Source organism: Phyllostomus hastatus, unplaced genomic scaffold (assembly GCF_019186645.2).
Source record: "Phyllostomus hastatus isolate PE091 unplaced genomic scaffold, TTU_PhHast_1.1 phas_contig_159, whole genome shotgun sequence".
Lineage (NCBI taxonomy): Eukaryota > Metazoa > Chordata > Mammalia > Chiroptera > Phyllostomidae > Phyllostomus > Phyllostomus hastatus.
Genome location: NW_025333640.1, coordinates 35,888,233 through 36,015,363, shown reverse-complemented (window position 1 = coordinate 36,015,363; position 127,131 = coordinate 35,888,233). Strand labels below are relative to the sequence as shown.

Here is a 127,131-nt window from a genome sequence, read left to right as displayed (position 1 = left end):
AGTATTACCACTTTCCTTTCTGTGCCTAATGTTACCTTGCAACTAATTCCTTAGCTGTTGTGAACTGCTTATCTTTATTTTCTTCTGGCCTAGGAAGACTGTCAATAGAGTAACGCCTAATTATATTGCCACTAGATGGCAGACCAGAGTAAGTCCGGTCTGTAGTCCTTACCGAAGGGTGCGTGTGCGTTTTGGAGGACTCGAACTCCATCTTGTGGTGAAATAGAATTATATCAATTACTCTTGCATTCCTAAAAAGTACTTACTGACTGCCTTGTTAGGGCAATACCAAATTGTGCTTAGTTATTAGGAAATACAGAATAAAGTAACAACATTAAGATTTATGTATGACTAAAGATAAAAATACTATTGCTTTTTTTTTGTCCTTTCACTTAAGAGTTTGAAGTGCTTCATTAGCATTGTTTGTGATGAACTCGGAATATAAACACATGAAAATTGTAATGTACGTTTAAATGGCTGGCTAACTTAAGCTGTGTAGCTGAATCACACAGCAAGTTAGCAAACAGTTCTGCCTGAAACATGAGAAACTTAATTCTAGAAGTTACTCTTATAAATAGCTTCCCACAATTAGGTAAGGTGAAATAAAAACTAAACTGAGCATTTTATTCAGAATGTGCTTAGAAGTTTTTGTATTATTTCAGAGTTAGGATCAGTGAAGCTATTACAGTACTATTCAGAAGTAATGATATTATAGTCTTTATGAAAAGCCTGAATGAAATTTGCCACATGGTTAATTAACAGGAAAAACCTCTGGTTTTATACTCTTTACACTGAGTAGCAAAAGGTACTCAGTGTCCTGTTTTTAACTAGGAAAATGAAAACATGATTTGTTTAATGGAATTGTTTCTACCAATATACTATACACATTTGCTTCAGTAAAAAAAAAAAAGGCAGAATGTATGTGCTGTTTGTTTTGATTTTTTTTTTTCAGATAATATTCCAAGTCCACAAAATTGAATCTCAGGATGCTTTAAGATACACTAGACCTTCAGTGCAGCGTGAACGTAATCACGGTACTGGGCTGTTTAGTGTTAGACTTTTCTGGTTTCCAGCCGAATGCCCTTGAGAGTAACCTAAGGTAAGGCTGACTGGTCATGAGCCAACAGAAGGGCTCAGAAGGGCTTTGAGAAGGTGGGGCCTGCGAGACCCCAACATTTGGTGTGCAGAACTGTGTTTGTTTATGGGTTCTTTGGGGAGATGATCCTTAGCTTGTGTCAGATTCCTACTAGGATTTATGACCCCACACTTAACTTGTTCATTAGAAATATGAACTGAATTTTGGTTCCCTTCACTAAGTTGTAGTCCTTGCCCTACACAACTCACTCACCTCCCAGTGTCCTAAAGATGATGTGTAAAGCATTTAGCACGCTGTCCGGTGTGCTGTGAGCTAGCACTGCCGCGGTAAACACTAGCTGTTAGTAGGACTAAGCACTGGACAAGTCATCTTCAGGGATGTAAATCTTCCTGTGAAATTACAGCACTTTAATTAGCAAAGACAAGTTAGAAACCTTACAGTCGTTTGGTTGTCCTAGGATGATAAAGTTTCCAACACTGACCTGCCCGTGTGGTGGCTCACTGACCTCCAGGTGAGAGACAGCGAGGTGCTTCGGTGCTGCTGTTTCTGCGGACCGAACCACTGCCAGGCAGGGATTCCTATGAGGCAGTCATGGACCTGAACGACTCTAGTGTCTCCCTCCTTTCTTCCCTTTGTGTGCTCAGTGAACAGCTTTGCTCACCGTGTGTTCCCAGCATCACCACCGCCTATCACTTTTGCCACAGCGTGAGCATCCAGTCCCTAAGCAGCCCATGAGAATCTGCCTTTCCGTGGCTGATGGCCTCTCCCAGGTCCGTGCCCTCCAGTGACCTCCTTGCTGCCACACACTCCCTTCCGCGTGAAACTGGGTATGTAGTCTAAGAACCAAGAGAGGCAACAGAGCATCTCACAAGTTTATCAAAAGCACATTTTTGGAGACTCTTTAGTAGTAGAGGCCCCATGATGTCATTCAGCAGTCCTCAAACTGGGGAGGCATGCCAGGAGCTCACGAATACTTTTAGAGAACTTTCCATAGGCGTAGGTCATTTTAAAGGAATTAACTTCCAGGTAATCAACTTCCTAAGTAATTTCCCCTGAAATTGACTTGACTTATAATATGCTCAAGTTCCTAAAAGTCTTTTTCCTCCTTCGTAAAAGAAGGGCATTGCCCTTTCCCACCCCAAATATTATTACTGTAGAAGTGAAAGCCACACAAAGGTGAGGCCTTGTTTAGTGATTCGTTGAGCTCTCATAAACTTTGAGACTTGACTAATTTCTTTATAAGTGTTTCTGTTAACAGTAAGCCATTGGGTATTCTTGATTGGTGTTTGGTGTGTTTTTCAATGAGGAAGCTAGAACACGTTTTTCTTAATTCAGATAAAACATATATTACAATAACTGAGTCCCATATCATCTGATAAAATGTTTTCAATGTTCTATTTCCTATTTATGAGTCTTATTTTTTAAATAGCTGCCAGACAGACGTTGTTAGCAAACTAAAACATTCTTTCACTGGATTTCATGAATCTTTTCAAGACAGGCATTTCCAATATACTTGCAGTGGAGATTCTCTAGCTGTTTATCCGGCCTGAGTCGTGTCCCCCTCCCCCCCGCCCCGCCCCGCCCCGCCCACTGCCTGACTGCCCGCCTGCCCCTCCCCTGCAGTGCTGGATGTGCCAGGAGGACTGGGCGGAAGTGTGGGGCTCTGCTTCCAGACCTGCCCACAGGCCAGCTCCCTGCTCATTCTTCGGTTTCTGGCTCTGTGGGAGCCATGTGTGGAAGGCAGCAAAGCCACCCCTGACATGTGTGGGGACCTGTGCCCCAGATCACCACCAAGGCCCTTCTGGGACTCTGTGATCACCAAGAAGTAGCCTTTCATTGTTTTGAGCCATCAAAATCTTGGTGTTTATCTGTTACGGTAGCTAGTATTACCTTAAAAAAATTTAGTGCTTGCATTTAATAATTATCTAAAGTGTATATATATGTGTTCTCAGTCAATTGTGTATTAATAATTATAACTCAATCCAGAAGAAAAAAATCAACTACAACCCCTTATGGTTAGAGGACAATAAGTAAAAATTTAAATTACATATTTTTGTTGCAGATAAATATTTGGTGTTCAGTAAGACTTTCAAACATTAAAGTGTATTAGGATAAAAACCTGAACAAAATGGAATGGAAATATGAGTTCAAGGAGAAAAGGGAATGTGTAAGTTTTCTAAATGTAAAGGAAAAGCTTGCTCAGACATTTTAAAACATGGATTTAAATGTTATATTTGAGTTTTACTGGATGCACTTTAAAAGTGACATTAATATTTATAATTTTATTTATAAGTGTCAGTGTTTATAAGACACTGGAAATTATGACTCCCAACTATTAGAGTGAAAATTTTTAAATGTCAACTTAAAACATGAGGCATACGTAAGTTCATGGAAGTCATTTTATGGGGTCTCAAGCAAAAATGTTTGAAGACTAATGGGAGAGAGGAGGGTGCAGACTTGGGAGTTAAGTGGCTCTGCGTCCCAATTCCGGCTCTGAGCTAACTTGCCCTAACTGGGCAACTTAGGTTAATCCGTGGGCCCTACATCTACTACCGTATTTAAAATGCATGTAAATTACTATCTGGCACGACTCCATTTTTACTATTAAAAACTTAAGGACTTCTAGAAAGGGAAAAAATCAGCCCATCGGGTGAAAATGGATTCGTCCTGAAAAATTAGGTATGGAGAGGAATGAAGTTTATTTGGAGGAGAAGGAATGATGTTAGAATGTGAGGCGTGGACCAAAGGAAGAGGCCCTGTCACGGGGCACACTGGCATGGGGAGGGGCCTTGCCTGGAAGAACGCCAGGAAGGGTGGAAGGCCGTGTTGAAGGAAAAATAAGAAGGAAGCAGAGGAATACTTGAACTTACATTGATATTCTAGTCAACGATGCACTTAAAATAGCTTTCAGATTTTAAAGTTACTCCAAAGATTGCTTTTAAGTTGGTGTAGTGATGTTGTACGGACCGTAAATAGCATGTACCTTATGAACCTCCCTCCTTGTGCTGCACATGACTTCTATTTTAAGTAGCTCCAGAGTGATGCCAGAGAGTGAACTAGGTCAGCTGCCACCAGCGTTTGTTTCCTTTGTAATTCCTTTAACCCTCTTCAGAGAATTCAAGACATTACGTGTGGCAGTTTCCTGCCTAATGTGATACCTCTGAGTACCGCGTGCACCTACTGAGCCACCAGATGAACGGTCGTGGCCGTGCCTGGCGCAGAAGGAAGCCGGGGGTGGCCGTGGAATTGCAAGACGTGTGCCTGGTGGGCGGGGCAGATGCGGTTAAAACAGGACCTGGTGTCTCCTGACCTTCCGTCACTTCATGAGCTACCTTAACATTCAGATTTACACGCGAGTTGTTGCATCTAGGAAGGGATCCGAGAAAGTCCGAGAACAGTATTTTGAAAAATGTTAGCCATGGTTCTTGGGAGTTTAAATTGGTACAGAAGTTCTATGACTGAAAACTTAGAAATAGCTTTCAAAATGTTAAGTGTGCTCACTATCCAACCTAGAAGTGTCACTTCTAGGAATTTACCCTACAAATATAATCTTTGTACATGTGTGCAAAGATGTACATACTAGTATTGCCGTGGAAGCATTTTTAATAGACTAAGATTGGAAACAGCTTGAATATCCCTGACGGATTGTTCTAGTATGGCTGTAAAATGGGATTCTGTGAAATGTGGCAACTTAATGGTTGATGTGGAATAATGGGATATTCTTGAAGGAATAATTTCCAAGACATGATAAATGAAAAAAGCAAGGCATACAGCATTGTCTAGAATTCTGTTTTGATTTAAAAGTACGTATTACCTGCTTATATACAGAGAAATTATAGAAGGATAAATGAGAAAGGGATCATGTTGCCCATCGGGAGTACTGGTAAATGGAGGGTTAAATGGGTGGAAGACTTTTCGCCCTATTCCTTTTGAGATTTTGTGCTATGTGTATATTTTTTAAAAGTGTTTTTAAAAAGTTCCCAAGCTTTAGAAGGCTGACAAATCAGGATGCATCTTTTTTTTTTTAATTCTCACCCAAAGATATTTTTTTCATTGCTTTGGGGCGGGGGAGGGGTGGGAAGGGAGAGAGAGAGAACATCGATTGGCTGCCTTGTGTGTATCTCCACCGGGGATCAAACCCACAACCTGTGTATGTGCCCTAACCAAGAATTGAACCCATGATCTTTTGGTCTACAGGATGAGGCTCCAGTCAGCTGAGCCACACTGGCCAGGGCTGTTAACTGATCTTAACACCCCTTTGTTTTTGCTGTAAACACAAACCATAGAACAGCTCAGTGTTTGGATTTTAAGCAGGAAATAAGAAATTATGCTCCTTTCCTGCCCTTCAGTGCTGCAGACCAACTCCCCTATACTCAGGAGTCAGAAGAGGGCAAAATCTGTATGACTCCCGGTAACGCTGGATCTGACAGCTGGGTTTAACACTCAGCCCTTTGCTCAGGACACTAACCTTGCCCCTCCAGAGACAGCTGGACAAATGCAGGCCTCTCCTCCGTGACAACTGGCTCGCCACTGAGACGAGGAAGCAGAGATGAAGAGGGAAAAGTGCTCTAGTGTACGGGGAGCTGGGCCTGGGGAGAGAGGAAGGGGGAGAGGGGCTGGGGAGGGCAGCTCAGGTGTCCTGCGGGTCTCACCAGTGGTCACTCGCACAGCAGGGGAAGAGTGGAGAGCAGGGAGGAGGGAAGAAACCACTTTCCCAGCACGGGTGTGCTTGTTTTAGTTTCTGTTTGTGGACCCAGCTGGAATGCTGGGAAGAGGAAAGACTGGTTTCTCCCGGAGGGACCTGGCACTGCGGCCCCCCAGGGCTCTCTGCTGCGCTCTCCCAATTCCCTGTCGTCACCTGGTCGTACTGGCTCGATCACTGGCCCTGGGCACGCCTCGCGCAGCTTGCTGCTGTGCACTCATGGTTTTCCTGGGCCCCTGCCCAGCGCTTGCTGTTTGCCTCTGCAGGCCCTGAGCAAGCTCTGCCTCCGGCAGCCCTTGCTCCTCAGGCCTTTCAGAACTTGTTCTCCAGCCCCTCCTTTGGTCTCCAGCATGTGTTACCTGTCTTGTTACATTTTTCCTTATGGCTGGAGGCTCCACTGTCTTGGCACATCAGCCCTAACACGATAATTAAGGAAAGCTTAGCTTGCGTGAGAGTGAGTGCATGAGACTCAGAGGCCGAGACCCTGTGGGTTACAGATGTACAGTTCATATGGGGAAAACCAAGACACCCTTTGGCTCGTTCGAACACCTCAAACCCAGCACAGAAAGACGGTGTGCGTCGGAGACCGGGCTGTTCCTTCCCGGGCCGCGGAACTCCCTGTGCCGCAGGGAAGATGTGATCTCTCTCCCCGCTGCCATCTCGTGTTTCCCGGGATACTGTGGCAATTGTTTGCTCATAGGTGCCCCATAAGCTCCTGGAGGCAGCTGAGAATTAAGTTGCTTATTAATTCATTTAGTCTTGACCTACATATGGTTGAATAATCCCAGGGCCATCTGTCCTGCTTAATTAACAAGCAGAGATGAGGAGAGTTCTCTCTACCTTCTGCGGATCGTGTGTGAGTCTTGTCAGGGCCCAGACAACTTGCTGGCGGAGTCCTGGCAGCTGCTGCTGAGTGACACCGGCAGCTCAGGGGGAGGGCTTTGCTGCTTTTGTTTGTTTTGTCTTTTTTTAAAAGGCCCCCTGTTCTGAGTGGCCTTTGCTATTTCACCAGCCGAAGGCACTCTTGTAAATGAATAAGCAGTAGTGTGTTTCCTTTCCTGTTCAGCAGAGAGAATGAGCGCTTTTCCAGATGCCCGGGAGTTGCGTCTCCCCTAGGGTCCTCCCGCTCGCCTGTATGAATGAATACACGGACTGCGGCAGAGTCTGTGGCTGAGCACAACTTCCTCGTGGTCGTCGACGTGAAACGTGGTGGGTTAAAGAGCTGTCCACTAAAACAAGACAAACCCTTACTGATGACCCTGGGGGTATCTGAACTTTTATGTCCAGAAAACCCAACCTGACGGCTTTCCAGGAGCTGACCAGTCAGTTTCACAGCTCTGGCGAGTGGGTGACAGCAGTCATGTGGGCAATAACTGCTTCCCTGTACACCACGCAGTGGCTGGACTGCCACACGCATTGCCACTCGCTGAGGTCTGCAGGGCAGGGGTCTAGTCTTCATTTCACAGATCAGTGCAAATTAGTGAACTGAGTCCCGGGGCGGTGGGGTCCATGTGAAGGATCACTGCTTTTCCGTGCCGAGTTGGAACTGGAATCCTGGTTCTGGCCTCCATACGAAGTGCTAGTTCCAATACGGCACCCTTGACGGGGTTTGCTTACATCCCTTTGCCACCCGACCAGATGCCACGACCACCCTCCATTTGCTTCCGGTTTCTGTGGGTGAGCACTGGGCAGGGCTTAGCTGGGACTGCCTGGGCTGGACCATCCACAACGGCCCCACTCACGTGCCTCAGACGGGATGGCCGGACCTGTCTCTCTGCAAGCCTTTAGTCCCAGTCTGCCTCACGCGATGGAGGGAGGTTTCCAAGGGGACAAGAACAAAAGCTCTGAGGCCTGTCGAGGCCTGGATCGGCAGTCACGTGGCACCTCTAGGATACCGTGTTGGCCAAAGCAAGCCCCAGGGCCAGCAGATTCAAGAGATGGGGAAACAGAGTTCGCCTCTCGATGTGAGGAGCTAGAGCTACAAAGAATCGGGGGCCATTTTACATCCCTTGTCAAGGGAAATGCAGGTTCAAAGCGGAGATCGAGTTGGGTTACGAGGAAAGGGAAGGACTTCTGTATGCTGTATTCTTGAGCACGTGGTTTGAGTACGCACCTGCTCCACGTGGCCGCCAAGAGAGTGCGTTGAACAAAGTTTTCACGTCCTCGCGAGGGCTGCTACAAACGAAGAGCTTCTGCAGAGGAAGTCTCTGACTCTTTCCAGCAAGTTAGTGGCTGCTTCGACATCCTGGTGGATACCCAGGTAAGAAACTCGTTTTAGAGCCCCCTACACTTACGCCCTGCTTTGTACGACGAGGCATGTAAAGAGTGTGATTTCCCAGGGCCACAGCTGACCTAAGTCCCAAATGGGGAAGACATCTTTGAAATGACCCCTTCTTTATGTGACGTTCAGGGTACCTGATGCGTTTCAGCGGAAGGCGCCTGCTGAACTTAACTGCGAGGGAGGTCCTGCTGACCGTGCACTAATGTGCAGAAAGGAAGCCGGTGTGCAGGAGCCTTGTGAATGCCCTCGTTTTAAATGCTTCGTGCGGGAGGAAATGGGGCAAGGTCGAGGAGCCTGTAACCTCTGAAGGATCAATGCCGAAGACTTCGGAGTTAATACACGTAGTTTTCGTGATCTCACCAGGGAAGTGTAGGTCTATGCTCTTCAGGGTGAAGGCAGGGAAAGAATTCATTTCAAAAAAATGCTCTTGTCCCCTTTGCTGTCTTGGAGGTGCCTCGCTTTGCCCTAACAGGTCAAGCCCTGTCTCCCCTGGGATTCTCTGGGAACTCAGATCTGGAGGATGGGGTGGCTTTGGGTCCCGTGGTATGCTGCTGGCTTCCTTTGCGCCCACAGAGGTCAACAGTCGTGAGCACTGCAAGGTGTCATCAGCAGAGGAAGCAGTCATTTGATAATGAGCACACCGTTTCCATTTTCAGCCTGATGTCACTGACGTTTATAGTGCCATCTGTAAAAACTAAAAGTTCAGTCTCCTTGCTGGGCCCGCTGGAACATTCATTCCATCCTTGTCCTTTACTAGCTACACAGGGAGGAAGAAACGCACCATCCATTTAGTCGTGGGATCCATCTGAAAACTCCCACCAGGACCTGGGATTTCTTTCATACTCGCTTGCAAGGCACCGTAGGTTTGGCATTTTCTGAGCCCCCTGGTGAGTGTGCTGACGGTGATGTTCTCATTCCTTCAGAGTGCAAACGTGTTCCCCACCCGACCGCAGCTCGGCCTCTGGCTCCCACTGGGGCCTGACCGGGCAAGCTGTGCATACACTTCTTGAGAAGGTGGATTGTTGTGAAAACCTTTCCCACATAAACAGAAACAAGGCCCTGGCTCTTTCAGAGGCAGTTGCCATCAACTTTTCTCCTGTGACCTCTGGAACACCATTGCATCAGCTCAGAGACCATCTGGGTGAGTACTTCCCAGCTTAGTGGATGGCAAGATGCCCCACTGCCCCAGGCACATCTGCCTTGGTCTCCAGTCCCTCAAAGTTCTGCAAGCTGACGAGATCTCACCAAACCTCCTAAAGGTGGTGTGGCCCTGGAGGCAGCTGGAAGCCATGTGCCTTTAGAGCATCCTTGGGTGCTTGTTTTGGGAGCTAACCAGAGGAGGAAGTGTTGCTTTAAGACAGACCTCACTTAGCTATATTCTTCATTCCTTCATGTTTACGAGCAGATAGTGGCTAGGGCTAGATACACAGATTCCATTTGTACTCCTAAGAGCTCATGCAAGAGGGGGAAGATCTAAGGGAGGGAATGGAGACATAAACAGATGTTGATAATATATAGAAACCCTTCCCCCACCTTTTTTGAGTGAACTACGTTTTGCCCTACTGTGGGAAGTACAGTTAATCCATGTATTCGATCACAAAGCATTTGACGACTGCCTGCTGCTGGCCAGGCCCTCCCTGTGCTGTGCTGTGCTGTGCGCCCACTTCAGGAGCAGCCTGAGGGTGAGGCGAGCAGAGCAGTACCCTCCTCGTGCACCCGCCTTCCATCTGCAGATGTCCTTTTACCTCGTGCTCTGGGCAGCAGCCCTAATCCTTTCTGGGTCCAAAGGACAAGGTGCACTGCAAGGGGACTTCAAAAGGAAGCAGACCTGCCGTATAAACATCACCTTCATCCAGGCCAATTATTCCTCTCCCTTTGTCTTTAAACACAAGCTCGGCTTCAGTTCATTCAAGACCATGAGGCAGGTGAAGACACCTGGACTGATATTTCTCTGCTCTTTAGTTCATCAAGCACCGCTCCCACCCCCACCCCCCATACTTTAGTTCAATGAATCATATAGGAAAAGAGGAATTACTTGGGTAAATGTAGCTATTGTAAGTGCTAAGGAGCTGCTTGAAATCATTGTATGGAAAATGAAACAAGCTAGTTTTTAAAAGGTAGATTTTATTTGTAATATTATGGAAATGATTCCAAAGTACATGAATGAGTTAAAAAAGTTTGCAAAGTAACACAGTAGCATGCCATTTGTTTTTTTAAAAAAAAACGGGGAGGGGAAATGATAAGAGCTAATACTTTATAGTATTCACTATGTACCAGGCAGTTTTAAGTGCTTTGCAGAAATGAACCCATTTGATGCTGAAAACAACGCAATGAGTTGGGTACTATTATCTCTTACAGATTTGAGCACTGGGGCACTGACAAGTTGAGTCTCTTGCCTGAAGTCACAGAGCTAGGATTCAAGCTTGGAAGTTTGTCTACAGATTCCGGAACCTAGCACCGCACTATTTCCATAGGCACAGCTATATGAACGTCGATACCTAAAAAGGTCAGGAAGATGCACCCTAAACTGAAAATCACGGCTCTCGCTGGGCAGGGTCAAGTCATACATGAGCTACAATGTTTGAGGGTTGCTTTTCACCCAAAGAGAGTGATTTTATGCTGTTCCTGTTCACTTTACAATCTAAACAATATTTTAAAAGCCAGTACTGGGTTCAACTTAAGTGGTTTTGAATAAAACTACTAATTGTACATTGGGTTTGGAATCCTTGTGGGCAGGAGGATTGGGTTCGTCTCCCCTCCTGGGCAGTCTCATGACCTCTGATGAAATGTTATTTCAGAGAGTAGATGAAAAGATACCTCAGATTTTATCTGGGACAATGGGAGGCATATTGGTAAAAGTATTAGCTTTCATGGCTGAAGTGTCAGAGTTCAGACACTGAAGCCCAGGTGGCTATACAGATCAAGTATTAAGCACTGAATGAAGACAGAGTTTTTTATTTAATTATAAAAATGGAGTACAACTAATATCACACATGTACTAACAGTTGGGAAACAGCAGTATATGAGGGTTCTCCAGAGACACAGACCTACAGATTAGGTAGCCCTAAATCTTTGAACATAAACATGGATAGGGATATAGATAGATGCAAATTTCTGAAGCTAGATCTAACTCTTGGGAGGCTAGACAGTGTGGGGATATTTCCAGGAATTGCTCGCACAGTTGTAGGCACGGACAAATCTGGAATTTGTACAACTGGCCATCTGGAAATCCAGGTAAAGGCTGGTGTGGCAGCCCGGGCCAGAACGGACAGGGCCAGTCGGCGGGCCGGAAACAGGCAGCGGCTCCACGCTGCCGTCTCGAGGCAGAATCGCTTCTTTTGGGGGAAACCTCAGTCTTCGCTCTTCTGCTCAGCCTTCTGCAGTTCAGACACAGGAAGAATTACAATGTTTGCGCTTGTATTTCTCATGTAAGGAAGGCGATTAATTCCTCTTATCTTGCTTTTCTCTTTTATTGGGTTGGCCAAAAAGTCCATATGGTTTTCTCCGTAAAATAAAAGACACATTTTTCATTTTCACCAATAACTTTATAGATTTGGGTATTCTGAGTATGTTGGCTACCTCTTGCTATTGGGTTCTACTGGGTAGAGGCCAGGGGTGCTGCTAAACACCTTCCATTGCATAAGACAACCCACAGCAAAGAGTTATTTGGCCAAAATGTCAGTAGTACCAAGAAAGTTTGCAAACCACTTCTGACACGTTTGATCAGTCACAGCACCTTCTCCATACACTGCACAAATCTTTTTTTGCACTTCAGTAATTTTTACCTCTTGTGACATAATGAAGTATAATATGCTGAAAATGTTGTGTATCTTCCTCCATCTTCAATACCAAAATGGCTTGCACAAAAAAATCACCAATTTTGATGTTTTTTTAAATTTATTTTATTTATTTTTAAAAGCATTTTTTGTAGCAATCTCTATTTGAATTTGTATTAAATATGTCACATTTCTCTACTTTAGTGAATGATGACACTTTTTTAAAGATTTTTTTATTTATTTAATTTTAGAGCCGGAAGGGAGGAAGAAAGAGAGAGAAACATCAATGTGCAGTTGCTGCGGGCTGTGGCCTGCAACCCAGGCATGTGCCCTGACTGGGAATCGAACCTGCAACACTTTGGTTCGCAGCCCGCGCTCAATCCACTGAGCTACGCCAGCCAGGTGATGTTTTGTTTTAAATGCATGCTGATATGACAGCTGTCACAATACAGTCTGATAAAATTGTTTTGAATGAAGTTAAAGACAACTAAGCGCTACTAGAGCCAGTATACGGAAAAAGACGTAGCAAACTTTTTGGCCAACTTCGTAGCACGGTTGTGATGGCAGAGGTCTTTCTCCCCTTCCCTGCTCCTCGCCTCCCAAGTAAGGCATTTCTTCCCAGGCAAGTGCAGCTGTCGAACTTTTCCCATTATGCTTTGATTACATTGCAGTTTGGCAAGATCAAACTTAAACTTGCTTCTCACTTCAGCTTCTCTTTTTCTACATTACCACAGGAACAGACTGGGAGATAGCAGTGGTAGGGGTGGAGGGTGGGGGACACAGTGGGAGGGAGCCACCCTGCGTGGGATTTCAATGGCATTGATGAGAAAAAAAGTTGGGGGTCCTTCCTCTCCTTTACTCCCTTGTCCCTTTCCTGACCCCAGGTGCTGCAAAACAATTCCGATGAGACAGGTACACGGGTTAGGGCCGCACATCACCCAGGTGTGTCAGGAAGACAGTCCTACACTTGGCAGTCGTATGGTGTGGCTACATACGTAGGGGATGGCACAGTTCTACCTTTGAGTTGTACTCACAAACTGACAGGATACTGGGAATCATGTCGCCCAGTTGCTCTCCAACACTTTTTTTCTGGTAGCATAAACTGTTAATCCCTTGAAATGGTTTAATTTAAAAAACACTTGAGTCCTTTCACATCATAAAATGTGGGCTGAAGTTTTAGGTTGCAGAGAAATTCTTTACCTGAGCAGTAATGATTCAATATAAATGTTAATTATATGTTTTAAACCCTTCAAATTCTTACTTGCAAACCCAACACAAACAAAAGCTGCTCTTGTGCGGCTCCCCGGCTATCTTCTCAGTCCTTGGGGTTTCCTTGGGGCCCCCGTTTCGAAGCTATCAGTGTTTGTCTATCCCTCTCACTTTACAAATAAAAAAAAAAAACCTGTGCAAATACTAGGTACCTAGCACTGTACTAAGCTTAGGAAAAACATTGTGCCACAATATGAGCTGGCTCTGGTCCCGGCTTATGAAACAGATGATTGCAACACAACACAGGAAAGTCAGTGAAACTGCAAACAGGAGCTGCTGTATGATGGATGGGGGCCCGGAATCACCGGGAGCCTGGGTCTCTGGAACTGAGCAAGTTTCTCAGAGGGCAGTGACCTTGGGAAGATGTGGAGAAGAGGAACATCCAGACTGCAGAACGGAGCTAGGGGTACATTCTGGACAGTACAAGTTTTAAGCAGCAGAAAATCACAGTGGGAAGTGAGAAGAGGACCGACACCTTGTATTGAGTCTTCAGGAAATAAGGAGCCACTCAAGGCTTTTCAGTAGGTCAAAGTTATGTTTGATATTGCCAACAGGAACTATGAATTTGACGGCAACAGCAGGGAGGTAGGAAGACCTACCTGTAGCTCTCTGCCCGTGTATCAAGAGCAGGAGTAAATCTGGGGGTAACGTGCGTTCATTCTGAGGCTCCAGATAGAGATGTCCAGCGTGACTGGGTGGAAAGCTCAAGTCTCAAGCCTTGGAGAATACACTGTGGCCCTGTATACATAGAAAGGGAATGGAGATGTAGGAAGTTAACACTGCTTCTCTTGATTTTTGATTCTTACTTTTTTAGTCCTTTTCTGTATACTGAGCATATATTACTTTTATAACTAGGCAAAAGCATAGTTATTTTAGTTTTTAAATTCTGTTATTTTCGAAACTTTGCTTTCCCCCGGTTTCCTTCAAACCAAATTGGTACCATACCCTATATGGAAGTTCCTGCATTTTCCATTTTGCCGTGTATAATGTGCTCTGTGTATAATATGCACCCATGTTTTTGGCCCAAGCTTTCAGGAAAAAAATCTTTCATTTTAATTTTTTAATTCAATTTTTATTTGCTTATATTTAGAAACAAAGCTGATTATCATATTCCAGGGTATTATTTTGCATACAGATATCATTATTGCTTTCTAGAGTTATGCTTTTAATGTGTAAGCATAAAGAAAAGAATTAAAAACATATATAGAATTAGTATTGCCCATGTATAATGCACGTCCTTTTTTCCTTTTAAAAATTTGGGCAAAAAAGTAGCCCTGGCTGGCGTAGCTCAGTGGATTGAGCGCAGGCTGTGAACCAAAGTGTCGCAGGTTCGATTCCCAGTCAGGGCACATGCCTGGGTTGCAGGCCATGACCCCCAGCAACCGCACATTGATGTTTCTCTCTGTCTTTAAATTTTTGGGCAAAAAAGCATGCACTGTACACAGCAAAAGACGGTATTTGAGAATACTATGTAGCCATTAAAATCATGCTTTCAAAACAAATATGCAAATGTTTACCAGTCTTACATCAAACTTGATGATTTGGTATAGTTGAGTTCTATGCAGATACAGCAAGACGGAAGCAAACCTCTGGAGATCAAACCGGTGTTCACAGCACTTCAAGTGCTCTCTCGAGCGGAGCAGTCACAGGCAGCCCAACGTTCTGTCACTAGTGACGGCAGAACACACTCGACGCTGAAATCTGGCCCAGTGTCCTGATGTCTGACTCACGGACATGTGGTGAGGAGACACAGACTTTTCGGACATTGCCAGGGGGTGACAGTCTTCTCTAAAAACAGTAAAGAGAGGTTGGGTGGTCTATTTGAACTCTCTTGCCACAACAAATACATCATAATCCGTGGTTATTATCTCCTACCAAATTGGTAGCTGCCCTTAATGAAACATACTCAAAAGCTCTCTTGGAGTATTTGCTTTTAATCCATTAGAGAAAAAAAACCATCACTACAATGTTCTATAACTCCTATTTCCAGTCTGTTCAAAGCAACTTAAAAATTTTCTGAATCCCTTGTTGTGGTATTACCAGTTTATTCTGACCTGTAACTGCTCTCTGTAAGATTACACATTGTTAACATAACGATGGCATGCACCTCCAGCAATTCATTGTGCTTTTCAGTTACCAAGAGGGAAACGAAGTACTTGGATAAGGAGAGTCTGATTCAATGTCAAATTTTCTAGAGAAGTTTTCTCCAGTACGAGCTCGGTAAATTAATTTTAGATTTCTAGGTTTTGAATACAAGTAGGTATGTCAAATTATGCAGATTCATAAAAAGAGGCATGTAGAATTATTGTAAGGAAAACATAAGCAGCCTTAACACCTGTCAAGGTTTTAAAAACTTGATCTGTATCTGAATGGGTACATTTCCTTGTAGAAAGAAATCTACAAGTACAGTACAACAGTGTAGATTTTATTTGGGAAATATGCCAACTCAGAGATACTACCAAAATATAAATATCTGCATAAAAATTTACTTTTAATAATCACATTAGATTGCTATGTGAAACTGATTTTTAACTCAGGAAGTTTAAGGAATGATACAAAATGAAGTAACAGGGAATCAAACCAAAATTATCCAAGAATAAGTTCCATTTCTATTTCTCTTTCAAGCAGATGACAGAGACAGACAATATAATTTGAAAAGGTTGGTGTGGTGTTTCTCAAACGTGCCTGATTGTAAGAATTACCCAAGGCACTTCTTGCAAACGGAAGTCTGAGATCCATTCTCTTTCAGTTCTCACTCAGCAGGTGGTAGGTTTGGATTGGGGACCAAGGTTTTATATGTAGCTCCCCCAGTCATTCAGATAATCAGGCAGGAGTGAACAGTGGCTAAGGGGGAAAACTCCAGCAGCTGCACCACCCCAGCACCACGCCCTGCCTCATCGCCTGCCCAGCATACTGCCTGAGAATGAGAAACACTCAACTGAAGATTAGGAATTGTCTACAGAACACGGTTTATTTCAAGTCCAAAACACAAAATGACTCATTTTTCTTAACATACTACATAATTTCTACTGTAGGAATATTTAGAGTTTCTGTACCCACAAGTGTATGTCTGAACTTTAGGCTCAAAAGATTCATTCATATATACATATACATATATACATATATACATATATATATATATATATACATACACATATATGAATATATATATCTTAATACAGAGGACATGTTTAACAAATGTGTTTAGAAAACACTTTACATAAAAACACAGAGCATTTACTAACTCTCATGTTTACAACCAGTCTTCAGCTAAGATTTGGCTGAAGTTCATTTTCTACAAAATATTCCGAGACTGAATATAATAGAATGCAGTACAACAAATCCTCACTTAACATTGTTGCTAGGTTCTGCAACTTTAAGTAATGTAGAATGAAGCCTATTTTAGCACAAGAGTTAAGATCCTACGGCATCTCCTCAATCTTATCATGAGATGACATTAAATGAAACGTTATTTGAGGATCTGCTGTAGTGTACATATCTTCTTATTCCAGTTACAAGTTGTCCCTTCTTTGATGGCTTCTTCGTGTAATCTCATAAAGCAGGAGACTTAACTGATGACTTACCAAATAGAATGTCTTTCTTGGTATAACTTGTCCCCAACTAAGAACCAAATAGTCATGATGAAATCGGGTAACCAACATATAAGGGTTTTTTTTTTCAACTAACAATAGAAATTAATACCCATTGGTATAATATCCTTTACTCTTCTGTGTCCAGTAACTACTACCTGTAGTGCTATTACTTGTATAATCAGTTGGCATCAAAAATATAAAGTAAAAATATGTGCCTTTTTATATGTCAATTCTTACCTGAGTAATCTCAGATCTCTTAGAGTGTTCCACAAAGTGGAATTTCTTCCTAAAGTTACAGTGAATGTGGTACAACGTGTACAACTTGGTTAACCAGTGCCTGCTTTTTCGTTTCCAAGGTCTTCCTTATCGAGAGTCAAGTGCACAATCTTGACTGCCAAACCATAATGCACTGGCTTCCAGTTCGTATAGAAAGTCCAACTCAGCTCGGTTTGGTTTATCATACATGCTTTATTAAAATGGTACTGGTATGTACAGTATCTGCAGAGTCCCTTCCGAGGCGCTCTCATCCATTCACACACACCCACACAACATTCGCACTGCGGCTCCTTGCACCCACACTCGTGAGCTGTGAGGGTCAGACTCCTCAAATTAGGCAGCTGTTGGGGGATAGAGTTGTTGATTTGGTTTTCAGTTTTGTTTTTCGAAAAGAGAAAAGCATGGGGGAATGCGTTTGGCCATTACAATGCTAATTGAGTTCGTGTACAATGACATGTGGCAGTAACACTGAATGTTCCTTTTACATTCTATATACACAGAATGACATCAAGGTTTCACGGTCAACAGAATATTCCATCTTCGGTCTCAATGCTGCTTGTAGTGACTTCTGAACTCAAATATGGGCTTTCCCTAAAAACAATTCAAGTCTATGCAAGTGAAATAAGGCACAATTAATATTGATTTGATCTAGTGGAGGGGACGGGATGAAAACTATTGCAAATGATGTTACTATTGGGGTTACTTAAATCCACTTGAAGTCCCGTCTCCTAATATCCAAAGATTTCTTAGAAATAAAGTTTGTTTTTCCCTTTTCCCTGATAAAACCCAACACGAAAAGTTTTGGGATTCACATTTTAATGTTTCAGTAGCCTAAACTACTCAAATTGGTGGGCGCCCTGCCTCTTCTGCCCCAATTTCTTCCTTCCCACAATACTGAAACAGAAGCACAGCACAGGGAACGGGGATCCCTTGCTGTTTCTGAGATTTGTACACAAATACATCTGGTTGTCTTTGATTTCTTTTTTCCTAAAAGAAAAAGTAACCTCGTAACTTTCTTGCTCTTTTAAAACAAAAAAATCCCTGTCTCCTCCTTTTCAAGATGATGAAGCCCCACATTTACCAGACATTACAAACAACTGCAACAAATGAGTTTGGCAGCATAAAGGATGTCTAGTATTCAAATCTTCTTAGACTTGTTTAGCTTGTACACAGTCTGTTGAGTGTTTTTTGCAGCAGGTGAACCAAACCCAAAGACGCTGGACATTCTGTGAAAAGGAGTAAGAATTGCAGTTCTGAAGGCCCCTGACTTTGGTTGTTTACAAAGTTCAATCCTGTTTATTGTGATCCTTGGTATCTTCTTCGTCTGTATACTCTGACGGTTCTTCTCCTGGTTTTAGCAGTCTGCCTACATAATCATACTTTTCTGAAAGACACATCAAAAGAAAATCAGTAGTGATCCAATTTGTTTCACTATTCCATTATACAGCGGGGGGGGCATGTGCCTCTCCTGGGATCATACAGAGCAAGCTAAATGTTTCCTCCTGCTCACCTTTGCTGGTCTGTGTACTCATGTAAAGCTTGAACAGAAGAAAACACGATAACGGAACTTACAAAGCTTGGGAATGTGCTTTGCAAGAGACTGTTCCATACTACCACTTATTAACCAAGGACACAGCATCAGAATCTCTTAGACATCTTTTTAAAAACTATGAATGTCCAGGACCCTTCTCAGAGGTACTTATCCCAGGCGGGGTTAGGTCTGGAGACGTAATCCAAAACTGGCCTCTGCTGTATACTGTTGGAGTCTCAGAATAGTTCCTTAAATCTTAATAGCCGAAAGTATTATCATCAAAGAAACAAACTGGCAACATAGGGCATTTTTAAGTTATTTAAAAATCTATAAATATACTGAGCTTTACATAGAACAGGGATGAAGTAAAATGTAGTATTCTTTCCTCTATCAAATTGTCTTCTTAGATCTGTTACATTGTCTGTTTTTATGTCACCAGGTGTTTAATGTAGAACATTGTTCTTTCCAAGTTGATACACCTTCAGTTATCTCTTGGTCAGGAGTTTGATCCTAGGTTAACTGAATCTGACAAACCAAGAGAAGACAGGAGGACTGCGTTTTACTGTAGGACCAGTACAAGCGCCAAGAAGCCAGAAGGGATGCATAGGTCACACAGGTCCCGAGTGTCACATAGGTGGTAGTAATTGATGTCACGAGGGTATAATAAAGAGAAATATTTTTTTCCTTACAGTTCAAAGGTAAGATCAATAAAATCATTTAGAATAAGTTATAAATATACTATCACGTTAGTAGTAATCAGTTCAGTTATAAGCCTGTATTTTTTAAAAAACTACACCTTAATAAACAAAACTTATACCAGTAAAGGTGTCACCATTTTTCTTGGACTTATAGTTTGTAACGAGTCAATTTTTAAATATGGATTTTATAAATCCCATGTAACAATCATATTGCTATATCAAATAATGATGGCAATGAAAACATCCGGCATCCTTGGGCTCATAAAGAATGTGAAATAGCATTCTCTTTCTTCGGCCATAAATTTAGCATTTCCAAAGAACTCAACAAAATAAAGGTACCTTTAAACTGCATTTCCCACTCTCGAACACTTTCCATTTGTACGGCATTCAAATCTGAGAGATCATCGTATTCGTCTCTAAGTGCATCTTTATCTAGGCAGAATGTCGCCAGTCCTCTGGAGGCATCCCTACCAGCAAATATTCCGTATGGACCCGCTGGGGGAGAGAGAAATGATTTAGATTACGTAACGATATTTTAGACTGTCTCAAAGGCAAAAGTCAAATAAAAGAAACATCATAATGACTCATATATGTTACACAGCCTTACTTTCAAAACATGTACAGATACCGGATGGGGTAATGAGAAAACACGTCTTGGAAATCTGCCTTTTTGACCAAAGTAAAGGTTTTCACTGAAAATGTAAACCCTAAGTTTGAATTATTTCAGATGCCCCAAGACTCGCAGTCAAAGATGAGGACTGTGAGGTATTAGGGAGAAGAGGACATTTGGGCCATTAGGCTTGGAAGCCAGTTTGCTTCCAAACGATGCTTCGCTGACAGGACAGCCACTGTAAGCGCCGTGTACAGACTCAGTGAGCTGTGGGCCTTCTCCTCCCACCCAGGGCAGGCGGCACACACTTCCTCGGGGGCAGACACTGGACCATCTTTGCAGTCCCTGCGGCTGCTGCTTTGGGGTGCCCAGCCAGGCGATGGCCGACAAACCTTTGCTGAATAAAGGTTCCATCAGAAATATGACCCATTTTCAAAATAAATGCCACCTGATTACTACAGTATACTCACAATTATCTACATAAACGAAGAAAAGCCATTAAAGAATGTAATGGTGTTCACTTGTCACCACTTTTGGGAAACAGCCCGGCGATAAGGGGCAGTTCCCAAGCGACAGGGTGAGCCCCCCCACCGTCCGTCCTAGAGAGCAGTACCTGTCTCACCCGCCCCTCCGCTCGGGGCCTAGCCCAGTACCTATGTTCCTAGGAGGTGGGAACGTACTAAGTTTCTTCCAAGTGAATTAGCTGCAATTCCAAACAAAGAGAAACTAGATTTTGACCCTTTAAACAGATTCACTTATGGTAACCAAAATCTCCACCTAAATATAGGTTAAAGAGACACTTCAGTTGCTGAAAACAAATACTAATAAATAAAACAAACACCCTAATTTTTTTATATCAAGAAATTGGTTAAATAAATTATAGTATGTTAATTTAATGGAATAGTATACAGCTATCAAAGAGAATGAGGTAACTATATGTACAGACATAGAAGTCTATAATATATTAACTGGAAAAAGGAATTCCGAAGAGCATGTATACACATACACACAAATATACATATATATATGATGATTCACTTTGAATTCAAGACCATACATGTGTGTACATTTTACACTCTGTATGTGCATGAAAAACACCAGGGAGAATACAGACCAAACACTTAACAGTGGTGACGTTTCTGGGGAGTAGAGGGAGAATTTTTACTTCATATAACTGGTAAGGTCTGGCTACTGAAAAAAATGATTTTTATAATAACCCTTTAAGAGGTAATTCTGTCTTCATCTTAGGCTGCAGAGCATGTAGAATTTTTCTGTTTAAAATGTTGTTTTAAGAATTATGTGCTAATAAGATTTCCAAAATAGATACATAATTTTTTAAAAAAAATATTTCCTGAGTCTGAAAGTCATCCATACATGACAAAGGTAATTCAGAGAAAATTTTTAAACCACAATTATTGGCTTACTTGAGTAACAAGTGTGGTCAGTGAGAAAGCTACTGTCTAGTTAACTGAATAAAGTATTTTCTAAAGCGAAGTAAACAAGTAGAAAAAACTGGAAATTCCTTGATTTTTAAGTTAGCAGAATGATGATTATACCCACATTCATATTTGAAACATTTAGGAAACTAAAGGTTATGGGTCAGACAGCATTTGTACCTTTGAGAGTGGAATTCAAAATTTTAAACAGATAAAATTCTAAACATTTATGAATATTAACTTGAATTATAGAAAGCACTGCACCATGAAGTTCACCAAATATAAGAAATTCACTGTCTGAAAAGTTTAGGGCCTGCAACCAGAAGTGGCATTAGCAATAAATTTTAAAAGTAGCATTATTAGGTACTGCTACATTGATAAGAAAATAAAAGGTGATTATTTCCAGTAAAGTACTATATTTTTTATCCTGCTTTTCCCATTCTTATGTATTTTCCATATTGCTACTTAATATTAGGTGACCATCACAATTATCATTTGGTTACTGAATTTATTTAATCATTCCATAATTCAAAATGGAAGAGAATGAAGAAAAAAAAGCTATAGACACCAACAGCTTTCCTTAGCATTTGGTTGTTGTATTTACCTCCCTGGCCTACAATCCAGGCTACTTAGGGTACTTCAGAGTATAAACCACAAAGTACATCTAAATCATAAAAAGAAGAAAAGAAAAGATGAGCATTATAAAAACAGCAATCAGAATCCCCTCCATCTTTGAGCAAATTAATATATACCAGCACCTTCTCTAGTAAAATTCTCTGCCAGCTGCCCTAGGGAGGTCTCAACAATGAGTGAATGTAAAAACAAAACTTCATAAGACATGTTTTTTAGATGGCTAACTCAGTAAGAATGAATGTGAATCAACATTTACTAATTTAAGCCTAATTCTATATATAAAATGTTTTGCTAACTCCTGAACAGAAAAGAGTGATTTGGTGATTAACTTATTTCCCTACTCTCCAAACAATATTAAGCTATCTTCTCCACAAGTTTGAAATTTCCTTCCCAGAAGCATTTAACTTCTGAAAAGGTGTTTTTGGTAAGTTTTACTCTTCCCTGTAAGACTGTAAAGAACGTAACACTAAGATTAAGAACTACAGTTGGAATTGAATGGGCTGATCAGAGAAGTAGGATTCGCGGTCTAATTAAAGTCCATTTCTCTGCATTCATAACACAACCAGAAGCACACTGAGAAGTCAGCAACACCTCCCCATTCCACTGCTCCCTGCTGTGACAAACGTTTATGTTCATGATCCCAGAATGTCGGTAATAACAGTTTACACAGCTCATGTAGAATGAGAATTTGAAGGTGAAAAAAATGGCTTAGACTTAATTATTATCTATTGGAATTTAAAAACAGTAAAGATAATAGTAAAAGTGTTGGGAGAAAGAAAAAAGTTCAGTGCAAAAGTCTTTAAGTATGATACAAAACACAACAGCCATAAAATGATAAATTTGAATTATGTAAAACTAAAAATATTTGTGTGGTTTATAAAACAACATAAACTAAAAAGGCAAATAATTCAGAAAAACATTTGCAGCAAAGGTTGATTTATTTTTTTAAAGAACACCGAAAATATGTAAGAAAAGACCAATATCATGATTTAAAAACTATGGCAAAGAATAAACAAACAGCTACTTGCAGGAAAGAAAACATAAATGACTCAGATTTTTTAAGATGTCCAACCTAAGAAAAAGAGCAATGTAAACTTCTCAAACTGACAAAGACCAAGAAGTTTAACATCACAGTTCTGTCAAGAGTATGAAAAACAGGCATTTTCATGGAGGTGTAAATTGACCCAACTTCTCTTGGAGGGGAATTTAGAAAAAAGTACCCAAATTAAAGATGTACGAGTATATACCCTAAAACTTAGTAATCCTACTTCTAGGCATTTATTTTATAGATAATTATAATTTTACTCACATGTGTAAAATGACATTTACCAGAATATCTATAGTAGTGCCATGGAATAACAAACTAGAAACAATTTAAATGTTCATTAATAGTAGGCTGTTAAGTTATTACATATTCACACAATAGAATATTATGGATATATTCACAAGAATGAAAGAGTCTCAAGACATTAAAATGTGGTTAAAGGTTTGCATAGTAGCTACAATTAGTGTGGGGGGAAAAAGTGCACATCTACATGCTTGCACTTGCAGAGAAAGCTCTGGAACAATACTCAGACTAGTTCCTTGCCAGCAGGGAGGGGACTGTGGTAGGTTGTGGGAAGGAGACTTATATTTCACTATTGTTTTAAGTATTCTGTATCTTAAACATGTATTACCTAATAAGAAATCGTGTTTTATTTGTTTGCCACTAGGCCGTTTTGAAAATACACCCCAAATCACTCTACAGTTAGATAGATGTCCACAACCCAAGGCTCAGGGAACACTACAGAAAAGACCCCAGCAAACAAAAAGATAGTAATTGCTGAGGGTGAGTTTGCAATGGAAACTATAAACGACATGAAGAAACACACCACTATGGAGGAGTGAGTACATCTAATGGGTAGGAGAACCAGCATCCCAAGAATACAATAACAAATTACTTAAAATGATTATGAAATTCAGAGGTGGAACATAAGGAAAGATGAAGAGACATGATGGACAGAACGAAAAGCTAATGTGTATCTGAGCCCCAGAGAAAGGAGACAGAGAATGGGAGAGGCAATAATTGGAGAAATAATGGGTTCACATTTTCTAAAATAAATGAATGGCACACATCTTCAGATGTTAGTAGAGTCTGGAACAGGTTAAAAAAAATAAATAAATAAAACCCCTGCCTGGACAAATCCTAGTAAAAGAGCAGAACTCCAAAAGCAAAGGGAAAAAGTCTCAACTACAGCTGTCCTCACTTACACGTTCTTGATAGATCCTTGGAAACTGCAGTTAAGCTAAATGATGAACGACAAAACCAATTTTACCGTAAGCTAACTGACATAAATAAGCAAGATGTTAAGTTCCTATGGCGTATTTCTGGTCACAAAAACTCACCAAACATCCAAGTAAGGCCTCACATGACTTGTAATAAGCTTGAAATAAATGTGAGCTACATAGACACAATTGAGGAAAGATGAATAAAAAGGAGAATTCTTTTCAACCCATGTACTGCAGTTGAGGGGCAAGGTTGGTCAGAGCTTATCCCGGCAGCTCCGTGCGAGAAGGGACCCACTCTGGACAGGACGCCCGTCCATTGCGGGGCCAACTCAACACCCGTGCTCTCTCAGGCCAGGACAGTGCAGGCACCCCAGTTCACCTGCCGTGCACATCTCTAGGATGTGGAAGGAAAGCAAGTCCCCAGAGAAAACCCATGCAGGCACGAATGTGCAAACTCTGCAGAGTGGCCCCAGTTGGGAAACCGTATTTTTCCTCATTGATGCTATAACAAAACAATGCTGAACAAATCAGTTATTCAAGGACCTGCTGTGCAACCAAAGGGGAAAAAATACTAATCCAAAGAATGAAAAACAAACTGGAAGAGGACTTACAGTAGAAGACAGGAGCATAATACCACTGAAGATTTTAGGTATAATAACCACCTACAATTTTATATCTTAAACCTATACTATTACTTCTGATTGAGGGAAGACAGAATCAGAGTTTTTCTTCTACCAATGAAAAATACTCTAGGATATACCTCTCTAGACTGAAAAACTGAACCCCGAACAACGGAAGAAGATGCAAGAAACAGCAGTGGAGAAAGAACACCCTGTTGCCCTGGCTGGTGTGGCACAGTGAACCAAATTGAGCACCAGCCTGAGGACCAAAAGGTCACCGGTTCCATTCCCCATCGGGTATACGCCCAGGTTGTGGGCCAGGTCCCTGGTTGAGAACGTGTGAGAGGCAACCAATTGATGTATCCCCATCATTGTTTCTCTCACAAACTGATGTTTCTCTGCCTTTCTTTCTCCCTTCCACTCTATCTAAAAATAAATAAAGTAAAAAAAAAGAAATAGTGTCTCTCGCAAAAAGTTAAGGAAATCACCAAAAGAATAGAAATAGAATATATCCAAATCAGTATGGGAGAAAAAGTAAAAGGAATTTAAAAACATCAATCCAAGAAGGGGGAGAAAAAGTGGGAAAAAGGCAAGGAAACGTATAACAAAGAAATTAGTAAATAAGACGGCAGAAATAAATTTCAATAACGAATAATGACAAATTAAGATGTTAGAAGACATAGAGTTGATAATAGATCCAATGGGAAAAAATCTAGCTATTGGCTATTTATTTATAAGGGAAAAATAAAACATAATACAGATTAGCTGAAAGTAAAATGACGAAAAAAGAAATACAGAGGTAATACTAATCAAACAATGGCCAAAGCCAAATCTGAAAACCAGAAAGCAGCACTGTAATGCAATCCAGGCAACTCCTTCTTAGTATTTTCAAATGGATCTGAGATCCTATATTAAAAATCCTGAGACGAGATGCAGGATCTAAGAGTACAGTGATGCCTGTCATGGGTGTGGGAGTGGCAAGGAGTGTGCTATCTTACAGACAGAGCACTGCTGAAAGCATGTGAATGGCTAACTCCAGATGTTACTAAACCTGCTCTTTTCTTCCAGCTTTAGTAACATCTTGTGCCTCCATACATGCTTTAAACTATCCTTTTTTAAATTTGTGACAGTATTTAACACAAATATAATTCCCTCAAAGATTAAAAACAACAGAATGACTTTAAATTCAGAGGAGCCAACCAAGTAGGTATTATAGAGAAAACTAGTATACATTGGAGCAGACTATTAAAATTCATCAGAAAACAAAGCTGACCCTTTTATCTTATTGGTAGGCGATGGATGTGAATGGGCATTAAGCCTTAAAAACAGACCCAGATGGCTGCAAAGCAAGAAGCTGGGATGAGGACTGGGGACTGGTCGATGGGACACCCAGGAAGGAGTAGGTCAGCTTGGGCCTGGTCTGTGTGGTACAAGTCTTGCTTCGACTGCAATTTTGCAAACTCTAAGTGAACATATTGAAGATAAAGTTCAAAAAAAAAAAGAAAAAGAAAAACACTTGAACATGTATTCCTTTCGCCAACCTCCCAAGTATTAGAAATCTCATCAGGTACTTCTCACGTATGACTTATTTTTCTTTCCAATGTAATTTACAAGTTAAGTCGAGCCCTAGCCGGGTAGCTTACTTGGTTAGAGAGTTGTTTGTATGCCAAGGTGTGGGTTTGATCCCTAGTCAGGGCACACACAAGAATCAACCAATGCGTGCATAAATAAGTAGAACAGCAAATCAATGTTTCTCTTACTAAAATCAGTAAATTAAAAAAAAATTTTTAAGTTGAAGAAAATACATATTTGGTATATATCAAGTCTTTACACAGAATTAGGGGGAAGTAATATATATGCATTTCAGAAACATGGGATAAACAATGAGGAAGGTAAATTGTGTATGATCTTTTGCCATCCTAAAGAACAAAAAGTCTGTTTGTAGTAGCGTTCCACTGCAGTAATATTAAATCAAATTATTTAAAATTAACTGTTTGAATCTTCTGAATCTATGGACCCTGGAAATCTGTGAAATTATGTTGTGATAGAATGTGAAGGGATGGCTAATGAAGCCAATTACACTGGGCTTGATTTCCAGCTTTGCCACTTAACTAAATATGTGACTTTGGGCAAAACCTCTCTTAAGTTTATTTCCACATTTGTAAAATGAGAACATCTTCAGAAATGGGAATACCCGAGAGTGTGCGCTGTTCAATATGGTAGCCGTGTGGCTACTGAGCACCTGAAATTGGCTAGTACAACTGAATAACTCGATTCACAATATTCTAATCTAATTAATTTAGAAGGCGTGTGGCTACCATACAGTTCAGAACAACATTAAGCCATGAAAGTGTGTTTCTTCGGAGGCTTTAAATTCCTATGGGAACCAGTAGAGGGTATGAAAAAACAACAGTAAGACAGATTCTCTGCAGGTTTGTCCCAAAAAGCAGTTTACCTGAAGTAGTGTAAATAGCCTTTGTGGTCAAATACATCTGCATTTGAGTGCATGTCTATGCGAACCAGGCCCATTTACCAAAGCTTCAGATCTCCCATCGGGAGGACAGGAATACCCCCTAACCTCACCGAGGCACTGTGCAGATGTCAAGTTCATGGGTCTGGTGTATTGAACAGTAGGTGCTTAACATATCTGGTGTCCTTTCTCTTCCCACATTTACTGGTTCTCACATGACAGCTTTCCTCACGTGCCGACCAAGTGCATGAACTGTTACTAAATTTAATATTAACAAATGTAATTAATGTCAACTGTTTGCCAACGTGCTTATCCACTAAGTTGTCAGTGTTTATTTTTTTTAAGATCTCGAACTTTTAAAATGACCCCAAAAAGTACCTTTAACATAGAAAAAACACCCTCAGAAAACAATCTTTAACTCTAAAACCATTATTGTAAACTGGAAGTAGGTATTGGCTAAGCATAGAAACTACACAGGTGTTCTGGTGCCCTTAGCTCATTCTTTCAAGCTACTAAGATTCTCAAATAAGTATTACTTCTCAACTGTTCTGCTGCAGAACTGCTTAATTGATTTGAGAATAAAAATAAAAATTAAAACAAAAACTGAACTTATATCTCTTTCACAGCCAGAAATTCGCCTTCAAGACTTTTGCAAAGTGCTACAGCTTTTACATATTCCAAGCCCATAAGGTGCTCTAACTACCTTTACAGTTCCTTTCAATAACAAAATACTCTAAACAGCTCTATTAGGTTGCCGATCAATAAATACCTAGAATAAAATAACTGACTGTCGCTCCAGACTGTCCATCAGGACCCGGGAATTAGTGGAGGCTAACCTAAACTGACTTCTCCGTTGTTATCTGAGGAGTCCCCTTGCTGCTGAAGCCACACAAAGGCTATCTACATTACACCTATGACTCTTATCTTAATTTTTAATTTCTGTGGCAGAACATTTGCCACTAGAAGCTGCCAAACGGTGTCTATGATGATTGGCTATTTTCAGATAGTGGCAAGGCATAGCATGTGAGAACAAATACGCTTCTTTGCACTAAAACTTTGTTTGCTTCACTGTCAGCTTAGACAGGGGCTACAAAGGCAGATCTTTTGGTTGGGTAAGCTCTATATTAAAAAATCTAAGTTTCTAATCACTGAACACACATTTTAATATCAATAGGGAAAAATTTTAGGTACAAAATACTGTATAAATCCTTACTATAAGATTTTTACTATATTTAATTTGGTCTGTACAACTAAATACTGTACTTTGGCCCTATTGTCTCACATGCTCTTACGTAAACAAGAATGTATTAACCATTTCAGCTGACACAAACCATCTGTTTTTCCCATTCATATAACAAGAAGCAAAATACTTTATAAGCCATCAAAGATTAAAGCTGAATGTAGACACATGAGTGCACGCACAAAAACACAAGCAACTAAGAAATCGTTCAATACATAAACCTCAAATTTTGTATCTCTATTCTAATTAACAACACACCAGAGCACTTGTAAACTATTTTCCAGCCACCAAGCACTAAAATTGTAAGTATATATTTGCAAGTGTCAGTGAACCTCATGCACCAACAGACTGAATCAAAGAGGAAACCAACTTGTCTTGAAGACTGGCCGCCAACCCTTGACTCCAAGGTTTGGATGTACTCTTTCTGAAGAACTCACTCTAGATCTCTAATTTCATTACTTATTTTTTATTGGAGTCACTTTTTTAAAGCTTAGAATTAATTACTACACAACCAGGATGTACAATATTGCTCGATTTTATGGTACACCAACAGGATCCATGAGTCTGAACTGAACCTTTATTAGCATGATCGGAAATGTATGCTGTAACTACACAGTAAAAGGGGCTTCTACACCAACGACCCTGCACACCCAGTTCTCTGAAAGCAAAGTTCTAAATGTGTTTAACTTGAAGAACTGCTGGGGAGTATGAATTTATTTAAGTTTCTTCTCTTCTGTGAAAACACAGTAAGTCATTATACACGTGTATTTGAATACCTGCCTTCCTACTACAAAAAGAGAGACCAGACTAGACTGACATGCCTGCTGAGTATATGAGCTCCACCCCCAAAACTCGGGCAAATACCCTTGCTAGTCTTTCTTAACATCTGCATTCTGGTCTGTCCCCATCCCACATACAGTGTTAATCTTGGAAAGCATCTCCATACAAAAACTGGTTTAAAAAAAAAAGTCAGAGATGTTGGTTATATGCCCAGGCTTCAGACTAGAGGGTTGGGTCTTGGAACTACGTGTATTAAAACGTGGCCTTACGGGGAGTAGTAGTGGGAAAAGGGAGATCGGTGGCAAAAAGAGTAAAGAAAGGGAAACTGAAATACAGGGCCTAGAACCTGAGGTCCCTCCTTTAGAAACCTCCCCTGCCCCCACCCATCTCAGGAATGAGACAGCTCGGAGAAGCTGGAGGGGCCAGACTGGCTGACGACAACCAAAAGGATTTTGAAAAATTCCTTTTGCGAGAAATGGGATGGGATGAAGATGAAAGCTGAGACCTGTTTCCTGAGGCAACATTGGGCCCGGCCCCCGACTTTAGGGGGTAAGTCGGAGGTGCCCGCGGCTGGGGGTGTGTGCGGGGCGGACAGTCCCAGGTGCCGCAGCCAAGGCACAGAGGTCCACACTTCGAGAAGGCTGAGCCAACTAACCCGGGGCCCAGAGACCTCTTCATCAAAAAGGAGTAGCACTTGAGCTGCAAGGGGTGACCTTCCCCTCCCCTTCCAGCTCCTCCTTACCAGGGCCGTAGAACTTGCTGCCTTTGGTCACGTCGAAGACTTTCCCATTGACCGCGAGCAGGATGCGCGGGGTGCGGGACCCGTCGTATTGGCGCAGCTGCTCCAAACTGAAGTCGCGCTTCTTCATCCGCGGCAGAGTGGCGGCGGGGCTCTCCTCGCCCGACCCTGCCCCAGCGCCCAGACCCCGTCGCCCCCAGCGCACCCACAGCCGGTAGGCCCCCAGCAGCACCAGCGCCACCAGCGCCACGTTCAGCAACATCTCCCCGCCTCCCGTGAGAAGCGCCAACGCCGCTGCCACCCAGCCTCCCCCTTCTGCTGTAGCTCCCGCGCTGCCCGGGCTCCCGCTGCTGCCGTCGCTACTGCTCTCACTGCCACTCCCCAGGGTGCCTAGCTTCACGTCCCCATCACCAGCCGCCATCACGGCCCGCCAGCACCTTCCTCCTCGTCCCCGCCCCCTGCCCTCCCCAACCCCACGGCCGCCCCTCCCATCTCCGGGCCTCCCAGCCAATAACATGAGGGAAGGGGGCGGGGTCATGCCGGCTCCGGATTGGGTGTTGACGGGGTAACGTTGTCTAGGATCTCCCTCCGCTCCCCTTTTTAGCTGGCCGCGCTCTGAAGTGACGCCCCGCCCACCTCGCCCCACACTTCCCTGCTCTCATTTCTCGCCCTGGCTCGCTTAAGTGGAAGTGTGGGGCGGAACTGAAGAAAAAAAAATCCTGCGCCGGCCGCGCGCGCGCGCGCGCATAGGCGGGGCGAGACCACGGCGCGTGCGCAGGTCTTCGAGCGCCACGCGCTCTGCTTTTTCCCGTATCCCCTTTCGGAGGCACGCTCGCCCAGTCCCTTCGGTGTGCGCGTGCGCGCCGGAATTGCTTCCCTTCCCAGCCTTTAGGTACGCGTCCGCAAACTCCCGCCTATTTGCCGTCGCTCCGCCCAGGAGCTTCACGTGCTTTGAAGCTGCGGGCGGAGGTGGGGCGTGGCTGGGGCACCTTTCTGAGGGCGCCGGCTGGTGGCATGTGGGCCGCCGCGACAGTTTATCTGCTCGCACAAACTGGTGAGGGCTGGCTCTCTCCCCTGGGCTCCGTCGCGCCTGTCCGGAAGCCAGGAACGTGGGCGCGCACACAAAGCTGCTGCCCAGAAGTGCTGGCGACCAGACGGTCTCCCGACGCGGGGGGAGTGCACGGAGTCCGCGCCGGGGCGGTTGGGGCGCCCGAAAGGCACGGGCTGCCAGCGCTGGCACTGCGCAGTCACTCCCTGGTGGTTTTGGCCACGGCTGCTGAAGAATTTTCTCTCAGGTGTCCGAAGAGTGCGTGGGATGAAGTGGTGCTGCTCGAGTTTTGTCCTGTTAAGCCCTTAAGATTCCGGCCTAAAGGTCACCTCCGAAGCCTCATTAAGGGCCCCTCAGCTCAGACACTGGTTTGCCGGGCTGGCTCCGGCCCAGGTGTGCGTTCTTGGTGTCGCCGAGTCACCCACCGCACACCAACCCCGGCCCCCCGCAACTCCCTGCCGTGCACTTCCGGCGTGATGGGTGCACGAAGGTGTACCGGGGCAGTAACAGTTCCCCTTAGCCTGACGCCCCGACGGAGCGGAGGGGAGACCCGGGCAAGCAGTGGGGGCGCACGGAAGGCGCTGGTGAGGGCTGTTAGAGGGACGAAGACGGCGCGGTGGGCGTTTGCGTAGAGAGGAGGGGCGCCGTCTGGGGACGCGTTGCAGCCTGTAGGAGTGAGTGGTAGGGATGGGTGCGGACCGTCTGTTGGCGGTTTTGCAGGAGCCACTGAGGATAACGAAAGCGCGAAGGACGGGACCAGAACTCTGAGTGGCGTGGGGGAAGGAGTGGGAAACCAGTCAGTGGTAGTAGTTGTGCAACAGGTGAGGGAAATCAAACTCAGTGATGGCGTTGGAGCATGGGTCCGCGAGCTGTTTATACAGGGCCGAGCGCGAGTCGTGCTAAGGACTGACGAGTCAGGTCTGCCTCGTAGTGAGAAAGCGGCCCTGGAGGAATCAGCGTGGCTGGGTTCCAGTGAAACCTGGCTTATGGACCCAGAGATTTTAAGTTGATATAATTTGGGGTGTCACGCGGTATCATTCTACTGATTTTTTTTCAATCATTTAAAAAATGTAAAAACATTTTTTCCTCCTCCCTGGAGATACAATAACAGCCCCCAGGCCATAGTTTGCTTTAGATTCTTGCTTTAGAGGTATTTCCTCGTGGCAGAGTGAACTGCTTTTAATTGGGGATACGTAAGTGGCCGTATAATCTAACCTCCTCCAATCAGTAATACTTTTCAAAGTGTAAGGGGACACTATTAATTACAGTGGGAGAACAGGAGCAGGAGCACATTGCTATCCCAGGCACATCTGAATGAGGGGTCATCCTAAGGTGAAGGGTTAGAAGTCAAAACTGCCTTAGGACTTGATAACAAGAAATGGTGCCAGTGATGCAAACAGGGAGATTGGGAAGGAACTGGTTTTGGGGAGGAGATGGCTGTAGCAGTTCAAGGTGTCATACAGTTGGGACAACATCGACCAGCGGAAACCACCCCAGAGGCTTTATACTGGGGGGGGCAAAAAACAGAATTTATTTATTAAAAACTGTGTGTTCTTACATGTTTAAACCTCAGTCACCTTCAACGTACTCTCCAATTGCTGCAACAAACCTATCGAGACTTTCCACCACTCAAAACAGTTTCGAATTTGTCGATTTTGATGCCTTTTGGTGCTTCTGCCTTTTTTGTTTGTTTGTTTGTTTCATCTCTTCCACATTAGCAAAACATTTCCCCTTGAGGACTTTTTTTCATTGGGGAAACTAAAAAAAAAGTCAGGGTGAGATCGGGTGAATAGGGAGGGTGGGGCACGGAGGCCATGCTGTGTTTTGTCAAAAACTGCTGAACACTCAGGGTGATATAGGCAGGTGCGTTTGTGAGTCACCCATCGTGAAATGATGACCCTCAAAAAAACCTTTAAAAACTTCAGTGAATCTGAGCACAACCTGTCAGCAACCACAGCTGGCCCACTGATTCAGATGGGTTCCTAGAACACTCAGCTAGCAAGGGAATACTACGAGGGGTCCACCCTCCAGAAGATAATTCTGGTTTTTCTTGGTCCCCTCTGGTAGCAGGCCACTCCTTGTATCTCACTGACCAGAACTGGGTTAATAGCTAGCTATTCTGTCAAACAGTAACTGACAGAGAGCATGGGACTGCCCTGACTAGTTGGTGTTTACGCAGCTTTTAGCAGTTTTCATAGAAGACTTTGGGGTGCATTACCCAACCTTTAGCATTGTTGGTTCCTTTCCACTACGTATCAGTGGTGCACTCCAGGCATTGTGACACCAAAAACAAACAAACAAACAAACAAACAAAAAACCTCTTCCGCTCCACCCTACACACACTCCCTATAGAGTTGATACTGGTTGAGAACCACTGGTGGGCTTAAACCAAACAAGATTTACCTTGGATTACCTACACGCTGAATTATGAGCGTGTAGGTTTCTTTTCCCTGATTGTTTTGGAGGGAAGAGAGTAACTGGGCAGTACTGAACTTCTGTTTTCAAGGAAGTAAGCAGGGTGGAGAATGTTGGGTAGGTAACCGATACTGTCTGCCATGGGAATAAAAGATGTTTTCTTTTACACCCTGAGATTAAATAAATATCTCAGCTTCTCCACACTTAAAGCCCTTCCTTTTTTATGTGTTATCCTTTTTGTCCTCTGAGCAACTTACTCTCCTTCTAGGGTCCCTGATCCGATCTCTTGCAGTAGGGTATTCCTTTGACTACTGCAGTAACTGGCTGACGGGTGGCCTACTCTGTCTTTCCCTCCCTCATTCCCACATGAAGGAACTAGTCCTATATGCTGATTTCCTTTACGCAGACACCTGTCTCCAGTGATGCTTGGCTATTTAAAGGAAAGAACTCAGAAATCTCAGTGGGCACTCAAAGGCCTCCATAAATCCACAAACGGCTTCCCTGGCCTGTCCTGCCTCAGCAAAGCTAACCCACGTTTTCTGTTACTCCTGACACACCCTCTACTGCAGTGGTATGTTTCCCTTGACAATACCTAGTCCTGTTCCCCTCAACTGCTGAGTTCATTCCCCATTCCAAGAATTTTCTCACACTGTTTCCTGGCAGAGGGCACCCTTCTCTCTTCAACAAGCCAAATTCTGTTACCTTCCAGTTCCTTCTCTAATACTACCTCTGCCCCATGCCTGTGACTACACCAGCCCACACTGATCTCTTTGAATTTCTATGCATTCCTTGCCTATACCACCAATTTTAGCCTTTTATGCTCTTCTTTGGATCCTGATTGCTCCTTTTGCCTCTGTAGATTTTTTTAAGAAAGTATATTTTTTTTATTTTTAAAGTATATTTTATTGATTATGCTGTTACAATTGTCCCAGTTTTTCTCTCCCCTTTCTCCCCCACCCCCCTGCACTGCCCCCCTCACCCTCCAGCTTTCACCCCCGCCTCACAGTTCATGTCCATGGGTTATACATGTAAGTTCTTTGGCCTCCTGACTCTTCCACCTTCCTTTTCCTCCTTAGATCCAGCCTTCCTTGTCAGGAGGTCATCTACAAGCATCTCTTATCATTTACATTCTTTTCTCCTCTTGTTACTCATTTTCCCTTGAGACTTCATCTACTTAGTGATTTACTTACCATCTTTATGGAAGATATACCTCTCTAGCCATTTCCTCTCTCTGGGAAATATAAATGCTAGTCACCAAATATTTTCATTTGCTTTCCCACATACATAGTAGACTTCCGTTCCCCTCTTCCTCTGAACTCAGCACGGCCAATGAACTAGAAGTGATCTGGGTCGCTTCCAAGCAAAAGTTTTAAGAACTCGTGTGCAACTTCTCAGTGTCTCCTTTTGACACAGTGATGGAATGTTTTAGTTATCTATTGCTGTATAATAAAGCACCCCAAATCTTAGTAACTTAAAACAGTAACCATTTAATTATCTCTGATGGTTTTATAGGTTGAATGGGCTTATGGGCAGTTGCCTAGTTTTGCTTGGGGTCTCTCATGTGGTTCCAGCTAGGTATTGTCTGGGGCTGGAGTAATTTGGAGGCTCAACTGGGTTGCTAGAATGGCTGAGCCTTTCCCCTTCCAGAGTGGGGACATAAACTCTACCTCTTGATGAAAATTGGGGAGAAGAGTGACAAAGAATTTTTGTGGGTCTCTTTATCATACCAACTATATCTGAAATGGTGGCTCCTTCCATCAGCTATGCCCCTAGAGTCAGGACAAAGTGGATAAGAGCCCTCGGCTAACACACATGGCAGCATGAATGAGAAATATATCTATGCCGTTCTAAGTCGTTGAGATATTTGGGGTTGTTTGGTCGCAAACGAAGCCTGATCTACAGTAGTACAAAAATTGGTAGCAGATGTAAAGCACTGCTGTAACAAAAACCCTAAAGTATGTCACATTCACGGATATGGATACGTTACAAATGTTAGTGGTTGGTTGGTAGGCAGCATCCAGCTATGCTTCACTTATGAATCTTTCAACAAATCTAGCTCAGAAGATTGAACTCAATATTTCTCAAATATGAGAGGCTGTTTCTTGTAATCCTGTTCTATTTCCCTGTTTTAGGGGGAAACACTTCTTTCCCACGTCAGATGTTTCTTGAAGTACGGAGCGGGTGCCACTAACATGACACTTGATCCTCTATTCCAGTACTACTAGCAAGTTCCCTAATGTGTAAGTTTGGCACGCGCAACCCACTTTCTTCCTTCCTATCTCCGTTCTCATGGAAGCCAGGCCACCCACAGAAAGTGTGCTTTCTGCTCTGCTGCTTCATGCCGCCAGTTTCACAGGGGCCTGCCTGCCCATGCCTGGGGAGCCTGGGATCAGCCTGAAAGACAGAGATTTTCCTGGGGAAGGGGTGCTTCAGTTTCAGGAGCTGAGTTCACTGCCAGGGAGTGACAAAACCTCTATTTGAACTGTAAGTCACACGAACAAGAGAGTTCAATGTTGGACATTAATAATTTTGGACTTTAACACATGTTGGAACTGATTATGTCAGGCTATAATTTAGAACAAGATAATTTGATCTCTGAACTTTTCATTTCTCCCTGAAAAATTCATGTTGGGAGGGTTCGTAATCAAATTGAGACCATCTTTTTAGCTCTTAATTTTTATTGTATTTTTATGTTATTCATTTGCTCTTCTTTTAGAACTTCTGAGTATATTGAATAAGGTAGTGGGACATAATTTGACATAGCAATGGGACAGGTTGTGCTATATATAGCCTTGAGTTCCAAATAGCATTAGAGCTGATTTAATTGGTGTGTTGTTCTTGCTCATTCAGGGCATCCTGCGAACAAAATCTGCTTTTCCAGTGGCCCCAGGAGATCCCCCAAAAGAGGTGAAATCAGTGTTCGAGAAATGGCCTTATGAAGAGGGGAGCAGGACAACCTTAACTGACTCCTGACTTCATACCCAGGAGGGATACCATATCTGAAGCTGATCTCAGCGGGTAAGCTGAAAGAATTTAGACAATAGTCTTCATACATTTTTGCTGATAGATATACCTTTCCCAAATAATTTCTAAATTAACATAAATTTTTTTGTCTTGAATTTAGTTGCAAAAGATTTCTGGTATAATATAAATATGAATATTTTACAATAAAAAGGGCTGTGCCACTTAAACATACATTTCATGAAATTAAATCCCACAAAAATTGAATACTCACCATCATCAACTTTTAAATTTTACCTTATTCTTTTTTCTCTTTGAATTCGTATTTCCATTCTACTTCCCCACATGAATTTTAAAAGTATATTTTCTATCCCCGACTCCTGCTAGCACCCTCACCCACCCCACTTCCAAACATTGTTATTGGATTGTTCTTTCAAACTACGGAAGTAGTACATGTTCTTTGCAACAAGTCTAACAACACAGAGATGAACAAAGAAAAAGTTAAAACTTTCTCCTTTCCTCTTAGCACCACACACATACATACACAGTGTGCTTTAAAATATGTATTCTTTTAACTAAACTAGATTTGTGCTGTGCAATAAGTACAGTTCTCCCCTTCTTCCTCCCAAACAATGTCATGGATAGCGTTCCAGTACCTGCTAGATGCCAGGCACATGGTCTATCTCGTTTACCGCACTAGTACCAGATGAGGTAGGTACTGTTAGCGCCATTGGGTGGATGAGGCACTGAGATGTGGTAGACTTGCCAAAGGCCGCACTGCTAATGATTGCGGAGCAGCAGTTTGAATTGGGCAGTGTGGCTCTCCAGTTGATGCTGCTGGCCGCTGCCTTTTACTATCTCTCAAATAAAGTAATTTTTGGCCTTTTAAATAACGGTATAATATTCATTTGGATGTCCAAAATGTATTCAGACATTCTCTCCTATTGATGAATGTGGAGGCTTTTTATTTATTTTTTGCCACTACTTAAAAGGCTTCAGTAATTCTCCAAAGTGGGATTTGAGATCAGAGGCCATATTTATTTTATTATACACGGCCAGGCTATGTTCCAAGGGTTATGTGGCAACCTTCCACATCAAGAAATGTGGGACAGTATCTGTTTCCCTATGCTCTCACTAGTCCTCATGATACTGATATTTGGGGGCGGGGGAGTTGGCACTGTGTTAGTAAAAACAGTGCACCTTTGATTTAATTTGCATGTTTCCTGAGTACGGGTGAGGTTGAGAATTTTTCTGTGCATTTTAGAGATATTTGCATTTCCTTTTCCATGATTTGTCTATTCATTTCCACTCCTGTTTATTTTTTTCTGTTGGGTTTTGTCTTTGCTCATTTTACGGGAGGGGTGTTTATTGTAGTAGTAATGTTAGCCCTGTTTTTGGATGTGTTCAAATGTTCATTCACCTTTTGATTTTTGTAAGGCATCCTTTATAGAAATGCTTAATTTTTTAAAAGATTTTATTCATTTATTTATTTTTATTTATTAATTTTTTGAGAGAGAGAGAAAGGGAGGGAGAAAGAGAAGAAGAGAAACATCAATCAGTTGCCTCTGGTCTGCCACCAACTGGGGGCCTGGCCCACAACCCAGCCATGTGCCCTGACCATAAATCAAACTGGCAACCTTTTGGTTCACAGGCCAGCACTCAGTCCACTGAGCCACCCCAACCAGAGCCAAATGCTTAATTGTTGGTATTTTTTTTTTCCATGGCGTTTGGGTTTCCTCAGATTAACAGGTTTCAGGCAACTCTCTTCATTAAGGATTGGTCAGCTAGCCACTACTGTCCTTGGAGGGTGTCGGATGGGCATTGGTAACTTTGTCTAAGGCTGTTTTGCCTTTGCTGCCACTTCCCAGTCTCCTTCCCAGGACTCTTCTTTCTTGGGACTTGTTACTGCATTCAAGCAAAGCCTTTCTGGCCTGGGTGTCACTTGTCACTTATGAAAGTGTGTCTGCCTGTCTTTGCTCTGGTTTTAAGGAGAATCACCATGGGTTCTTCTATTTTATGTTTTGAGTTTGGGGTCATCGTCAGCCTCAGAGTTCTTAAGCTTTTCCGAGGCAGTTTAGAGGGGAGAATTGCTCTTGGTACAAGAACTGTGGATGGTGAAGATAAATTGGTAATGGGGAGCTTGTGGGCTTGAGAGTGAGTTTGACTCTGTCTTTGATGGTGTGTAATTCTGAGGAGGTTGTTCTAAGCCTCAGGGCCCTTTTCCATAAAATGCAAGTGAAAGCAATATAGCTCTGAGGCCACTTTTTGACAGTGCAGGTCGGCTTCTAACAGTTAATTTAGAAGTTTCTTCCTTTTTGGTCACCTTTCAAGAATATTTCAATGATGTCAGGCCTTCACAAATTATCTTGGTACTCCTCTTGGCAAAACAACCTTTTTTCATTTGCTGTCAGCCCATAAAAGAAGGATTAACTTTTTTGGCTTTAAAGACTAGAATCCTTTACAGAGTCTCTGGAATAAACTGCCCATGTTTCATTATTGAAAAGAGAAACACTTAAACTCTCAGTGGAAATTAAATTTTAGTTCATTTTACACAAACCATGGCTCAGGACCAAGGATCCAACATAGAGCATGCATGGGTGGGGGTGGACACTAGGGAGAAGAGTCTGGCCTGCATTTGGGTGGTTTCAAAATATGTACAGAATTTGTTCCAAGTCTTCATTACTGTGCTCATCGAAAAGAAAGTTGAAAGGGACCTAGAGTTACCAACCAGGCCTGAGCCCTGCCCTCAGACGGGTAGTCACAAGACCAGTTAGTGAAGGCAGTTTGTTCATTGTCCATTTATCAGTATTCCTAGGTGGTAACTAATTTTAGGGGATTTGGGGGCTCAGAAGCTAGGCAGAAGAAGTGGGTTTCAGGAGAAACCCACTGTGCAATGATCAGCCTCTTCTTTGTTTCCCAGTTGACCTTGAAAGCAGCAGGGGCCTGCTCTTAATCTGGATTCATAGACAAGGGGAAGGAGGATTAAACCAGCTCCTAATTTAAAAGCATTGCTGCCCTTCAAGCTCAGGCCCTGAAGGGATCGGATTTTATGCAGGAATTCAAATCAGCTAAAATATTTGGATGCTATGTGAAAGATAGCGTGTGGGATGGTGGGTGTGTACGCCCTGGGAGACGGAGGTGGGGCAGAGGGAAAGGGAGTGAAGAAGGAAGGTAGAGCTCTTGCCCTCAAGTAGCAGAGGTTGCCAGCTCAAATATCTAGGAGACCGGGCACATTCAGTGGCTTTGCACGTGTAAGAAAACAGCAAAGTAAGCGTGATAAATGACAACAGATACCGTGTCACTGACAGTAGGAGGCGGAGGTGGGGGAGGTTGTGGCAAATGGAGTGTGCACCCCTATCTGACAGGAGCAGCCGTGCAGCGATCTAGCAAAGTTTGGTCCCTGGACCAGCAGCACCAGAATCACCTGAAAACTTGTTGGAGGTGAAGATTTTCAGCCCATCCCAGACCCACTGAATCAGAAACCCTGGGTATGGGGTTCTGCAGCCTTTGTTTTGGCCGTCTCTCCCTGTGATTCCGATGCTCCCTGCAGCGAGTATTGCTTCAGGAGGATTTGGATCTGGTGTTGCTAGGTCTTTTGACTTTTCAAGAGAAGCTAGAAAATTCAATTTTTATGTAAATTTACTGATTTTAAAAAATTAAAAATGGAGAGGATATATATATATATATATATATATATTAGGTTTGTTTATATATAGAAATAAACCTTTTGGTGGAGGAATACCCTGTATAGGCCGCACTGTAGGCCCAAGAGAGCACAGAGCACATCTGTGGGCCGTGTGTTCTCCAGGCTTCCAGTTTCAACTTACAATAATCAAATATCTTGTGGATGATGGAATGGTTGAAAATACTGTCGGACTACAGGTGTGACTCCCAGTGTGTGTTTGTGGGTGTGGGAGAGACAGCAGCAGACTGGAATATGGCAGGAAGGGGCTTTCATTGTAAATACTGCACAGATCCCGATCCTCTCCCGCCCAGGTGTTTGCCGACCTCTCTCCAGGGTGGAAGAGCTTCCCCCAGGAGGGCAACAAAGGAGAAAAGGGGCCCGTGTCACAGTGCTAGAGCTCATAGTCAAGTCTTCGTCAACTGCTTTCACACCTGTCCTTTCATCAAGTCCTTACAGTCTCGTGCGACAGGCATGACAGGCGTTGTCTCTGTTCAGAGCTGCCTGTATGCTGCGTGAGGCGGAAGGGATTTGCCTCAGGTCACACAATCTGTAAGGGTAAATGTGAGACTAGATATCCAATCTTATAATTTCTAAACTCCCACATATAATTTTAATTTTTAGTATGTCTCTGTATTTGTTTATCCAGACCACCACGAATTCTTGAAAGGATGTGATGTGGCTTACTTCACTGGCTAGTTGGTCTTTCCCTGTCCTCTGACCAAGCCTCAGCTGGCCCCCTCCTGGATCTTCTTCCTTTTGCGTCCCGTGGACCCTCCAAACCAGTCGCTTGTTCTGAGACCCTCCTCCCTCACGAGCTCTGCTCCTGGGCTCTGTCTGTTCCCAGGGTCCTGGGTCTCCCTGCCCTGGCTTGTCTTGCCATACCCTAAGCCTCATGGGGACACTCTGAGCCCTGAGCTGTCACCAGTACAGGTGATCTGTGACCTGGACCTCAGTTGTGTGGGATTGGGTTGAGCACCCTCAACTCACTTTACACAGACTGCTCTCAAGCTGCCAAAGCAGTGCCTTTCTTTTTTTTTCTTTTCTTTATTTATTTAATTTAAATGATTTTATTGTTGTTCAATTATAGTTGTCCGTATTTTCTCCCCATCCCTCCCCCACCCCATCCACACCCACCTCCCTCCCTTGCTTCCATCCTCCCCCTTGGTTTTGTCCATGTGTCCTTTATAGTAGTTCCTGAAAACTCTTTCTGACACATGGCAAATTTGGGTGGTAGACAACATGCGTTCTCAGGGGAGCTAGAATTTAGGATTCCCAAGAATCCTCCTGAATCTAGCTGAAAATTCAACAGTTGTGCAGAGAGAGACAGAGAAAGAGACACAGACAGAGGCAGAGAGAGAGACACAGACAGAGAGACAGCAAGGTAGTGACTTTGTGACCAGCAAAGCCCTGCAGTGCAGACAGGCCCAGCACAGCCCTGCTGTGGGTGTTTGGGGGAGGGAGCGGGGAAGGTGCCTGCAGCCAGGACCTCACTTTGCCCCAGATTGGTTTTCATGACAGCGTTTTATTGGGGACAGCAGATCACCAGTGGGAGGTGTGTGTTCCAGCTTTATCTTGGACGCCTCCTCACTTGACATGACTTAATCCTAAAACTATACAACACAGTTTGGTGTGTAGATTGTACCATTTCCTTTGCAAGTAATGAAAGTTTTATTTAAAGTCCTTATAACCATTTTCACTATTTTTCTTCAGTAGGGATATTCAGGTGAGATTTGTAAACACTTCTTTGGCCATTTTTACTTGGCAAAACAGTTCTGAGACAGGCAGATTCTCCACCATGCCCACCCCCTGAACCCCAAGCTTTGGAACACCTAGGGGCAGGAGAACCAGACTTTTATAGGAGGACTGTAAATTCTTGCCAGTTGTCACATACTGCATAAGACCTTTTTTATTTACTTTAATAATAGTTTAAAAAGTAAAATGGGCTTATTGATATGTTGGTCTCCAACTTCCTCAACAAATATACAGTGTAAAGTATTTCTCAGATGATTTGAAAAAATGTAGGAAGATATCTTTAAACTTCCCTCAGTGACCATATAGAGTGGCACTTCCCTGTTTACTTCAGCACAGAGGTATTGCATAGCAAGTGAAGGCTGAGGTGGCCAGAAATAAAAGCATCTAATTTGCACAGCCTCACTCAATTCTCACAGTAGTGTACGGACTGTTATTATCACCACTTCACACATGAGGAGGCATGAGGCTGAGCAGCTCTCCCAGGTTGCAGTCATCCAGGCCGTGTACACCATACGGCTCCCCTGACATGTTACTGCAGGGCTCGGCTGAGGATCAAGGTTCTCCAGGGCTGGCACCTGTGCTGAAGTTGGCCCACAGGCCAGTTCTGTTGTGTGGCACACAGCTGCTGTCACTCAGCAACCCCCTAGCTCAAACAACTACATATAGCTGATGTTTACTGAGCACTTACTCTATGCCAGGTGATCTGGAAAGTGCTTTGCATACCTTACTTATCTCACCAGATCTTCCTAACAACCTTAGGTGCTAAGAGCTGTTTTATCTCCATTTACTTATGAGGAAACTGAGACTTAGGGAAGGTAAGTTACTTGTTTAAGATCAACAGCTAGTAGTTGTAGGGCCAAGGTTCATCATTATGCTCTTCTGCTTGGGAGCTGAGCTTCTAACTTCTGGCTCCTAGTGAGGTCTCTGCTAGCACACATTTTCTGTAGGTCGTGTTGAGTGAGGAACTTCCTGCAATTACGAGTTAAGAGTACTTTCAAAAGAGAAAGCCTGGTTTAATGGCGGATCTGGAAGAGGAGGTGATAGAAACCCTCCCCTTCAGTAGGATCTGAGCAAAGCACGTGACAACAGCATAAACTATGGAAACAGGAGCTCTCAAAGTATTCGTGGCTGTTTACCATGTGGCCTTCATCCTTAACCAGCAACTAGCCTTTGTTTCTACTTTACTTATATATATACAATGTATATTTCCCCTTCTTTCATTCATTTGGCCACTATTGAGATCTTAAATGTTGTAGTTGCCAACTATAGCCAAAAAACTCTAGCAGAATTAGTTGAAAGTAGAATCGACTCATCTATATCAACTATTAATATTGTATTATAACAGAATAATTATAGTAATGTCAATTACATAAAATGAAAGTATTAATACATATTAGATTCTACATGATAATAATAAATGTTTCATTCTGGAGTCTTCCCTGGATATCTTTTCTTTCAATGTCCCATAAACTCTCACTCTCTGTCAGTCTCCGTTGTAGGTACTATAAAGGTAAATGAGCCATGGACTTGTCTTCAAGGAACGTGTAGCCCCTTTTGGGAGACAACTGATAAAGAGCTCTGAAAACGCAAAGGCTAGGATGCAGTTCAGAACGGAGGGGGTAGGCTGGAAACACTGGCCAGGAAGGACTCTTGGAAGGGTTGAATCCGGAACATGTAGTCTATCCCACTGATGGGGAAGGGTTGGTAGCTGAACAAATAGGCTTGGGAGTCAGGCCTTTGTTCCCTTAAATGTGAGATACTCTCAAGTTCACAGGGCTGGGATGATAGGATACTTACACAGATAGATTTAGAACAACATAAACACTCAATACAGGAGAGCTATTATTTTATGGTATATAACAACATTAAAGCAGTCTACATCTTCAGATAGAATGGACTTCAAGTTCATGGACTTTGTATAGATTCTCCTTATCTCCTCAAATATTAACCACTTGTCTAGCCTTCCTAGTCTCTCCTACAATGCCTCTATCCCTAAAGTTGCTGCTTACAGTACTGAGGCAACTATAGGGAAATACAACCAGGGAGATGATGTTTGGGCTAAGGTGTCACGGAACAACCTTACTGTAGCTGTCAAGAGTCTCCTTTAAAACTGAAGGACATATTCTGGATGAGAGTTTGGAAAAATTTGACTGACTCTTGATTAAGAGTAAGCTCTAGAATTAAAATAGATTTTATTGTCATCTTCTTTAAATATAAAGGTAAAAATCATTATTCTCCAAATAAAGAGAACATCAAACATCAAATCAAAATATACAAAGAGAGTTTTCATATTGATTCCAACTTAATTATTTTCAGTGAAAATATTAATCAGAAAAGTTGTCATTTAAGATTCCTGCCCTCTCTTGGAAAGTCAAGTAAGAACAACTCAATAAACCACCTTGTATTTTAGTATAAATTTCAAAATCATGTTTGTAAACTCTGGGAGAGGTAAGTTCAGTTTTCCCTTTGGCCTTCACTCAAGCTCCTGTCCTTCTCTTGCACAGCCACATCTCCTTTAACAGATGGTTCTCCGCAGCAGAGGTCCTCCAGTCCGCTGTGACGGACCGGAAAACCCGCAGGAGGGTGCCAGACAGGGCGGCGTGAGCTCCGCAGGCCTGCCTGAGAGTGGCCTCACGGAGGCCCGCAGGCAGCTGCGTGTCTCTCTCTCTCTCTCTCTCTCTCTCATCTGTGAGCAGCAGCAAGGCCGCAGGTCTTCGTAGTTTCTCTCTGGGGTCTGCACTGCTCCTCTCTCTGACATTCACCTCTCTTGGCCATGGTTCTCCCCACTGTCACAGGGCAGGTCTCTAGCCCCCCACTCTGATCCCAGTGGTTCCCCCTGATCCACGGGCCCCAGACTCTCCTTTTCAGTGCCTGGGGTCCTCTTTGTCCCAATTGTCCCCATTGTCCCCCTTCTACCTTAATCTAAGTGTGAGGGAGGATCAGGAGGCCCAGAGGGGATGTTCCAGCTGTGAATTTCTGAAGAGGAGCCCTGCTGTCCACGGAGAAGGGGCCTGGGGCCGAGCACCCCAGGCTCAGGCAGTGAAGGTGGGAGCAGAGCCCCTGGCCGCTGTACACAGTGCGTTCCCGCGCCATGGGTCCTGTCCACTCCTCTCTCTTTCACCCTCACCTGGACTTCAGCCGCTCCCTTCTCTCTGCCTTGGAGACTGCTGTTGCATAACTTACGTTTTTCAGAATGTCCAGTGCTATTTTAATAAACATTTAATTCAGTTTTCATACTGTCTGTTTCATACTTGTTCTGATACTGGGATAAGACTCTTAATGCCTCTTATTTCTATCTGAAAATGAAGCTTATGACAAAGAAATATGTTGATGGAGTATAATATCTTCATTAACAGAAGTAATTAGTAAACTGACTCAATTGTCATTAAGGAATATTTTAATTTGCTTTTCCACAAAATAGTGATGGGTGGATAACAAATAACCCATTAAGAATTGTAAATTTCTTTATTTATCATATCCATATTAAAATATCAGTAAAGGGAAATAAATATTTAAAAACTTGACTTATAATTCTACCGTTCCAGATAGCTGTTGTTTTTATTTTACCATGTTCTCTCCTGGGGCTAGGCTCTGTACCTAGGAAGCTGCCGGGTGGGGTTCCCAAGGCACTTCTGCCGTAGAGGAGTTCCTGTGAAGAGCTGTATTCCATGTGACGACTGTACCTGGTACTAGCTCTTGGTAGGGCCCACAGTTTGACTTGCTGCATGAAGCAGCTTTAGTCAAGTATCTCAGAACTGTGGCCGACCATTCCAGTGTTGAGATTTTTTGGTGCGTGTGGTGGGGGCGGGCAGGGGGAGCTATGACTTGACCGCCAGCACATGGGAGAATAGCTGCATGACACTCGATTTTCACTGCATGTAGTGAGTTCATGGGTATTAATAAGCCTTTACACAGGAGCTGAATAATTCCTTCCTTATCTTCACGTACTGTGTTCTGTTGACATCATGGAAAGTTCTCGGCTTGAGACAGGCAGCGGACCAGCCTGAGGTAATCACCTGCCGTACCCTCCGAAAGGGACAGCAGCATGCATTCCCAGACTCTGGGGAGAGCAGCAGCTCCCTCTGGACTCTCCCTCTTCCTAGTTTTCTTTCTGAAACTGCAGATTTCTTACCTTGGTGTTTGTAAAACTTGCCTGATTACAAAAATTATCTGAAATGCTGATGAAAAACATAATTTCCTGGACTTTTTCCAGACCTGTTGAATTAGAATTCTGAGGGACGGTTTGGTTTCAACAGACACCCTGGTCGTGTTTACCATCTACGCAGATTTGGCAAACAGTAGTTTGTTTGAAGCCAGTTTATAGCTGCTGACTCACACGTTGGCGGGCCCGCTTTTGAAGAGGGGTGGTCAGCGGCTCCATCCTTGGAGACCCACAGCTGTGCTGGTCCTCCAGGCTTCTCTCATTCCAAGTGCGGTTCTCTGAAGGTAGCACAGGGCAGGGGAGCGGACCTGGGTGGGAAGAGATCCCCCCGCCCCCGCCCCCCCAGCCCCAGCCCAAGCTGTCATACAGAAGACATCCACAGCCTTCAGTTTGCCTCCGCAGAGAGGGAGAGATACAGAGATGGGGTTCTTTTCTCTGAGTCACTCGCAGCTTTGGAGTTCTGGTCCTCCCTGAAACTGACCATCAGAGGGTGTGTAGGTGTGTATGTGGATGTGTGTTTAGAATTTTTCCTTATTTTTTTATGTGGTTATTGGGTTATTTTTAATTCGGTTTACCCACTGCAAAAGTACTCCCTGATTAATCCCAGTGCTTTTAATTTGAAAGACAAGCAGAGTTTGTGCAACTCTCGGTCATTTCCCAGATCCGGAGTAGTATTCCCTGAGGTAAGCAGTCCCAGAGTTGGGAAATAATGGGCCTTATTTTGGGTTAACACTCACTTCCTGGATCCCTCCCCTCCCCTCGGGGCTGTCCTCCTGCTGCCACATTCTCTGCCCCTCTGCCCCTCCTCCCTTCCACAGCGGTGCCGCATGCTCCAAAGTCATCTCGCCCTCCCTTTTAAGTAGTTCTCCTGTGTCAAAGATAAAAAAGAATAACAACAGTAAATCATAACCCAGTGACTCTTATCTTCTAGATTTGATGACTTCAGCCAGATGGCAGAAAGAAGGGAGTGGATGAAATAAACTCACACCGCAGTGGCAGACTGGTTGAAGACTCACTGCATTCACAGACTATCCCAAGGACATTTACATTTTAAGACAGCACTTGTTAAGCTAAAGAAGTAGTCTGTAATACCGGATACCAGGCACTTTTCAAGGACAGTGAGGGGGAATTTGGGGCAGAGGGACCTTTAAATCACACCCCCAGGGCCATAGTTCACTCTGCTACCTGAGGTTAGCTGTTGATCTTAGAAACGTGTTGATACGGTGTTCAGCCAAGAAGGCCAGGGAAATATGCTTCAGACCGGTTAAAGGGCAAGTCCTGGCCTTTCTCCCCACCCTGCTCATCTCCTTGACCTCCTGCAGGGTGTTATGTGACTGCACTCTCTGCAGAGTGGGTGCCAGGGCAGCAAATGGATCCCCTGTCAGCGAGGGCCCACCCCCGCAAAGCGGGAGCTGCACAAACCCACACAGTCAAGGGTCCTCACATTGTCATTCTTCAAGGCTGTTGACTTGTGGACTAAGTGGGTGTCGGTTACAGCCCTTTCACGTAGACAGAACCGAGAACCTTTGGCACGAGCTCTTATCACCGTGTAAAGGTGAAAAATTGATTGGGAGAAAATGTGGCACTTTATGGTGCCTCGTGTCAGTTGAAAGTTTAGTCTGTACCACCAAAATAATATGCAAATCCACATCCAGGCAGGCTTGTTTTCCCCCTTCATTAGAGGATTCTGCATTAGGAAATAAAAATCTTTTACAGCATAAATGCAAAGGAATAGCAGAGCAAGCACCGCGTACCCTTGCCCCTAAGCCTAGATACAAACTGTAGTCACTCATCAAGCTATGTGGTGACATGGTCTGCTTCCTGCTCGTCCTTGGGTCCTTGGGTATTGTGACTGCTTGGTGATGGGACAGACCTACAGAGACAAGGTTGGACGTGGCTGTCTTGCATTCTATTTTCCACCCCCTCTCCACACATTTATACTTCCCACATTAAATAAAAATCTGAAATGTTGGCAACAGAAATGTGATGGGCCTGATTTCCCTCATCTATGAAGTATATGGGATGATACTGAAGAACCCCTTTGGCTCAAGATCAATGATTTAAACGTTCCAAAAGACTTGTTTTCCTGAGGGCCTTTAATGTAGTGCTTTGAGTGACTCCTTTGTGTTAGAGTGTTTGAAATTACTCACTCTTCGACTGAATTGGAAGAAACAAGTACAGATATGTTATTATGGAATAGGAAAAAGTTTATCAGTAATAACTGATGCTTTCTGGGTGCTAGTCTCTGTTCTGAGTGTTTTACATGTATTTTGTTTCTAGTTCTCACAGCAGCCTCATGAATGGTTGCCCTTTTTGTGGCTGTCCTGAGATGGGGAAACTGAACTGAAGGGGTTTGGGGTGACTTCCCCAGGGTTCTACACTGGCTAGCTGTGCTGCTGGGCTGGGGACCTCGGGCAGCGTGACTCCCCGGTCTTCACGCTTAGTTACAGGCCGTACTGCCTTCCCAGCAAACACCAAACAGGGGCCTAGAAGAGTGGTCTGCCACCTGGCAGGACAGGTGTCCTCTAGGATTATGGGAAGGGAGCCAAAGAGAACTTTTGCCTTATCTGTATCACTTGAATTTCTATGTATAATGATAATGTGTTCATGAATTACTTAATGCAGTTGAAATTGTGTCAAAGTCTAAAATTGCCAAAGTCCTAAGTCAAGTTATTAATTTCTGTAAATTCACTGCTACTTTAGAATTTTTCTTCCATTAGAATCTTAAAGGTAGTGGGGTACCTAGAGATCATTTAACAAGATCCCCTCGGTGTTCAGATGAGGAAACTGTGGCTGAGTGACTTCTCGCAGAGCTGGTTTGTGGCAGAGCAGGTCTGCTGATGCCCAGTTTTGGGTACTTCCTACTGCATGTTTTGAGACATCCCTTATGTGGAGTCAAATGTACAGATCTCAAGGGAACAGTTTGAGAGTTTCAACAAATGACTGTCTGTACACATGTAACTGATTTCAAACCCAAGATGCAGATCATTTCCATGACCCCTGAATATTTCCTTGTTCTAGGCATCTTTTTGAACTCGTTGCTTTTGTTCATTTGTGTGCCTTACTGATCCTTACTAACGTAAGGATTCAAGTGTTTACATTTTATATGCATCCACACATTTTACAATTCTCAGCTAAGACACACCTTAGTGTGTGGATACATCCTTCAAGATACAAATAGGGTTTTCACAAAGTCCCACACTCTTCCTATCTTTTACAAACCAGTGCCTAATTACTGGGATTGCTAATTGGTATTCCTTGTTTATAATCATTCACTCAAGCTGGTCTTTAGCCCGACATAATTATCATTACATACAAAATTATTCTTCAGTCCTTTGATGCCCAAGCTCCCCGGCACATGTATAGTCAAAGTCCATGTCTTTTTCTTCCTTCAACCAAGTAGTTTCTATATTAAAATTTTGGAACTTCTGTAAGAATAAGACATGTTTACTAAAACCAGTGCACCTGAGCATGAACAATTGAAGTCTGCTGTGCTCTGTGTTAACTAGAAAAGCATGCCAGCTAAGTTGCTGGTGAATCAACACAGCAATAGTCTGTCAGTTTGGCTCCTTGCACATCCTTCTCTCTCCCCACTCGGTCTGCTGCTTGCGCTCGGTGAATGGTGTGTATGTGTGAGTGTCTGTCTCTCTGAGAGCTGCTGTCCAGCAATGGTACCCATGTGCTGATGAACAATTTTAAAACCGAATCCATATTTACAAGTATGGGGAATATTCTCTGGTACGAGCGAATCTTAATGCATATAATTTTCACATCTAACACATTATGGTCCCCTTTCTAGATCTTGTTATATACAGAATTATCCTAAAATCCCTAGGAAGTATTCCCAAAAGGAAATAAAGTAATTTTTATAGATATGTTCATAGCGCTGATGCTGTAATTGTGAAAATTGGAAATAACAGAAGTGTTCAATAATAGAAGAAAGATTATGTGGTAGAGAACTATATGGTTACTAAAAATGATTGCTATATGACCAAACTGACACATGGAAATACTTAAATAAGACAATATTAAGTGAAAAAGAAGATCCTAAAATTTCTAGTACTACATAAAAGTGATTTGCAGCTACGCAAAAATATTTATACCTTAGTAGAACTGGGTTATAACATTTTATGCATAAAAATAGTTTCAATTTTCATGTTTTATAGGGTTTTCAAAAATATTTTTATTTTGAAATAATTTTAAACTCTAGAAAAGTTTCAAGAATGATTCTAAGAACTCACTCTGACCTTATTTATCCTTTACTTGTCACCAATTTTTAACATTTTGCCACACTTGTTTTATCATTTATCATTCTCTCTTTCCATACACACGTATTTCTTCCTGAGAGTAGGTGGCATATATCATGTCCGTTTACCTCCTAATTCTTCAGTGCATCATTTCTAAAGTAGGGATAGTCTCTTAAGTAACACCATGGAATTATTAAATTCAGGAAATTTTACACGAATGTAATACTTTTAAAAATAAACAATTTATATTTAGTCTATATGCCAGTTCTGTCCGTTGTCCCAATATTGTCCTATTTTAGCGTTTCTCCACTTCAAGGCCCAGTCCAAGATCATGTATTGCGTTTCATGTGGTCTCTTTGGTTTTCTTTAATCAATCTGGAAGATGTCTGTTTTTCTTTGTCTTTTATGACATTGACATATATGAAGAACACAGGTCAGTTATTTTATATTCATCTGTTTGGGTTTGTATGATGTTTCCTCATGATTTGATTCAGATCTCCTCATGATTAAATGTCTGGCTAGAAAACTACAAAAGAAAGCGCATGTCCTTCTCAGGGGATAACATCTGGAGCCACATGATGTCCACCTGCTCCTCATTGATCTTGTTAATGCTGATCGCTGATTGAAGTACTGTCTGGTTTCTCCACAGTACAGTTCCTGTTCCCCCTCCCAAATGATAAGCGGTCAGAGGAGCGGTGCATTAAGAGCACGTAAATGTCATGCTCCTGACCTTACTCTCTCCCTGATGTAGCTTGGTGTGTGTGTGTTCCTTTTTAAAGCCACATTTTCCAAGGCTTATTTACATCCTAGATAAACAGGAAACAGGTGTTTTTGCGGAGGCTGTCCCTTTGACTGTATAATATCCCCATTCGAACCTGTTTAGTGGGTACCACAATTGAAGCCTATCTCAAAATGTTATCTTCTTCCCTATCCTTAACTAGATTCAGCATCTTCCTCTTTAACCTCGAGGAGCACTTTGCATTTTCTTTGGGGCACGTGTTAACTTCTTTGTGCTTGCAACTTGTGGTGTACTTCCCTTATTCTACTTACCAGACAGCAAGTGCCTTGAGGATATAGACTGTATCTTAATCATTTCTGCATCCTCTGCTAGGCCCGGAAGAGGCAATCAGTGGGAGGCACGTTATCAGTGTTTATTCATGACATGTGTGTTTACACCGACTACTCACTGCTTCCAGTGTGCTAATTGAATACCCAGTTGCATATTTCAGGGACTTAGTTTCATCTGTTTAACATCTCTTCACCTCCTGTTTAACAACATTTTGCTGTTTTTTGCTCATGAAGTAAGAGTGGAAACCCTTCAGTGTCTATCATTTCTGTATTCTTAGCTCAGGTATTAAGAAAAGTATTGAGTGAATGGGATGTTTCCTTACAGTTTGGATGTGTGTTTCATGTTTCCATCTAAGTCTCTCACTAGGGCACTGGGCCAGCTTCTCCTTGCTTTGCCACGAAGGTATAAAGAGGTCTGTGCTTCCTCTGGGGCATTCTTCTAACACTCATTAAGGATGAGTCCACGTGTATTGAGAGAACAGATCCCTACCTAAAGGTTCCCCTGTGTACTGGCTTTAGAAACTGAAAGTATAAGCTGCCAAAAGCATGAGACTTAGGCGCCAAAGTCATTAATTTGTTCAGATAGTATTAATTTGTTCTGCCAAGACATGTAAGAACAACCATTAATTTAGTTTGTAAGTTTAATGAACGACTGGAAGAACCAAAACTCTAAGTAGGTCAATCAAATGTTACGGTACAACTCAATCACAGCTATACTGGGAAGGGGTGTCCAGACAGATGTCACTAGCCTGTTTGGAAAATATAAAATACATTAAAAAAATCTCTCATTTTTTAAGTGTTGTTTTTGAAAAGGGTGAAACCACGTAATTCTTCATAGTGGGACTTTCCTTAGAACATGAGCTAGTCTATTATTTTAAAGATAATTTTACAATTTTATAATAGTTTTAGATTTCCAGAAAAGTTGCAAAGATAGTACAGAGAGCTCACATATACTCTTTACCCAGCTTCCCCTGTTGTCGACATCCTGCATCACTACGTGCAGTTGTTAAAAGTTAGAAATAAACATTGGTACATTATTATTACACTAAATACTTTATTGAGATGTCACCAGTTTTTCTCTAATGTCCTTTTCTTTGTTCTGGGATCCCACCAAGAAGGACATCATGTTACATTTAGTCATAGTGTCTTCCTCCCGAGCCTCCTCTGGTGTGTGACAGCTCTACAGACTTTGCTTGTCCTTGGTGACTTTGACTGTTTTCAACATCCTAGTCAGGTTTTTTACAGAATGTCTCTCAATTTGGATTTCCTCAATGTTTTTCTCATGATTAGACAGAGGTCATGGGTTTGGGGGAGAAAGACAGGCATAGTGCCATTTTCATTACATCATATTAAGGTTACATACTATCAACATAACTCATCATGTTGATGCGAACCTTGATCACCTGGCCAGGGTATTCCAGTTTTTCCACTGTAAAGTTACTTCTTTCTCCTTCTCCATACTCTACTCTTTGGAAGCTGGTCACTATGCCCGCCCTACTCTAAAGGGTGTAGGATGATAGAAAGTTAAGTTCTACCTACTGGAGAGGAGAGTATCTACATAAATTACTTGGAATTCTTCTGAAATGGAGATTGGTGTCTTCTCATTTATATACTTAACCATTTATTTTCATCAGTATGGACTCATGGATATTTATTTTATACTCTGGGTTATAATCCAATATTTTGTTATTTATCTAATTGCTCAAATTGTTCTAGCTTTGGCATTTGATTGCTTTTAGTTGCTTCCTGCATTTCTTGATGTGTCCCATCATTTTGCTTTTTGAACGCTTCCTTATTTTATAGATAGAGAAATTGAGGCCAAAAGCAAGGGTGACTTTGACAGTGTCTCATAGCCTGTCCATGATTGACCTGGGATAAGTCCAAAGTCCTTTTTTTTTTTGTACCATGTACCTCCTGGGACATTCTAACTCCATGGGTTGAAAATCCATGGTGGGTTTTACAAAGCATTTTGAAGCCTTGACAAATTATTCCTGCCATTGCTCTTTCTGAATTGACACATTTTAATCTCTCATATACTAGGCGCTTCAGGGAGAGAAGTATTTTCTTGTTGTTGTTGTTGTTTTTAACCAGGAAAGAAGTTTACAACAATCATTTTTTTCCAACTTGAGCATTTCATCCATCAGCTCAGCCATCACTATGATGTGAGGAGGAGGCCAAAGAGGGGTGGGGAAGACATTTCACAGCTATGATAAATATCTGTCTCCTGAGGCCTTTCTGTCAGTTCCGAAGAGATGTGCCACCAGGACGCTCTGAAAGCTACACTTTGCCTACATAGACAAATGATTATAATGAGCAGCCTCAAAAACCCTGAATTCCAGTGTGTGATTTCTCCAAGGTACACAATGAACTTAACAGATATTTACAGATGATCTTTTATGTGCAGAAAATGTTATTAGGTTTTTTCGGGGACATAAAAAGGAAGACACGATCCTGTTTTCCAAGATCCTGTTTTCTACTATTACATAGTAGAGAAGGCTTTAATTACAATAGAATAAAATAAGAGCCATAAAAATACAACTGTTGGTGAAGTGCTAGAAAAAGAACAACCAACTGCAACTCAGAGGACCAGGGAAGACTTTCCAAAAGACCCGAGCAGGACCTCAACTGCCGGGCAGATTCCAGTAGCTGTGGTTGGGGGTGAGAGCTCTGCAGGCCAAAGGATGTGCATAAGCAGACGTGGGCATGAGGAAGAGTGCACCAAGAAACATGTAGTGGCAAGTTTGGTCATACGTGCAGGGCTCCGATGGCCAGGCTGGGGAGTCTGCTCCACTCAGTAAGCACGTGGGATCTATTACCGGCTGCTGGACAGGGACGTGTCACGATCAGGGATGAGTTTAGGAAGAGGAGCCTTGCAGGACTGAAGTGGGGAGAGGCTGATGGCGTACAGACCTGTAAAGGGGCTCTTGCGGGGCTTTCGGCAAGAGCCGGTGCTGGTCGGCACAGGAGGCTGGGCAGTGGGAGCCCAGGGGATGCCGATGGACATTCTGGGAGTCACCTCTGACCTAGTGGCAGGATGCAGGAAGGGGATTGGGAAAGAAGTTAAAGGTGATTTCTGTGGTTTGGCGCCTCAGTGATTGGTAAAACGGTAGTGTTATCACAGAAATAGGGAGGAGAGGCAGAGGGACTGGTTTGGGATGGAAGATGGGGGCAGTTGCAAACTGTTGAGATCAGGGGCTAACTGGCTGTCAAAGGAGATGTGCACATTTGGGTCTAGGGTTGTGGGGTGAGTGCAGCTTACAGATACTGGTTTGGGGGGCATTTGCACAGGAAATAGGAGATAAGGTAACTGTTTTTTATGCTGTCTCCTTGTTATTTACTGCTCCCTATAACATAAGTGACTTTTTATGTTATAGTAGTATTCAGTCCACATAACAACACTATGAAACTGAGGCCTAGAGAAGTTGATTGGTTTGCTCATGTTCTCACTGTTCATTTATCTCATCACCTATGGAGGACCTACTATGTGCCAAATCCTGTCCTAGTAACTGGCACAAGTTGGGTCAGATCTGTCTTCAAACTTAAAGTCTTACTCTATGAGGAAATGAGAGATAGTTTAGATCCATAGGTAAAAAAAATATACAGGGTGAAAATAAGATGAAGATACAGTCTTGGGAAATACTAAGCTTTGAAGAGTTAGGGGAGGAAGAGAAAGGCCCAGAAGAAGACAGGTATGATGCAGGGAAAGGGAAGAAGAAAATCAGTATAGCATCATGTCTCAGAAAAGGAGAGAGAGCTAGAACTATAAAGAAGAAACATTTATCCAGCCAGCAGTATCAAATACTGCACAAGCAAAGAACTGAAAAATGAGCCAAAGTCTCAGTTTGGTTGTGAGTTGGTTAGATGAATTACAGAAATATGGAGAGAAAGTATTATAGCATCAGCATAGCAATATGTGTAGAAGCCAGATTTCATGGAATTAAGGAATAAGTGGGTGAAACAATGGAGGCACTGGGCAGAGATAGTTTGGTAAATGAGGAAAGGGAGACAGTGGTCTACAAAGTGGGAAGGGTAGGAGACCAAGGTGCAGGAGATTCTAGGGAGGTGGTGAATTATCTGACCCTTGGAGCAGGCTGGATTGGGAAGCAAATCAAGCTGAACTGAGATAGGTTATGGGATTGTAGGCTGTTATGAAGGTCAACGGCAATGGGATGAAAGAATGGGAAAGTTGGGGAGATGGCAGATTATGGTCCTATAGAATGAATTGAATTTCAGATTAACATCTTAGAAATGGGGCAGTAGATAATGATTTGTTTAAAAGCTAAAGTTTAACTGTATTAAAAGGAGACTGAGATGGAGTAAAGATGGAGTTTTCTGGGATTAAAGAGGAGGGGGGCCAGGGTCAGGGTTATCAACAGGTGTGGATCTTCCCAGAAGTGATGGAGAATTCCAAGTGCAGAGGAAGATCCAAAGACATTGGTGGAGGACGGACTGGGTGTGGAGGAGGACATGTAGCCTGGCTCTGAAGCAACTGGGGAGGATCCTTCAGGTCTACGAACAGCCGTGTGGAGGGATGGCAGATAGTGGGGAAATCAGATGATCTTTACCTGCAATGAGAACAGGTTATTATATAAATGTTTTGGAATATAGGATAATCAGTCCGAGAGATGTGTGAAGAAAGTATAAAAATGCTCTTTCACATTAGGAGGGAGATCTGGAAGTCATATTAAATAAGTAGATTAAGTGAAATAAGATGGTCAATAGTGAAAGCCCATTTGGACGGGAATGAAAATGTTGGGGGTAGATGGAAGGAGGGGGGGGATAACAGAAACAAATATTTAAGAGGAGGCTGGAGAGGACACACAGTTCTGGAAAAGTCTAATTGGGCTACTGGCTAGATTACAGGTCTCTATGTGCCATAAAGTGGTCCTAAAGCTAACTACCCTAAGTAAATATAGCTCAAGGGTGTCATACCATATAAATATTATGGAATACAGAATGGAGTGGTTGTACAGCAATGCCCACAATACTTACTTTGGACTGACTGATCAAATAAATGATGAACCTGAAAAGGTCAGGAGAGTTCTCTTTCTTCCTCCCTTTTTAAATGAAACAGATGTCACCATGCATCAACATTGTTTTAAACGTTGTCATAGCTATATAAACAGTTATGTGCCCTGGAGGAATAATTCTCACACCTTTTTGGATAATTTTACTTTCTTTGAAATGCTATAGAATTTAAAAAAAACAAGTTCCTACTTGCTTGGGGAACTGCCATGCCATCTTTAAAAAGTGCAGAGAAGTTCCCCCAAAGAAGTCAACTTTTAAAATTAGTCCTTTTCTTTTGAATTGCAGAACACTCCTTTAAGCGGACAGGGTGGTGTTCACGGAGTTGATACAGCACAAGAGCTGGCATTGAATGCCTTGCATGGAAGACCAACCTTACCATGTATTAAGGACTGACTTGGGGAAGCTATTTAACCTGCTTCAGCTTCAGTTTCCTCACTTGTAAAATGGGAATGAAAACAACATCTTCTTCAGAGACTGGACACCAGGATGCAGTGAGGTAAGGGATTTGAAATCATTGACTCTGAGGGTTGGGTGCTGGGAGCTCTTCCTTGGGGAGTTCATATGTACATCAGAGGTGGAGTATGTATGGTCTAGGCTATGCCTGCTTCCTCATCTGAGTCTCTGGAATGCCCTATAGGTCCTGTAACCAAGAACAAAACCACAGTGCTTGTTTAAATGCAGAATAGGGAAAGTCTAGTGGGCCACTGAGGGAGAAAACTCACTGTGAGGATTTTGAATGAGGATTCTTTCTGTAGGCTCTGTAAACTCTGCTCTTGCCTTCCTTCTGGAGCCGATCCTCCCGGAGAGACAGTGCTAGGTCCTCATCATTAGGGAGGGATTAACCCTGGTTGAAGCCTCCGGTGTTCCCGGCCAGAGCAGGGCTCAGGTTCTATTTATAGCAAGTTTTTGGACTAGAGCTCTGGCTTTGCCTCCGAACTGATTCTTTTACCTGGGGACTGCAAAATCAGTTCTAATTCAGAGGTTAGGGAGACGGCTCCAGAGTGGCCTTCCAACTTTCTTCAGGCCTCTCCTCCTTCAGATCTACGTTTGTCTGGAAGCTGTCATTAGGAAGTTAGTTTTAATTGTGCTGATTAGATTTCTAAATCAGATTATCCTTTTCACAAGATTGTAAGACTAGATTAATCCAAAGAATACCTACACATTTGTTCATCAAAGGGTTACTTAGATTTTACCTAGCTTTTCTCCTCTCCCCTCCCTGCTTCTATTCTCACCTCTTCCTGCTCTCTTCTCTTCCTTTCCTTTCTCCTCCCTCCCCTTCCTTTTCCTCATTTATCTATAATCAACATCCATCTACCCATCCGTCTGTAAGTCTTTCTAGCCTTTCTATCACCTATCTATCTATCATTTAACTATCTGTCCTGTGTCTTTGTCTTCCTGTTTTTGTTTTGTTTTGATGGGAGTGAGAAGAAAGGATGGTAAGGGAGCAGTTGTTATCTGAAGTCTCAAATATCATTGGAGTTTCTTGGAAATGTTGCATGAAGGCAGGTCAATTATACATATCTTATATCATTTATTAGAATAATGGTCAAGGAAGAAAAGGCCATTTTTGGAATCCAAAGAGACACACGTCAGGATAAAGAGGGAAAAATAAAATGGAGCAAAGGAAACTTGTTGGTTAAAGGTTAAAATTCCGGGTGACTAGAAAACAATTACACTCTCCTTTATCTCCCCAGAAGGAGAGAGTCTAGTGGCTCCAACTCCTCACCTGGCCTTGTATTCCTACTGGCACGGAACATCTGCCCTGAGACAGACTATGTTCCTTTGGTCCGTGCCTCCCACCTTTGGGAGCACCAGCAGTCCCACAGGTGCTCGGGCTGTGACCACCCTGCAATGGAGGGAAAGACCCAGGTGCTCCCAGGGAGCAGCTTCTCCCCCAGCCACCACTGCTCTGCTCACTGGCGAGCTGTTCTCTAAGGAAGCCTGCTCCCATCGCCAAGGCTCAGACATGCCTGGGGAGGTCCAGGAGCAAAGAATGACCCCACGCCTCCCAGCTAAATACTCTGGATGACATTGGTCACTTCTCCAACTTCGCAAGATTCCTCTCAGCACACCCAGATGCCAGGTAAACCTCAGTCGGCACAAGAAGTTGGAACCTCCCAGATCATTATCATGTGCTGCTCATCTCAGCACAGCTTCCTGCCTTCCCTAGTCTGACTCCACTTCCTTTGCTTCCCTGTTATTTCAATCGCCACCCCGCCACACACTGTACTCTCTGGAACCCCTGGTCGGCCATCAGCAGACCCTGCTGCGTCTCACGCTGTTCTCTGAGTATGTGCTTCCCTCTTCCTCTAACTGGGACCTGGCCGTCCCTCTCACATGGAAGACCTTCTCTTTCGCCCCTCATTTGCCTTTAGGTAGAGTAGGTCTTGGTTTCCATATCTCTAAAATTTGGTGGTTAGTCCTTGACCAGCTTTTCAGGGGCTCTCCAGAAAATCCCACGGTGCACTCTGTAGAGGCTTTTCCAGGGTGAGGAATCACTCAGCTGCCTTTGACATGTGTCACCGCCCTGGGTTCTTCTGTGAAGTGATGTCCTTGGTGCCTGTGACAGGAGCAACTTAAACTCATCTCCCTCACTGCGAATTCGTCGGCTCTCTCCCACCTCATGTCTCTCCTGCTGCCGTTCTCTCTGCTCCCCTGCAGGCATTGGAGCTGCACGGCGCTTTAAATGGATGGACCGTAAAGACTTTGTTAAGTTGCCTGTACATGTTTTATGTCTGTACATAGATCAGATTGTAAGCCCCCAGAGGAGAAGAGCCAAGTTGTTAACTCACATTCACGGCTCTAAATTCAGTACAGTGAGCAGATTGGTTTATCTTCATGACGGTGATGAAGAGGAGTGGGAAGATTTTTCTTCCATTATATCAAATGCAAGTACTGAGTTTTATAGGCTCCCTCTTAGAATTCCCTGGATGGTCTCCTCTTTTTCACTTGCATACCTTACTCACCCAGAGTGAAATGCGGGATAGAGAGGTAAATGGTCCGAAAACAAACGTACTGTAATACATTCACTTTGGCTACAAAAATAAAACAACCCAAACCTAGTTTTTCTTGCAGTCTTTAAATCCAGATGGTAGTAAAATTTGACATTTCAATTCTGTTTGTGAAATTCATTTTGTTTTTAAATTGGGAAGAACCATGGAGCTAAAAATTGTTTGAAGTACAAGGAAGGCCTGGTGAGACCTTTTTAGGAGTGTTATTAATAAGGACTTGGAATTTTAAAAAGAATTTGGAGGCAGTGTAGAAAGAGCTGCAAATAACTGCAGTGGGTATGAACCAGGGCCCCGCTACCCAAAAGTAACGTGCTATCCTGTACCTACTCTGAAAAAGGCAGAGGATTGGCTTGAACGATGAAAGGAAAAGAGACATCTGGACAAAAATAGAGACGGTTGTGGTAGCCAAATTTAGTTAATTTTTTTATAGTTCTCATTTTTTTTTGTTTATAGTTCTCATTCCATAAGGTAGGTTATCATTCTCAACAGTCTGTTCTGAAATTAAGAATCATATGTATGGTCTTTTTATAAATAAACAGCAATATTGTAAAGATCCAGTTTAATTAATTAAACTCAAGATTTAGGGGTGAAGAGTGTTCAAAACTAGGTAAGAAGGTCCCCTTACAGAATACTTTACTGGTAACTTTGATTTCTGACTGGGTCTGTTCCATATTTATTCCTGGAAGAAATCACAGAAGCAAGTCAGCATCTATATGTTACACCCAGTGTATCAGTTAAATTTCTTTGGTTGAAAGTGAGGAAAGCTCAGTCCAAGTAGATTTCATAAAAAGGGGGGTTTACTGCCTTTAAAACTGGCAAGGTCGGTAGGGACTTAACTGTTGCCTGACACAGGGGCTCAGGACCACCTCCAGGGCCGGGCCTCCCCCCACCTCCACTTCTGTCTCTTCCCACGCAGACTCCCTCCTTAGACAGAGTTCCCCTCACAGCGGACGGATGGAAGGCGGCAGCCTCCCGAGACTTCATGCTGCCAAGACTGCAGGTCTGTGGGGGAGGAGGCGGCCTCTCACCCTCGGCACATGAACAAGAGCCCCAGGCTGGTTCTCAGCGGCTGACCCGGGCCATGTGCCCGTCCTCGAATCAAGCACTTGGGGTTAGAGGATCGAATCTGCTGACGAACTCAGTCCCGTGATGGCTCACACTAGACTGAAGTGTGGGAGCAAGCCATTCCAACCACATGGCTTGACATTGGTGGGAAGGTGGTTCCTTTAAGAAAATTCATGATGAATATAAGGGCCCAAAATGGTAGATATCAGCTATAAGTGATATTTAATTTAAAATACTTGATGTTTTGACAGAATGTTTTCTAATATCCACTGTGTGCTAGGGCATAGAGATGAATATGAATGTTGTTCTTCAGATTTCTTAAAGATGACACTGTTGTGAAGGCTTTGTGTTTCCCAGCTCTCACGTGTCTAACTTGAGGGTCTGAGCACCTGACTGCTTTGATATATGGCAGAGAGATACATTAATGAGCTGGTTTCTCACCTCTGTCGGGGGAAACACACGTTCGCTGGAGATGGAGAGCACAAATTTCGTCCAACTCTCCCCTCCTTTTGCTAACCACACTCTGTGTATAGACTAGGACGAGAAAGTTATTTCTGGCGCTGGGCTGCAGGAGATTTCTGTGAGTGTGCATCGCTAGTGTACACACGAACTGCACACTTGTGTGTGCCGTGACGGTGTCCTCCACCGGCTCTGGTTGGGTTCTCCCTCCTTCCAGGGATTTTGCCTCTTGTTTCCTTCCCCACCTCGGCCCCTCTCCACAAATGCATAGTGCTTATGTGTGTGTGCGTACTCGTATAGGTATGAGTGTGTATACACAATTGACATTAAACATATTTACCAAATGATATCGCATATTCACCTGCCAACCAGCGTGGATTTCAGCCACAAACAACCTGCACAGTTGTGGTGGAACATAAAGGCTGTGAAGAAGCAGGAACCATGTCCTGTACGAGGCAGCAGAGATTCAGAGACACACCGGATGGGGCGAGGGAGCCAGTCAAGAGTGAGAGGAGATCGGAACTAGGCCAGGAGAGAGGGAGGGGGCTGAAGAGAGAGCTCAGTACCCCAGTCGTCTCTGTGTTTGGTGGCTTCTCCCTCCTGGAGGGCTGTCTGTGTTTCACCACGGCTCCTCCGAGACCCCTGTTTCTTTTACTGCTCCGTTGATTCTTCCACTCAACCACCCTCTTCTCTCTAAAAGCTACCTCGAGGGACTCTGTTAGTAGAGACTAAAGCTAACTAACTAAAAGGGATGGGATCATACTATATATAGCATTTTGTAACTCACTATAATGACTTTGTTATTCCCTTACCAATAGCAGACATCTCCCATGTCAGTAAATACGACTACATCATCACTTCTGTGGCACACGGTGTTAGTCACCTGTAGCTCTCACACCTCACACCCTCCCAGCCCCAGTTTTACTCCAGCCATTGCACAGGTGTTACCTTACATGTACCTGCTGTAGCTGCACCATCTATGGCTCAGTTTCTGCCCTGGGGCTTTCTCACACCCCACATGGGGCACCTGTGAGGACCCACTTAGCACTTGAGCATGGGCAGACGAGGAAGTGTGAGGATGTTAATCCCCTTGGGAAAGCCCTTGACCAACTGGTGGTGAGAGCCAGTGGACAAACGCTCCCTGATCCTGTCATGTAGGCGATTCCGAGGGGCACATGCTACATGGTTCCTCAGAGGCCCCCAGTCCGACCACGCTCCGGTTTCCCCTAGTTTCTGGTTTGACAATACACTCTCGTACTGGATTTTCCTTCTTCCGTGTTCCTTTCCTCCTGTCCTTCACTACTGTTCCCTGGGGTCACCTCTCAGAATAAACCATTTACATGTAAGCCCTTGGCCTCTGCTTTCTGGGAGGAACCTAGCCATAAGACAGTATTGCATTGCCGGACGCATCCTTATTTATGGATTCTTTCCTCGTTCATGAATACTTAGATTCTTTCCCTTTCTATTGTTATAAACCATGTTGTGAAGAACATTTTTATCAACACATCTTTGCATACTTGATGCTTATTTCCTTAGGAAAAAAATTACTGCAAGTAAAATTCCTGAGTCTATTACTGATGAACAAGGCACACACACTTCAAAGGTTTTTGATACACACCGAAGCAAAAACATTTGTTTTGAGCAAGTTCATGTTTGTTGGAAAAATTAGCCACTGACTGGAGGACATAATCTATCTACAAAAAAGTCCACCTAAATGACTGATTACATGTGGGGGGCTGGCTGCCTTCCATAACTATAAGCCAATAGCCTAGCTGTGACCAAAGTGGAGAGACTTGCTTCACTCGGTTCAAATCAAACTTAGTGCTGAGTTCTTAGACTCACCTTTGCCTACCACACCTGGATTCTTTTTAACACTATGAAGTCAGAATTGGTGAGAGATTAAAATATGAGAGTTTATTTGAGAGGCTCACTTTTAATTATTTTAACATGATTGTGCTAGTGATAGTACGACTCAAGAAAGTTTTCAAAAACACAAAGACCTTTCATTCAATCTCAAATGCTGAAGCTTTTAAGCTTACTGCAACAAAAGTTTTCTTTAGAGGGAGAGAGAAAAACAGGGGCACAAATGATTTAGATATCTTAGTATCAGCATCACTGAAAAAGTCACAGGTAGCTCTATGTCTGCCTCAAAGATGCTCTGAGAATTGACCCAAAGTGATGCTCCTAAATTCTGTGTCCTTGGGGAAGGACAATTCCGTGTCTCTTGCTTTCTGCTTCACTGCAGTGAAAATAAAGTGGAAGTCATCTAGTAAGCAAAGAAAATTGTGTAAGTTTTGATAGCATATCATATTAAATGCCTTCTTATGATTGCATTACCTTGATTGCTCACATGCACACACACTAGAAATCTTTATATTTTACACTGCATCGGGAGGTTAACTTACAGCTGATAATAGATGGTGATTGTGGGTTCTACAAAAGGGTGCTCAGTAGGTGCTTGGTTAGAAGTATTGCTGTTTCTAAAGAAAATTCTGTTGACATTGTTTTAGTTTACAACATTGTTCCTACTGTCTTGACCTGTAGTAAAAATATTGGGCATCAGCTTCCTAGTCAAGAGTGAAAATATTTATAACATTGTTTCTATAAGAAAATTAAAGTCTGTTTACTTTATGTTGATTTAAAATAACCTTTCTAGGAACTTAACCCACCTAAATGAAAGAACTGCTTGTCTCATAAATCTTTTTTTCTTCTTGTGTAAACTTAGAGAAAAGTTGATCAAAAACATTAATACAGTTTAAAATTGCTTCTGAATAGGATTCCTATTGATTAAGTTTGGACAGGAGAGTTGGAGCTAGAACTTGGAGACATGGATTTGGGGCTTTGAGGTAGGATATGTGTAGCCATATGAAGCTTTTGAGAATGAACTAATTGGGAAAAGCCAGGAGTTTTGAAACTATACTCTGTACATTTTAGATGGAAAGAGGGTTGGAGAGCAGCTCAAACACTGGTTTAGGCCCGTGATGGTGAGGACCTGGGCCAGTGTGCAGGCTCTGGAAGCAAACATAAAGCGGAAAAGAGGTGAGAGATGCCTGGAAGGACACAGGAGGCTGGATAAGAGACAGGCTGGGGAGGAAATGGTCAGGAGGACCGTGACTCCGTCTGTGAATGACTAATGCTTTTCCACCTCTGTGTCCTCAGCGTGTAAGTCAGTGCTTGGCACAGAGTAGGTGCTTAGCAAATATTTGCTGAAAGAATGAAGGGCATGTAAGTCACCCAAAAGGGGATGAAGGTACCTGCATGGCTTTCTCAGATTAATTCCTCTGTTGATATTTGTGCACCGAGACTCAGTGCGAATATTTACCAAACATACGGTGTGGGCTTTTCCTCCCACCGGCAGACCTCATTGGGCAGATTTGTTCTGTAGCGTGTGCATTGCGTTCGCCCTTCATCTTCCTCCCAGGAGTGAACTTGAGCCTCCCCAGAGAGTGATGCTTCCATGACTCCTCCTTCATCTTTGGAGCTACGATCTGAGGGTGGACCTTGCTACTAACTCGCCTCCTCCATGAAGTCACGAAGAGAAGCATGTTACATTAGTATGCACGTGCTTTGTGTGGTGTGTGGACACTGGAGGGAAAGGGTTGACTTGCAGGGAGGATGCCTAAGGGGCCAGAATTCATACCATGAAGTCCTTCCTTAGGGAGGATTATGGAACTCGGGGATCATTTAAAGTCCCTGTCTTTGAGGAACTTAAGTAGAGGAATCCAGAATAGTATAGTGGGAAGAGTCTAAACAGAAATAAAAGAAAACTCACGTGACAGTGGGCATATAACAACTTTCATGGGTCTCACTGTCTTCATCTGTTAAAAAAAAAGAAACTCAGGTTAGGTGATCTCTGAGATCCTTTCCAGCCCTGGAGTCTGCAATTCCTCTCCAGACCTTTCAGGCATTGAAGGAAATATCATCTCTTCCTCACCATGGCTTCCATTCAGCTTCCTTCCGAGCACTTACCCCGTGTTCCAGTGTCCGCCCGGCACAGGCTTTAAGCCTTTGCCGACATTTCGACTGCTCCGTAGGTTGCTATCATGGCAGCAACTCTTCCTCATTTGTTAACATTTGATAACTTAGCCTATGTAAGTTAGATAACTCAGCTGCTGTGTTTGAAACAGCTAGTTTGGTAAGGTTGTAAAAGGTACCCAGAAATGTACTGGGAGCTGCCTTAGACACAAATCAGCCCGTCTGCCCTACAGTTGGTGTCTCCCACCCGCATGCTTACACTGCCACTGTACTTCCCCCTGAGCGACAATACTCCAGGACCCAGGGGCAGTGTTGGCCCTTTCAACTCTAGTCCACCAGCGGGAACCATCTTTCTTACCTGATGCCACATGGACATACAGACCTATCATAAACATTAAAGAGTTAGCAGGTGTCTTGTTAGGTGGCATCTCCCGCTTGCTGTTAGAAAAAGTCTGAGCTTTCACATTCCTGATTCAGTCGATTTATCGACAGATCTTTGCCTGTTCTGTTTTGAAAAGGTTACTGCATCATTTTTCCTCTGGTAAAATTCCTAAATAAATACGTATAGAATTGTTGACCTCATATTTCTACATATTTGTTAAATTTGGATGGTGGCGTTTAACAAGGACATCATAGCTTTAAGTTGACAGTGTAATTGCTCGCTATAAATTATAGGTAAAGATTGAATAGAAATGCAAAGCCTGAGTAAAACTTTTAACCTTTGCTTAAAAAATGCAATGGTGTAACTTCATAAAAAATACACTTTTAAAAATGAGAACAGCCCATAAATATTTAGACGCACCAATACCCAAAGGAAAGTATTACACCTTTTTTTTTTTTCCTTTGGTGGTGTTAAGATGCTTGGATCACTGTCTGGATTAGTAGCTGTCTAATCTGGGCATTTATGGAGCTCCACTGGGAACTCTTGTTAATGAACCCTTCATTCACATCAGAGACTAACCAAGATTTCCAAATTCGCAGCTTGTTTCTTAGGGGACTCATTTACCTCTTGATATATTTCACATAGGGAAGTGGAAACTTGGGGAATGCATATTTTCACACACATGGCAGGAACTTTTAAAATAAATAGATGAAAATAAGTCTCATTAAGACTGAATTCCTTAAAGAGTGCCTACGTTGGTAACGCTGTAGTCAAATAAAGGCTACGCAGTCCAAGTGTCTGTGACTTCACTACTTCGTCCTATTTGTATTTGCATGCTGCCAACGGCTCCCCTTTTATGACCCACTGCGTTCCGGGTGTCATGGACTTATGACTATCCTGGAGTGTCCTCTAGCAGTGGTCTGCATGGGATTTGGAAAGTCTTTGGGCATGAGTGGGTGTCCATCTCTTAGATGCTTCAAAGGTTATATGTGGGCTTTCATCAACGGTACTCTTACTCCATAGCCCCTTACCTTGGCCAATGTCATCTTCATGAACATGGTGTTGCCTGGTTGATGAGCATCGACTCAGCTCCCATGCCGTTTCCTGGTGTTAGTTATCATGTAGTTCCCCCAGGTTCATTCCTCTGGTTTGTCTAAAGAAGTCGCCCCACCACCATTTTCCCCTCAAGCCCAGCCCAAGAGATCCTCAATTAGCCCAGTGGAGGGAGAAAAGGCAATTTGCCTTTCCCTGTTCTCTCTCCAACTCATTATTATGACATAAACTCCGTGCCTTTTTTCTTCGTGTTGGCCGTAACTGTCCTAATTCTCTGTGAGGCAATGTCTGCGCCTTAGAGGGACTAGGACAGGGTCCAGATAAGTATGGAATGTAAAAAGGAGCCACAAAGGTTGATATTTTAAGATGCTATTTTATTATATATTTCAGTATAACAATAGCTAGTAGGATTCCTCACCTTGAGAGTTTATGAGGGTGTCGAAAGTAATTTTTGGAGCAACTGAACCCAGATTGTCAAAAGATGACTGTAGGGCCTCTCTGGGGTTCTGACACCATGAACAAGGTGATAAGAAGTCACAACTGGTGTGGTAGAGAGAAGGATCTGGGTCAGGATCCTGTTGCTCTTGCTCCTTGTGTCCTGGGGAAGTCTCTCCTGAACCCTGAGTCCTTTATTATCGAGTCCGATGTGGTGCATTTACCCTAAGTCTGGTCTCAAGTACTGAGCCCTTATCAGCTGGTGTTTATGGGATGTTTTGCCTCTCTCTGTAACATTCCACCAGAACTAGCACCGGATGTGTACCGCCAGGGCTCTCTTTCTAGTGGCCTTGGTCTCAGCGTCCATGTCCTTCTTAGCAGATGAACTCTTTTTTAGGAATCAGATCTCTCTGCCCCACTGTGTGGATGAGAGAACGGTATTAGAGCTTTGTTTGTGTCAGTCTCTTCTTTCTTGGAGTTCCCCATGTGGGCATTGCCAAACGAGATCTTGAGTAACAACTTTAACATCTCTTGGGCACACTGGTGTTTCATCACTTCATCCCCACTCTCCCGTTCCATGTGCTCTGCAAGGTTTGGCCTCAGCTGGGACTGAGGGGTTCATCATCTTGGCTACTTCTGGATATTTTTCATTTTAGATGTTGTTTCCTATTATGAAATATGAGAACTTAACTTTCTTTCACTCTTCTCCCCTGCACTGATCACATATTTGCATATTTCCCTTTCTTTCATTCTCCTAATATACTTATTTTTATTGACATATAGTTATTTTAGTAGCATCAGTATCCAGTAGTTACATTATTATGATTATGTAACTGTTACTCTCATTTATCTGAGCCATAATAACATTTACTTCTCTACACAACTTGTAGTTTTCCTTGGAATGTATAACTTCTATGTTTGTAAATTTGTTGAGCTTCCTCTGTGCTTTTATCAGGGGTCAGCAAACTATGGTTCATGTGCCAAATGCAGCCTGCTGCCTATTTTTATAAATCAATTGCGTGGAAACAGCCACACCCATTTGTATTCATATTATTTATATTTGCTCCCAGCCCACAACAGCAGAGTTAACACAGCTGTCAGCCTGGCATCACCCTTTTTCATCCATCTGGGGATTCACTTGACTCTCCTCTGTGTGGGCTTCTTTGTTAAGAAAGGACCTCATGTCTTACTTTTTCTGAAAATACTCCTGGTACTTATTCATTTTAGTGGAACACAATCTTGTGCTTCCTGAGAAAGGGTGTGTGAGAAGTCATTTTCTTGAGACCTTGCATGCATGTCTGAAGATGCTTTTCATCTTACCTTCATATTGCACTAATAGTTTGGCTGGGTGTGAAATTCTAGATTGGAGATAATTTCCTTCTGATTTTGAAGCCATTACTTCTTTAACTTCTAGCTTCCAGAGTTGTTGTAAGATGCCTAAAGCTGTTCTCATTTCCATAGTCTTCATATGTGACTTTAAGAAAAACTCTTTGGAGTTCGTTTTTTCTCAGTGTTGTGACATTTCGCAATGATGTGCCTTAGTGTGGACCTATCATCATCAGTTAGGCCAGGCACTTGCTGAGCCCTTTCAGTCTGGAAATTCATGTTCCTCAGTGTGAGGTGTTCTTGAATTACGTAATCATTTTCCTCCAGCAGCATACTTGAAGGCAGAGCTTCTTAACCAGATGAGTGTATAAAATTACTTGGAATAATTTCTTAAAAAGATTTTATTTACTTAGTTTTAGACAGAGGGGAAGGGAGGGACAAAAAGAAGGAGAGAAATATGCGTGGTTGTTTCAATGCATGTTTGCCTCTCATGTGTCCCCTACGGGGGACCTGGCCTGCAACCCAGGCCTGTGCCCTGACTGGGAATCAAACCGGTGACCCTTTGGTTTGTAGGCCTGCACTCAATCCACTGAGCCACACCAGCCAGGGTTACTTGGAAGAATTTTTAAGATATACATGCCCAGGTCTCAGCCCTAGAGTTTCTGAATGATATATTTGGGGTATGGCTCTCAGCATGTGTATTTTGAAAAAAAAACTCATGGGGTAATTCTGAGAAGCACCTCTGGTTAAGAGCCATTATTTTAGGCCACCTTTTAAAGAATGGTCTATAGAGTATGACATCACGGAGCAAAATTGTCTAGAAAATAGTCTTTGAAATTAACCCTGGGTCCAGTGACTCCTCCCCAGCCACCACTTTTCGTTGCTGGGTGAACTTGGGCAAGTTTTAAATGGGATTGATGTGGATAATAATAAACTAGTTTGGGTTTTTGTGAGGTTCAATATAAAAATGCCTACTGAAGTGCCTGGCAAGACAGTAAGTCTAGATTTTCTCTCCCCAGTCCCTACCTGTGAAATGAAGAAAAGAGATCAAGGCTAGAACTATTTCTTGGACCCCAGCTTGTGCTGTGTCAGAAGGGCAGTGGGCACCAGGTAAGCAGTTCATACTTCACATTCTCACAGTGTGTGGAAGCTTGATTTATACTGTATTGACTCATATGTGTTCAAATCTTAGGTCACTCCCTCATTGCTCTTAAATAGTTCTGATGGGCATTTTGCCTACACAGTCAGATGGCAAAATACACTAAGGGAGGGATGCCATCCATGAACTCAAGTCATTCATAATGCCAGGTACAGGGTCCTGTGTATAAAACATTTCTTTCTTAGCAATAACAGCCTACAATGGGCCATTTACCCACTCCTCTGATTGATTAGGGAGACAGAACATGAATAAAACAGAGCTTAAGAGTTTAGGAGGATCTGATTACCATCTCAAATATCCAGCATGATATTTCTTAGCAGTTGTCTGGATAACATGATGAGACTGATTTATCGGTGCTTTGCTTTAAATACCACTTAGGAAGGCAATAGCAGTAAGTTATTTATCTGCACTTACTGTTGACTCTGGTTGGCTATACATTCCTCTGCTGTCGCTGAGTGGCATTATTGGCATACATAAAGTTGCAGTATGTAAAGCATGCATGGTTTCCATTTTATTCATAAGGTTCTTTAGGGCAAGAACCTTGCCTTAATAACTTTCATATTTCCAGTGCCTAGAATCATGCCTGGCATATAATAAGCACCCCACATAAATTTTGTTGGTGAATCTTCATATCTATATATAATGCTGAGTAGCGATGCAGGCCAGTAATTCTTTGGAATGCTGAGAGTTTATTGGTTTTCAAAGTAACAGGGTTTTTGTCAGGCTTTACAGACTTTGTGGTCTTCTAGGTATTTTACTGTAGATACCTGTGATAATCTTACATTACTCAAGTTATGAATTTGGGGTTTATGCTGTTTCACTCTTCAGCCTTCTGACTTTTCAGTTCAATCTAACAAACATTCACCAAACATCTTCTATTTTCAAAATTCTTTGAAATTCTACTGCAGTGGTAAATTACCTTAGAAATGGGACAGTTACATTGAAGCTGTTATTTCATAATTCAAGCAACTTACAGATGCTTGTATTGATAAGTATTCTTTAATCAAAAGTATTTTTTTACTGAGGAATACCTCAGAATTGCATTGTATCATTAAACATTATTTAGTTGCAAGTGATTTTTTTTATTGTGGTAAAATTCACATGACATAAGAGTCACCACTTTAAAGCGTACAATTCAGCACCACTGAGGACACTCACAATGTCGTGGAACTAGCATGACTCTCCAGCGCCAGACATCTCCATGGGCCCCGGAAGGAAGCAGGACATACTCAGCGGTCACTCCCATTCTCCCTTCCCCACTGTCCTCCCGCAACCACGAGTCTGCCTTTTGTCTCTATAAACTTGCCTATTCTGAATATTTCCTATAAGCGAAGTCATACCACATGTGACCGGCCTTTTGTGACTGCCTTCTTTTACTTGGCCTAGTTGTCTAGATTCATTAGCGGTGTTCCTTCGTAAGGGCGGTGCGTATTCCATTGTGTGTGTGTACTATGTCTTGTTTATACACTCATCTGTTGATGGACATTTGTGTTTTTCCTAGCCTTTGCTGAAAACAGTGCTGCTGTGAACATCTGTATGTAAGTATCTGTTTGAGTCCTTGATTTTGATTCTTTTGGGTATGTACCTGGCAGTGAAATAGCTGGGTTATGTGGCAATTCTGTGTCTGACTTACTGAGGAACTGCCAAAAAGCACCACCATTTTACATTCCCACTAGCACTGCGTGAGAGTTCCAATTTCTTCATATCCTTGTCAACACTTATTTTCTGTTTTTTTTTTTAATTATAGCTACCCTAAAAATGATTTTAAAGATTATAAATTCTCATTTTTCCATGGAGCATGTTTGTAACTTTACACTGTGTATCTTCTAGGACAGCTCTGAGTTTTGGTCCAATGCTGCATTAAGAACACTTGCTCTTTGGTCAGAGCGAATGTGTTGCACTGTGCAACCTTCTGGTAATGCTAACAGTGCTCTCCGACCGCCCCGCTCCGTGTGGTGTGGGTGTCTGGAAGTGTCCGAGGTGGGGTGTTACTGTTCATTGTGATGGACAGTTTTCGTCTTTGTAGGGAAGATTTACAGGCTCGAGTGAAGATATTTTTACCACATCCAAATAACTCTGAGCCATACAAATACAGGATGAGTAATCATTCTTACTGTTTTGATGTCAGAAAGAGTACATTTGTAATAGCTCCACTCTTCTGCTAAAAAAAAAGTGTCTTTCTCTGTTAGAAAATTATTTTAGACTGCAGTATTTTGACAAGTTTGAGTTTTGCTGTCTGTTTTATGACAGCATCTTCTCCTTTGAGAGACAGATTTACATAATAAGATATATAAAGAATTGTATAAAGCAGCAATATTTAAATACACTGTTATATACAGGCTTGACTTTCTGACCTGAACTTTTGAATAGGTGTACACAAGAGATGTTTTAGTTCACTTAGGGATAGATTAGGGCTACAATATTAATTCCATGTTTTCAACTGTTACAGTTTGCTTTCAGAATCCAGAGGAGGTCTTTGAGTTAAGTACAAAGATTCAGAGATAAATATAGAGAGACAATGGTCCATTCTTTCTGTTAGTTACAATCTCTCTCAGGATGTGAGTTAGGTTCTTACGTCATGCATTTAAACACACACACAGCCCTGGCTGGCATAGCTCAGTGGATTGAGTGCCAGCCTGTGAACCCAAAAGTCTCTGGTTTGATTCCCAGTCAAGGCACATGCCTGGGTTGTGGGCCAGGTCCCCCACTGGGGGCATGTGAGAGGCAACTGATTGATGTTTCTCTCTCACATCCATGTTTCCCTCCCTTATCCTCTTTCTAAAAATAAATAAATAAAATCTTTAAACAAACACATGCACAACTTATTGATTGATTGGGGATATAGATCAAGTATTAGGCTGCTATTAACTTTTTCAAACACTTCCTTAAAGAAGCCCATTAGGTAGAAATAAAAATGTATGGGAATAATTTTAACACTACCTGATACTATATTATTTGAAAGGAAATATTAGCCCTATTGGAAGGAAAATATTCATTACTAGTATAAAGCATCTCAAAAGATATCAGACAATCTTCAAAGTGCTAATAACTTACCTAACTGGGACAGAAACTGTTAGTTAAATAAGAGAGTAAAAGGCAAAGAAAGCCAATATCTATAGGTTTGAGGATATAAACATAGAATTCTAAGAAGCACTATTGTACAATACAATGGCATGCATAGTAGGCTTTAAAAAGTGTTTTTAGAATTAATTTGAATAAGTAGGAAAGAGAAAATGCTACAAACTAAACTGAACTAAAGTATTTAACTGAAAGGGCCTGATAATCCAAAGGGGAATCTTTATTGTTGCTACCCCCTAAGGAGCTCAGTTTTTAGTTCAACGATGTCTCTTCAGTGCCTTCTACATGCGAGGCAGAGAGCTAAAGCAGAGAAATGAAATGAAGAGGAGACCGAGAAAGGGAGGGAAAGTCATGAAAGTGTGTACAGAGGTCAGGAGCAGGCAGGAAAAGAGAAAACAGTGCCACATTAACTCTGTCAATGGTGGCACACTAGAGGAAATTCTCAAAGGAAATGACTCACTGAGCTCAGTTTCGAAGGTAAGTGCTGGCTTATCAGGAAGGCAGTGCACGAGGAAATTCTAGGTGGTGGCGGGGAGGAGGAACGTGGGAATCTCGGAATCGCACATTCAACCAGCTCCCGGATGATGCCCTTACACCCTGCAGTTTCAGGCTCACTGCTGCCTGGGGTGGGCTGGGGTGAAGGAGCGAGCACGACCAAATTCAGGGAGACATCTCGGAGGTGATGTGATTTTCCAGGTGAGCACGTTTGAGGCAGGGACGCCAGGGATGAAGGGAAGATGACGAACGTGACAGAGACACTTTGGAGGTAAAAGCCAATGCGGTTGGTGACTGGACCGAGTGAGGGTTTCAAGCCAGGTTTCTGGCCTGATTGGGTCCTGTATTAGTAGTTATTATTAATGTTTTAATAAATTACATTTTTTCTTTAAATATGTGATTTAAAAAATTTCTGCATCTTTAAATTTGCTTTATTGTTACCTTCTGGGGCAATTCATTATTTTGTTGTTGTTGAGTTTTATGGTAGAAATTAATGGGGAAAAATATGTCAATGTATTGAGCTCTGTTACAGGCAACTTGTCACGAAAAGATTTATTTATTTAGTTGTGTCTCCCAAAGTACCTACTTGCCTCTTTGAAGTAAAGGAACAAACAGCTTTATACCTGGTATTTCTGAGAGAACTTCACTTGCACGATGTAAGGTCTAACTCGTCACACCACCGCAGCATTCAGAAGCATGAGCAATGTGCTGGACAGCGAGTGAGGGGGAGCAGACAGATCTTTGAAGTCAGGCAGAACCCAGCAACATGGTCAAGTACGCACACTTGCCTTTGTCACTGGCCCTCTTCCTTTCTGGTCCTGGCCTGAAGAAGGGACTCCTCACACACCCCTTGCGTCTGTTGTTGTTACTAACTCTCGGCAGTTAACTAATGTGCCGACAGGGAAGGTCCAAAGCCTCAATTCCTTTAGGGGTGTCATGGGCATGGCAGTCTTCCCCAGCCCCCTGTTCCCCCGCCTTTCCCAGCCTCCTGCTCGGGCAGGGGGGCCAGCAGATTGTGGAGGGAAAGGATGTACTCCACTTGTGGGCCTACGTGATCTGCATGCCGTGAGTTTAAAACGTCCTGCACCATCTTCCGTGCTCTCCTTGTCTCGTCCCTGGTCCCCTGAAAGGACTCAAAACACCTGCATCAGACTCTGCATGAGCAAGACATACTTTCATCACATCAGGTCACTGAGACTCTAGTTTGTTCTTCGGCACGGCATTGTCTGCTCTGACCGGTGCTTCAGTTATTTTTAAATTCCACAGGTGACTATTAAGGGCAATTAAGTCGCAAATTAATGAAGCTAATGATGGAATGACAGGCATCAGGGTGAGTCTTTTGGGATAAAAGGGGACTCTACAGCCTTAAGTCACATCATGAAGACTAACCTCTTTGAGCCCTAAGGATATTGTATTGACATCAGAACTTGTCTCTTACTAGTTTGGTCCTGCTCCCCTCCTGTTTTTAGTTCTTTGGATTTGCAAACTAGGGGGTGATGAATACCCATGTAATGAAATTACTGTGGGGATGAAAAGAGATGCTATATATAAAATGTCCACACTGGCACCCAGAGAGCATCAGGGATGCGATCCCATAATTAACTCTGTACATTTCTGATGTGATGCACAGACTAGTGTCACTTACTTTAGTGACATCTTGTAGTTTTAAAATTCTTGTTTAGAAATTGAACTTTCCATCTTCAGTGTCCCAGGGCTCTGACTGCCCTGCCCAGGTTGATGCAGGAATAAGTGACCAATAAACGGTAGCTATTGTTACTTTCCTGTTGATCTTTAAAAGGGGTCGAGGGCAATGCTGTCATTGTGACGACTGCTTATTCAGGCTCAGAATGGCTGAATCTCCACGGCCTAGGTTGTTTGCTGGGCAATGGTGTGCAGCTGATTGGATTGATGCCAGTCAAAGTGATTTGTTCTAAAGGCCAGAAAAATTGGCCTGAGCATAGTAACTATGTGTTCCAATTATGTTTGTCCTCGAATTGTTTCTTTCTGTAAACAATAGCTGGAAGAGCGTTGAATGGGAGTCCGGTGGTAGTTTCTAAAGACCTGCATCCAGACCTCCCAAGTCCCCAGCTCTACTGTTGCGTGACAGTGAAAATGAACTCAACTTTCCCAGTTTCGTGTCCTCGCCTTTGAAATGAGAACTTTGACTAGAGGCTCTTTAAGGATCCTTTCTCTAATCTATTATAACTCAAAAAGATTTAAGTTCCTCACGGCTCAGTCTGTGTGTGAGAACGAATTCAAAGAAATTGTGTGAGAAATAATCAGAGTTCTTAAAATATTATTTTAGTTTCTCAATAAACTGCCAAACTGGAGTTTGCTTTTTTTTTTTTCTGGAGGGTATACTTTTAAAAAAGAAAAAACACTTTTATTGAGATACATCTCACATACCAGACAGTGTAGCCCTTAAAGCCTACCATTCAGTAAATTTTAGTATGGGGTATTCATTCCTTTTTTTTTAAAGATTGTATTTATTTTTAGAGAGAAGGGAAGAGAGGGAGACAGAGAGGGAGAAACATCAGTCGGTTGCTTGTCGCATGCTCACAGCTGGGGACCTGACCCGCAACCCAGGCATGTGCCCTGACCAGGAATTGAACCAGTGACCTTTTGGTTTGCAGGATGCCGCCCAGTCCACTGAGCCACACCAGTCAGGCCTGGGGTATGCATTCTTAATACATGAAAAGCATCTTAAAATCTCCACACTTCACCGTCATCCTCAACCCCTTCCACACGGACATCAGGTGCCGCCCCAAAGCTCTGAATCTCCGACTGACACCCCACAGCCCTGGAAGCCTCCTTGGCGTCCGTTTGACGTGGTTCTCCTTCCTTCTCGTGCCACCTCTCTCAGCTCTTGCATATAGAATCAACTAGGACTTGTCCATTTTTCTATTTCCCTTCTATCTGGTTATTATTCAGATTCTGCGCAAAAAAGGAGAGTCTAAGAGCAACCTGGACAGGTGAAAAAAATTCATTTTGCTATAAAAGGGGGCATGGGTTCTGGAGGGAGGACGGTGCAGTCTCCCACTTAACTGTCACTGCTGCTTCCCTGTGGGCACACTGAGGCTCCCCTTCCCATGTGCTCCTCTCTACCATCACCCACCCCTGGAAGTGCACTGCCGTTTCCAAGAGAGGACGAGGATTTCAGGGGACAAACCATTGAACCACTTTCTCCCAGATTTTTGCAGGTTCCACTTGTCCCATTTGCGCTGTAAAATTGTGCAGCTGTACTCCCATTGTTCTGCACTCCTACCTGAGGGGAGTAGACCTCTTGATAGCATCTCCGGGATGGTGCGGGTGTGTCTGTGCAGTGACAGGCCTGCCCTTGTCTCCTGTGGGCGGCCCTTGCCTGGTAAGGCCACACCTGGCTACTCACTGCCCAGGAAGTCATCTCCATGCAGTGGGAAAATTTCACTGTGACCCAGTTTGTTCTGTGTGTTGTTTTACTGACTTCCATACTGATGGAAATCAATTAAAGAGTAAATATTTATTAAGCACCTGCTGTGTTCAAATACTGTGCCCTAAGTATTCTGTGTAATACCTGGTCCCTGGCCTCATGTAGTCTTAAAATGGAGAAGTATATATAAAAACATTGAACATTATCATATTAGACCTAAAAGGAAGCTTATCTTTTAGGACCAACTATAATTCTTTTTTTAAATGGAAAATGTATTTATAATAGGTTAATATTGGATAAAGAATAAATAATGCATTATTTGTTGTCAGTTTTTTGGTAATATATAGAAATATGAAGAAAAAATATAAAAGATGAAAAATTCTTTTTCCTAGAAACTGTTAGAGTTTTAGGACTTCCAGCCAAAATGGAGGTGTAGGTAGATACACTTTGCCTCCTCACATGACCAAAAGAAAAGGACAACAACAAACTTAAAAATAAAAAACAACCAGAACTGCCAGAAAATTGAACTGTATAGAAGTCCGACAACCAAGGAATTAAAGAAGAATATCCATTCAGACTGGTAGGAGGGACAGAGGCAGGCAGCCCAGGGAGAGGACGTGTAGCAAGGCTGCGACTAGAGGACTGGGGCAGGCAAGGCGGTGACTGGAGGACCGAGTGGGTGAGGCAGTGGCTGGCTGACAGGGCAGTCCCATATTTGTATGCCAATTCACTGGGAGGAACAACTGGAGAGTGAGACACACAGCACAACCCAGGGGTCCAGCACAGGAAAAAAAAAACCCTCAAAACCTCTGCTATAAAAACCTGTGGGGGTTGAGGCAGTGGGAGAAACTCCCAGCCTCACTGGAGAGCTCATGGAGAGACCCACAGGGTCCTAGAATGCACAAAACCCCACCCACATGGGAACCAGCACCAGAAGGGCCCAGTTTGCTTGTGGGAAGCAGAGGAAGTAACTGTAAATCACTGAAAGAGCTGAGCAAGCAGCATTGTTCCCTCTCAGACCCCTCCCCCACAGTGCCACAATGCACCAACGTGGGTTGCCCCTCCCTGGAAAATACCTAAGGCTCCATCCTTACTATGTAACAGGTATGCCAAGACAGAGAAATATGGCTCATATGAAAGAACAGATCAAAACTTCAGTAAAACAACCAAGTGACAAAGAGATAGTCAATCTATCAGATGCAGAGTTCAAAACACTGGTAATCAGGTGCTCACAGAAATGGTTGAGTTTGGTCACAAAATAGAGGAAAAAGTGAAGGCTATGCCAAGTGAAATAAAGAATAATATACCATGAACCAACAGTGAAGGGAAGGAAATCAGGACTCAAATCAATGATTTGGAACAGAAGGAAGAAATAAACATTCAACTAGAACAGAATGAAAAAACAAGAGTTCAAAAGAATGAGGAGAGACTTAGGAACCTCTGGGACAAATTTAAATGTTCCAACATCCAAATCAGAGGGGTACCAGAAGGAGAAGAGGAAGAGCAAGAAATTTAAAACTTATTTGAACAAATAATGAAGGAGAACTTCCCTAAACTGGCAAAGGAAATACACTTCCAGGAAGCCCAGGAAGCTCAGAGAGTCCCAAAGAAGTTGGGCCCAAGGAAGCACACCAAGACACATCATAATTGCATTACCTAAGATTAAAAATAATGAGAGAATCCTAAAAGCAGCAAAGAGAAAAGAAGACAGTTACCTACAAAGGAGTTCCCTTAAGACTGTCAGCTGATTTCTCAAAAGAACTCTTACAGGCAAGAAGGGGCTGGAAAGAAGTATTCAAAGTCATGAAAGGCAAGGACCTACATCCAAGATTACTCTATCCAGCAAAGCTATCATTTAGAATGGAAGGGCAGATAAAGTGCTTCCCAGGTAAGGTCAAGTTAAAGGAGTTGATCATCACCAAGCCCTTATTATATAAAATGTTAAAGGGACATATCTAAGAAAAAGAAGATCAAAATTATGAACAGTAAAATGACAACAAACTCACAACTATCAACAACTAAGCCTAAGAAAAAAAACAAAGACCAAGTAAAAAAACTAGAACAGGAACAGAATCACACAAATGGAGATCACATGGAGTGTTATCAGCGGGGAGGAGGAGGGGGAAGAATGGGGGAAAAGGTAGAGGGAATAAGAAGCATAAATGGTAGGCACAAAATAGACAGAGGGAGGTTAAGAATAGTATGGGAAATGGAGAAGCCAAAGAACTTATATATCCGACCTATGGACATGAACTAAGGAGGGGGGGAAATGCTGGTGGGCGGGGGTGTGCAGGGAGGAGGGGAATTAAAGGGGGGGTGAATAAAATGGGGCAACTGTAATAGCATAATCAGTAAAATATACTTTAAAAAATTAAAAAAGGAAATCATTAGAGTTTTGATGAACATCCTACCTGTCATTTTGCTGCACACATGCACACACATATTATACATACATAATTTTATGTAAATGGATTTATAATATACTAATTGTAACCTGGTTTTTGACTCAGAAGTATGTCAGGAACTGGTTTCTTTATCAGTAAATGTAGATGGACATCATTATATTCAATTATAGCAGGATATTCAATTGTATCACTCTACTTTATGTAACTGACCCACTATTAATGGAAATTTAAATTGTTTTCAATTCTTTAAAATACTATAAACAACTTCTGGCCAAGATGGATGTGTAGGTAGACGCACTGTGCCTCCTTGTACAACCAAGATAGGGACAACAACAATTTAGAAATAGAGTAACAACCGGAACTGACAGAAAATTGAACTGTATGGAAGCCGGACAACCAAGGAGTTAAAATAAACACATTCATCCAGACCAGTAGGAGGGATGGAGTCGGGCAGCTGGGTGGAGAGGAGTCTCGGCACAAAAAGCAGTGGCACTGGGCGTGTAAGGCCTCCCAAGTGCAAGACGGCAGCGGGCTGACCCTGGGCACACAGGCGGCTGGCAGACCCAGCAAGGTGGTGGCTGTGAAGTGAGGCTCTGCTCACAAGGTGTCTGGCTGTCTGGTCCACATTCGTGCACAGATAAACCAGAGGAAATTGGGCAGTGAGACAGACCGCGCAACCCAGGGTCCCAGCACCAAGAAATAGAGCCTCAGGGCACTGATTGAAAACACCTGTGGGTGTTGACACATGGGGAGAGACTCCCATCTTCACAGGAGAGGTCGTTGGAAAGACCCACGGGGTGCACAAGCCCACCCACATGGGAATTAGCACCAGAAAGCCCCAGTTTGCTCCGGGGAAGTGGTGGAAGGGACTGAAATCCGACACAGGGAGAAGCAAGCACCATTGTTTCCTCTCGGACCCCACCCCCACATACAACGTCACAACCCAGCGACTGGGTTGCCCCACCCTGGAGACACGTAAGGCTCTGCCCCTCACATAGTGTTACGTATAAGAGGCGCGACCAGATTAAAAAGAAAATGGCTCAAACAGAAGTGCAAATCAAAGCTCCACAGCCAATACTTTTAAACGATCAAGAGATAGCCAACCTATCAGATGCACAGTTCAAAGCACGGGTGATCAGGATGCTCATAGAATTGGTTGAATGTGGTCGCAAATTAGATGAAAAAATGAAGGCGATGATAAGAGCAATGAAGGAAAATGCACAGGGAACCAATAGTGATGGAAAGGAAACTGGGACTCAGATCAATAGAGTGGACCAGAAAGAAGAAAGAAACAACCAAACAGAAAAGAATGGAGAAATAAGAATTCAAAAAAATGAGAAGAGGCTTAGGAACCTCCAGGATATCTTTAAATAGTCCAACATCCGAATTATAGGGGTACCAGAAGGGGAAGAGGAAGAGCAACAAGTGGAAAACTTACTTGAACAAATAATAAAGGAGAACTTCCCCAATCTGACAAAGGAAACAGACTTCCAGGAAGTCCAGGAAGCTCAGAGTCCCAAAGAGGTTGGACCCAAGGAGTAACACACCAAAGCACATCATAATTACATTAGCCAAGGTAAAAATGAAGGAGAGAATCCTAGAAGCAGCAAGAGATAAGGAGACAGTAACCTACAAAGGAGTTCCCATCAGACTGTCAGCTGATTTCTCAAAAGAGACCTTGCAGGCAAGAAGGGGCTGGAAAGAAGTATTCAAAGTCATGAAAGGCAAGGACCTACATTCACGATTACTCTATCCAGCAAAGCTGTCATTTAGAATGGAAGGGCAGATAAAGTGCTTCCCAGGTAAGGTCAAGTTAAAGGAGCTGATCATCACCAAGCCCTTATTTTATGAAACGTTAAAGGGACTTATATAAGAAAAAGAAGATAAAAAGCATGTGTAGTAAAATGACACCAAATTCTCACAGTTATTAACAACCACACCTAAAACAAAAACAAAAACAAAAACAAACTAAGCAAACAACTAGAACAGGAACAGAACCACAGAAATGGAGATCATATGGAGGGTTAGCAACAGGGATGTGGGAGGAGGAGAGAAGGGGAGAAGGTACAGAGAATAAGTAGCATAGATGGTAGGTAGAAAATAGACGGGGAGGGCAAGAGTAGTATGGGAAATGTAGAAGCTAAAGAACTTATGACACATGGACATGAACTAAAGGGGAAAATATGGGTGGAAGAGGGTGTGCAGGGTGGAGGGGAATGAAGGGGAGAATGGGACAACTGTAATAGCATAATCAATCAAAATATATTAAAAAAACTAAAAATGGAACTGTCTTTTGACCCATCTTCTGGGATTATACCCTAAGAATCCTGAAACACCAATTCAAGAGAACTTATGCACCACTGTGTTCATAGCAGTATTATTCATAATAGCCAAGTGCTGGAAACAGACTAAGTGCCTGTCAGTGAGCAAGTGGATCAAAAAACTGTGGTACATTTACACAATGGAATACCATGCAGTAGAAAAAATGATGGAATGCCTACATTTTGGAATAGCATGGGTGCAAATGGGGTATATTATGCTAAATGAAATAATCCAGGCAGTGAAAGACAAATACCATAAGATGTCACCTATAAGAGGAACCTAATGAACAAAGCAAACAAATGAGCAAAACAGAACCAGAAGTGTGGAAACAAGGAGCAGGCTGACAGTGACCAGAGGAGCTGGGGGAGGGGGATAAGGGTGGGAAGAAGGGGAAGGGACTAAGCAAGGAACATGTATAAATGGCTCATGGACATGGACAACAGGGTGAGGAATGATTGTGGGGGTGGGGTGGGGGCTGGGTGGAGGAGAACAAAGGGGGAAAATTGGGACAACTGTAATAGAATAACAATAAAATATTTAATATAAAATGAAAAAAATACTATAAACAATCACTGCATATCACCATAAATTTCCTGGAGGTAGAATTGCCCAGTCAAAAGATAGGTACATTTAAGCTTTTGATACGTAATGCCACACTTCCCTCAAAACCCATGCCCGTTGATTCCGATGCTGTTATCCCCTTGGCCTGCTCTGCAGGCCCCGAAGGTGGGACAAGCTTATGGCCTCCTGTGTGTTTCGGCCAACGCCATTCCCTGGCTATGGATCTTTTCCACAGTTAGGGAGGCAGGAAGCGCTGCACATGCCAGGGAGCTTATGTGACCCCTAAACAATAAATGGTGGCAATTAGGAGATGAATTCCCCAGTCTGTGTGCCCCGTGGTGAGACTATTTGGAGGTGTGTTCTCCCCAGTCCTCAGAAGAGTTCAGTCCATTGCCTGTGGTGGTGTCCTGCTCTGTAACTCACTGACTCGCTTTTCTCCCTTGCTGTGTGACTCCTCCATTCCTTTCCTTGGCCTTCTGGGACTTGTACTCGAATCCTGGTGTCAGGTCTACCTTTGGGAGAAGCCAAATGAAGACATCCTTTATATTACATAAGATATGCAGAATAATGCCCCCCCCAAAGATGTCCTCATCTTAACCCCTGGGACCTGTGAAATGTTACCTTACATGGCAAAAGGGACTTCGCAGATTTAATCACAGATTAGGAACCTTAGATGGGAAGATTATCCGAGTGACCCCAGTGACTCATAAGGGTCCTTCCCAGAGAAAGGAGGAAGCAGAAGAGGAGAGTCAGAAGGAAATGTGAAGAGTAGTCAGAGAGACGCAGTGTTCCTGGCTTTGAAGATGGAGGAAGAGGCCACCAGCCGAGAATCGTGGGCGGCCTTTGGAAGCTGGAAAAGGCAAAGGAATGGATTCTCCTCTAGAACCTCCAGAAAGGACGCAACCCTGCTCACACCTTGATTTTAGCCCTGAAAGACCGATACTGGAGCTCTAACCTCCCCAGATGTAAGATAATAAATTTGTACCATGTTTCTGGTCATCTGTTACAGCAGCAATGAAAAACTAATACAAAAAGTTCAGTCCTCCAAGGGAACGGATGCCAGAAGCATCCTACGGCAGTGCTCACTCTTCCGAACGAGGGGCACGAACAGTGAGGCCTGCAGAGGGGAGGAGGCACGCCGTGTGTTCCCTCCCCTCGAGTGCAGTCGGAGTTCGCTTGTGGGCGAGTTTACGGTAGATGACTCAATGGCCACTAAGTATAGGCCTGTGGCCAGAAATGCTCCCCACAAGCTGAGGGTTTGTGTTTTAACTTACTTGAAATTTCTGTCAGGCTTTAAAAACATTAAGTGTGTAGAGAAATTATCTGGGAGAATAAAAAGTTGAAAAAAGATCCTGTGGGGAATTTGTTAAAAATGCAGATTCCTGGATCTCATTTGCCAGGAGTTGGAATAGGTCTGATGGAAGGGTCTGGAGTAGGGCCCAGGAATTTGCGTGTAAAACCAGGTTATTCTGACACATGCCATTCTGGGGACTCTCCACTGGAAACCCCTGTTCCCTGGTGGCTGGATTTGGGGCCTGCGTGGTCCCTACTCTGTCAGGCAGGTTGTATAGGCAAGATCAGAAAACAAGGGAATCACTAGAAATTATCTACTATTGTATCATGTGCAAAAATCCTAGCTAGCTTCTGCTTGGGGGGGGACTATGTCACAATAGTAATTAGAGTCAACTGAAGCCTGCTTTTAATAGCTAGATGTGGCCTGTGTCACCAGAGACAGAGTATTTGGGCCCCGGCAGCCCCGAGGATTGTTTGATCTTATGGTCGGTTTGCCTGCAGTTGCATTTCCTCATTTGGCTAATGGGCATATCATTTCCAGATGACCTTGGAGAGCTAGGCTGTTCAGCACTTACTGATTGGAAGAAGTGCATTCAGACATTTGAAACATCCTAAGGATTACAGATGTGCCAGAGGGTGTCTTGGATCTTCTCCAGTGAGGGCTGTGGAGGTCACCTAGAAAGAATGCGTGCATTTGCCACACGCCTTTTTGAAGGAGGGTCTGTGCTCTCCGAGCTTCATGCAGCTCTCTCTGAAATGTCAGAAGATAAGAAATGCCTCTCAGCACGAAGGTTTCCAGACACATATGTGACAAGAAATTTGGCATCGGCTTCACAAGTGTCAGATGTCTAGGATAAAGCAATATGGGTATAGTATTTCCAGTGCTATTTTGGTACCTTGTGCATGAGCCTGCAGCATTAGAAAAACTGCTTTTCAGCTTTGGTGATAGCCTTGCTGGCATTCGGTATGCATGTCTGAAAGTACAGTCGCGTCACACACCAGTGATGGGCCACAGCAAGGCCCCCATAGTCATGGCACTGGGCTTCAAGGGAGTGCCCTTGAGGGACCCAGGCATCCTGGGATGGCTTGGGCGGTGCAGCCACACAACCTCTGATCAGATGGTGACTTCTAAGCATTAATCAACTCTTGCAACACCCATGCCAAGTTGGTAAACATGCTTATCCTCACTTTTTCAGGCAGGCAGCTAAAGCATGGAGAGTTCAACAAACAAGGTCACACACTCAGTCGGTTCACTTATTTTATTGTTTAGTGATGTCAGGTGAATGCTTTCAGAATGAATTTCTACTTTATATAATCCAGGGAGTATGTCTGTTGGGGAGAGAGCCTTTTTGGTGGTTTGACTGGCTAGAACTTGAGGTTCCCAGTCTGGTTGTCCATTGATTAGGAGCAAACGCCTGGGGCTTGGCTTAACGACTGCCATAGGCAGTGCAGAAAAACTGTGTAAGAAAAATCAAAATATGGCGATGTAGTGAGGTTGTTACAGCAATAATATCTGCATAGGAATATTGTCTATGAAGTCTGAGTGATGATACACTCTTCAACCCAAGGTGTTTGATGCTGACTGGCTCATCTTCTAATTTTATTTCTACTTACTAATTTATTTTTAAAAAGTCCAATGATAAGCTGTGGCCACCATAGTTTAAGAAGATCGAAAGGAACTTAAAAGTGGAGATTGCCCTGAATGATTCAAAAATGGAAAAAGAAGACCTGTGAGAAAAGGTGAAGGCATTGCTCTCAGGTTGTAGAAAGAAAGGTAGTGGGAAAGTATGTGGCCTATGAATGCATCATAAAGTATTATTTTGTGGAAGGCAATTTGATCCTCTGTTGATGACACTTGAAAATGTGGGGTTTTCCCAGAGCATGGAAGGTTTAAAGAGTCATAAGAAAGAATTTTCTGGTATTAAGTATGTGAAAAGGCAGGCCAGTCTACCCAGAAAGGGATGCCCTTATCTTTTTTTTTTTAAGATTATTTATTTTTAGAGAGAAGGGAAGGGAGAGAGAAAGAGAGGGAAGGAAGCATCAATGTGTGCTTGCCTCTCACACACCTGCCACTGGAGACCTGGCCTGCAACCCAGGCATGTGCCCTGACTGGGAATCAATCCAGTGACCCTTCAGTTTGCAGGCTTGAGCTCAACCCACTGAGCTACACCAGCCAGGGCAGGGATGCCCTTTTCCAAAGGTCTCTTATAAGTAGTTTAAGTTGTCAAGGCAAGGCTAATGGGCAGAGTTAATGGTTTCACATGATGCACCCCCACCACCAATACCCTAAGTGGGCTGCCGGTAGTGATGGTAGAAGGACATTTTTTTTCTGTCAAATCTTTAGGTTGAAATAATTTTAGACTTAGAGCTACAAAATTAGTTGAAATAATTTTAGACTTAGAGTTGTAAAACTCTTACAGTCACCTTTTGGTATCCACAAAGGATTGGTTCTAGGACCACCTGCACACACTGAAATCCACAGATGCTCACATCCCTTGTGTGAATGGTCTAGTATCTGCACAGAACCTATTCACATCCTCCTATGTACTTTAAACCATTTCTATTTTACTTATAGTACCTGACAATAATGTAAATGTTAGGTAAGTAGTTGTTATATTATAATGTGTTGGAAATAATGACAAGAAAAAAGTACGTACATGTTCAGTAGACACAACTGCCATAGGCCCAACTACATAGTATACGTCAGCAACAATGTAACTTTTTCCCCCAAATATTTTCCACTCATGTTTGGTTGAATCCTCAGATGTGGAACCTGTGGGGACAGAGGATGACTGCACATAGAGTTCCCGTATATCTTTCACCCACCCAGCTTCTCCTAATGTTCACACTTTACACAACCATGGGGTGATGATCAAAACTAAGAAATTAACATCACTGCACAACAGGGTGCAGACTTTTGAGGGAAGGCAGTCTAGGTGGGCACGGGGGCGGGGGGCAATGGGCCATCCACAAATCCTGCAATAGACAGATCACTTTTATTTGTTCGGTATATTGGAATTCCACGTGAGACTTTGTTTACACAAATGATCCTATTGCAAGAAATTCTAAAACCATCGATCTAGGAGGGGGGTGGTTAGGCTGACCTCTACTCTTAGGATTTTATACTTCACTTGTCAAAGAGAAAGTAAATGTGTTTGGTAGGAGACGTTTATTAATAAAACTCTTATTTGGGGTGCATATATGTTTTTATTGTTTCTTGATCTCTTCGGGCTTGTCCTGCCCCTGGTCAGGTCTTCATTCTTGTTTCATTCCCCAGCACCAAAACAATTCCCAGCCCATCCACAGTCCATGCTTCATTAGTATTTGTTCATTGAATCAAATTGGCATGCTCACCCTTTCCTCATTTTTCACACTTTTCACATTTATTCAAATATCTGCTCAGACCTTCCATGACCACACTAATTAAAATAACATTCCTTCTCCTTCTCTTTGTACCCTGTACAATTTTTTTTCTTCTAATTCAGAGTACTTTTCATCACCTGACAGATGACTTATTTGTTAACATGTTTGTTAAAGGTGCACGGTCTGCCTCTCACTGACAGTCAGCTGCGTGAGGACTGTGGCTGTCTCGTTTTTGTTGAGTTTCTGTGCTAGACTGGCCTCTGGCCCCTGGGCATTTACATGAAACTGTTTCAAGGGTAAGTGAATGAATGCAGACGTGGTCACCGTACTTTTAAGGTACAAACAGTCAACTTCAGCAAACTTCATGGCAGCATCTTTGAACTTACCGTTCGCATATATGAAAACCAACAGTTCGACTATTTGTTAAAAAACAAATCACTATATTTATAAACGTCCTTGTGTCCTTCACAGATGCTGGGAAACTACTTCTTATTTTAATGTCACATAATGATACTGGAGCTGCTAATCCCACAGGCACACTTCTGAAAGAAAAAGGATAACTTCTCTGAAACTCTGAGCACTGAGAAGGATGATGACTATTCACAGCAGTTGTGTTGTCATTGTTAATGAGTGTTAGGCAAAGGAGAAGGACTCATGCAGCCCTATCAGCATCATGGCGATCCCACCACCACCAGATTAACAGGAACTCAGATTCCATGAAATGAATTAAAATTGTTCAAAACATTACACATGTGGGCATCCCATCGTATGACAGCTGGGCCATTTCTTAGGGCCCACTATCCACAGAGAAGAATTCAAAGGTTCTTATTGTCTGTCTATATGAATGTGAACAAAGCACCTAATATGTCTGCCATTTAAAAATTTTTGTGTGTGTGTGCACAAAGACAACAGCAAAACAAATCCTCATCATGACTTAGGTGGGCAAAGACTTGTAGAGGGCAGTTCAGAGCCACTCGGTCTGGAACTCCATGCTTCATCACCGCATCTGCAATTTAAGAGACAGAGACTCCCTACTCCATGCTGAGTGTGGTAGGCAGAAGAATGCCCCACTAGGTGTTGTGCCCTAACCTGTGGAACCTGTGACTATGTTAGATTATATGGCGAAGGGGAATTTAGTTTCACTTGAAATTAGTATTGCTAACGAGCTGACCTTACAAAGAGATTACCCTGTATCACCTGAGGGCCCAAGGTAATCACAGTGTTCATGAAAGTGAAAGAAGGAGGCAGAAGAAAGTGTCAGAGAACGCTGGTATGAGAAAGACCGACCACTGCTGGCTCTGAAGCTGGAAGAGGCCATGAACCAAAGGTACAGGCGGCCTCAAGAAGCTGGAAAAGGAAGGAAAGTGGCTTTTCCACTGAAGCCTCCAGAAAGGAATGCAGCCTTGGTTTTAGGTTAGTGTTACCCATTTCTGACGACTTCCTGTGTCCAGAACTGTTAAGATAATAAATTACAGCACATTGTTTTAAGTCACCAACTTTGTTGTAATTTGTTGCAGTAGCAATAGGAAACTAAGATACCAAGTCTCATTCATACCCCTATGAGGCTCTCTACAGTCTGATCCCAGCCAACCTGCCCAACTTTCTCTCTCTCTTTATTTGTCCAGCTTCTGCTCCAGTGAGATCGGTTTCCCCCCTCCACATACCCTATACTCATTTCCACTCCCTAGCTCTTTGCCCTTCTGTGGGTTTCTATGACCAGGAAAGAATTTCTCCCTCTCGCTGGAATGAACCTGTGTGGACATGGTTTCTTCTTCCCTTGAACTACTGTCAACCTTGATTGCCCTGACTCTTCTGATGCTCAGGTGTTAAAAGATTTCAACCAAAATGAATTGAATTTCTGCCATGTGCCAGCACTGGTGGCATGAACATGAGGAAGATTAAAAGGTTTACTTTTATGGACACACATGGACTAGTTGAAGAGATATACACTGAAACGGTTACAAAACAATACGCCACCTACTCTAGCTGGAGTATGTAGAGAGTTCTGACAGTATAGAAGGAAAGCAATGACTGACTCCTTCGTAGAACATGTCTGGGAATGGCAGGTGTGGTGTAGGTAAAACTTCCCAGGTAAGGGCATATGTGGGCTGACTCACCAATGAGGAGGTGGCAAAAGCATCCAAGGCTTCTGCCTCATTACTGGCATAGGAATACTCCACAAATCTCAGAGAAGCTTCAAGATTTCTTGCTTTGCCTTTGGAAATAATAGTTGGCAAGATACAACTAAATTACAGAACAAAGATGGTAACGGAGACAGATGTGGAGTCCCAGCTGGCACTGATACAGCCTGGCCGACCCAGCAGCCCCTGAGTCGTGGTGTGTGCAGGCAGATCAAGAGCAGGTGAAGCGATGCTAACATTTACATATTGATTGCAGTTAAGTGCACTGCTTATTTAACAATTCTCCAGTAGACTAAGAAATATTTAATTAAAGTAATGGAAAACCCAAAACATTTCTTATTCATGATGCTACAAAAATATGTTTCTCATGCCTTTGTTTTTTTTATGTCTTTAACTAATAGTTTTATGTTGATGTTTCTGAAATCTATCTACCTGTCTGCCTCTAGTGATTAGTCCTCACCTTTGCTCTAGTTCCCAATTGAAAACCTCTTACAGGACACTGCTAATGAGAACCGCTGTCATCACGTCAGTGTTTGCATGTCCCAAACCAAATTACTGTTATCCAAGAACCCCAGGAATCTCTCCCCAAATCTCAATTTCTGTTATTAATGTCAACATCATTGGTCCCCGAGAGATTCCATACTGAGAATAAGTTAGAGCAGAAAAAAGTCTGGAGTAGTTGTCAGGACTTGGAGATCTACTTTAGATTCTGCCATTCACCTTTACGTAATTTTGGTCAATTCACATATCCTTCAGGATCTGTTTTTTCATGTTCAGAATGAAGAGCCTGGACTGGAAGCTAGAAGAGTCATTTATTTGACAAATATGTTTTTTTTTTAATCTTCACCTGAGGATATGTTTATTGGAGAGAGGGAGAGGGAGAGAGAAAGTATCAATCTGCAGATTTCTGCCTTGGGTGGGAATTGAACTCACAACCTTTTGGTGTGTGGGGTGACACTCCAACCAACCGAGCCATCCAGCCAGGGCACAAACACGTTTCAGCATCTGTGATGTGTCAGGCAGTCATTAACAGAGTCCGGAGTGGGGACATGAGGTTGACCGAGCTCTCAGTGTCTCCTGCCTCAGGCTATCACTAAGCCCCATTGATTCTGTCCTCACAGTGTCTCTGATTGGGCCCTTCCTTCGGTCTCCTGCTGCCGTCACTGTTGTCGGGAAGGGCTCCCACCGCCTCCTGCTGGGCTGCCTGCTGGAGCCTGCTCCCTGGCGTTCTCAGTCCCCGGCGCTAAGCCGTGCTGCGCAGTTCACCCTTGTCAGGCATCGCTCCTCCTCAAGGACCTCATGCTTTCTATCGCCTCCTATACATGACATCCCCGCTTTGTAGACTGTTGTCAAGGGTCTTCTGTAATCTGTCCTTCCTTCATGTCTCATTTTATTTCTGTTTTCCAACATGAAACTCACTTTTCGTCACGCCAGTCTCCTCATGCTTCCCCAAACACGGCCCTCTTCTCCGTCTCCGCACTGGCTGAGCCCCTGGGGCTCTGGCCTCACTGCGACCACCCCAGTCCCACGGGGCTCAGTGAAAGCCACGGGTGCTCCAGGGAGGCTTCCCTGGAGCCCCGCCCCACTCCCTGGTTTATCTCCCACGGCCCCCACTGGGTTTTTTTCATGTTTAGGGTATTTGGCTACAGAATATTACTGCATCCTCATTTGTTAAATGTGTAGGTGTTAACAGCTTCAGTACGTTTGGGAGCACTTTAAGCACAGGTGCTGCATCGGAGATTTCTTTTCACCCCAGCCCAGGTCCAGGAACACGCGAGTCAAGACTAAGACTGTGAGTTCCTAAGTCTGGCTGCCTGAGCTCCTAACGTGGCTTCGTCTTTTCCCAGCTGTGTGACCATAGGATATTTACGTATCCTCTCTGAGCTTTCGTTTACTTATTTGTAAAATTGGTGCAACAGTACCATTTGCCTCTGTTGCTCTCTAGTGAGTATGAATAGAGGGTTTAGAGCAGATCTTGATACATAGTGAGTGCTCAAGAAGTATGAGCTACTATCATTTCATTGGATTATTGTTAGAATGAAATGAGATAATTAATGTAAAACCCTCAGCATACGACCTGGCCTATAGTAAGTATTCAGTAGATATTAGCCTTATATTATTATTATTATGTTTAACAGGTGAAAAGATTTGGTGGAAAAGAAAATAGTCGTAGTCATAATTATTGTTACACATTTAAAACCTGTGAGGGAGCATTAGAACGACCTCTGTTTTTTAGAGATGAAGAGAGGGAGGGTTAAAGAGGTTGACTGGCTGGATGAGGTCAGACACCTCGGAGGCGACGCGAGGGTTAAACGCCCAGGAAGACCGACTGCAGAACCTGCGCCGTTCAGACCTTGATTCCCGTGCTCCCGCTCCTGCGAGGCAGCGCGAGGGGAGTTTTGGTCTGCTCGGGAAGACAGACATGGAATCTGGGTTCACACGGCCCTCGTTCCCATCCTGGCTTTACCGCTTACCCGGGCAGGATATTCAATCCTCCAGAGGTTGTGTTTCCTTATCTGTAGGATGGGGACAGTAATACCTCCTCCCTATGATTGTGGTGGGAAGTAAGAGGTAACATAAGTAAAGCTCCCAGTGCAAGGTCTGGCCTTTGTAGGCGTTCAGTACATTTGCTGTTTCTTCTTCTTTCTCTCCCTCTTGAAATTTTGAGCTAAAGGTTATACCTTAAGTGTGTCTAATCAGTCTGTGATGTGAGTTGAAATGCAATGTTGAGACCAGAGAAGCAACCCGTAAGAGTCAGTGTTGCGTCGACCTGCCTTTGTGTTATAAATAGCCAGACATGACTGGCATCCACGACATGGGAACACCTGGCACGACTTACTCATGGCCACGGTCAAAGCTGCGTTTCTCAGCTGATGGAGTTCTTCCTACAAGTTGTGGCAGGTTCCGTTGGGGAAAGCCTTTTGCCAAGTGGGTGGGGGTGAGTGAGGAATTTGAGATTGCAAATTTAGTCTGAGCCGAGCATCTGGCTGTGCATGCGGGGAGCAGAGAATGCCTGGACTTCGAGCACACATTCTGTCAGCCTTTTGAAGGTCGTAAATCTCTTTGACGGGCATGCCACTAGAATTTTCCTAAGATTGTTTTATTTTAGTCCTTGGACTGAGTTGGCGATCACACCGTCTGTGGTTGAAAATAGCACGAATAACTGGGTTAGAGGCAACATTAATGTCCCAAGATGTTGATTAGGCCAGCTCCCAGGAGTTCACAGGTCAGAAGCCCCTTCCCAGACTTGGTGCCTCAGTCGGCACAGGTGATACGATACGTTTCAACAGCAAGTAAGAGAAAACATCAGCCTCTTGCATATGTTGTAACCTTCAAGTAGGCAGTACACAGGCTACACTTTCCTTTTCTTCCTTTTAAATTTTTAATCAAGACGTGTTACCTTACACAGAGACACAGAGTGGATGATCTCTGCAACGTCACCGCTCCCTCTGAGGGCAGCTGCTGACCAGTGCAGCAGCGAGGCCGTCCGCCCCTCCGGTGTCTCCCTTCTCTTATAGAAGGAAATCCAGGTCAGATTTACTCAAATACCTGCTTCTTCACAAAGCCTGTGAGGATTCTATCTATTGGTCCATCCATGCATCCATCCATCCATGCAAGCATTTGTTGAACTACTATATTTCAAAAACTGACAATTTTGCTCAGGCTACAAAGATGAACAAAACAAGGTCTGTTCCTTAAGGTATTCGCCGACTGATAGGGGAGACAGATGTGAAAACAAGTGGTGTTAAGGCATTTGCTGACTAGTAGGGGAGACAGATAGGAAAACAAATGGTTTAGAAAAATAATAATAGGGACACATGCAATGCCAAGGGAACTCCGAGGAACATGTTGTCTTTATTTGGTGTTTACTGAATTCTAAGTTTGCAAATGCTGATGTATCCTTGTAGTAGTAACAATTTGTAGGAGGACAAAGAGGAGCTACATGTACCTCAGATGTACTCGTTCATTGTATGACACGTTCTGACTTCAGCAATGAGAAGGGCCGAAACCCCTGTGCCTTGCTTTTAAGACAATACAGACACGCAGCCCTGGCTGGCGTAGCTCAGTGGGTTGAGCGCGGGCTGTGAACCAAAGTCTCGCAGGTTCGATTCCCAGTCAGGGTACATGCCTGGGTTGCAGGCCATGGCCCCCAGCAACCTCACATTGATGTTTCTCTCTCTCTTTCTCTCTCCCTTCCCTCTCTAAAAATAAAAATAAATAAAATCTTTTAAAAAATCCATCTTTTAAAAAAAAGACAATACAGACACGGGAAGGCAGGATTCCAAAGAAGCTCCTCACGGTGCTGTTCCGGTGCAGTTTTCCATTGAGAGGCATGTACACACTTAGGGAAGGTCTTGCTGGGGTTTAGCCCCCTGGAGTAGCAAAGATGGCACTTCCTGATGGGCGAGGACTCAGCACACGGCAAAGAGGAAGGTGGTCATTGAGCACAGAGCTGAGGGTGGGTGGGCCCTTGAGGGATGGGCCTGAATTCTCCGCCTTCATCCCTAGTAAGAGTCCCAGAGGCTGAAAGAAGCCCCTGAGACCTTGTCCAAGGTCCTTCCCTCTGTCCTCCAAGCAAGGGGGCCCCAACGCCAGTCCAGGAAGTCAGTGCCTCAGAAAGGAGCACTCGATGGAGAGTCTTTCCCTGAGGAGAGACTTGGAAAAGCTATGGGTTCCAAGTCTTTTAGATGAACCCACCCCTGGGCTCCTGCTGGGAGGGCATCAGAGCCTGAGGGTCATATACAGTAACTTTGAAAATGTACATCCTTGTTGCCTTCAAAATAAAACTTCAAAGGTGATAATCCAGCAGTTGCATAGAGGACTGTGTCCTTCTGACCTGTGGACAGAAGCTGAAACTGGCAGGCGTCAGGCAACCCTCTGGACCGTAGATTAAGCCTGTTGAGTGTGTGGTTGATTTGAATGTAATTAGGACACCAGTGGAAAGGTCTCAAGTCCTGTGAGGCATGAGAGGACCGTGGCTTAGTGCAGAAAACAGGGGCCTTGGACCACTGCTGGCTGTTCTTTCACGCAGACAAATTAACGTTGGGCAAATAACTTCCCTGAGCCTATAAAAACCACGAGAACAGGCTATCATGAATAATAAATTATGAGATAGGAACCAGAATAATGCCTGGCAAAAAAAGGATTTACTTTCAGAGTGTCCTCCTTGATATGGCAGCCAGTCATTAAATAGTTCTCCAGTGATTCATCCTCAGGGATAACAATAGTGAACCTTTATTGAGTGTTTATTGTGTGCCAGGTTATACTGCCTCCTTTACATATGGTATCCCATTCCCTCCTTACAAGAAGCCTTTCCGACAATAGTGTTATCCCTGTTTCATGGGTAGATAAGGCAACTGAGGCTCAGACAGGTTCAGTAATTTACCCAAGTTCACAGAGTCAGCAAGTGTTAGAGTGAGGATTCCCTCCTAGGTGGTCTGACTCTGGAGCACATGTGTGTAGCAACAGTGTTATGACATGTGTGGACTGGGTAAGTAGGGACACCCAGAGCTGTGGCATTCTCTCCTGCACACTGTAGGACCACTGTAGGCTGCGGTCAAGCGAGCACTGAAGGGAACAAGGTACCATTATGGCATCTGATAGGTCTATAGGTTCGTGAACATGAGACCCAGAATTCTAGGCAATGAATTAGGATTTCTGTAGACTGGCAAGGGGCTGTATTGTGTGACTTTAAGTGTAGTGTGAAGGGTGGACAGAGTGAAGGTCATAGAAGGACTGTTCTCAGTCATACACGTGGTGGCTCCCATGTAACTAGAAAGTCTGGGGAAGGGTGGTGTTGTTTAGATCCTTCACTATTGAAATTCAGTGAGCGGAAGGAGAGGTACCATTGTCAGTGACATCTCACCTTCACCCACAGGCTGACGAGATTTAGATTCCATCATTGTTAACGGTGTGAAGGCTCTCACCTCAGCATCCAGACGGGTGAGAATGGTGGGCCCAGGAACTCAAGAGGCCGGTTCACTCTTTGCAGTCTGAAGCTGTCACATTGGCCTCAAAGTAGTTGCTCTGATTGAGAAAACTTTCTTATGATATTGTAAGGCCTGGACTTCAGTGTGAGACGTAGACTCAGTTTGTTTCCTTTTCCTGAACTACAGGTTATCACAGTTGTGTTCGCTGCTACCACAGACATACCTGATCAGACAGACACTAAACATCTGCTCGGGCTTTCTGCCCTGCTGATTCTTGGGTAGCAGGGTATGCAGGCAGTGGGAGCCCCATTCCTGTCCTCAGGATATTTTAATTCTGATGAAAGAGAAAACCAAAACACCACTAGTTGTTTTAAGGGTTAAGATCACATCTAGCAAAATGGAGTTGATGGAAACATTTTATGAGGAAACTCATGAAGTTTTACTGGCAAAATTATTTCAATGTTTACAGGTCTGAATACTTGACATTTGGACGTGAGCCTAACTGAGTGGTTGTGAACAGAGAATGATGATTAACAACTATTTCTCCAAAGAGGTTGAAAGGTTTAGGAGAGTTGAAACAGGGTCTTTTTAAATTTTAACACATTCACTAATAGACTGGATGAAAGGACAAATAACATGTGGTACAAGTAGTCATTAAAACCCACCATGATAATGAAGAGCAAATGGTATTGGGTTGCCTCTGTGTCACCTAAGAGAAGTCAAATGATGTCTTTGAACTCAAGTAAAAACATTTTTTCAAAAAATTATTGAAAGCTTATTATTTTCCATGCATTTGTTAAGAGATTTACATATGTCAACTCATTTTGTTCTTACTATATATAACCCTATGAGGTAGATGCTATTATAATTTGCATTTTATCCTGAGGAAATGCAAGCTCAGAGAGGTAAAGAAACTTGCTCAAGTTTGCACAGCCACTATTGACAAACCAGGCGTTCCAACCTTTGAGTCTCTGACTCCACAGCTAATACCTTTATCCGCTCCTCCCATCTGTTTTATGGGGATGGTGGTTGGGAGTAGTGTGGGATTATGCAGGCAGTGCACCTCGGAGATGGGGTTCCAGAATTGTCATTACTAATGAGGACTTTATGTGACTTACTTGGAGGTGACTGAAGCCGTTTCTCCGGTCAGCAGGAGCCCCCTCGCACACAGCCACGGGTGCGGGTGTTAAATCGGATGCCCCGAGCTCAGCCAGGTGCGGTGGACGGAGGGGACTCAGCCCCGGAAGTGGGATCCGGCGAGGGGCCTTGGCGGCACAGCGGGAGACTGTCGGCCAGCCCCCTCTCCTCTTGGTCCTGTGGTCCTTTTGGCCTGCGTGGAGTAAACCTTCGGCCAGAAGTACTCCTCAGCCCCTGGTATTTCTTAATTCAGTGAACTATTTCACAAGCTTCGGAGTTAGAGGCATGATCAACATGTCTCAAAATCATTTCCCTCCTTCCGAGGCTACAGACTGGTTTGTTTACCTTTGGATTCTGTGGCTTAAGTGCTGCAGCAAATTGTTCCTTGAATTCTTTTTTTCATCCTGTGCTTCTCTCTCTCTCTCTCTCTCTGTCGCTCTCTCTCTGTCTCTCTCTCTCCCTTCTGACTGTTCCATCGTACCCTCTAAAGTACTCCCTTCTCCTCCTGCTTGTCCGGGCCCTCTTCCTGGGTAACCTCAGAGAACCGGCACTGAGAGGTTTTGTCAGCACCATCTCTCCACCCAGGACCCTGCCCCGAGCTTCTGGAGCAGAGTGGGGAGGAGACGTGCTGGAAATGCTAAGTACACCGAGCAGGTGTTGGGTGAGGCTTCCGATCTGCACACTTGAAACCGGCCGTCCCCTGGGCCCCCGGGGTTCATGCTGGTATTCGGGGCCGGATACAAACCAGACCTTCGTATTCTTCGGCAAGTGTCAGCATTCACGAAAGTTGAATATGAGTGAGCAACTCGTATTTTTATAATTTCATTTAAATCATATAATTCATTACCATAAATTTACATGTCACTCTACTGCAGATCAAGCCGTACCAGGCTGAGTTCCAAGCACAAAGTGTATCCCTTCTGAATATTATCCTTTTCATGGAGAGTCTTAGGAGGGACATAGACTGCATTTTACATTTTAAGAAGTCATTTATTTTCAGACCATTCGGGTTTCCAACCACTGTGATTATTTGTCCAGTCTCCCCAAGATCCCACAGAGCGGGCAATGTCCAGCTGGACGGGATGGCGCAGCTCATTTATTTATTCACCGCGTGCTATTGAATAACCTCTCTGTTCCCGGCCCCGCTGAGTGTGAGACGTGTGGGGAGAGCGGGAATGGATGGGCCCGATGTTTGACTGTAGCGTGGGTCACCTGACTCCGCAGCAAAGAGCCCAGGTGTGCAGGGGTGAAACCACTCAGCAGGCGGCACAGGGGAAAATCTCTTCTCATGAAGTGGCTGAGTCGGCACCGCAGAGAGAGATTTATGGCCGAAGGAAGCAGGGCCCCGCCAACACCCCTGGCTGCTTCGGGGCTGCCTGCCTCCTGGAGCCTGCTCGTTGGCGCTGGCGCACACGCCTACCTGTCAGAACCCGAGGTTCTTTTAGGTGCCACCACCCAGAGGACCACAAGAGGGTGCTTTCCTCCTTCTAGGTTATGACTTTTTGAAATGCAGCTTCTTGTGCTTTTTTGTTCCAAGTTTCCGGGCCCTAAGAAATGCACTGTATCCAGCTGTGGGCCAGCAGACTTGATTCTAGGGGAGAGAGAGGCGTAGATTTTTCAGGGTATGTTTATTTATCTAATGTCTGTTTCCTCCATTGAGCTATAAGCTCTGAGGACCAGGGCTTGTCTCTTGCTCATCCCGCTTTCCTGTGACGTGCTTAAAGTCTGGCACATACAAAGCCCATAATAAATACTTGTGATCTTAAAGAACTGGCCTTCCCTTGAAGTCCTAACTCACAGGTTTTCAACTTTTCTGCCCATTAGAATCACTGAGGTCAGCGGTCCTGGGATTCTCAGTCAGTTCCTGGGGCAGGTCTGGGAATGTGATTCTGAAGAGCTCTTGTGTTATTCGGATTTGAGGCCTGCTGTCCGGCTGTCCCAGCACTGAACACAGCTATTGTATCTTGCTCCTCTGGCCGTTCGGGCCTGTGGGTTCTCAGCTTCTTGGGCAACAGGAACCCGCCACCGAGATCCCTTCAACACGACCAAGCCCCTGTCCCGTCCTCCTCCTCGTCTTCCTCTCATGAGCATCTCCTCTGCCATCCCATCCTATAGGAGGAGGAAATGTCCCCAGAGATACCTACGCCTGCTGGTCCTGGGAGGACACCTGGGAAGGTACCTGCAGCATAACAAGATCCTGGCTGCCACCCGCAGGGCTTAGCCTCTTCTGCAGGTGGGGACATTGTGGACAGGTGCCACCTTCTTCGGTCACACTGAAATACCGCAGTAATCACTGATACTGGGAGAGAGACTGTTCCAAGGTTGAGAAGGGCCTTTCTTTCACAGCAGAAGCTTCCAGTAAAACTGCCTCCTGAGAAAACCTGTTTCCCGTGTTTCTGAGAAGGAAATATATGTGTGTATCCTGATGACTTTGGAGGAGAGTAACTGTTGATAAAGGGGAGTCCTCTGTTATGTGGGTTGGCATGGCTGGAGTAGAAGACACAGCACAAAGAGCGTGGGCCTGGGATCAGATGGTCCTGTACGAAACCCCTAGCCCATGTGTGCACCTCATCCGTTGGTTGTGTCTGTGGACAGACAAGTTAACCCCTTTGAGTCTTAATGCCCTTATCTACAAGGCTGGAGAATAATGCTTCTCATGGTTATAAAATAACTCTGCTCTGCACAGACCTGCTTTAATGAGTTATGAAGTTGTCAGCTCATAATCACTGTCAATATAAGAAATAGTGTTTGAAACATATTTGAGATTCTATTTAAGGATGTTGTAGAGGAAGATGTTTTGTCTATCATGCAATGTTTCTCCTCGTTGAAGAAATTCTTATTTGGTCTTAATACCAAGAACAGCTTCTCTTCTCTTAACTGTGCTTTAATCTTATGGACTTGGTGATTTCTATAATTGATGGGTTTTCCTTCTTTGAACTAATTGCTAGAAAGCCTGAGGTCAAGTGTGTGGTCCATCAGTGTCAAGTAGCACACATCATGATACCATACAGCTTTGGCCTCCTACCTGGTCCATTCACACACTTGCCATTGTTTCTTAAATTTGTTCTCACTTTTCATTTATGTGGTTGTGTTTTAAATACTCCTCTAAGCTGGTTTTTAGCACTTCTGAACAAAATGGGGTAAGAAAATTGATTATTAAATAAAGTAACAGGCACATTTAATTTAAATGAATTTTCATAGGGCCTGGCCAGAAGTAGGTATGTAACATAAAAGTTTTATATCTTCCTAGTAAGCAAGTCTAATCGTCCTTTGTGGATCTACGTTAGTCCCTCATGGCTTATATTAGGAAGGAGGGAGTAAAGTGATTTGCACTGTAGACAAGTTCCCCAAACTGGGAAGGTGTTACTGTGTTGGTTAGGAGCATGCACAACTGCAAAAGAAGCTGAGAGCCCGAATGGTCCAGTCTTGGCATGAATTCCCTAATAATAAGCTCGACCAAAAATAATTTCAAAGTGATTTCGATCTTTACTTGTCTCTCTGAAAGCACATTCTAGGACAACTTGTCCTTATCTGTCAGCAACATATCATAAAATCTCGCTGCTTTTCCTTTCCAGTTCTCTCTTTCTCATAACCTCCAAGCATATCTGTTGGCCACTGCATGCACCCGCCTCTGCACCCCGCCTCCCAGCCCTTTATCAAGTAGACTGACCAAGCTTCGCCGGCTGGAGTCTCCCTGCTTCCTCACACCTCTGGACTTCTTTCCTGTTACTCATTCTCTGATTCCGTGTCATAAAAGATTTATGGAGTAGGCTGACAGAGACAATTCTTTGCCAGTGGGTGGGTTAGGGAATTCTCACATGTTAATAAATCTTCTCTGGCACCCAGGAAAGAAAGGGTGATTAATGTTGTGTGGTAGAAGAGGAGAGAACTCTGGAATGTGGCTGTACCTCTAGAAGACACTCGAGGCACGTTTAGGCAAAGGTCAGAGCTGCGCTCCTCTGGTCCTGCCTCTACCCAAGCTTCCTGGGCCCCGGGATAAAGGACTCAATGGCATCTGTAACCTGGGAGCAGAGCCACGATCCCTTGTGTTGGCTGGGCTCAGAGTCAGGGGATTATGATGGGAGTGAATGATTCACCTACTCTTGGTTTTCTGTGGACGGCATGGGAAGGGCCACCCAGGCTCGTCCAGCCGCTGGGTGGAGTAAGGGAGAGGATATTGGTATAATGAAGTCACAGCTTCATTATACCCAGTTTGCTAATGGAAAGCGGAGGCAGCCATACACTGGTTATATTCTTGTTCTGAGAAATCCAGAAAATGGTGTGTCAGTTTATTGTGAGCCTGTATGTATATGTATTTTTACATCATCTTTCAGGTGCCTGGTCCAGACTCTGACGTCAAGATCACAGTCGAAGAGAAACAGAACAAGAGCTAAGCCTAGTCAGAAAATTGAGCCACAGAAATGTTGACTTGGTACCAGGGGGTTAATTAATTAATACGATCATTTAAAGTTGAAGTGATATGTTTTCCACCTCTTGTTTTAGGTCACATTCTTTTCATCAGTGAACGTTAATTGAGTGCCTACTTGCCAATTCCGCTAAGTGCGGAGAACATTAAGGCGGCCCCTGCCCTCCAGGAACTGTAGTGCGGAATCAGTGAAGGAGGCGAGTGTAACGAGGACAATCGGAAAATGACGTGCTCAGCGCCGTACTTGAGGTATGAACAGAATGTCATGGGAACCCAGAAGAGGGCCAGACTGGCTCCCTGGACCTGGTGGGGCCACAGAGAAGGACCCTGGGGGCTTGGGTGTAAGGATAAGGAGGCATTTGCTCATTTGCTGGGGTTATATTTGCCAGATGCTAGTTCGACCACACTACCTCGTAAATATTAGACATCTTCTGGCCAAATATGGTCTTAGCATTTGGTCTTTTGGTTCTGTAGTTAGTGACAGACCATAGTAGCATCCCAGGAATGTTCTTCTGAGCTGAAGAATTTAAAATAAGTCATACATAGTCAGAGACAAACCACATTCTTGGAGCTTAGCAGATAAATACTCTGGCACATTGTTGATGAGGTTTATGGAAGACTTTCCCTTGGGCCACCCAGTATTCCTGTGGCAGTAGCACCATACAAACCATGTGCTGACCGTGTATTAACTGGGAAAGACGATCATTCTTTCATCAGAGCCAGTGGGGAAGCTCCGGGTCCAGGCCGTTGCTGGAAGGTGCTGTCACCTAAGTGCCTAGGACTCTGCACAGTCAGTGGGGATTCCCTCCAAACAGGAGGACAGTTGTTGGGTTACAGCGTCACCACTCCAAAGGGCAGCATGGTGGCACCGTGTCTCTGAGGCCTTCTCAGCACTCCAACACACTTCTTCCCATTCTTTAACTTAAACTCTGATTTAGAGCTTTGTATTTCTTTCTTAGTGTTTCTTATAAAGGTGACCATTAAATACGAGGTTTTAGTGACTAAAACAGTTGGAGGCCACAGCCAGGCTGACAGCTTTAGTAGAGAGTTTATTTTCATGTTTTCCCCCCTCCAGCCTGGCTCAGCTTTAAATTAGATTGTAATAATCATAACAAAGTTTCTCCCTGCCCTTATGTGAAGGCACATTGCAGGCCTGGCATCTTCCTGGGACCTTATTTGTCACAGAATCCCACACCATTTCAGAGCTTTCGTCTCCCACATGTTCCAAAGTGTTATGGGTGTCTGTCTGTTTTCTAAGTAGCATTTCAGAAACCATTGTTCAAAACAATATGAATTCTCTGGTTCATTGAATAGATCTTGAGGAAAAGCATTGTCTGCATTGTTGCGGCTCTCACTGTACTAGTGCTGGAACACCCAGTAACACGGGTTAGTTAAGGTATTGGTTCTGGAGCCTTATTATCTGGGTATAGTTCCCACTTTGGAAAACATGGAAGACGAAAGCTCTACAGTCACTGACTAGTTGTGTGACCTTAGGCACTGCACTACACATATCCATGTTGCGGTTCTCTCCGCTGTGAAGAGAGAACAGTGGTAGTGCCAGTCTCGAAGGCTGGCTGGAAGGGGTCAATGAGTAAGAATATTTAAAGCACTTAGATATTCTTTATGGTTTTTTGCAGTGGCAACTGCTTTAAAAATGGTAGCTGCTGCTATTGGCTTAGAACAGAATGGTTCAGTACTCATCAAATAACTCTGCTGTCTTTGCATGCATGTGCTTGCTAATGATATGGTTAGAGGACTAGAGGACTTTAAACCCTGAACAACTATTTTCAATTGCAGCTACTTAGAACTGTAATTTTCTAGAGACAGTAGGAGGCAGAGTGGCTTAGAGCATTGGTTTATTCAGTCTGAGATGTTGAGAGCATCGGGTTTGCAGTCAGAGCGCAGCCGAGGCCCAGTTCTGTTGTTACTCGTGCACCCTCTTGGTGGTTTCACTCCCTCATCCGTGAAATGGAGTTGATTCCTCACAAGAATCTCATAAAGACAGTGGATATGAATGTTTGGAACACATACCAAATACTCAGAACAATTGTGTGTGGGGATGGGGAGGAGTTGATTGATTGGGGTCAGATCTGTTTATGATTATTTCCCTGGTAACAAACTACAGAGACGGGACTTTGCTCAGGGCAATAGGCCTCCAAGAGCAAAAGGGAAACACTCAAATTTTTTTTAAACTTCAAGAATGTTGACAAATTACAAAACTTAGAAGGGCAAATGGCAATTTGTTGCTGTCGGTATAAAAAACATAAGTGTGGGGGTGGACAGTTTAGTTCGAATGAGTCATCCTGGATGTGCCCTGTCTCATCCAGGAATTCCACTTGCATAAGATGGGGTGACATCAGCAGAAGCGAAGGACCCAGTCTTTCTTCCTGCTGCTGGAAACAGTGCTGGTGGCCGTGCTGCCCCTGGGCAGTGAATCGTATTCACTGGTTCAAGACTCTGAAACTCCAGTGGGTGTGAAATTCAAGGGGGGGACTTGTTCAAAGGGCCCCTTCCAGTGCCTCATCCCCAGAAGTTCCAATTCAGGAGGTTGTTGAGGTGTCCTGGGAGTCTGCCTCTTTCCTGGCTTCCTAGGCGCTTCTGCTACAGGTGGTTTGAAGGCGGCACTTTAAGACTGGGCAGAGTCAGTTCCCCCGCAGCAGGCAGCTGCCCATCCACCAGCCTTTTCCAGCATGACGGGTTGCTTCCAAAAGGCAGAAATGAAACAGCCAGTTTTGCTTTTTTTTTTTAACACTGATGTGTAAGAGAGGGTTCACTCTTGTACACCCCCAATGGGGGACCTAGCCTGCAACCCAGGCATGTGCCCTGACTAGGAATCGAACTGGTGACCCTTAGGTTCACAGGCCGGCACTCAATCCACTGAGCCATGCCACCCAGGGCCAATTTTGCTTTATTTTGAGCCAGAGTACTATTTAATAACCTATATTAATTGTTCCTTAGAATACTGTATGGACAGCAGTATTAATTCCATTTGACATTAGAGGAACCAGGGACACAAGGAAGATTTTTTAGGGGTGCAATGTGGTTTGCAGCAAGCTTGAATTATGGGCAAACATTACATAGGTCCTTCAGTTTGTCCCCAGCCATCTGGGTACCGCTAAACACATCTGTTTCTTCTCCTGAAGAGGATGCTCCAAAGCTGCCACATGATTTAAATTATGTCAAGAGAGAGGCTTCCATTTGTCCACTTCCCTGGTTCATGGGGATGGTTCTGGGGAGCCTTGGTGCACCGTGATTGGCATTCACTCAGGGCCCGAGTACTTAACTCTGAATTTTGATTTGCGCGTTTGCCAGGACCAATATTCTGCCAGGTCTTCCCAGTCTGTTCTCTGCTGTTTTGCTCCTGAAGATTTACAGCTAATGAAGGGATAAAGAAAGGTCACGGCGCGAGGCGGCGGCATGTGGTGGTGACTCACGGTCCGGGCCTGGTGTGGAGCCAGTTTGGGCGGAACGCTCGCCTGGCTGCCGCGCTTGTTTTCTCGTGGCTCTGACCCACGGCCCTGCTGGATGCAGGTTCTCGCCTGTTGCTGGGCAGAGGGGAGGCCTTCTCGCTCTCCCCATCCTGCTGTCACGGACTCAGGTCAGGCCAGCGGAGCCTGGTGGCCACTTGGCAAAGAATCCCACAGGATCGGGGCTCAAGAGCTCCGGAGACAGTGGGACGGGCTGGTCCTAGGAGGGGTCAGGTCTGAGAGACCAGCCCCAGTCACCAGCTAGTGCCCATTGACAGCGAGGACTGGAGGAACTTGGGAGATGCTGGTACTGGCAGGAAGCGTTTCTCAACCTTGGCACTCACTGACCTTGGTTTGGGATCAGTTAGATAATTTTTTATGGTTGGGGATTTTTATGCTTGGTCGTGGGAGGGACTGTGCTGGGCATTGTGGAATGCTTAGCATCCTTGGCTTCTACTCAAGAGATGTCAATAATATGCCCCCAGTGCCTCCCTTTGCCCCCTTCTCCCCCAACTAGTGCAACCAGAAAGTCTCCAGACATCGTCAGATGTCCTCTGGAAGCAAAATAACCTGTGTTGAGAACCACTGTGGTAAGGCTGAGTTCCAGCCATGTGGCCAGTGTTAAGAAGATCTGTCCTCCATGTTCCCTCATCTTTGTTTTTCATCATCGTCGTTGCTAAAATGTACTGAGCACTTACCCTCTTTTGCACTCATTGTCTCATTTATCCACACAACAGCCCTACGACGGAGAAACTTGTTCTCATTGTGTGCACAAGAAAACTGGAGTTTACAAGAGTAACACACCTGATTTGGGGACTCGAGCGCAGGCGTCTTCCTCGCCCTGTTGCCATGTGTAATGGGGCCGTAGTGCGGAGCCTGTGAGACGAGACGGGGCCCAGGACAGAGCTGCCCTGCAGTGTGAGGGGGCTGCCGGTGGGGGGCAGACCTCCACTCCAGGGCTGGGACCCGGGAGTGCGACTGCAGACCCTGGGAAGGGGATTAAGGGCTTAGAGGAGCTTGAAAGGAGCTTAGAGGAACTCCATTAAGACAGAGATCCAGCTCCAGGAACTGAGATGCAGGTTGGGGATTTGCCACAGGTAATCTTCTACCTAATATCCTCTATCTGTTCATGACCCCTGACCCCTGCGATGTGACACCCAGTGTGAGTCCAAATGTGCCTTTTTCATTTCAAACACCATCTGTCCATCGGACTGTGGTCTTGCAGCCTAACCTCCGTTTCTTTCCTAGGGCCAGCCCTTCTCCTGCCTGAATCCCTGCCTCTTCCGCTTGCCCCCAGCGGCCTTGGGTTGGGGACATGTCTGTCCAAAGCACTGCACAAGACGCGGCTGCAGGTCACCTCTGGCACACTAAAGAACACGTGACAACGGAAGCTGGTGTGAGCCCAGCCCAGGTCTGTGTGCAACACTTAGGATGTGTGGGAACCAGTGGTTCTGAATTGAATGCCAGTAGTCAGGGTCAACCCTGGGAAGGTTTGTTCAGTAACAACTGTACTTTTTAAAGGAAGGCCAGGGCCTCTGATGGGGCGGTTCCCTCAATATCAAGGATCCCAGGTGGAGGTGAGGAAGACGCTACTTGAAATCCAAATGAGCCTCTCCAGTGGGCCTTGAAGGGTATTTTCTCCTTAGTGGGGCAGACGGGATTTTGGAGGGCACGGTGGTTTTGCAGTCTGCCTGAGACCTAGAACCAAATGGCCTTTGTCTGCAAAGTGACACCATCAAATAACACTTCCATTGCACAGACTTCTCCTCTCTCCCTGCCCAGTCAATTCGCACTCACAGCCACGTGCAGTGTGAAGGCTGCAAGCACCCTTGCAGAATGGACAGTTCCGGCTGAGTTGCACAGGGCCTGCCTGGGACCAGCAATGGTCAGGGGGTCTCTGCTGCTCACGTGCCTGGTGGGCACTGACATCCCCCCCCAATCCCCCTCAGGGCGTTAAAGTGTATCTGTTACAGTCACTAGGCAGGATGCAGTGTCCCTGCAAGACTCTGGCATCGTCCTAGTGGCTCTTCCCAGGCCCTGAACCCCCTGTGCCCTGCCCTGGTGGTCCTGCCCTTTCCAGAGGATATTGCCGTCAGTTCTTGCTGGTTCAGGGAGGTGTCATTTAGAGGGCATCCAAAAAGGGCAAGCCTGCTCATTGGAAATGTTTTGCTTTTGCTCACTCTGTTATTTTTAACATGTCTTTCAAATATTGAAAACTGAATGCTTATTGAAGACAAATTAGAAAATACAAATAAACAACAAAGAAAAGGGAAAGAAAAATTACCTCATGTTCTCACAACTCAGATATAGCCACTGCTAACATTTTGGTTAGTTCCTGTGTTTTCGTTTTATTTTTTTACAAAGGGAAGGGATAGGAGAAATTACCATATGACATGTGGCATAATCTGGGTAGATTATTCAAAATGATGCTTAAATAAATCTTTTGATTTTTTTGGCAAATGGACCCTGATAATATTTGAAGATAGATATGGTTTTGGAAATATAAGAAATGCTTTTTCTTCTTGCTGATAAAGGGTAGATCTACATGAGAGTGTGTGGGAGTGTGTGTACGTGCGTGCGGGCATAAACGGACTGTCTGTGGCTCCTGGAAAAGAAATTCTGTTGTTAGATTTGCTGACGCACTGCCAACCCCTGCTGCCGGGAGCAGATTTTGAGATATTCCAGCCAAACATGCGGCCCTCGCGGCTCGGTGGCCACTGCGACAGACTTCCCCTCACACCTCACCTTCTCACGTCTCCCTCGCTGGCGCTGGCGTGCGGACGTACCTGGCGTTTTGTTCCTTTTGCCTCCTCTTCTCCTACTGCTTACTCTTTAGCGTGTCTCAGACTCATGCCCGTGCCGCCCCCCAACTCCCCGACGTACAATGTGAGCGGCGCCCAGACCCTTCCTTTCTGAGGTCGCTGCAGGAACTCGCCGTCTCCTTCTAAGACCCCGTTTGTTCACAAGCGCGCCTTCTCCGGGCTCCAGCGCTCCTCGCCCCCCCTGCTCACAGTCTCTCCTGCGGTGGCTGTCTGTCTCCTTTCCTAGTCCAGGGCAGACCAGGGCACGCGGCGGACCGAGGCCGGGGCACCGCTGGGGTGGACGTGCTTGGCGGGCTGGGGGAGAGGAGCCACACCGCTTCATGGATGCGTCCTCACCACACTGGGCACAAGATAATTTTGTACAGACTGGCATGGCCAGTAATACGTTCTAGGGCCGTGGTTTTGAACACGGTAAAAACAGAAGTGTCTAGCTCTAGTCGGCAAACAGCTGGGCGCAGGGAGAGGTGCTGCGGCCTGCCTCAGAGGGTCACGGGCGCGGTGGGGGCCGGGACTCTCTGCGCCGAGCTCATTTCCCAGCTCCCTGGCTTTCCCTCCTCCCGCGTTCAGTTTTCTAGTTTGAAATGTTTGGAAAGGATCCTAAGCTAACATGAGGCTAACAATAATTGCTTTCTAAGTTCCAACAAATGGTATTCTAAGTACTGGTCACACAGTCACTCATTTAACCCTCGCAGAAACCTCATGGGGAGATCAGTCGCCCCTGTTTCACAGGTGTGGACACAGAATACAGACTTTAAGAGACTTCCCCAAGGTTGCACAGTTGTCCCGCCCCAGAAGGAGCACTGAGGCCGGGAGCCTGGCTCCAGATACCACGCTCTGCTCTGCCCCCTGTTGCAATGAAGTCAGGTGGTAAGACTCCAAATTCCACTCGGAGCTCTGCTACTAACTTGCTGTGTTATCCCAGGCAACTCATGCCACCTCTCTGGGCCTCGGTTTCATCATTTTGCTAAAACCTTCTCGGATCCTATGGATACGTTTGTGCCATCCTCCTCCCCACCCCTGCAACTTTCAGATGCAGCTGGAGAGAAAACTGCAGTTTTGCCGCCAAGGAGATGCAGACGAGGTTTGCGTCTAGCTCTCCCTTCGGTCCTGACTCTGCAGCAGGGCCCCTGCTATCGGCAGAGAGAATTCCTTTGCGGCAGCCAGTCTCGTGGGGCCAATCCAACTGAGCGATAAAGAGCAGCTCACAGTAACTTTCCCAAGAAAAGACTGAAGAGAGGGCAATCCAGAGAACTGACGGCGTTCCTGTTAGGAAGTGTGCCATTCCGTGTTTCCAAGAAAGTATTTTAATCCACAGAACAAGGACGTGTTTAAAAGGAGAGGCGCATGTGTTAGAGCAGGGGTGTCGAACTCATTTTCACCGGGGGCCACATCAGCCTTGTGGCTGCCTTCAGAGAGCCGAAATAATTTTAGGACTGTGTAACTATAACTGCTCTTTAACTGTTAAGGAGTTGAAATTACATTCAGCCCTTTGAAGGCGACCGCGAGGCTGAGGTGGTCCCTGGTGAAAATGAATTCGACACCCCTGCTTTAGAGGATGAAGCACTAAATTGGATGAGAGACGTGCCTTTTCCCTGCTGATCTGCCATATGTTCCCCTCCAAGACATTTTAGGTTTCTTTTTCTTTGGGGTGGTGGCTCCTGTTAAGGTTTGAAGAACCACCAGAAACATTGGGTCCTGATGATCTCACTGAACTTCAGGAAGGGAGGTTTCTTGGCACCTCATCTGTCGCCGAGTCTGCCAGGGGTCCTGCGGCCCTTAACCCTGTGGGCTGAGCCTCACTCGCTGACCCAGTCAGTGGTCTGAGCCGCGTCCAGCAGGGCCGGGATCTTGGTGTGCTGGGAGCCTGCTCCGGTGGGAAGGCTGCTGCTGATCTGAGCAACACAGACCCACCCCCCACCTCCCATGGCTCTTGTCCTGGTGACAGGCTCAATTGAGACTGAGCTCTTTGTGACAATGGCGATAGCAGCACAGAGGATGGGACAAAGTGTTGACATTATTGGTGACTCATCATCACCATGGAATAACTTCACAATATGCTGAGGAGGGACCATGCGTATACAGGGATGGGCAAGCGTAAGCTTACAGAGTTTATTCTTGTATTACTACTTAATTATTGTATAATTTATTTGTATTACAACTGTAAACCTACATTTGCCCACCTCTGTATTGGTGAGGTTAGTTCTATTCTATTTGGTGCTACATTATGCTTGGGACCAACTCTCTAATTCTTTATGTCTCAAAGCAACATCCATCCCTTTTCTTTTTTTTCCCTTTGAATAGATAAGCCTTACCCACAGTCATGTTCTGGTCATTAGGAAAAAACTATTAAGCCTGAATTTCTGCTCTCACCCTTTTACAGTGTCTTTGTTTCCTGCCTTTCATTCCCTGAACTCCAGGACTCGCTCTAGCCTCTGCGCTGACTTTAGGGGAATGCCCCAACACTCAGCTTGTGTTCAGTGAGATCGTCACTGCGTAAATGTCTAGGCAGTGTGCCCAGGAAGAGAGCAAGTCTCTGTCCTGACGCTGGAGAAGGCGAGCCCAGATACGGTGCTGAGCTGGAGAGGCCGGTAATGCCAGCAGGGAAGACTGGAGTCAGGCTGAGAAACGTCCCGTATATCACATTATGAGGAAATGAGAGTGTAAGCTGTAAATAACAGGAAGCTCACAGGAAGCTTTACACAGATATTTCTCTCTCTCTCTCTCTCTCTCACACACACACACACACACATTTATTTAATAAGGTCTAGTTGGATAAGCACTAGTTTTCTGTGAGGCTCTGGAGTAGGTGCTTGGGCTACAGAGATGGGTAGAACATGGTTCTTGATTCAAGGAAGAGCCACTACTCCATCATGAGAAATAATGATTTAGGTGGAGTTCAGAAGTAACGCTAAGTTTCCATGCAAGAGATGGACATAAGTTTTTAGGCAAGACATGGGCAATTTTTTACATTTTTAAAATAAAAATAGCTTTGATATTGGTGTGGAGGGTGAAATAGAGAGCAGAAACTGTCCAAGTGTTAACTGTCAATTTCCACTCGGTTTGTATGATGATTCTTATTCATTCTCGTCCTTTTGACACGTGGCACTGTGTTACCTTTACTTGGTGAACTCCCATCCAATGGGCGGACTTCTCCCTGAGATTCCGTTGCTCACCCCTACGCGGACCGCAGAAACCAGGCGATGACACCGAGGGAAGAAGACAAGTGGTGGTGCGTGGCCAGCTTCCCTTCCCATACCGAGGGCCCTCTCCTATTTCCAAATGTTCTGGATAGATGTGCATGATCTGGACACAATCCAGCTAAGACTTCTTATGAATAAAAAATGTTGCCATAATTAAAATCTTTCAGGCCCAAGTTACCTTTTCCCTATAATTCACTTGTGATTTATACTTGGAGACATATGTAATATCGAATTACCTAAGTGAGGAGGAGGAGGAGGGAGGGAAAGAAAACTCCGTTCTGTTGTAAGGATCAGTTGTCAGAATACTGCTGACTTCATAAACCACTTGGGTTTTTTTTTCCAGGCAACACTTGCTGTATTTATAGCCTTGTAATTTGGTTACCTATCACTTAGCTTATATGTGAGTCACCCATGAAATATATGCACAGAGACCAGATGGACTAATTACAAAGGGGAGTGCAGGTGGGAGGGCCCTGCTAAGACCCCTGCTTAACAACAGTGGCAAAGTGTGGGGGAAGGATCATTTTTCATTGAGTGACATAAAGACTCACATGGCAGAGCTCTTGAGTCTGGCTTCAGAGAGCCGGCTGTGCTCCTGTCGAGCTGGGCGCCCTGTCTTGGAGTCACAGTTTCCCCGTTCCACGCGGCACAGTTGTTTCAGGAGTGGGATGGGCGGCGGGCTGAGGGCAACGGCGGGAAGCGTGCCTGGTATGGGGGGGGCGGCTGCGGGAGAGGGAGCGGCTGTCTGAGCGGACTCATTTTCGGCAACCTAATTTTGCTTCAGATGTGACTTTCTGACTTAGCTGTCAGGAATGACCTTTTATTTATTTATTTTCTGGCTCCACATTATTCTTTCCTTGAAATGATTTTCTATGCCAGGCTCTACCTGGCAAAATCTTGTCATCTCTCAAAATCGATTTAAAAAGTGACTTCCCTCTGTGGAAACTCAGGTCTTCCATTTTCTTTCAAGTGCATTGAGCATATTAAATTCAAACTGGAGGTGTTAAATTTGGGAGTACAAAAACCTTCAAGGTAAAAGTGAACACATAGCCGGTGTCAAGCAAGGTTATATTTAAAGTTATTTCATCAATTATTTCTAAAGCTTTCTTCTGTGACTTGTAAAATGGTGGCTTCCACCTAGCATTAAGAGGAATGAATTAGTTACTTTCAAGACAGATGGCATACTTTCTTCCCCCTGTGCTTGTCCTTACACAGAAGGAAAAAACAAAAACAGATGTTGGGGAATTTTCTTAAGCAAAGTTATATATTCAAGAGCCAGCGACACCTGGACAATTAATTCACTCTGCTCCGAGTTTGGATGCAGTGTTTTATCTCTCGACTTCGCTGTCTGGTCCATTTCAGCTATGGAGGCCTACCTTCAAGATTTTTTGGCAGCAAAGAAACTCAAAGCCAGATTAATTATTAAACAGTGAGCCACAGTATTTAAAAGCAAGCTCAACACAAAGTAATTCTTTCATGCTGTTTAAAAACCTCATTCCAATTCTCCTTTTGGAGGTGGGGTGGCTGGTAAATACCCCAACAGGTACAGAGGGGAACACGGCCCCTCGGTGCTTGGGTGCCCTTCCATGGAGCCGGAGTATTCTCCGGGCACAGGAAGGATGAAGTCCGGCCAGTGCTGAGCATAGCTGCGGGGCGGCTGCTGGTGACCGCTGGGAGAGAACCGGAAGCAGTGCCTGACTCCGGTGCTCTTGGACTGGAAAGATCCCACCACATGCACTCAGACAAGTCACCCATTCTGCCCCTTCCACCCAGGTTCCTTCCTTTTCGTGCAGAGACTTCAGTGGAGACTTACTGGCTGAAACCAAGGTGTTATTCATCCATTTATTCATTTTTTCAAGATATGATTGTTGAATAAGTATCCCGTTCTAGGTACTGTGAGAGGTGGAAAGAAATAAGTAAGGTTGATTGCCATCAACCTCCTATCCTATACTGGCTAGTGTGGTTTGAATTGTTCTTGGTGGGCCTGTAGGAGATCCTAGAGATTAATAACAGCTTTTGCTAAACTGCTCATGTATTATTTTAAGAAAATTTTTTTGAAAAAATGTAAGTAATCCATGAACATTGTTTAAAATATTGAATAGTGGTGGAAGAGCTAATTTTGAAAAGTATCATTACTCTGTCCCATTCCTCACTGCTCAGAAGTCCCCAAGTTTAACCACTTCTTCTTTTGGTCCTTACCCCCATGTCTCTGAAGTTATGCCTACTGTGAACTCCTAGTTCATCCGCTGACCCTTTACATTGATCTCCTGCTATGGCGAGTGAGCATTTAGTTCATGCATCACCCTCATCTTTCTTCCATTTTGTAATATAACATCATTTTTGATCCTTCTAAGGGTTGCTTTTTGTAACTCAGAATAATGTTCTCAACCTTCTCTTTAGTGCCTGGTCAACTATTGACATAATCTCTTGACTACTCATTTTGTAAAATGAGAATATTGATATTCCCACCCTTCCTGCCATATAAAACTAGAGTGAGGGGTGTAAAATTGCGAATCTAGGTGTTTACGGGTACCATACACTCCTGGAGGAAGTGTCGAACCACTTTCTATTTCTCTTCTTGGATCGACCGCACGGCACCTTCTCTCAGCCCTGTCTTCAGCGATGTGTTCTCCTTGGGTTGGGGTCTGAGGACGAGGCCTGTAATCCGAAATGGACTGCGTCTCTGGCCTGATTTAGATGAAGGTGAGGGAGTCAGGACCAGAGCAGTGGCCGAGACTCAGGCTGAGTAGCTACAGGAGAAAGAGCTGCAGGTGGAAAGAGACTAAGGCGAGTCCTGGGGCAGGTAGGCTCGGAAGTAGTGGGTAGGAGAACAGTCCTGATCTCAGAGTTCCAAAAAAACTGAGTGAAATACACCAGTGCCTTTTATAAGGAGACGGCCTACATGTATACCTCTAATGCTACCCCCAAAGTAGACCCTTTTTGCTTGGAAGGGCTGGCGTCTTTCGTTGGTTCCCTCACCCAGTCAGGGACGTGGCTCTCCCACGGGGACGTCCTGTGCACCTCGTCCACGGGCAAGGCTCTGCCTCCAGATGGGGTCGCAGCTCTTTGAGGAGTTCAGATGTTCATTTTCCTTTCATTGCAGCAAGTAGGCTACCTGGGGCCTTTGAGCTTCTCTTCGTTATACTTTTTCTCCTCGGGAACTTTGTGTCCCAGGGCTGGAGTGAGATTGGGCAGGGCCCTGAGGCCTGTCTTGGACAAGCCGGAACCTTCTCCACAGAGGAAAGGGTAACCCGCCTCCATGCTCACGGTTGGCGGGGAGGGGCACCGAACCAACGTGTTTTAGGTCACACCTGGTTCTGTGGGTTTCGGAAGCAAGACTTTTTTTTTCCAAAATCAGGATGTTTTCACATTATACATTTGAACTATACATACCCATGTAGAAATTACATCAGACTGAATGTTAATTGATGAATTCATTCATTCCATACAACCAGTATTTACTAAGTGCCCAATACTAGGAACTGAGGTAATAAGAAAGGATAAGGTGCTATTTTGTTCCAAGAGGCCCACGGTAGCGGTGGAGGCAGAGAATTCCCTATAGAAAGTGTGATGAGCATGGTGGCCATTCTGCTTTGCATTGGAGAACTTTAGTATAACCCTGTAGCCAAAGGTCTTTGTATCTAATACTGTCCTCTAAATAGGAGGTTTTTAAAAATGGTCACTCTTGTATATTGGCTACGTGTAGGTGTGTTCATTTAGGTGAAATGTCTCACAGCAGGTGAGTGTTTTAATCCATCACTATGTGTCCTACATCCCAAAAGAAACAAGTGGACTGGCCCATGTCTCCCACACACTTAGAAGTACTGCAGTTGCTGTAATTGTTAAGCTTCAAATGTCAAAGAGAAATTTTTCAGCTTAGAATTTAATGAACCCATCTTTGTTTCTGCCAGAAGAGCTAAATATATATTATTTTGTACACTCTTAGATGCTCCCCTTTCTGAAAACAAAACAAAATCCTTCTCTTTATTAATTAGCATGATCATCTTTTCAAAGGTGACCAAGAAATTATTCTAGGTTAGCTCCTATTTAATGTAGGATCCTGAATGAGTTTTTATTTTGAGATGCAAGATCTGCTTGCTTCTTATTAGAAGCCCACACGAGAAATCAAGTGTGAGTGTGTGTGTGTGTGTGTGTTGGTGGTGATGGTGAGGGCACCGTTACTTCCCAGTGCATCAGTGTAACTCCTTATTTTTATTCATTGTGATTCATTTGGTTCCTCTTACAATATGAATAGGAGAAAAACATTTATAGATCACTTAAAACATGTTACTAGAAGAAAGGGAACAAATTAGCCTACTTGAATCGCTAGCTTTGTAGAGGAGAATGAGCAAAAGATATATTAATCTTTCATCAAAGACTTTATTTGAAATTGCTAATATACAGTTCCACTCAGAACAGCGCTAAATGAGTTATTAGAACATTTAAACAAAATCATCATTGTTTTTATTAGCAGCATTATTCCTTACTCCTTTTGTTAGAAAAACACCCCGCAGTGTGTGCAGATCTGTTTAATTGCAATGCTTTTACATTTTCCCTCAAATGTAGTTGACTTATTTTATAAATATTTCAAGTACATAATTGCTATTTTGCTTTAACAAAAATCACAAATGTATTTAGATAATCGGAGAGGTTAGAATCCATTTGCTCCTTTGTAGGGTTTACAGGAGAGGTAGGTGTGACTTACTGACCCCACGGGCTGTGATCCTGAGGGAGGGTCTCTTGCCCCCACGACCCCCTTCCCGCTGTGGTATGTTTTCAGAATGAACAGTAGGGGCTGCAGTGAAAACTGGGGCATCAGACAAACTCAGACTCCAAGGTCAGTTCTTTTACTTGACAGTTGGGTGACCTTGGCCATATTCTTTACCTTCTTCCAGCCTCTGGAATGTTTCGTAGAATTTATTGAGTAGAATAATATCAAACTTGCCAGACTGATACAAAGACAAATAGATAATATTAAGCACCTAACAGAGGGCCAGACAAACAGTAAGTACTCAATAAATATTCATTTCTTTTCTTGTTGGCTGCTTTTGATTGATAGAAGAGGTTTGCTAAGGAGATTCTTGAGGTTCAGATCCCAGTCAGTAGAGATTCATCTGCTGTTTTACTATTTGGGTTAAGAACCCCCAGTTTACTCCAGAACCACCCCTTCTGCATGCTATGCAGAGAAGTGAATCTTCATTCTCATCTATCCTCTTCTTTGTGGTTCAACAGCAATCGCGACAGCAAACGTGATGACACGGTGCCCTTCTGGGACAGAGAGATGTAGAATCCAGGGCTTGACCAAGGTGCTGGGAAGTCTGCCTGGGGTGTGGTGTCTGGGGATCCAGAAAAGCAGGTGTTTCTACAGGAATGTGGTGGAGGGGGAAAGGGGGGATGGGACCGTGAGCAGGGGTGTCCTTCTTACTGGGACAGACACAGCTGTCTGCCTCTGCAAAGAATCTGTCCCAAAGCGGTGATCACCACTCGCTCCTAGAAAACATCTGGGATATTATCCAAGCTCTTGTCCCTGGACCTTGCCCCTCTGGGCCCACACGGCGCTCACTGACACTTTGAGATGAAACTGGTTGTTTCCATTAGTGGTATGTAGTCTAGTGGTTTTCCATACAGACACATCTTTCTTAAGACCTTATACTAGAGAAGATAAGTTGTAGGCATGCGCTCATGTGACTTTTCCATGCTGCTGCCCTACTGTGGGCACATGAATAACCTTTACGTGAATGTGTAGCCTTGGAAGTGTGGGATGTACAGTGCTTTCCCTGGTGCTGTTGCCCAGAGAACGAGCAGGATTTAAGGATGAGTGGACTTTACCTAGCTTTGTTGGTACTTGGTCCCATATTTACTTCCCTGGGCCAGCCTTCACACTGCCTTAGAGGTGTGATGGAAGCCGAGGCTGCAAGGCCAGGCCTCCACTGTGCACCAGTCATTCTGAGGTCTGGGGACACCGAAGGCTTGCCTAAGTGCGCATTTCTGCCCCTTCCAGACCTGGCAGTGTCCACTTCCTTATGGAAGTGGAACCCTTTTTTGTACCTCTCACAGAGCCCAGGGCAATGCCTTAACCGCAAAGTAGTTGGTTAAGAAATACTTTTTAAATGAATAAAAGGTTTTTTTGGACAGGGTCTTTTCATATTTGCCTCTTAAAGTTGTGGACAGATGTGCAGTTCATTGTTCCCATTGTCAGTGTCGTCAATGTAATTGTCACCAGCAGGAAACGTCTCTCAAGCACTGTGCAAGGAGTAGGGCAAAGGAAAACTCGAGCCGTGATCCACATAGAAGTTTCGAGGGCAGGAACCAAGTCCTCACTGACTTTTTATTCCCTGAACCCAGCACAGTGCCTGCCGCACAGGAGGGGTGCACAGGTTGTTGAGTGATACGTAACAGTGAGTGTGCAATAGTAACAGCTTAGTGAAAAGCTGCCATGGCTGGAGAGCAACCTTTTCCACCCCCATCCTTCTTGCTTTTTACCAAACCACCTCCCCAGCACCTCCCGCCCCACCCCTGAAAGAACTCTGCTTTTCTTCGGGTTGGGAAGGGGGTGTGTACGGTCTCCCAGTGCTGCTACGTGGATCTTCCAAGCCGAGCACAGACCGCGGTGCTGCTGTGACTTTAGGGTCCGGGCTGCCTTGGAATGTATGGAGAGGAGAATTCTTTCACACGCTAGAAATAGATCAGTATCCTACTCCTGTTCTTTCTCTGTGCCCGGAACACCCACTGATGTCGGGAGGAGCTGTGGGGGGGCGGTGTGCGGGAGCAGTGGAATGGGGGGGGCCTTTGTTAATTTGAGTTTCATTCTGTCGTTCCACTCCATAAGGTGATTCTGAGGAATGAACTGAATAATGCATCTATAAGGCTATTAATAACGACGTTTCTCCCCTAATCATCGTGATCAAGTCGCCGGTGCTGCCAGGTGCCTGCAGCTCCGTCACACGGCCCAGAACAATTTGCTTCACCGTTCGACTACAGGGAAATGCTGCCTGACTGCGGCGGAGGGGTTGCTGCTGGCTTCTCCTCCTCCTGCTGGTAGATCTAAATTCTTACTGAAAACAGAGAGTGAAGTTTAAAATAATCTTCTACATCATAAAAGTCATTCTTCAGCTGTGGAACAGTAAGTCAGCCTTCCTTTCATTAGACTGTTTCCAAAGAAGGTATAATGGTCAAAATGTCACAGCTGGTTTTCTCTACCTTTTCTCTTCTTCCATCGGGAGGGTCCTGTGATCCAGTCATTCAGCGCAGCCTGCATGTCCTGACACTCTTACTCTCCCCACCGTACCCACTGTAGACATGTCCCACACCTCCCCAGGTTGGCCACCGCCTCCTCTGCATGTGCCACCTGACACCTGGCGTACCACGGAGCAGGGCAGCCTACAAGGCTCCCTGCGTTTGAGTTCCCACTGCCCTCGACTAGCCCTGCGACCTCGGCAAGCCTCACCAAGCCTTCCTTTCTTCATACGAAAATCAGAATTACAATAGTGCCCACCTCCTGGGTTGGGGATGTGGGGGAAAACTTCCCTGGTGCATTAGAAGCACTCACTAGATGGGAATGGTGTCATGATGAGGAAGAGAGAAGCAGCCCCCAGTGTCTAGGGGCTGGGTGACAGGCAGGTCTTGGTGCTTTCCCACTAAACAAACACTTTCACAAAACATCAACTTCCAACAAGAACCACTCTGTGACCATGGAGGATTAAGACAAAAAAAAAAAAAAGACCACTGTATAACCATGTTCAGACACACGTAAAATATGGGCACTACCCCCCATCCACAAACATGACCAAACATTTTTTAATTCTGCCGAATACAAGTGACTGCGGATTCTTGATCGATTACAGCTTTAGCCTGGCCCTGGTCTTCCCTCTTTCTGGATAAGATTTATCAAAATACTCAGTCAAAGAAATACTCCTACTGCCTGATAGCATCCGTTCCAGAGCAAAGCCCACGCTCTGAAGTCCTCCCCCAAGTTACCTAACAGAGCCCCAATTCTATAAAAAGTCCTTAACACTGTCTTGTGAGACACACGATGGTTCCTCCCTCTGTGTTCTTTCTCCCTTGCTGCGCAGGTCATAATCGCAGCTCACTCAGCCCCACGTGCGTTTCTGGCAGTGTCTGGCTGGAGGGCGCTGACAATCGTCAGTCCTTTTGATAACAAGTCACAGCATTTAAGTGCATATAACAACACAGAGCAATGAATACCGGGGGAAAGGATACTGGGGGACTTTGGACACATTTTTTAATGTCTGATTGGTTTTCTCACTTGTTAACATTAGGGAATTGGGCTCATGAATCCTATGGCCCTTTGCAGGACCAACATGCAGTTGGCATCTGTGTCAGACGCTTACCAATGTCAGGGTGCCATGGAACTAAAATGTGAGAGTGTTCCCAAACTCCCCATCCTTCCTAGCCTGCCAAGGAGAGTCCTGTAGTTACCAACGCTGTCTCTGTCCTCCTCCTGCCTCCTTACGAAGAACCTCTGTCTTTCTGGGATGTAGGCTGCTGTGAGGAGAGGAGAGGGAGGAGAAGGAAAGAAACCTGCACAGGCCGGGGCCAGGGGAGCAGGTTTTCCAGGGGTCACAGATTGTGGTGCAGGCAGACAGCAAACATCAGAAGGAAGGGGATGGACGAGAGCAAGCAGGGCAAGGAGGAAAAGAAAGTATTGTGATCATGCGTTTGAGTACCCTTTATTGCCTTTTAAAAAAAAAGAAGCAGCTCAGGGACAGGATTGGTTATTAAATAATTTGGGCTACTAATTGTGCTTCCTGAAGGCAGTGCTGATCAAACGCTGAGCCATGCGGATCTCCGAGTTTTTTAGAACATCAGGAATACGTTTCTTATATAACCAGAGAGCCCACCAGCGAGAGGCCTCCTTCTCCTGGAGGGCTGGACATGCATAGTTAGTAAAGGGAAGACTCAGCTCTTTTCTCAGACATTTCCAGCAGGACCCAGGATGTAATCCCGTAGAGCCGCTTCTGGGCTCCAATCAGAAGAGCCCAGGGAGTCTAGCCCTGGAGTGGGGGAGAGCAAGAATAGGCTCACACAGAGCTGGGTGGAAGGGGCAGAAATCAGTGTCATTTGTCGACGGTGAGGTAATTTGTTGTCTCCCTGGCAAGGGGTTCATGAGGCTTAGTTAATTAAAGCCTTTACTTTGTGTGCAAACCCAAAGAAGCGAATCTTTGTCAGATCCAAGTAGCAGGGTGACCAGCCATTCTGCTTGCCCACGGTGGCGGGGCTTCTGGGAGGTGGAAATTTCCATGCTAACCCCTGGACGTTCCTTGGCAAACTGGGATCACCCTAGTTCCAGTTCCTCTTTCTTCCCAGCTTTTCTTCCTCTTTTCATTCTGTTGTAGCCTGAGTGCTTCTTTCTAACCTGCTCCTTGCACACCAGCCCTCTGCCCAGGAATGGACTGCCGGGACTGGAGTCTCGGGGCCCCCGTAGTCGTCCAGTGGGTTGCTTTCTCCCCAGGGTCCGTCCACACCTTCAGTTCCTGGCGGTGGGCTGGGCATGGGCTGGGCGGGAGCGTCGCACAGATAATGAAGTCTGCTGCTCGCTGTATCATTTTGCAATCCTGACTATGTGATATTTGAATTTCTTCTCTTATCCAGTTGTTTTTCCTTCCTAGGAGTTATTATGGGATTGAAGGAGAGGCTTGGCTGCTAAGGTTTCTGCAGGGGTTTAGAGTTTAGGATTGCAGAGCTCTTAATGTTTAGCAGCAGCCATGGTTTGGGGAAAATTACTGCTTTGTGTTGGGACATTTAAATAAAATTCTCAGGAACTGGGGCCTAAACCGGGAGTTCAGTGTTCAGGGGAGTCTTCTAGACTGCTGTTGGAACTATAAGGAGATTGGCTTGTCTAGTTCCTAAGCAAGAGAGTTGCAGACATTTCAAATTCTGCTGGTTTTGCTTAGATACTGCTGAATTTCAGCCTTTGGCTAGTTAATTCTTTACATTTGGTTTCTTCATATCCTATTCAGATGTTGTATAGGTCACAATAACTCTTAAGGTTTAGGAGACAGAATTCATTTTGTTTTGTAAATATATTGCCCTTTGCCATCTCACCTGAGGTAGATGATCTTTCCAATCTCAGCGGCAACAAGTTCTCAGATGCTTCTACTTGCACTTACTGACACAGAAATTCATCTGTAAAAAAAAGAAAGAAATTCATCTGTAGTGAATTGTAGGGCTCATTCACTTACTTCATGAATGTGTGGAATTATAAGGTATTAGGTGTGTTTGGTGCTGGTAAATTTTTATTCTTATATTTCTGTATTTAGTACTTACCTATTTATACTTGATATATTCTATATTTTATTCTTAAAAAACAGGTGTATACAAGTATACTAATACTTAAATGAGTGTTCCTTGAGGGGAAGAATTATTCATAAAGTAAATATATATATATGTGTGTATATATATAAAATAGTAACTAATTCATTGTATTATTTCAATAATAAGCATCCATAAGATGTATTAATTCATCTGTTTAAACTTTTCAAATGTATAACTGGATCATTGTTCTGGTTTTCTAGTGTGTAGGGCCCAATCACTTCCATTTCAGAGATGAGGAAACACGGATGAACAGTGGTCGTGCCGCGGCAGGTGCCCCCGGTGCTGTGCCTGTGTGCGCACACACATCCCCCATCTCTGTCCCCAGTAGCAATGAGTGCTGTGAGCACCCAGATGTTGGTCTCTACATACCATCCTGCATTAAAAGAAGCCAAGGGCCCTTGAATAGCCAGTGGCTGATTCCAGGGTCGGGGCATGGAAGGTATAAGATGGACCTGGGACATTTTCTTGTGCTGGAAAATAAGGAGATGCTTAGTGAATGATGGGGATATTTCATAAGAACACAGGGCCTCTCACTAGCCAAATCAGGGACACTCTTAGCATAAAAAAATTATAATTGTGGGGGGTTCCGCCCACAAAGCACCCCCCCCCCATCTGCCACGGGTGAGAATAAGTCTCCCACAACATGATCTGCTTGGGGAGGAAAGGTGGTCGATCTCTCAAAGGAGAAGGGCTGGGAGCCTTTTCCTCAGTGGGTTTTTATTGGGTTCAGTTTGCACAGGAATACAGGTAAAGTTCATCAGTCACTGTCAGGCAGTAAGGATCAAACAATAGATAACATGCAGAGAACTCTGAGGGCTTATTCCGAGTCAGGGTGAGTGAGCTAAAGGGCTATAAAACTTTGGGAAACAACTCATTTTATGCTTGGATCCTTATCAGAAAATTGAGGACATTCTTAGCAAAGCAGGTTTCACAGGATTTTATGTATTCTTAGGCCTGATTGCCCCAGGGAACCTGTCCTTTCCAGCACAGGGGTTACACCGCCCTCCATCATTGCTTCAAGCTTAAGTCAGGAAGGGGAAGTAAGGCAGCCAAGAGATTAGGAGACCTCTGGCAAACAGAATGAGGACTCAGGCTATGTCAAAGCTGAGGGGCGAGGGTCCATCACCCCCTTTTTCTTTAGCCCCCCAAGTCCTTCCCTGAGGACCCCTTCATGACCATGCCTGTCTTAGGTCACCCCTCCCTTGAGAAATCTTACCCATCATTGGCTAACCAGTCATCCACCTGGGGCCAAGCAGGGTGAAGTAAAAGGGGGCAGAGGTGGCGCCCCTGCCAGGATGATAAGCTTTGTCTCCTTAGTGGCTTATGGCCCCAAGGCCTCTTTACTCAGCCTTAGCCATGGGGGGTTACAGCTTCTGAAACCAGGAAGGGTGGTTCCCAACAGATAATAATGGACTACAAACCCATTAAATACAATAGGAATCCATGCTGATGTAAATAAATGAAAATAGAAAGCTTGTTCTTAGTTTAAAATGCTAGCTAATACACACATAAGGAATAATGGAAATAGAGAATTGTCGTTTGGCAACCTTCACAGGTGTGGTTCATTTTGGTTGAAGTTGCCAATCAGCTAAGGTTGATGGGTGAAGATTTCATGAGGGGCAGGGTTTTTTGACATTTAGGAATAAGTCCCCACAAAATATTAATCAACTGCAGAGGATGAAACAGTGAATGTAAGTGGAGAATTCTGACAGACGTCAATGGGACCGGGTGACTAAGGTTAACAGTATCATTGTGGGAAGGATTGGCTATGTGTGTGTTCTGATGTGATGCACTAGAAGAGCAAGGCATTGTTTCTGTGGAATTCTTGCCAATAATGAATTGCCTGTGTCTGATCATGAGGAAACATCAGACACCTCATGCTGGAGATTGCTATGACCTGAATGTTCGTGTGATCCCCAAACTCATACTCTGAAGTCCTAACACCCAGTGTAATGGTGTTAGAAGGTGGGACCTTTGGAAGGTGTTTAAATCAGGAAGGTGGAGCCCTCAGGAATGGGATTGCTGCCTTATGAAGGAGGCTCTGGGGAAATCCCTGGCCCCTTCCACCATGTAAGGACAAGTGAGAAGGCTATGGCTATGAACCAGGAAGAGAGCCATTGCCAGAACAGAACCAGGCTGGCACCTTGATCTTGGACTTCCCAACCTCCAGAACTATGAGAAATAAATGTTTGTGGATTTTAAGCTACCCAGTCTGTGGTATTTTGTGACAGCAGCCAGAATGGACTAAGACAGAGGTTACCCTGCAGAATGTAACATGTCCTATACAGAGTGCCTAGTACCTGTAAGATGGGAAAGACTTACAAATCGTTCTGGACTGAAGGTCTCTAAAGAGTCAAGTGCTAACTGCTATGTGTGTTCTTGAGCATAGCCTGGACCACAGAGGAGAAAGAGATGTCCTTGGGACAATTAGCGAAATTTGAATGAGACTGTTATTACATCAGTGTTGATTTCCTAATTCGAAGAGTTATATGTGCATGTGTAGGAGAATGTCCTTGTTTTGGGAAAACGCACATGAGAGAGTCCTTCAGGATGATAGGACTTAGTCTCAAAAGGTTCAGAATATGTAGTTAAAAATTTCAAAATAGCTTTATTTCTAAAAGAAGGCTATTGGAGGCAAGAGATGATGAGGACTTCGACCCAGGAGGTAACAGTGGCAGTGGAGGGAAACTGCCAAAGTCGAGATATATTTTGAAAGTAGAACTAACGAGACTTTCTAATGAATTTGACATAGGTTATGAAATGAAGGGAAACAGAATACAAGAATGACTCCAAGGTGTTTGACTTGAGCACCTGAATGAATAGAATTACCGGCAACTGATACCCAGACTAGGGTGGGGCATGTTTTGGGAAGAAGAGCAAGAGCTCTCCTTTGTCTGGGTTGAGTCTGAAATACTCTCCGGCCATCCAAATGAAGATGTCACGTTACATACCACAGGCAGCTACATACCAGAACCTGGGTTCAAGAAGTGATTTGGGCTGGAAATATAAATTTGAGAGCTGTCAGCAAGCAGATGGCATTTAAAGTCACAAGGGGATGAGCTCACCAAGGAAGGGAGTACAGATTAAACAGAAAAGAGGACATTCTCAGAACTGCTAGGCAGAGATTTTTTCAGCCTAGGTGAACTCACTGAAAAATTGCTCCAAAATATCAAACTACCTAAAAATCCATGTAAAATCTTACCATTCTTTATCCTCAAGGAGCTAACATTTTGACATGAAAAAAAAGGATGAACAACATAAAAACCAATAATACTATAGACATTAACATCTACATTGTGCTTACTATGTGTCAAGCCCCATGCTAAATGCTCTGTATGGATTATCACATGGAATCTACACCTGAGCTTTAGGAGGGAGGTGATAGCATTTCTGTTTTTTGTACGAGGACACTGAGGCTTAGAGAACTTAAATAATTTGTTCAAGGCCGCATGTCCATAAACAGTGAGGCCGGGGTTCGTACACTGTGGTTTGCGTCCACAGCCTCCCATCCGAGGCCCGTACTGTCCTGCTGTGTGTCCTGGGTGAGGGCAAAACAGAGCCCAGAAAGGGGTCTGAGATCCCTCCTGACCGGCTAAAACAACCCCACCAAATCAAACCACACGCACTTGTGCACATCCACGACATCTGTGGACAAAAATGTAAGGATTTGAGAAAACTCCATTACCCAGAGCGACTGCCCCTCAGAGAAGGCACACCCTTCGGAGCGGGGTTCCAGGAACTCTGGTGTGATGGAGAGTGGGCTGCAGGCGGTAGACCCATGATTCCGAGGACCACAGCCCAACGGTAGGCCGTGGAGACAGTATCCCAGGCCCCAGAGAGGAACAGACCCTCCCGAGTTCTTACACGACCACCCTTGTGTTTTCGAGAGCCATGTCTTCCCTGAAATTTCCTTCTTTTGGCTTGCTGCTATTTGCCTCTTTTATAAGCTACTGACTGAACCACAGCGCTGGTGTGAACAGTTTCGAAGCTTACATATTTCTTCTTGTAATCAGTTTAGTCAATCTTGTAACTATAAAGAGTGAGATGGTAAATCCCCAGCTCCCGCTCTGAGTCAGAATTTATGACAAGAACAACGTGCTTGTGCCCAAACAGAGCCATGCATGTATGGTAATATGGCACTTGAATTTATGTACTTCCTTTTATCCAAGGAACAGAAAGTGCTTCTGCAAAACGGATTAAGAGCCAACTGTCTACAGCAGGCGACGAGAACAGTTCAAAATAGGCCTGCTGAGGGAATCATTTAATTTCTGCAGGGCCAGGGTTTGTGCCGAACACCATGTTTCCCCGTGTTTTACAGAAGTGGTTCCAGGAGACCACTGGCATTTCAACCTCTGCCCAGAAGTGATGGATTGAACCATGTCTTTGCCCACCGGTGGTGAAACTGGGGACATTTCTCCATCGCTGCTGTTTGGTCATCTTAAGGAGTAGTCCCTGCTGTGTGCTGAGGAGTTGACCAGCGGAATGGATCCCGGCCATTCCCTTCCCTGGACTAATTGATTCGCTCTTCTCCTGTAGTGAGGGCAACTCTATAATTCTCTTTGCTAGCTTTAAAAACTCTAGTCTGGAAGATAAGCCCACTCTAATTTACAATCCCACTATAAAATAAAATGGCTTCTGTGCCTGCATTGCATACTTTAAAGTGGCCATGGTACTCTAGCTTCTTGTGTTAGCCACTTGTTGCCGCAGCATAACAGATTACCCCCATACCAAAATTGCTTTGCAACAGCAGTTATTATCTCCCAGTCTCTGCGGGTCTGGAGACCTGGTTTGAGTGGGTCCTCAGCTTCAAGATCTCTGGCAAGGCTACAGTCAAGGTGTTGCCCAGGGCTGCGGTGAGCTCAAGGCTTCTGGGGGAGAATTTGCTTTCACTTGCGTGGTTTGGGCAGGACTCAGTCCTCCAGGGGCCATTGCACCGAGGCCCCAGTTCTTCTCAAGGTGTCGGCTGGAGGTGTGCCTCAGGCCCTCGACACGTGAGCATTGCACAAGCGAGACGGCAGGAGAGAACACTGCAAGGTGGAAGTCACAGTCTTGTGCTTCATCACCAAAGTGACATCCCATCACGTCTGCCATAGTCTATCAGTCAGACGTCTGTTACCAGTTCACACTCGGGCAGGGGATTTCACAGGACATAAAAACCCGTTGGCGAGGGCCACGAGGAGCTGTCTGGGAAGGCTGCCCACCACAGTGCTTCGCGTGCATTGTCTCACTTTATCCATGTACTCTCCCATGCGACACTAGCCCTCCATGAGGCAGCAGCTTCCTGGACTCTTCTGCTCACACCTGCTGACGGGAAACTCATCTTCCATCTTCTGTGATCCACAGCACCCGCTCACTTATGCATGTACCCTCAAATACATGGGATTACACGATCATTAGGTGTGCTACTGTGATAGGTGTTGATGAGTTTATATTCTTGATAAAATACCTGTGCGCTTAAACAAGTATTCATTGAAAGGAGGAAATATTCATAAAGTGTGTGAATATATATAAATAGTGTCTAATTTGCTGTGTTTTATCAAGAGTAAATATTCATAAGAATTATTAATCTATTTTTAAATTTTCCAAATATACAACTGGGAGTACTCTTCTGGTGTTTTAGTGTCTAAGATCCAATTACTTCCACTTCAGAGATGAAGAAAAACAAACGAATAGTGGCTATGTTATGAACAATGCCCCAGAAACTGAAATGGAGACTTTCATCCCAGTCCTATTTATAGCCCAACCTCTATGTACAAACTACGTGGGAAAAGCTGTCATGTAACTTGAGTTAGCTGCACATTAAACTCACATTGAGCAGCCACCACAGCCCTGTATTGCTGATGAGATAATGTGCAAAAATAATTTTCTGAATTGAAAATGCACATATAAAAGGTGGATTTATGCCCTGGCTATGTGGCTCAGTGGATTGAATGCCGGCCTGAGAACCAAAGGGTTGCCAGTTTGACCCCCAGTCAGGGCACATGCCTGGGTTGTGGGCCAGGTCCCTGGTGAGGGGTGCATGAGAGACAACCACACGTTGATGTTTCTCTCCCTCTCTTTCTTCCTCCCTTCCCCTCTGTCTAAAAATAAATAAATATATATATATTTTTAAGATGGATTTAGAAAACATCGGTGTCAGGGGAGCCTACAATGTGCCAAGATCTGTGCTAAGTGTGTCTCAGAATGTTGCTTGTTTAGTCCTCCTCACAGCTGCTCCGAAAAGCAAGGTCAGAGCTGGAGGTCACAGGTGACGTGGAAGAGGTTCCGTTCAGTTCGCTGAGCTGGCTCTGGGGTCTGTGAGTGTGTGATGGCCAAGCGAGGGCGAGTCCTGAGGGAAGTTCCCTTACTGACCCAGTGAAATCCCACGGTTGTCTGAGGTGCGGCCTGCCCCACCACCGCGTCCCACATGGAAACAGATCTGTGCCAGCAAGCTTGCCCTTCCCGGAAAGATACTGTACAATGCCTTTTGCGATAACACAACATACTTTGGGATTTGAGAGTAAGTGAGAGGAACTACTGGTACAGAGTAATTTTTGAGTGATAAGAAGGTAAGGTGCTCTTTTGCGGGCCATCATCTATCACACCAGCTGTAGCCTAGAGACAGTGATTTGCTCATCTCCGACCTACGCAATTACTCAGAGGCCAAAAAGAAAGACAAGCACAGTTTAATATAACCCAACAGCGGGAATCTAGAGAATCAATAAATGTTGGCTGGTACCCACAGGGCAACGAGGAAGCAAAGTTACTCCACTGGAAGACCTCTGACAGATAGTTGCTTTTGAACAACAATCTAAGATGTGCAAAAGCAGGAATAGAAATGACTGATGGCAGGAGCCCCAACTTGCTGCCTTGGAATCATTAGTACAAGATGGTTGATTTGCAGCTTTCTGTGGTGTGCTCAAGAGGTCCGCATGATTCAACACCTCTTTTTTGTACCACCTGCTGTAGGAGGCCGTTCTGCATGGCGTGGGCCCAGCTCCCACTGAGAGATGCACAGGACCCACACCCATGGATAGGTTCTCCTGTGGGGAATCAGGCCTGCAATGTACCTAGGCTGCTATGAGTCTTGCTTTTTGCTAAAACTCCCTCACCCTGAATTGAAGACACTTACTGCAAAGTAACTTCCTGAAATCCATGCTAAACCTTCCAAGGATGAATGTAACTGATTCAACCACTTTTGCCTTTTCATTTGCAAATATCCCTCTTCTGTGATGTGATTAGCAGCACTGGCCCCTTTGTTTTCTGTAAAAGGTAACCACCTAAAGCGAACCTGTGCATGGTAAATGAGAACCATCATGTAATGGGTGGAGAAACCCAATTAAGGCCTGTCATGGCAGAGGCCACAGCTTTTGCTCCCCTTGAGAGAAAAGCCACGCTGTCCCTTTTCTTCCACCAGACTCGGTAGTCTGTGTGAATGTCTCATTTCGTCCATAATGATGCAGACACTGCGGGCTGGTGTCTACATCAACCTGCCTCTCCTAGGGAAAGAGAAAAACAA

The 127,131-nt window shown here is 44.2% G+C and overlaps 1 protein-coding gene and 1 long non-coding RNA gene across 4 annotated transcripts; one reads left to right on the top strand and one right to left on the bottom strand.

The window, feature by feature from the left end:
- Positions 1 to 17,165: 17,165 nt before the first annotated feature.
- Positions 17,166 to 30,485, bottom strand: PGRMC2 (progesterone receptor membrane component 2). The gene is made up of 3 exons (XM_045831567.1): positions 30,022 to 30,485; positions 19,562 to 19,717; positions 17,166 to 18,377 (listed from the first exon to the last, which is right to left on the bottom strand). Exons 1-3 carry the CDS (start codon positions 30,437 to 30,439, stop codon positions 18,280 to 18,282), a joined length of 672 nt encoding a protein of 223 aa, XP_045687523.1. The 5' UTR covers positions 30,440 to 30,485; the 3' UTR covers positions 17,166 to 18,279.
- Positions 30,486 to 30,996: 511 nt separating this feature from the next.
- On the top strand, positions 30,997 to 104,654 carry LOC123814043. Of its 3 annotated transcripts, XR_006784830.1 has the most exons (8): positions 31,098 to 31,313; positions 35,614 to 35,721; positions 36,332 to 36,499; positions 56,670 to 56,880; positions 69,110 to 69,200; positions 70,751 to 70,787; positions 99,887 to 100,058; positions 104,525 to 104,654. It is a non-coding gene; the product is annotated as an uncharacterized LOC123814043 (long non-coding RNA). The 3 variants fall into 3 exon arrangements; XR_006784831.1 differs by lacking the exons at positions 31,098 to 31,313; positions 56,670 to 56,880; positions 69,110 to 69,200; ... (1 more) ...; positions 99,887 to 100,058; positions 104,525 to 104,654 and adding exons at positions 30,997 to 31,072; positions 46,973 to 48,009; XR_006784829.1 differs by lacking the exons at positions 56,670 to 56,880; positions 69,110 to 69,200; positions 70,751 to 70,787; positions 99,887 to 100,058; positions 104,525 to 104,654 and adding an exon at positions 46,973 to 48,009.
- Positions 104,655 to 127,131: the final 22,477 nt, after the last annotated feature.

Excerpts from the sequence above, each read along its gene's own strand:
- PGRMC2 (XM_045831567.1), bottom strand. The coding sequence starts at position 30,439 with ATGGCGGCTGGTGATGGGGACGTGAAGCTAGGCACCCTGGGGAGTGGC. Across the intron at positions 19,718-30,021 it reads CAGCAAGTTCTACGGCCCTG|CGGGTCCATACGGAATATTT; the intron begins GTAAGGAGGAGC and ends TCTCTCCCCCAG. Across the intron at positions 18,378-19,561 it reads GTGGGAAATGCAGTTTAAAG|AAAAGTATGATTATGTAGGC; the intron begins GTACCTTTATTT and ends TGTGTCTTTCAG.